We start from the raw sequence: 144,179 nt of genomic DNA on the forward strand, positions 1-144,179 counted from the left end.
CTTCTGTGTTCCTCCCCAACCCTGCCAGGGCACTTATGCCCCCCTGCAGTTTACAAGAAGGATTAAACAGTATCATAGTCTGGGAAAAAAACAAGAGTCTTGCAATATCGGGGGAACTCCTGCCAATATTTCAGTGTAGGTTCTTTCTATTTTCCATAAGTGTTGGCTGGCTGAGAAATAAAGAGAAAGAGTACAAAGAGAGAAATTTTACAGCTGGGCTGCCAGGGGTGACATCACATATCGGTAGGACCATGATGCCCACCTGAGTCTCAGATCAGCAAATTTTTATTAAGGGTTTCAAAAGGGGAGGGGGTGTAAGAACAGGGAGTAGGTACAAAGATCACATACTTCAAAGGGCAAAAAGCGGAACTACTAATAAGGGTCTAACAAAGATCACAAGGCAAAGGGCAAAAGCAGAACTACTGATAAGGGTTGATGTTCAGCAGTGCATGTATTGTCTTGATAAACATCTTAAACAACAGAAAACAGGGTTTGAGAGCAGAGAACTGGTCTGACCACAAATGTACCAGGGCAGAGTTTCCCAACCCTAGTAAGCCTGAGGGTACTGCAGGAGACCAGGGCATATCTCAGTCTTTATCTCAACCACGTAAGACAGACATTCCCAGAGTGGCCATTTATAGACGTCCCCCAAGGAATGCATTCATTTCCCAGGGTATTAATATTAATAGTCCTTGCTAGGAAAAGAATTTAGTGATATATCTCCTACTTGCATGTCTGTTTATAGGCTCTCTGCAAGAAGAAAAATATGGCTCTTTTTGCCCAACCCCTTAGGCAGTCAGACATTATGGTTGTCTTCCCTTGTTTCCTAAAAATTGCTGTTATTCTGTTCTTTTTCAAGGTGCACTGATTTCATATTGTTCAAACACACATGTTTTACAATCAATTTGTACAGTTAACAATTATCACCGTAGTCCTGAGGTGACGTACATTCTCAGCTTACAAAGATAGCAGGATTAAGAGATTAGAGTAAAGACAGGTGTAAGAAATTATAAAAGAATTATTTGGGAATTGATAAATGTCCATGAAATCTTCACAATTCATGTTCATCTGCCACAGGTCCAGCCGGTCCCTCCATTCGGGGTCCCTGATTTCCTGCAACATTGCAAGTCATCTTGTTTTAAATTGCTAGATGATCTGTGCAGAGCATGTACTAGGAACAGTCTAGACAAGGGATCTGGAGGGACTCATTTCCCTGGAAGCCGAGATGGAGATAGGGGCCAATGGGGATATGAGGTAGGTCTAGGGAAATTTAACAGAAAACCACATCCGTGTTGTACTTTACAGGTTCCAAACCACTTGTATACACACTCTTACCAAATATTCACAATTACTCTGTGGTTAGATATTTAACCCCATTATCAAGATAAGAGTCTGTAGGCCAGAAGGGTAAAGTTCTTTGCTCAACATCCTACAGATCCAGGAATTCTGATTTCATATTCAGTACTCGTTCCCATTGGAGATAAGAGCTATTGGCAATATAAAGTAATTCTCAGAGTGTCTCTATTTCCTGGAGCATTAGAAGGTAGGAGATAAATAAAGGGGCAGAAAGAGTAAAAAAGAAGGAAGTAGGAAAGAAATGGAAGAGGGAGAAAGAAAAATGGAGAGGCCATGAGGGTGGTAAGGCAAGCACAACATTTATAATAAACTATGTATCTAGCTCAGTGCTATGCATATGATGTGTCCAATATGTGTATCTGAATGGTTTTTAAAATACATTAATTCATATCTAATAACTATATATTTTAGTCACACAGTAATTTCTCAAATGTACAAATACCTGTAGCTTTCTTCCTTGGACCCAGTATGTAGATTTGGCCATGGGTTTCTCTCAGTTTCCTTACAGATTCCAGCATATGGATTCAGTGCCTGGAACCTGCACATGTTGTGGAGTGGAACATCATTTTATTTTCCGTTCTCATAACCCTCAGTGGGCTTCAAGTGATCATCTGCCTCATCAGAGTAGCCATGCAATTATCCAAGATACTGTGTGGAAGCTATTCAGTGATCATCCAGGTAACAGATTCTCATGGGCACCTGTAGCTCATCCATATTATCCCCACTTCCCAGGATTCAATGAGGCTTTCTGAAAAGACTCTAGAATTCCATCACTTTCCCCCCATTTCTATTGCCCTCATCTTTATTCAAGGTCTACCATCTCATTTTTTTCTGATATCCCAATGTGTCTTGGCTTATGTATAAGGGTTGAATCAACTCAGTAATTGTAAAATCTGCATTTCTTGTTGTATGGTAAGGCTTCATAAGTGTTTTGAATGAGCAATGTTTTAGTATTCTACATAGAGATAACTCAAAGCATGAAGAAATTTTACCATTTATCAAGAATTTCCCTGTTCATAAGATAAGCAAAGGCTCCTAACCTTATCTCATTGAAATAACTTCTCTTCTGAATGCTGCTACATTCAACTAACAAACCTTTATCTTGAGTGCATAGTGAGTGCTTTTGAAGAAGAAGGGAAATATGTATTTATCCTATTGAAATTACTTCTACTTCATCTGCTAAAATACTAATGTTAATTTAGTTATGGTTGAAACTGCTATCAACAAGTCCAGTGAGAAGAAAAATTATGAATGAGATCTCTTGTATTTTGTTTAGCAACATAGAATGTGTAATACCTTTCCTACAAATTTCTAAGAGATGTGTTTCTGTTCTATCATATTTTGAATATGAAATATAAGTTTATGTTGCTACCTGGATTATGGATTACTAATCAAGCCAAGTTTATAACTTTAATCACTTTGTTTTTCCTTTTTTCCTATAGCCTGGAATCATTTGAATAAGGACAAAAATGTTTTCCATTATCAAGACATGGCCATCTATCTAAATATTATATCAACTGTGTAGACTTAAGGACAATATTGAAATGATGGTGCTTTCTCCATTTGGTGTTTATTTGTAAAATTTGCAGTCCTCACTGCACATGCAAGTATGCCACTCTTTCATTTAGAATGGTTTTTAAGCAATATGCATCAGGAACTTCAGAAATATTTCTGCCCTTTGATCAAACAAATCCATTTCCAAGAATCTATACTAGGGAAGTAAATAAGAATATGAGAGAAAACTTTATGCAAATATGTATATTGCAGCATTATTTAATATTCTGGAAAATTAGAAACACCTCAAAATTCTAAATTCAGAGGAAGGATTAAGTAAAGAGTGGTACATACTGTAAATGCTTTCTGATACTAAAAAATAAAGAAAATAAAAAATAAAGAGTACTAAATGATTGTAAAATTATAGTCATTACAAATGATGTTTTGAAATTATAAATACTAAATCAAAAAACAGGTCACAAATTCATGTTTACAGTATAACTATTTAAAGCAAATGGAACGCTAATAATCAAAATTTAGGATGAAAACTAAATCTAAAAGGAAATATAACAAAATGCCAATTATGCTTGGTTTGGGGCATTGATGGCCCTTCTTCCCACTTTTCTATATTTTCCAAGATTTCTTTATTGAATATGTTTTACTATAAATATTTTCTAAACTCATATTTTCACTATTAAATTTTTTTTTATTTTTCCAAACTTTAAGGCATATGCTCTTTCCACATTCCTCAACATTATTTGCAAACATCATGAAATGACACTTCCATTCAACATTCAATGAGGAAAGTAGTGATATAGATAAGCCAAAAAGAGTTTTATATAAACTTATACAATCTAAACTCTTGCTCTTCCTTTCTGATTCCTAATGGTGAGTGTGATGGACTAGAAGAGATAGCCTTAAAATAAGTGAGCAGCTAGGGAACATGCTCAATGGGCAAGAGAAAATGACCACTGACCAGTCAATACCTGTGTCAGGGGGAGGTACCAGTACCTATATTTCTTTTTAAAGTAATTAAAAAGTAGAACACTTACAAATTTTCCACCTATACATGCCATGACTTCCTCAGGGACAGTGCCACATCTTATATTTTCCCACCATCCACAGGACCCACTACACAGTGGAGCCAGTGGGCACTCAGTGTTGAATGCTCATACCAGGTTTTCTGCTTCCTGTAGTTACCCTGCTGAACACCGCTTCCATCACAGGTGCACTGGGCCTCAACACTTCTGCTATTTCCCCATTTGTCTCCTCCATGGACACTGTCAACAATGGTCTGTCAACACCTGCTCTGTGCCAAAGCCAGGGAGTAGGCTGGGGGGATACGGAAGAGAATATCTTTCTCCTTGATGCCTGCTGTGCCAACAGCCCCCTTTAAGCCCTGTTTACAGCTTTTGCTGAAATAAGCATCTTGAAAGCAAGCCATGTTATATACCACGTGACCTTCATGCTCTGGGACCAGCTGACTGAACTGGGGCAAGCCCCACAGTCTTTGGCAGCCTATTGTCTTGCTAATGGCCTCTGACTTAGGCTGGAGTAAAAGACTATCCAAGCAAGACTGGTGGTTATTCAAGCATGAGAATTTGAACTAGGAAGCCAAGAATGAAGCAACTGGAGTATTACCATCAAAAAGTGGTTAAAGGATGAAGAAGGAAGCCAATATTTAGAGAGAGTATCTGGTTCATGTTAATAACGGTATCCTATTAAAAGGAAGATATGTGAACTTCTGCTCCAAAAGTTCCTAAAACTGCCTTTGCCCACAGTGACAGTGTACACTAGGCCTGGTTTCTGTTCTTGGATTCCTAGATAGTCTTTCTTCTTTGTCACTGTGCTGATCATTTCAGTAAACCCCACCACTAAATCAGTGCAGCTCTGCCTATTGCAACCAAAATGACCAAACCAAAGTCTCCCTTTTCCAGATGTTGGGTTGGAGGGATGCTAAGACAAAGATGCTTAGGCTCCAGAGTTTTACGGAGCTTCATTCAATAACACTTTACTTTCCAAAGAACTTAAACATGAGATCCGAAGGAGTTGGGCCAGGAGACAAAACCACGCTACAAACACCATGTTGTACTCAGAGTGACCTCTCCTCTCTGACAGCCCAGGATTTCTCTATCAAGTCCGTAAGCTAGTCATATCCAGGACCATCTTGTTAAAGATTCTCCCAGAGTCTCCTCAGCCCTCTTGTAAACAGACTTCTGGAAGGTCCACCTCATCGGTTTGTCAGATATTTTCAGACTGTCTATCTCTTGTTTAGATTCAGCATGGCACCATACATTGAATGGACTATGAATAGATGTTTGCTGAATGACTCCAACACAGCATTGGACACATCAGGGGTACAGCCAAATGCAGCATGATGTCTCTATCAGGAAAATTAAATTTTAACACTGCCACCAAATATTCTATATTTGAAGAGTATATGCTAATTATGCAATTTTAAGTAAAAAAAGCTGAATACAGAAAAGCTGAACACAAAAAAAGCTGAATATGTGTGTTTCATATCCTTGTGAATTCAAAGTAAAAAGGAAAAAAACTCAAAAACCAAATATATGTATACAGTTTGAAGCCAAATTTTTAATTAAGTAACCATATAATTACATGTAGACATGCGTAAACCTTCAGATATGTAAAGACCAGAAAAATATTTAAAAGTTAATAGTTACATCATCTGTGGTCATAACACCCTGAAAATGCCTAATATTGGAAGCTTAAGCAGGATTGGGCCAGGTTATTACTTAGATGGGATACCAGATGCTATAGGCTGAAAAAAGAAAGCATAAGTATATACAAGTTAATACTTAATAATTATCTCCTGATGATAGGACTATGAGTTAGTTATATCTCTTTTATTTACATTGTTCAGTATTTTCAAATTTCCCTTTGAAAATGTGTTATGTACCTGAATTATTAGAAAAAAAAATGTCATTTAAAAAGCAGTGGTCCTCTAATTCTTTCTGTAAAATTCATTTAAGGAGTTAAAATAGAAAATATATATAGGTATGTGTGTGACTGGCCTTCTCTTACCCTTTCCAGAAATAATCTTTCTACTTCCTAATCCTGAAAGAGAGTATTACCAGCTAATCCTAATTGAGAATGATTTATCTTTTATGCATTTCTGCACTTATTATTTATCTACTATTCTCCTTGCTTCTGTCTCATTGTTATTTTCCTAACTTCTTAAATTGAATACCTAGCTTATTGATTTTCTAACTTTCTTTTTCTTAAAACAAGCATTTAAGACTAGACATTTTTCTTTAATTACCATTTTGGCTGAATCTCACAAGCTTTAAAATGTTGCATTTTCCTTGTTTAGTTATAAATATTTTCTAGTTTTCTTTATGATTTATTTTTTGTTCCGTGAGATTTTTAATGCGCTTTAAAATTTCCAAGTATATGGCTGGGTGCAGTGGCTCATGCCTGTAATCCCAGCACTTTGAGCAGCCGAGGAGGGCAGATCACAAGGTCAGGAGTTCGAGACCAGCCTGGCCAACATAGTGAAACCCTATCTCTACTAAAAATACAAAAAAATTAGCCAGACTTGGTAGTGGGTGCCTGTAATCCCAGCTACCTGGGAAGCTGAGGTGGAGAATCTCTTGAACCTGGGAGGCGGAGGTTGCAGTAAGCCAAGATTGTGCCACTGTACTCCAGCCCGGGCAACAGTGTGAGACTCCATCTCAAAACAAACAAACAAACAAACAAAAAACTTTCCAAGTATATGAGTTTATGTTATGTTTTTGTGATTTTGAACTTAATTGTATTGTGATCATAGAAAGTGGTCTGTATGATTCCGATAATTTGAAAGTTTTTAAGGTTTATTTTATGATTACTTTTTGTAAATGTTCTATGTGCTGTAAAATTATGTGTTTTCTCCAAATATGGAGGTCAGAATTCTATATGTGCACTAATATGAGGTCAAGTTGTTAATTTTGTTCAGGTCTTCAATATTCTGTTTGGTTCTTTGCTTGATTTAGGGTTGCTGTGAGGATTAAATGAATATATAGAGAGAGTAATTTTATACTTTTATTGATATACATATCACAAAACAGTATTTGGCACATAGATATGATTTATAAGTGGCCTATAGCACAGTGGAATAAAGATGTACTTTGGAGTCAAGTTGCTTGGGTTCGAATCTGGGTTCTGCCTTATTAGGTGTGCGACTTTGGTCAAGTTTACTTAACCTCTGTGAGCATCAGTTTCTGAGTCTGTAAAACAGGAATAATAATAGGGTTGTTGTGAAGATTAATTGAGTTCAAACATGTAAAGTTCTTAGTGCCTGGGTGACTTAAATCAGAACCCAGGTGCAGTTGGAGCAGATTTGGGATGGTGGGGACATGGAAATGCCACAAAAACAACAGAAGGGGAAGGGGATGGAGAAAGGTCATAGGGTCATAGAGACAGCAAAGGGTCAGCCATTTTAGCAGAGAAAGAAGGTGAAGGTAGATAGGCATTGTTAGGCTAGACAAAGTGCACAAGAGGCCAGCACTGCCTTACCTTTTGTCACATACTTGGAGACTGTGAGCTTAGCAGACATCATATTCAGATTCCTAAAACCCCTGCCTCTGGCCTATACATTTCCATCCCTTTGGAAAGCTATGAGGAATAGGGGCAATCCAAGGTTATTATTGTGAAAACCATAACTATTTGTATTCAGAAAGAATCCTGCTAGCTCTGCTTCCTGCTTTGTGAGATGAAGCTGAAAATTAAGGACAAGATTCCAGTTCTGGAAGAACCGAGATCTATGGCAGGAAATCAAGTTAAGGAGTCAAGTTTGAGTGTGTGCAGCTGGACAGGCAGGGCAAGATACACACACCTGGCCACTGAAATCTTTTTATGTTAGAAAGAGCACTGGATGTGGTACCTGGCTACCGAGGTCAGAGATCACACCATGCCTAGTCAGTCCAAGGAACTTTAACCAATTCAGATAAAATGCTTTATCTGGGTTAAGATGAAAACACACACACGGGAGGGTGGAGCAAGATGGCCGAATAGGAGCAGCTCCAGTCTCCAACTCCCAGCATGAGCGACACAGAAGACCAGTGATTTCTGCATTTTTAACTGAGGTACTGGGTTCATCTCACTAGGGAGTGCTGGATAATCGGTGCTGGTCAGCTGCTGCAGCCCGAGCAGCAAGAGCTGAAGCAGGGTGAGGCATCGCCTCACCTGAGAAGCGCAAGGGGGAAGGGAATCCCTTTTCCTAGCCAGGGGAACTGAGACACACAACACCTGGAAAATCGGGTAACTCCCACCCCAATACTGCGCTTTAAGCAAACAGGCACACCAGGAGATTATATCCCACACCTGGCTGGGAGGCTCCCACGCCCACGGAGCCTCCCTCATTGCTAGCACAGCAGTCTGCGATCTAACTGCAAGGCAGCAGCGAGGCTGGGGGAGGGGCGCCCGCCATTGCTGAGGCTTAAGTAGGTAAACAAAGCCCCTGGGAAGATCGAACTGGGTGGAGCTCACAGCAGCTCAAGGAAACCTGCCTGTCTCTGTAGATTCCACCTCTGGGGACAGGGCACAGATAACAACAAAAGCAGCAGAAACCTCTGCAGATGCAAACGACTCTGTCTGACAGCTTTGAAGAGAGCAGTGGATCTCCCAACACGGAGGTTGAGATCTGAGAAGGGACAGACTGCCTGCTCAAGTGGGTCCCTGACCCCTGAGTAGCCTAACTGGGAGACATCCCCCACTAGGGGCAGTCTGACACCCCACACCTCACAGGGTGGAGTACACCCTTGAGAGGAAGCCTCCAAAGCAAGAATCAGACAGGTACACTTGCTGTTCAGCAATATTCTATCTTCTGCAGCCTCTGCTGCTGACACCCAGGCAAACAGGGTCTGGAGTGGACCTCAAGCAATCTCCAACAGACCTACAGCTCAGGGTCCTGACAGTTAGAAGGAAAACTATCAAACAGGAAGGACACCTACACCAAAACCCCATCAGTACGTCACCATCATCAAAGACCAGAGGCAGATAAAACCACAAAGATGGGGAAAAAGCAGGGCAGAAAAGCTGGAAATTCAAAAAATAAGAGCGCATCTCCCCCGGCAAAGGAGCGCAGCTCATCGCCAGCAACGGATCAAAGCTTGACAGAGAATGACTTTGACGAGATGAGAGAAGAAGGCTTCAGTCCATCAAACTTCTCAGAGCTAAAGGAGGAATTACGTACCCAGTGCAAAGAAACTAAAAATCTTGAAAAAAAAGTGGAAGAATTGATGGCTAGAGTAATTAATGCAGAGAAGGTCATAAACGAAATGAAAGAGATGAAAACCATGACACGAGAAATACGTGACAAATGCACAAGCTTCAGTAACCGACTCGATCAACTGGAAGAAAGAGTATCAGCGATTGAAGATCAAATGAATGAAATGAAGCGAGAAGAGAAACCAAAAGAAAAAAGAAGAAAAAGAAATGAACAAAGCCTGCAAGAAGTATGGGATTATGTAAAAAGACCAAATCTACGTCTGATTGGGGTGCCTGAGAGTGAGGGGGAAAATGGAACCAAGTTGGAAAACACTCTTCAGGATATCATCCAGGAGAACTTCCCCAACCTAGTAGGGCAGGCCAACATTCAAATCCAGGAAATACAGAGAACGCCACAAAGATACTCCTCGAGAAGAGCAACTCCAAGACACATAATAGCCAGATTCACCAAAGTTGAAATGAAGGAAAAAATCTTAAGGGCAGCCAGAGAGAAAGGTCGGGTTACCCACAAAGGGAAGCCCATCAGACTAACAGCAGATCTCTCGGCAGAAACTCTCCAAGCCAGAAGAGAGTGGGGGCCAATATTCAACATTCTTAAAGAAAATAATTTTCAACCCAGAATTTCATATCCAGCCAAACTAAGTTTCATAAGTGAAGGAGAAATAAAATCCTTTACAGATAAGCAAATGCTTAGAGATTTTGTCACCACTAGGCCTGCCTTACAAGAGACCCTGAAGGAAGCACTCAACATGGAAAGGAACAACCAGTACCAGCCATTGCAAAAACATGCCAAAATGTAAAGACCATCGAGGCTAGGAAGAAACTGCATCAACTAACGAGCAAAATAACCAGTTAATATCATAATGGCAGGATCAAGTTCACACATACCAATATTAACCTTAAATGTAAATGGACTAAATGCTCCAATTAAAAGACATAGACTGGCAAACTGGATAAAGAGTCAAGACCCATCAGTCTGCTGTATTCAGGAGACCCATCTCACATGCAGAGACATACATAGGCTCAAAATAAAGGGATGGAGGAAGATTTACCAAGCAAATGGAGAACAAAAGAAAGCAGGGGTTGCAATACTAGTCTCTGATAAAACAGACTTTAAACCATCAAAGATCAAAAGAGACAAAGAAGGCCATTACATAATGGTAAAGGGATCAATTCAACAGGAAGAGCTAACTATCCTAAATATATATGCACCCAATACAGGAGCACCCAGATTCATAAAGCAAGTCCTTAGAGACTTACAAAGAGACTTAGACTCCCATACAATAATAATGGGAGACTTCAACACTCCACTGTCAACATTAGATAGATCAATGAGACAGAAAGTTAACAAGGATATCCAGGAATTGAACTCATGTCTGCAGCAAGCAGACCTAATAGACATCTATAGAACTCTCCACCCCAAATCAACAGAATATACATTCTTCTCAGCACCACATCGCTCTTATTCCAAAATTGACCACATAATTGGAAGTAAAGCACTCCTCAGCAAATGTACAAGAACAGAAATTATAACAAACTGTCTCTCAGACCACAGTGCAATCAAACTAGAACTCAGGGCTAAGAAACTCAATCAAAACCGCTCAACTACATGGAAACTGAACAACCTGCTCCTGAATGACTACTGGGTACATAACGAAATGAAGGCAGAAATAAAGATGTTCTTTGAAACCAATGAGAACAAAATACAACATACCAGAATCTCTGGGACACATTTAAAGCAGTGTGTAGAGGGAAATTTATAGCACTAAATGCCCACAAGAGAAAGCAGGAAAGATCTAAAATTGACACTCTAACATCACAATTAAAAGAACTAGAGAAGCAAGAGCAAACACATTCGAAAGCTAGCAGAAGGCAAGAAATAACTAAGATCAGAGCAGAACTGAAGGAGATAGAGACACAAAAAACCCTCCAAAAAAATCAATGAATCCAGGAGTTGGTTTTTTGAAAAGATCAACAAAATTGACAGACTGCTAGCAAGACTAATAAAGAAGAAAAGACAGAAGAATCAAATAGACGCAATTAAAAATGATAAAGGGGATATCACCACCGACCCCACAGAAATACAAACTACCATCAGAGAATACTATAAACACCTCTATGCAAATAAACTAGAAATTCTAGAAGAAATGGATAATTTTCTGGACACTTATACTCTTCCAAGACTAAACCAGGAAGAAGTTGAATCCCTGAATAGACCAATAGCAGGCTCTGAAATTGAGGCAATAATTAATAGCCTACCAACGAAAAAAAGTCCAGGACCAGATGGATTCACACCTGAATTCTACCAGAGGTACAAGGAGGAGCTGCTACCATTCCTTCTGAAACTATTCCAATCAATAGAAAAAGAGGGAATCCTCCCTAACTCATTTTATGAGGCCAACATCATCCTGATACCAAAGCCTGGCAGAGACACAACAAAAAAAGAGAATTTTAGACCAATATCCCTGATGAACATCGATGCAAAAATCCTCAATAAAATACTGGCAAACCGGATTCAGCAGCACATCAAAAAGCTTATCCACCATGATCAAGTGGGCTTCATCCCTGGGATGCAAGGCTGGTTCAACATTCGCAAATCAATAAACATAATCCAGCATATAAACAGAACCAAAGACAAGAACCACATGATTATCTCAATAGATGCAGAAAAGGCTTTTGACAAAATTCAACAGCCCTTCATGCTAAAAGCGCTCAATAAATTCGGTATTGATGGAACGTACCTCAAAATAATAAGAGCTATTTATGACAAACCCACAGCCAATATCATACTGAATGGGCAAAAACTGGAAAAATTCCCTTTGAAAACTGGCACAAGACAGGGATGCCCTCTCTCACCACTCCTATTCAACATAGTGTTGGAAGTTCTGGCTAGGGCAATTAGGCAAGAGAAAGAAATCAAGGGTATTCAGTTAGGAAAAGAAGAAGTCAAATTGTCCCTGTTTGCAGATGACATGATTGTATATTTAGAAAACCCCATTGTCTCAGCCCAAAATCTCCTTAAGCTGATAAGCAACTTCAGCAAAGTCTCAGGATACAAAATTAATGTGCAAAAATCACAAGCATTCTTATACACCAGTAACAGACAAACAGAGAGCCAAATCATGAATGAACTTCCATTCACAATAGCTTCAAAGAGAATAAAATACCTAGGAATCCAACTTACAAGGGATGTAAAGACCTCTTCAAGGAGAACTACAAACCACTGCTCAGTGAAATAAAAGAGGACACAAACAAATGGAAGAACATACCATGCTCATGGATAGGAAGAATCAATATCGTGAAAATGGCCATACTGCCCAAGGTTATTTATAGATTCAATGCCATCCCCATCAAGCTACCAATTACTTTCTTCACAGAATTGGAAAAAACTGCTTTAAAGTTCATATGGAACCAAAAAAGAGCCCGCATCTCCAAGACAATCCTAACTCAAAAGAACAAAGCTGGAGGCATCACGCTACCTGACTTCAAACTATACTACAAGGCTACAGTAACCAAAACAGCATGGTACTGGTACCAAAACAGAGATATAGACCAATGGAACAGAACAGAGTCCTCAGAAATAATACCACACATCTACAGCCATCTGATCTTTGACAAACCGGAGAGAAACAAGAAATGGGGAAAGGATTCCCTATTTAATAAATGGTGCTGGGAAAATTGGCTAGCCATAAGTAGAAAGCTGAAACTGGATCCTTTCCTTACTCCTTATATGAAAATTAATTCAATATGGATTAGAGACTTAAATATTAGACCTAATACCATAAAAATCCTAGAGGAAAACCTAGGTAGTACCATTCAGGACATAGGCATGGGCAAAGACTTCATGTCTAAAACACCAAAAGCAACGGCAGCAAAAGCCAAAATTGACACATGGGATCTCATTAAACTAAAAAGCTTCTGCACAGCAAAAGAAACTACCATCAGAGTGAACAGGCAACCTACAGAATGGGAGAAAATTTTTGCAATCTACTCATCTGACAAAGGGCTAATATCCAGAACCTACAAAGAACTCCAACAAATTTACAAGAAAAAAACAAACAACCCCATCAAAAAGTGGGCAAAGGATATGAACAGACAGTTCTCAAAAGAAGACATTCATACAGCCAACAGACACATGAAAAAATGCTCATCATCACTGGCCATCAGAGACATGCAAATCAAAACCACAATGAGATACCATCTCACACCAGTTAGAATGGCGATCATTAAAAAGTCAGGAAACAACAGGTGCTGGAGAGGATGTGGAGAAATAGGAACACTTTTACACTGTTGGTGGGATTGAAACTAGTTCAACCATTATGGAAAACAGTATGGCGATTCCTCAAGGATCTAGAACTAGATGTACCATATGACCCAGCCATCCCATTACTGGGGATATACCCAAAGGATTATAAATCATGCTGCTATAAAGACACATGCACATGTATGTTCATTGCAGCACTATTCACAATAGCAAAGACTTGGAATCAACCCAAATGTCCATCAGTAACAGACTGGATTAAGAAAATGTGGCACATATACACCATGGAATACTATGCAGCCATAAAAAAGGATGAGTTTGTGTCCTTTGTAGGGACATGGATGCAGCTGGAAACCATCATTCTTAGCAAACTATCACAAGAACAGAAAACCAAACACTGCATGTTCTCACTCATAGGTGGGAACTGAACAATGAGATCACTTGGACTCGGGAAGGGGGACATCACACACCGGGGCCTATCATGGGGAGGGGGGAGGGGGGAGGTGAGGGATTGCATTGGGAGTTATACCTGATGTAAATGACGAGTTGTTGGATGCTGACGAGTTGATGGGTGCAGCACAGCAACATGGCACAAGTATACATATGTAACAAACCTGCACGTTATGCACATGTACCCTAGAACTTAAAGTATAATAATAATAATAATAATAATAATAAAAAGAAAACACACACACACACACACACATATACATTTCACTTCTGCCTAAAATCACACTAAATTTACAATAAAAGTTTTTTTTTTTTTAAGACATAAAACCACAAATATGGAGAGATTAGGAGAGGTGTCAAAAGAAATAAAATTTTGGAAGCTACAAAACATATTGATGACAGGTAACTGATCAAACCAACTCAAGAAACATGAGAATCTTGAGCTGTCAGTGGGGGAAGCTGAAGGCTACCTGATTTATACCTCAGAATTTTCCAGAGACTCCCAAATTGATAGTGTCAGAGCCCTCTGGACCTCGAAGTGAAGGAAGACCATTAAAACAGGAATTCTGTGAGTCCCTGCATCCTTTCTCCTCTCCATGCCACTGGGAAGTGACTGGCATCTGAAAATTCTCTGGACAGGGTAAAATAGATGGTCTTCTCTGAGTTGGAGGAAACTAGATTCACTAAAGATGTGAATACAATCCCCCAAATCAGAAGAATTAAGTAAGTGGTATATCCTGAAGGATGAATGCTGAGGCACTCCCCCCACAAAGCGGTCTTAACCCACTCAGATCTCAGAACGCTGGCGGCCAGTCAGAGCTTAATCTTCCCAGCTGGAGACTCTCTAGCGAGTCTGCCCAGTACCAGGGGAAGATTTTAGATACTGGCTGTAGTAGGCTAAATAAACAAAATGCCATATCCTAATCCATGAGACCTGTGAATATGTTACACAGGAAAGAAAGGAAATGCATTTTACGGTTGTGATTAAATTAAGGATCTTAAAATGGGGGGTGGGGGGGTTCCTGGATTTTCCAGGGGAGCCCAATGTAATCATACAGTCCTTATAGAGGGAGGTAACAGTATTAGATTCAGAGAGAAAATATGTAAAGATGGAAGTAGGAATCAGAGAAGAGAGAAGTTGCTACACTGCTGGCATTGACCATGAAGGAAGGGGCACAAACCGAGGAGTGCGAGGCCTCTAGTAACTGGAAAAGACAATGAAACAGATTCTCACCTAGATTCTTCTGCATATGGTTAGCCAGCTATCCCAGCAGCATCTATTGAATAGGGTATCCTTTCTGCATTGTTTATTTTTGTCAACTTTGTCAAAGATCAGTTGGTTGTAGGGGTGTGGCTTTATTTCAGGGGTCACTATTCTGGTGCATTGGTCTATGTATCTATTTTTGTACCAGTACCATGATGTTTTATTCATAGTTACTGCAGCCTTGTATTACAGTTTGAACTGGCTTTGTTCTTTTTGCCCAGGATTGCTTTGACTATTTGGGCTCTTTTTGGGTTGCATATAAATTTTAAAATAGTTTTTCTAATTTTGTGAAAAATGATGCTGGTTATTTGATAGGAATAGTGTTGAATCTGTAGATTGCTTTGGGCAGTATGGAAATTTTAATAATACTGATTCTCTCAACCCGTGAGCATGGAATGATTTTCCATTTATTTGTGTCATCTATTATTTCTTGCAGCAGTATTTTGTAGTTTTCCTCATAGACATAGTTCACCTCTTTGGTTAGATGAATTTCCAGGTTATTTGAGTGTGTGTGTGTGTGTGTGTGTGTGTGTGTGTGTGTGTGTGTGGCTATTGTAAATAGAATTGCATTCTTGATTTGGTTCTCAGCTTGAATGTTATCAGTGTACAGAAATGCTACTAAATTTTGTACATTGATTTTTGTGTTCACAGACTTTCCTGGATTTGTTTACCAGGTCTAGGAGCCTTTTGGTGGAATCTTTTGGATTTTCTAGGTATAGATCATATCCTCAGCAAAGAGGGGGGTCATTTAATTTCTTCATTTTCTATTTGGATGCCTTTAATTTTTTCTCTTGCCTGATTGTTCTGGTTAGGACTTCCATTACTATGCTGAACAGGAGTAGTGAGAGTCGGTACCTTGTTCCAGTTCTTAGGGGGAAAGCTTCCAGCTTTTTCCCATTCAGTGTGATGTTAGCTGTGTGTTTGTCATAGAGGCTCTTACTACTTTAAAGTATGCTCTTTTGATACCTAGTTTGTTGAGGATTTTTATCATGAAGGGATGTTGGACTTTATTGAATGTTTTTTCTGCATCATTGGGATGATCATATGGTTTTCCTTTTTAATTCTGCTTATGTGGTAAATTACATTTATTGATTTGTATATGTTGAACCTTACATCTCAGGAATAAAGCCCACTTGAAATAACTTTTTGATGTGCTGCTGGATTTGGTTTGCTAGTATTTTGTTGAGGATTTTTGCATCTATGTTGATCAGGGATATTGGAATATCACTTTCTTTTTTTATTGTTCCTTGATAGATTTTTGGTATCAGGATGACACAGATTTCATAGAATGAGTTAAGGAGGAGTCCCTCTTCCTCAGTTCAGGGCTTTTTTGACTGGTAGGTTTTTAATTACTGCTTCAATTTCATTACTTGTTTCTGTTCTATTCAATATTTCTGTTCCTTCCTTGTTCAACTTTGTTCAGTCTTCCTTGTTCAATTCCTTGTGTTTCCATAAATTTATTCATTTCCTCTAGTTTATGCAAATAGATATGCTCATAGTAGCTTCTGAGGCTCTTTTGTATTTCTGTGGGATCTATTTTGATGTCACCTTTATTAATTTCTAATTGTGCTTGTTTGGATCTTCTTTCTTTTTTTCTTTGTTAATCTAGCTAGTGGTCTACCCTTTCAAAAAACCAACTTTTTATTTTATTGACCCTTAGTATGTTTTTTTAAAGAACAATTTTTTTAAAAGATCAATTTGGATGAAACAATCTTGGAGAGAAGAAAACTTTTTTAAAAACTGTTATCAATATTCTTAGAGGGGTAATAAATGATCCTCTGTTCAGGAAACAATATGAAAATGCTTTAATAAAAACCCATTCACAGAGTAACACAAAAATAATTCTTGAGATTTAAAAATAAGATAGCATAAATGAGAAACTCAATAAAAAATTTGTGAAATGAAGTCAAGGAATCATCCAGAGACTAAAGCAAAAAGAATAAGAGGTCTTTTTTAATGGAGAAAAAAGCTAAGAAAATTAGAAAGCCAGTCAGGCTATGTAGTCCCAGCCCAACTAATAGGAATTTCTTGAAAGAACATAGGATTGGAAGGCATAATTCACTATTTTAAAACTCTGAGGTGATATGGATAGTTACAAGCCTCCAAGAGAAATAGCAAAGGTCACAAAGAAAGTGTAGGGAATTACATTGGCTTTAGACTTCTGAATAGCTAAACTGGATTAAGACTGTGGATCAATGCCTTTAAAATTCTGAAGAAAATTATTTCCATGATTTTCACATTTTCAAATGAGCAAATTCTCAAAAACTCTCCCTCCCAAGAAGCCAATGGAGAATGCACTCCACCAAAATGAGAGATTTCCTCTTCTTCCAAGAACAGGAAGAAATGGGATTCAGGAAACAGGGCACAAGAAAGAGGCAAGAGGAATGCCCAGGAAAGAGCATCCCAGAATGACAGCCATTCAGCAGGTGTAGAGCAATCAGTCCATGGGAGCCGTGTGACCTGAGAGTTAGCTATGCCAAGAGTGCTCGTCAGCAAGATCCCTGCTACCAATGTACATTTCTTTTAACTTCAGGAAAGCATGCCTGGGTGACAGTCTCATCTTTACTTGGCTTGACTTAACTTTGTGCTGAAGATGTTCCTGCTTTCCCTTCCACATTCTTCTGTTTGGATCAGCTAAGAACACTCATTTTCCTACACAGAAGTGCTTCTCTTGGCCTACTTCTGAGAGCTGGAGTTAGGCCACGGGAGCTTTAAAGGGTAAAAGACAGTAGCTCATCACGCCTGGCATACTCTTGTCAAATATTTAGTACCTGGTCCAAACCACAAGCTTGCTAGCCTCTCTGACTCTGGTGAGCCCTGTGTTTAGCAGAAGTCACCCTTGACTTTCCAAGACTCTTAAAACTTCAGGTAGCTGAAACCAAACTGTGACTTAAAAAAACACCTCAGCTGATCTTCTCCCAGGAACCTTCATCAAACAGTAGCACAGTTGCCCTTTTCTCACAAATAGTTTTGTGAAAGGAAAATAAAAACTTGGGAACCTAATTCACTATGCCAAAAGGAAAAGTTAAGCTGAAAGCTGAGTCATGCAAGAAGCTGCTTTTCCTTTTGTTCCTAAGTAAACAACTACAGAATAAAGGTTAAATATTTTCCTGAGGTGAACACAGGCAACTGTTCTGTGTTCACCTCATCTTATGTAAAGTCCTGATTTACTGAGTATGAGATGGATACACAATTGACTATTCCCCATCTGCTTATTTTCTCTTGCAACATGTGGATTCAGTATTGTGACCATACCCTTCATTTTCCCCTCCAGCTGCTTTTTCCCTTTAAATACTGAATCCCTCAAAATCATCTTTGGAGAAAGATACAGACTAATTTCCCAAGCATACCCCAACCTTGGCAGGATAAACTTCTAAATTGATTGAGACTAGGTTATACTTGCTGGATTAGTACATTCTCACATTGCTATAAGGAAATACCTGAGACTGGGTAATTTATAAAAAAAGTGGTTTAATTGTCTCATGTTTCAGCAGGTTGTGCAGGAAGCATGATGCCGACATCTGCTCAGCTTCTGGGGACGCCTCAGGAAACTTACAATCATGGCAGAAGGCAGGGGAGCAGGCATTTCACATGGTAAGACCAGGAGCAAAAGAGAGAGAAGGGAGGTGCCACACACTTTTAAATGACCAGATATTGCAAGAGCTCACTCACTATCACAAGACCAGTACCAAGGAGATGGTACTAAACCATTCATGAGAAATCTGCCCCCACAATCCAATCACCTCCCACCAGGCCCCACCTCTAACATTGGAGATTACATTTCAATATGAGATTTGGGTGGGGACACAGACCCAAACCATATTACTTGTTATTCCTCTTTCTTCAAAAATAAACAATATATTGTTTAGTGTTAGAAATATAGGTGATACATGATACAGGAGAGAGTATTTTCCAGGAGATGAGCTGTGTTCACCAAGGTAGATTCCAGTGTCACTCTGGCTATTGCTGGGTCTTTAGCAATAAGTTCTGGATTTTTTACAAAAGGTCTTATTGGAGGAAACTTGAAGAATTCAAGTTTACAAAAAGCCTCAAGCACAGCAGCTGAAGAACTGATTAAGTTAATACTGAGGTCTTGGGGCCTTTATCATATTCTCCAAAATTTGTAAGTAACCTCTGTATAACCCAGATCTGGTCCTGCTCCATCTGCCTTCAGATGTTTAAGTACCTTTGAGAACCTTGGTTGTGGTAGAGCTCACAACCTAACACTCTAGGCACAAAGACTAATATAGTTGAGTGATTCTAAACATATTGAGAGGAACTCACTTGGGTCTATAGACAAATTTGGAGCCTGAAATCCTTACAGGGAACTCGATACAGCTTCTGGGCTCCCCCACCCCCCTTTTATCTTCAGTGTAGTTCTGTTTCTCCACTTCCAGAAACACTATACCTAGTAAGGATATAACAGAAGGCACTCATTGGTAGTTGGAGCTTGTTTAGGTTTCCTTGGGCTGGAAGCTGGAATTTCCTCTGAGGATAAAGGACACAAAACCCTGCTAAATGGGAACTGAGGGAGCTTTCTCGGCCTTAGGGCATCCAGATGAAGCTATTCATGAGGGATCTAGGGGAAAAAAAGACCCTAGAAACGAGAAGCCTGGGAAATGAATGGAACATGGGAGCTTCTACCTCAGATGTCAGGCTAGAATATGTTAGCTGAGTCCTGCTGCTCTAGGGAATCCATCAAGTCTACCATGATGGGAACTCTAGTAAGTACAAACACTGCCTCCTATGGGACAGTCCTTCATGTTCACTTGAGCTGAAAAATGAGGTTCCTAAGAGTCTCTTAGTGTTCTTGAATATGAGAGGGTAAGTCTCTTTGTTCTGCCTCTGAGCTCTAGGCCTTTCCTTTTTATCTAGTTTGGCAAAGTGCAGATGGACCCAGCTATAGGCATAAGGACAGAGAGATTGAATGAAAAACATGTGCAAGAATCCTGGAGGCAGTTCCTGGCATCTTGGGTCAGATTCTATAGCACTAGAAAAACTCTAGGGATGAGTTCCTTTGAACAGGAAGACCTGAGCTGATAGCCAGAGGGGAAGACTCCAAGGCATCAGGAGCTCAGGCGAGGTTAAACTTCATTAATTACAAAATTTTGGAGCCCAGAGATCAGAACTAGGATCTGATCCACTGTGTTAAGGAGTTATGAATGGATAATACTAAGATTAAGTGAAAATGTGCTTGGGTATTAAGATATTCATTTGATCTCAAAATCTTACCTTTGAGATTACTTATAAATTACAAAAGGGGAAAGATACCTTTATAATGAAGAGCTCTGGCAGACACCACCTTCTTCAAGTGACCAAGTTGAGTGCCACCATGGGCTAAAGTGCTCTGGGATCCCAAATAAATGAAAGGCAGTCTAGGCTGCAAGGATTGCAACTCCTACGCAAGTACTAGTGCTGTGCTGAGCTGGGAGCCAGTGAACTTGGGCAGCACATAACCTAGTGAGACACCAGTCAGGGTGGCTAAGAGAATGATGGTACCACCCTTCCCATAATGCCAGGCAGCACAGCTTGTAGCAGTGAAAGTGACTCTTTCCTTCTACTTGAGGAGAAGAGAGAGGAGTAAAGAGAACTTCATCTTGCATCTTGGATACCAGCTCAGCCACAGTAGGATAGGGCACTGGACAGAGTCATGAGGCCCCCATTCCAGGCCCCAGCTCCAGGATGATGTCTCTTGACACACCTTGGGCAAAAAGGGAACCCATTGCCTTGAATATAAGGAACTAGTCTTTCCAGGATTCATCACCTGCTGACTAAAGAGCCCTCAGGCCCTGAATAACCATCAGCAAGACACCATGGGCCTTGGGTGAGACTCTGAGATGTGCTGGCTTTAGGTGAGACCCAGCACATTGCCAGCTATGGTGGCTAAGAAGAAAGACTCTTTCTGCTTGAGAAAAGCAGAGAGCAAACTAAAGGGAACTTTGTCTTGCATCTTAGGTACCAGCTCAATGACAGTAATGTAGAGCACCAAGCAGGCTCTTGGGGTCCCCGGTTGTAGGTCTTGACACTTGGGTGGCATTTCTGGACCTGCCCTGGGCCAGAGGGGAGCCCACTGTGTTGAAAGGTGAGACTCAGGCCTGGCAGTGTTCACTGTAAGTTGAGAGAAGAGCCCTTGGGCCTTAAGTGAACATCATTAGCACCCTGGCAGTAGTCCCCAAGGGCTTGTGATGGTGGTAGCCATGGGGAGAGGCTCCTTGGCCTATGAAAAGAGGAAGGAAGAGTGGAAAGGACTTTGTCTCAGTGTTTGAGTGCCAGCTTAGCTCCAACAGAAAAAGCACCAGGTAGATTTCTAAGGTTTTTAACTTGAGTTCCTGCCTCTCAGACAGGATCTCTGGACCCACCCAGGGCCTGGGGGAACTTGCCACTCTGAAGGGAAGGACACAAGCCTGGATGGCTTCACCACCTGGTGACTGTAGAACCCTAAGGGTCTTAAGTGAACATAGGCAGTAGCCCTAAGGGTCTTAAGTGGGCCTGGGGCGGACCCAGTGCTGTGCTAGTTTCAGGTCTGACTCAGCACGGTCCCAGTATTGGTGGCCACAGGGGTCCTTGTGTCACCCCACCCCTAGTTCTATGGAGCTCAGTACAGAGAGACATTCCATTTGCTTGGGAGAAAGTAAGGGAAGAGACCAAGAGTCTCTGCTTTGTAATCAAGAGAATTTTTCCAGATCTTATTCAAGACCACCAAGGGAGTTCCTCTACAAGTTTGCAAGAACTACAGCATTATGAAGCTTGGGGTGCTCCCTAATGCTGATATAGTTTAGATCACAACACCCAATCCCTTCAAATACTTGAAAAGCCTTCCTAAGGACAGGTACAAACAAGCCCAGACTGCAAAAGACTACAGTAAATATCTAACTCCGCAGAGCCCAGACACTGACAAACATCCACAAACATCAAGTCTATTCAGGAAAACACGACCTAACCACATGATCTAAATAAGGCACCAGGGACCATTTCTGGAGAGAGAGATATGTGACCTTTCAGACAGAGAATTCAAAATAGCTGTGTTGGGGAAACAAAAAAATTCAAGATATCACAGAGAATAAATCCAGAATTATATCAGATAAATTTAATAAAGAAATTTAAATAATTTTTTTGAGACAGAGTTTCACTCTGTCACCCAGGCTGAAGTGCAGTGGCATGATCTCAGTTCCTTGAAGCCTCGGGCTCCAGGGTTCAAGCAATTCTTGTGCCTTGGCTTCCCAAGTAGCTGAGACTACAGGAATGTGCCACCATGTCCAGCTAATTTTTGTATTTTTTGGTACAGACCGAGTTTCACCATGTTGACCAAGCTGGTCTCAAACTCCTGACCTCAAGTGATCTGCCTGCTTTGGCCTCCCAAAGTGCTGGGATTACAGGCACGAGCCATTGCACCTGGCCAACAAGGAGATTGAAACAATTTAAAAGAATCAAGCAGTAATTCTGGAGTTCAAAAATGAAATTGACATACTGAAGGATGCATCAGAGTCTCTCACCAGCAGAATTTATCAAGTAGAAGAGAAAATTAGTCAGCTTGATGGCGGGTTATTTGAAAATACATGGTCAAGGGAGGCAAATGAAAAAGAATAAAGCACATATACAACATCTAGGATATAGCCTTGGAAGAACAAATCTGAGAGTTATTGGCCTGAAAGTGGTGGTAAAGAGAAAGAGATAGGGGTAGAAACTTTATTTGAAAGGATAGTGACAGAGACCCTCCCATGCCTAGAGAAAGATATCAACATTTAAGTACAAGAAGGTTATAGAACGCCAAGCAGATTTAATCTATAGGACTATCTCAATGCATTCAATAACCAAACTCCCAAAGGTCAAGGATAAAGAAAGTACCCTAAAAGCAGCAAGAGAAAAGAAACACATAACATACAATGGAGCTCCAATATATCTGGCAGCAGACTTTTTAGTGGAAATCTTATCAGTGTGGCATGACATATTTAAAGTACTGAAGAAAAACCTTTTACTGTAGAATAGCATATCTGGTGAAAATATGCTTCAAACATGAATTAGAAATAAATTTTCCCAGACAAACAAAACTTGAGTGATTTCATCAACACCAGACCTTTTCCTACAAGAAATACCAAAGAGAGTTCTTCAAGCTGAAAGAAAGGAACACTAACAGCAATAAGCAATTATCTGAAGGTACAATTTGTAGGTACAATAATTACCTACAAAACTCATAGGTAATAGTAAGTACACAGAAAGACACAGAATATTGTAACACTGTAATTGTAGTGCGTAAACTACCCTTAAGTAGAATGACTAAAAGATGAACCACTCAAAAATAATAATGACGACAACCTTTCAAGACATAAACAGCACAATAAGACATAAAGATAAACAACAGAAAGTGAAAAAGTGGGGAGATGAAGTTAAAGCATAGGGTTTTTATTATTTTTCTTTTTGTTTACTTGTTTATGCAATCAGTGTTAAGTTGTTGTCAGTTTAAAATAATAGGTTATACAATAGTATTTGCAGGCCTTGTGGTAACCTCAAATCAAAAAAATATACGGCAGATACACACAAAATAAAAAGCAAAAAATCAAATCACACCATCAGAGAAAATTACCTTCACTAAAAGGAAGACAGGAAGCAATGAAGGAAGGAAAGAAATAAAAGAATACCACAAAACAACCAGAAAACAAATAACAAAATGGCAGGAGTAAGTCCTTACTTATCAATAATAAAATTGAGTATAAATGGACTAAATTCTCCAATCAAAAGACATAGAGTGGATGAATGGATACAGAAACAAGACCCCGTGATCTGTTTTCGATAAGAAACACACTTCACCCATAAAGACACACAAAGATTGAAAATAAAGAGATGGAAAGAGATATTCCATGCCAATAAAACCAAAAATGAGGAGGAGTAGCTATACTTATATTGGACAAAATAGATTTCAAGTCAAAAACTATAAGAGACAAAGAAAGTCATTACATAATAATAAAGAGGTCAATTGAGCAAGATGATATAACAATTGTAAATATATAAACACCCAACTTTGGAGTATTTTTATACCCAGATATATTTATATACCCAGATATATAAAGCAACATATGAAGATAAAGAGAGAGATAAGCCCCAATAAAATAATAGCTAAGGATTTCAGCACCCCACTTTCAGCTTTGGACAGGTCTTCCAGGGAAAAAAATCAACCAAGAAACATTGGGCTTAATCTGCACTATAGACCAAATGGATCCAACAGATATTTATAGAACATTTCATCCAACAGCTACAGAATATACATTCTTCTCAGCAAATGGATCATTCTTAAGGATAGACCATATATTAGGCCACAAAACAAGTTGTAAAACATTTTAAAAATTGAAATAATGTAAAGCATCTTCTCTGACCACATTGGAATAAAACTAGAAATCAATAACAAGAAGAATCTTGGAAACTATACAAATACATAGAAATTAAATAATATGCTCCTGAATTGACCAGTGAGTCAATAAAGAAATTAAGAAGAAAATTAAAAAGTTTATTGAAACAAATGATAAAGGAAACAGAACATATCAAAACCTACTGGATACAGCAAAAGCAGTACTAAGAAGGAAGTTCATAGCTAAAAGAATCTACATCAAAAAAGAAGAAAAGCTTCAAATAAATAACATAATGATGCTTCTTAACTAGAAAAACAAGAGCAAACCAAATCCAAAATTAGTAGAATCAAAGAAATAAGATCAGAGCAGAAATAAAAGAAATTGAAATGAAGAAAACAGTACAAAAAATCAACAAAACAAGAAGTTGGTTTTTTGAAAAGATAAACCTTTAGCCAAACTAACCAAGAAAAAAGAGAGAAGCCTCAAATAAATAAAATCATAGATGAAAAAGGAGACATTACAACCAATACCACAGAAATTCAAAAGATCATTGGTGGCTACTATGAGCAACTATAAGCCAATAAATTGGAAAATCTGGAAGAAATGGATACATTTCTAGACACATACAATTGCCCAAGATTGAATCATGAAGAAATCCAAAACCTGAACAGACCAATAACAAATAGTAAGACCAAAGCCATAATAAAAAGTTTCCTAGCAAAGAGAAGCCTGGGACCAGATGACCTCACTGCTGAATTCTATCAAACATTTAAAGAAGAATTAATACCAATCCTACTCAAACTATTCCAAAAAAAATACAGGAGGAGAGAACACTTCCAAACTCATTTTACAAGGCCCCAATACCCAAACTAGACAAACACACATAATAAAAATAAAACTACAAGCCAATATCCCTGATGAATACTGATGCAAAAATCCCCAACAATATGCTAGCAAACCAAATTCAACAGCATATTATTATAACAAGATCATTCATCATGACCAAGTGGATATCCTGGGATGGAAGGATGGTTCAACACATGCAAATCAATCAAGGTGATACACAATATCAACAGAAAGAAGGACAAAAACCAAATGATCATTTTAATTGATGATGAAAAAGCATTTGACAAAATTCAACATCCTTTCATGATATTAGGTTGGTGCAAAAGTAATTGCAGTTTTTGCCATTACTTTTAATTGTGAAAACCTCAATTATTTTTGCACCAACCCAATTAAAAAAAAAACTGGGTATAGCAGGAACATACCTCAACATAATAAAAGCCATATACAACAGACCTACAGCTAGTATTATACTGAATGGGGGAAAGCTTTTCCTCTAAGACCTGAAACACAAGTGTGCCCACTTTCACCACTGTGATTCAGTACAGTACTGAATAGCTAGAGCCATCAGGCAAGAGAAATAAATAAAAGACATATGAATTGGAAAGGAAGAAGTCAAATTATTGTTTTCAGATGATATAATTTTATATTTGTAAAAACCTAAAGACTCCACAAAATAACAATTAGAGCTGATAAGCAAATTCAGTAAATTTACATTTCTATATGACAACAGTGAACAATCTAAAAAAGAAATCAAGCCATTTACAATTGCTACAAATAAAATAAAATACCTAGGAATTAATTTAACCAAAGATATGAAAGAGTTCTACAATGAAAACTAAAAAACACGTATGTAAGAAATTAAAGAGAACACCAAAAAAATGGAAAGATATTCCATATTCATGGACTGGAAAACTAATATTGTTAAAATGTTTATACTACCCAAAGCAATCTACAGATTCAGTGTAATCCCTATCAAAATACCAATGACATTCTTCACAGAAATAGAAAAAAAAAAAACTTCAAATTTATAAATCACAAAAGACTCAGAATAGCCAAAGCTATCCTCAGCAAAAAAGAACAAAACTGGAGGAATCACATTACCTGACTTCAAATTATACTACAGAGCTTTAGTAACTAAAATAGCATGGTACTAGCATAGAAACAGACACATAGACCAATGGAACAGAACAGAGAACCCAGAAACAAACTGATACATCTACAGTGAACTCAGTTTCAACAAAAGTGCCAAGAACAAACATTGGGGAAAGGACAGTCTCTTCAGTAAATGATGCTGGGAAAACTGGATATGCATATGCAGAAGAGTGAAACTAGAGTGATATCTCTCACCATATACAAAAATAAAATCAAAGTGGATTAAAGACTTAAATCTAAGAATTAAAATTATGAAACTACTAAAAAGTATTGAGGGAAACTCTCCCTCTAGAATATTGGATTGGGAAAAGATTTCTTGCGTAATATTTCACAAGCACAGGCAACCAAAGCAAAAATGGGCAAGTGGGATCACATCAAGTTAAAAACCTGCTGCATAACAAAGGAAGCAATCAACAAGGGAAAAGACAACCCACAGCATGGGAGAAAACATTTGAAAATTATCCAATTAACAGAGATTAATAACCAGAATATATAAGGAGTTCAAACAACTTCATAGGAAAAAATCTAATAATCTAATGTTTTAAATGGCCAAAAGGTCTGAATAGACATTTCTCAAAAGAAGAGACACAAATGGCAAACAGGTATATTAAAAGATGCTCAGCATCATTGATCATCAGAGAAACATAAATTAAAACTACAACGAGATATCATCTCATTCCAGTTAAAATGATTTTTATTCAAAAGACAGGCAATAACAGGTGTTGGCAAGGATGTGGAGAAAAGGGAACCCTCATACACGGTTGGTGGGAATGTAAATTAGTACAAGCACTATGGAGAACAGTTTGGAGCGTCCTCAGAAACTAAAAATAGAGTCATCATATGATCCAGCAAACCCACTTCTAGGTATATACCCAAAAGAAAGGAAATCAGTATATCGAAGAGATAGATACCTGCAGCATTGTTCACAACAGCCGGACTTGGAAGCAACCTAAGTGTCCATAAACAAACGAATGGATAAAGAAAATGTTATATACATTTTTAAAAAGAATGAGATCCTGTCATTTTCAACAACGTGGATGGAACTGGAGGCCATTATGTTAAGTGAAATAAGCCGGCACAAAAAAACAAACTGCATATGTTCTCATTTATCTGTGGGAGCTAAAAATAGAAACAATTGAATTCACAGGGATAGAGGGTAGACGGATGGTTACCAGAAGCTGGGAAAGGTATTGGGGCGGGGGGTAGTGGAGAGCAAGTGGGGATGGTTAATAGGTATAAAAAATGGTTAGAAAGAATGAATAAGACTTACTGTTTGATAGCACAACAAGGTGACTACAGTCAATAATAATTTAATTGTACATTTTAAAATAATGAAAAGAGTGCAACTGGATTGTTTGTAACACAAAAGATAAATGCTTGAGGTAATGGATACCTCATTTACCCCGATGTGATTATTATGCATTGTATACCTGTGTCAAAGTATCTCATGTACCCCACAAATATATACACCTACTATCTACCCACAAAAATTAAAAATACATTTTAAAAAATGCCTTCTGTAAAAGTACAAAACAGCTCTTATTACAGTGTGACATGTTTTTAGCATCATGATATTGAAAGTCCACTTCCAAGAAGAAAAACGACGTTTTTCAGATGAATCACCCTGTCAACTGAAGAATCACAAGGTTCATAAATTTGGAAAGGAGAGCTTTATTTCTCACAAAAGGCTGCAACCTGCAGGGTGGCCATTCTGACAGGCTGGGAAGTGTAACCTCTGGCCAGAAGCCAGAAACAGGCACTTCAAGGTAGTGCTAAAAGAAACGGGAATTTATGCTGAGCAGAATGGCTGAAAATACCTATTTATTAAGCTGTAGGAGGAGTCATGAATATTTATTAAAGGAGAAACATGTGCTTCACAATTGAGCTTTATGCCTCTTCATGAGTTCCCTGTACAAAAAAATGGTGGCATTAGCATGATCTGAGAGTGGACTTTTCAGCCCTCTAATGTCAAAAGATGAAGGGGAGGACACAAATGCCCTGACCGTGCACCCTGCATAGATTGGCCAGAATCACTTCACAGTTGTTGGTCTCTTATCAGGAAGGGATTTATTGTTTAACTGGTGAGCTGTCATGTTGAAACTGCAACGTAGGAAAGGGAGTCCTGTGGCAGCCTCAGAGGACTGGATAAAATTGACAAAGTAATGAGTCATCCATTTCTCATTTTCCAGAGCTGGTTTCTGCTTACTTACACCTTAGGAAAGAATTCTGGTTAAAGGTTAGAAGGAATGGGGCATACTGAGGCACGTTCGACCTGCTAGCCCATCATGGCCAGGAACTCGGTTTCTAAGGTTTCTCTGGGGCCCCCTGGGCCAAGAGACGGTGTGTTCAATCAGTTGGAGAAGCTTAGGACTTTATTTTTATTTCTCAAGCCATATTAAAGAATTGATTCTATTAACCTCAAAAGTCAAATACTCGTATATAAAGTCCTTGAAAGGACTCATTCAGAATCACATGCTTATGTGTAAATTTCTCTAATTAAAACTTCTTTGTTTAAAGAGCCAACATTCAAGGAAAAAGTTTTAAAACTATTCCATAATTTTTACAATTTTTTTAGTTGTCAGATTTGTATCTGAATTGTCTTCCATGATTTTTATTATAAATACAATTACATGAGAATGGAGTGTTTCTTAGAAGTGACCACTTACGATATTAGTCTCCCATTGTAAACATTTCTTCCCATGTGATGCAAATATATTTCCATATTTATTGTGTCAATATATTTGTTATTCTCATGAAGCAGACAGAATGCCAACTAAATGCAAATAGCAGGATTTAAAAGTGATCAGATGTGATGAGGAACTACTTAAGTCACACATAAAGGTTTGACAAGTAAGAATCTGGTAAACGTCTGAAGAAAAGCAAAGGGGGTAATGATAGCTTATGCATCTCAAAAGAACAGTTTGAATAGCATAGATTAAGAGATGCCCTTGGAAAAAGTGAAGTGCCCTCTAATATTTAGGCAAAATGACCCTATTTGTGAAGATACTGCAAAAATTAACAGTGAAATAAAGGACTTGATATTGTGCTCCTCTTACAGCTTTGTCAACAAAAATTGTAGCATTCAAATCCAAACACTTGATTTATTCTTGGTTTATTCTAAGATTTGGTAAAGAGTTACAAACATAATCAAAATTGTGTTAAATATTGGTTTGAGCCACAATAACTGCCATTTTAAATAAATTTTAAACAGTAGGGTTTAACATAATATAAGATAAAATAAGCTTATTTTCTTGATTGGTTTCATTTCTCATGATAAAATCCTAATACAATATTTTGGTTTGTTTCTAGTTTCCAATGGATTTGTTTTAAATGGATATTTTTTAGTAGCAATTATCCTTGGTATTTTGTCTACATTTGGGTTTACAATGGCATTGGGAAGGCAAAAATGAAATCCACCAACCACTTGCAACATTGCTTCAATGGAGAAAAGTCATTGTGAGGCCCAAACGATGAATTGCAAATAAATTTCTGCAATCAGCTTATATTTTTATTTTTTAGCTAACAGTATGCTAAAAAGTTGTGACTATGACATACTGTAAATGTTTTCAATAGAAACACATTCAGCACTTTGGGAGGCCAAGGCAGGAGGTTCACTTGAGGTGAGGAGTTCATGGCCAGCCTGGGCAACACAGCAAGCCCTTGTCTCTACAAAAAAAAAAAAAAATTTAAAAAGTTAACTGAGTGTGGTGGTGCATGTTTGTATTCTCAGCTACTTGGGAGGCTGAGGTGGGAGGATTGCTTGAACCCAGGAGTTCAGGGCTGTAATGAGCCATGATCGCTCCACTGCACTCTTGCCTGAGTGACAGAGTAAAACTAACACTGCCTCAAAGAAAGAAAGAAAGAAAGAAAGAAAGAAAGACACCAGAATGTGAAGTTTCACATTCTGTAGGTGTAGGTCTTCTGAAAGTCATCAGTCTCAGAGGTTATTTGGACATTTTAATAATAGGGGCATAGTCCCTAACAGTTGCTGGGTCTCCTCTGGAATTGCTCTGAAAAATTCTGTGGCAATAATTCTTTCTACTGTCTTTTTTTTTTTTTTTTTGGCAGAGTCGTACTCTGTCACCCAGGCTGGAGTACAGGGTGCAATCTCGGCTCATTGCAACCTCCGCCTCTTGAGTTTAAGCAATTCTTGTGCCTCAGCCTTCCGAGGTAGCTGGAATTACAGGCATGTGGCACTATGCCCGGCAACTTTTTGTAATTTTAGTAGAGACTGGTTTTCACCATGTTGGCCAGGCTGGTCACAAACTCCATCTGCCCATCTCCGCCTCCCAAAGTGCTGGGATTACAGGCATGAGCCACCACACCCTGCTTTCTTGGTGTCGTTTGAGTTGGCAAATATTCATCCACTGAAGATGGGGTTGGTTTTAATAAGTAAACAGGTAAATAAGTAAGTAAGCTGGGCAACACATATGAGAGCATAGAAAAGCTCAAATACTGTTTGTATTTTACTTGTGGCTGCACCATGATTGTAGACCCTCTGTACTCATTATACTGGCCCCATTTTTAATATATATTGGCTATATATATAGCCAATAGCAGTTGGACAAAAGGCTAGGGGCACAGAAAGTCTCAAATATTTGCTGAATGTTGAATATATGTGTGATCTGATTCCCTCTTTAGAACTGTCATTCACATATACAGTGAAGTAGGAATGGCTAATAGTTAGGGAACAAAGAAAGTAAAACATAGTTTTTTTCCCAATACAATTTTCTTTATCCATCCTGCCACTTTATTCCATCCCAGTATTTTTTGCTCGTTGAATATCTCTAAGCTGTGCCAGATTCCCCTGGTCTCTTTCCCACAAAAGTCCTGATCCACTCCTAACCGCAGGAGTTGGGGCTTTGCCTAGTTTTGATTAACCTGTCTGTTTAAAATTGTTCTGTTTCCTTTGAAGAATAAAATGACTGTTTGCTTATCCTTAAGAATACTAGGACCATGGATAGTTGGAACTGTTTGTTATTGTATCATCATGACAAAGGGAAAAAAAAGTTTTCTCATACACACTTGTATCATTCCATTTGGAAAAAGGAGAGGAACATTGTGAAGGATCTAGAATGTGAGGTCCACAGAAAAACAGAACAACTAGTTCCTAGTTCCATCAGGTCATTATCTGGTAATTTTGTCTGCAATATATTGGTGAAGTGGATAAAATGGTGAAACAGAGTGATACATCATATGTGGATCTGAAAGGATCTCTAAAAATAGTCTGGCACAACAACTTGTAATAAAGGAGAAAATGCCTTTGGTGCAGAAAGGATAATCCGCTTTCCCACACAGCACGTTGGTTAAGAACATGGCTTTGGAACCAAAGCATGGCTCTGCCTCTAACCAGCTATGTGACCCTGGATAGGAGTCTTACATTTCTTCTGCTTTAGTTGCCTTGCACTTGGGATTGTAAGAATTGAATTGTCAACAAATGAATGATGAGGTTCAAACATTTGGAAAGGAGAGCTTTATTTCTCATAAAGAGTTGCAGCTGGCAGGGTGGCCATTCTGATAGGCCAGAAGCCAGCAACCAATACTTTGAGGGTTGGAAGAATAAGATAGGGATTGATGCTGAATGGGGTGGCCAAGCATACATATTCAATAAACTATAGGAGAAGTCATGAGTATTTATGAAAGGAGAAACATGTACTTGAGCTTCTTGTTCCTCCATGGGACCCATGTTCAAAAAATGGTGGCATTAGCGTGATCTGAGGGTAAAGTTTTCAGCTGTGTGACATCAAAAGATGAAGCAGAGAACACAAAAACCCTCAGTGCATCATCCCTAGATGGGCAAGAACCACTCCATAGTTGGTTGTCTCTTATCAGAAAGGAAGGCTGGTCAGTTGTGTCAAAACCACTAAAGGGAGGGGCAGCGTCAAGCAGTTGGTTGAAAGCAGTGATGGTTTTTGGAAAAGGCTGGTGTCTGTTTGTCCTTTAGGAAAGAAAACTTAATGGCAGTGAGCAAGGGAGGAAGCATTACAGACCTCACATCCTATCATTGCCGAGAACTCAGCTTCCAAGGTTTCTCTGGGGTCCCCTTGGCCAAGGTGGGAGTCGGGTCAGTTGGTTGGGGAACTGAGAATTTTACTTTCATTTCTCAAAATGAATTAAGCTCATTAAGCACTTAACATATAGAAAGTGCCTTCAAAATGGTATCATTTATTATTAGCATCATTATTGTTGCTGCTGTTATTTTCCTAGGTCACATAGCCAGTTTCAGAGTATCTCACAATACTTGTATCCAACAAATATTTATTAGGCACCTACTTGCTGCCAAACACTGTTCTGTGCACTGGGGATATATTAACAAACAAAAATAACAGATTCCTGCCCTAGCAGAGCTTCCATTTTAGTAAGGAGAAACAGACCAATTATAAACCTGATAACTAAGAGAAATTTTCAATAAATCAGAAGATGACTATCACAATAGAGAAAAGAATAACTCTGAGGGTGGAGAGACAGGAAACTAAACCTTGGGGACCCTGAGTGAGGGGTAGGGCAGAGGATACAAAATAAAGCAGACCTTATTAAGAGGGTGACATTTGAGTTAAGACCTGAAGAAGAGGAAGACGGTAGTCATGAAGATATTTGAGGGAAGAGGATTCTAGGCAAGAGAAAGAGTTAGTGCAAGGGCCTTAAGGTGTAAACATGACTGGTATGCACAAGGAGCAGCAGGAAGGAAAGACTAGCTGGAGTAATGTGAGCAAGAGAGAGGAGTAGGAGATAAGAGAAAACACATAATGGGAGGTGAGATCTCTAAGGAGCTTTGAAAGCCATAGAAAGAACTATAGCTTTTACTCTGTATGAAATAGAAATAGGAGAGTTCCCTGATCCCCCTCGCAGGATGTGCAACAGGAGTGTGGCTCACCTGTTCAGTCGCCACTGCTGCGCAAATCCTTGAGGGGAGGCAGAGCACACAGACAGACAGGTGCAGGAGCCCAAGTGGGCATGTGTTACAGTGTGCCCTTTTAGTGTTGCCATCTGCAGATGGTTTCAGTGTTAACCAGCTCAATGGACCCTCTGCCTTTTTGCAAGGGCAGAGGACCAGTGTGACAGCTTTCTGTTTCCCAAGTTCTTGCTCAGCGTCCTGGAACTATCAGGTCACACATGGATTTGAAGGATGAATGTGGGGTTTTATTCAGTGGTGGAGGTGGCTCTCACCAGGATGGATGGGGAGCTGGAAAGGGGATGGAGTGGGAAGACTATCTTCCCCTGAAATGTGGCCACCCAGCAGCTGAACTCCTCTCTGACTGCCCGCAGCCAAACTCCTCCTGGCATTCAAATGTTCCTCTTCTCTCTTTTTCTGCCACATCATTCTGCCATTCATCTGCTTGTCTCGTCTCCTTGTCTACTCATATGCTTCTGGAGCCTGGAGTTCAGGGTTTATATGGGTACAGGATAGGGAGCCATGGCGGGCCAAAAGGCAACTTTTTGGGCACAAAAAGAGAAATGCCTGTTCCCACTTAGGGCCACAGGTCTCCAGGCTTGAGGGTAAGACCTTTGCCAGGGAACCACCCTCTTCCTATCTCCTGTCCATATCATCCCCACTCTGAAGGGGCACATCCAACTGCCGTTAGAATATGGACCATGACCAATCTTAGCTACTTCCCGCTGACAGGGGGTGTTGTTTGGGGAAAAAGGCAATCAGATTTCTCCCAGAGGTCTAAGGGTCCCCAGCAAAAGGGAGCCATTGTCTGAGGCTCCAGTTGCCTGACCATTTGGAGTTTAATGACCTCTAGATGAGAGAGAGAGAAAAAAACAAGTTTTATAATGTTAAGTGTGCATGGATTAAAAATGTGTATTACACAAGGAAAGAATCTAGTGCCAAAGATTACGGAAATAAGAAGTAAGATATACTATTTGTCCTGAAAACACTATTGTGCCCCATGGTATAGAACAGAACAAAGATAAGAACAGCAGGCATAGACAAGATAGTAAGGAGGATATCCACCGAAGGTTAGTTATTACTATTTATCTTTTGTGTTTTTCAGCTTGAGGCCCCCGATCTCTTCACATTGGTACTTTGAGTGCTCTCCTGGGTCAACAGAGGTGACTCCATTGGCTTTCCAGGCCTTTACTCGGGTATAGTGAATCCAAAAGTCTATTTCAGTGACCTTCACTGCCGTAGGGGTAGAAAGAAGTACAATGTAGGGTCCCTCCTAACTTGGGCTATAGAAGGAGAAAGGGATGGAAGTACCTTTACTAGCACTAGGTCCCCTGGGTTGAATAGAGGTGGCCCTGGTACGCAGGATTGGGCTTCCAACAGTTGTTTCAGTTCCTACTGGAAATGGGCCAAATATATTATGTACTTAATTAAATCAGATGTTTCTTCGTCTAACAAGAAATCATTGGTGAGAAAAGACCAACCATATGTCATTTCAAAGAGACTGAAACTTAGCTTTGAAGGAGTATTTCTAATACTTAACAGGGGCTATGGGAAAAAGGATAGTTCAGGGGAGATGAGTCTCCTGAGACAGTTTCCTGAGGTACCTTTTGATAATACCATTTGTCTTTTCTACCTTTCCTGAGGATTGTGGTCTCCAGGCGCAATGAAGATGGTGCTGTCTACCTAGTGCTTTTGAGACACCCTGAGTGACAGCTGCCTTGAATGAAGGGTCATTATTGCTCTGGAGGTACTTAGGAAGTCCAAAACAAGGAATTATCTCATCGATTAGTACTTTTATTACCTCCGAGGCTTTCTTTGTCCGACATGGAAATGTTTCTACTCAGTTAGTGAAAGTATCTATCCATACTAGGAGGTACTGCATGTACCTTTCCTTTGGCATATGGGTGAATCCATTTGCCAGTTTTCCCCTGGGTAGCCTCCTATCCTTTGGGTTCCTGGGAGAATAAGCTGTCAATTAAGGGGACTATTTTCAAGGCAGGTCTTGCAAGTATTAATGACCTGTTTAACCGTTCGTATCAGGTTTTTACCTAAGAACAATCTCTGGGCCAGTTGATAGGCTTTATCCTTACCTAGGTGGAAGGCCTGGTGAAGGCTTTTAAGAACTTTCCATGGGTTGGCAGCTGTAGATGAAGCTTGCCATCCTCTGATTATAGCCATCCTGAGGACTGAAGGATATATCCCTAAGAGGTGGCCCATTCTATTTCCACAAGAGAATATTGAGGTTTTATTTCTATCATGGGGACCTCCTAGATCAGTGGGGCTTCAAATGGGTCAGAGACCTGGGGCCTACTTGCTGCTGATTAAACTGCTTGGCCTGCCAGCCTATTTCCCTCAACTATTTCATCTGTCCCTCTTTGGTAGTCTTTACAATGTATTACTGCCACTTCCTGTGGGAGGAAAACTGAAGATAATAGTCTATTAATTTTCTGATGATATTTAATGGGAGACCCATTAGCTATGAGGAAGTTCCTTTTTCCAGATAGCGGCATGGACATGGAGGACCAGGAAAGCATACTTATAATTAGTATAAATGCTAACGTTTTTCCTTTGCTTAATTCGAGCACCCTCGTGAGGGTGATTAGTTCAGCTAGCTGATCACTTGTGCCAAAGGAGAGAGATGCATTATCAACAATATCATTCAGAGTAACTACTGCATACCCTGCTCTGTGGGTTCCTTTTTCTACAAAAGCTTCCGTCCATAAACAGAATCCAGTCTGGGTTATCTAAGGGGGTTTCCTTGAGGTCCTCTCTGGCTGCATGGGTTTGTACTACTATTTGCTGGCAGTCATGTTCAAGTTCCTGGCTTCCTCTTGGAGGAAGGTGGCTGGATTTAGGGACAAGTTCTTAATTAGAAGGACTGCAGAGCTTTCTAGTAACAGAGCTTGGTATCTGAGGAGGTGGTTTCTGTTAGCCAGAGACTCCCCTTAGAAGACAGTAGTCCTGCCACATTATGTGGGGTATAAACGGTTAAGTTATCCCCTGTGGTTAACTTAGTAGCCTTTGGTACCAGCAAGGCTACTGCTGTGAATGCCCAGAGTCAGGCTAGCCATCCTTTGGCTACCAAATCAAGCTCCTTACTCAGGTAGCCAACAGGCTGCTGGGCTGAACTCCAGGTCTGTGTTAGAACTCCCAGTGCTGCTACTTTTCTCTCTGACACATAAAGCTTAAATATTTTCCCTATGGGGAGACTCAGGGCTGGTGCCTTAAGCAAGGCTTGTTTTAGTTGGTCAAAGGCCTTTTGAGTTTCTGGTTCACAAATTAGACAGTGAGATTTAGCTGCCTGAGTCTCCTTTATTAGGTGATATGAGGGACAAGCTATTTCACTGTACCCAGGTATCCATGGTCTGCAGAATCCTGTAATGTGTGAGAATTCCCTCAGTTTCTTGAGGGTTTTAGGGAGGGGAAAGGAGGAGATGGGCTTAATCCTCTCTTCGCCCAATGCCCTGGTCCTCTCTGACAAGGCCAGACCTAGGTATTTCACTGAAGTATGACAGAGCTGAGCCTTAGATTTTGAAATCTTATATCCTCTGTTAGTCAGAAAGCTAAGAAGGGCCTTACTGCCCTCCTGGGAAATTTCCTCAGTTGGAGCGCAGAGGAGAAGGTCATTCATGTATTGTAAAACTTTAACCTGAGGATAAAGGAACTCAGAGAGGTCTCTCAATAAGGCCTGGCCAAACAAGCGGGGGTTGTCTCAGAACCCCTGAGGTAACAGTGTTCTGGGCGGTTTGGTTAGAGGGATCCTTATATGCAAAGAAACACTAGGAGTCAGTGTGTAACAGTGTGCCGAAGAAGGCATCCTTTAGGTCCAGAACTGTGAACCATTTAGTCCCCTCAGGTATTTGAGTTAGCAGGGTATATGGATTGGTAACCACTGGGTGTATTGGAACCGCAGCCTCATTAACGAGGTGGAGATCCTGAACTAGTCTTCATCCTTGTTGGGTTTTTGTACCCCCAATATTGGGGTATTACAAGAACTGTTGCAGAGTTTGAGGAGGCTCTACATCTTCAAGTTATCAATGATGACTTCTAGTCTTTTCCTAACTTCTGGTTTCAGGGAATATTGTTTCTGGTTAGGAAAGGAGCTGGGATCTTTAAGATGAACCCAGACCAGGATGTCAGGTGTGGCTCAGCCAATCTTCCTTCAAGTTGCCCAAACTTCTTTAGTTAATATCGGTCTCCAATAGGGGGAGACAACGAGTTTGCCCAGGAACCATCAGGATGGTGGTCCCTATACAGGCCAGAATATCTCTGCCCAACAGAGGAGTTTGGCTTTTAGTCATAATTAGTAAAGCATGGTTGAACAAAAGGTCTCCCCAACTACAACTAAGGGATTGGGGATAATACCAGGTTAAAGTCCTCCCTGAGACACCCTTCATGATTGTGCTAAGAGAGGAGAAGGGCCCAGGATTGGAGGGGAGAACTCAGAGACCAGCCCTGGTGTCCAAAAGGAGGTCCACTTTCCTCCCTTCAATTTCCAGAATTACCTGGGACTCCTTGATGGTAATGGTGGTCTGGACCACCTGATCCAGGGAGAGGAGACCCAGGACCCATCAATCCTGCTGCTGCATCATGTAGAGATTGGTTCTGAACCTGGTGATCAGCATCCCCAGGGACAGTCCACCCGCCAGTGGTCCCTATTGCAGATTGGACAGGGTTGAGGTGGCTTCCTCATGCTGCCTGGGTAATCCTTCTTGAAATGCCCTTGCTTGTCACATCTGTAGCAGTTAACAGGTGCACCCTGGGAATTCTGGGGTTTGTGGGCTTGCATGGTGGCTATTGAAGCCTCTGTGTCTTTCCTGTATTTCCTCTGTCTCTCCGGGGCCTCCCTATCTCTATTATAAAAGACCAAGGTGGCTACTAAAGTACTATCTACCGAGGGTCTCCAAAGCCCTATCTGCTTCCAGGGCCATTTCTGCAACTGCCTCCTGATATCAGGAGCTGCCTGGATAATAAATTTATCCTTTAGGATTAGTTGTCCCTCAACTGAATCAGGAGATAGAGAGGTGTGCTTTACCAAGGGCTCTCTTAGCTTTTCCAGGAAATCAGTGGGATTTTCATCAAATCTCTGGTCAATCATGGATTACTTAGTATAATTGAGAGGCTTGCTCCTAGTCTTACGGAAGCCCTCCATTATACACACCTGAAAGTGTCTCTTCTACTAGTCTCCCATTTCGTCACTGGGATCCCATCCAGGGTCATCCATTGGTACTGCTTCTCTTCCAGTTGGATAATGTTCATCCCCTTTGTATCACTATATGTGATACAAAGCTCATCCCCAGATCTCTCTGCTGCTTGCAGAGTGGCCTGCTTCTCAGTGTCCATTAGGGCCTGATTCAAAAGTAAAATAACATCTCTCCAGGAGAATTCAAATATTTGGGTGAAATTCTGGAAAGCCTCTATATATCTGCCAGGATTATCTGGAAACTTGCCAAGATCCCCCCTTAATTTGCTTTAAGTCCAGTAGAGAGAAGGGGACCTGAGCCTTACTGAGGTCAAATTCACCAGGCATCTTTTGGAGGAGCAAGATTGAGACTGGGGCTTGTCTAGGGTGAGGATTTCTAGGAGGGAGCAAGTGAGAGGCTGAAACTGGATAGGGAGGTCAGGTGGACCCAGAGGAGCAGGGCTGGAGGGAGCTGGTTCCTCTGCTGGGAGTGCCTCTGGGATTCGTATCTTTAGTTCCCTGGGCTTGCCCCTTGCAACCTTTCCTGAGATGGCAAACAGCAGGCCTGGACCAATCTTACACTGTCAGCAAAAGCCTGGATAGCCTTGCAAGGTGTACAAAGCCTGCATACATGGGGTCTCAAACCATCAGTTCTCATGTCTATGGAAATGGTCCAACTGCCAGATGGTATCGAAATGAATGGTTCCTTCCTGAGGCCATCACAGTCCTTCATAATTTGGACAAACCTTTGTGCAGAGGGCTATGAGGCATTTTTCCTTCAAATTCTGAGGGTCAAAGCAGTGTCAGTGGTTCAGGATACACTCCAGAGGAGTATAGGCTGGCGGTGGTGAAGAGAACTGGTTGCCCATTATGAAAGACAGGGAATAGAGGTGTCCCTCACTTCCCTTCCTTATTGCAGTGAAAACTTGGGGTGTGATGGAGAGAGGAAGCAAGCGTCCTTTCTTTTTCTTCCATCTTTTTGTACCTGAGTCTCGGCAACCTTGGCAGACACCACCCATGGTTACCGATGCAGCATGCACCCATGAAGCAGGTAAGACCTAGAGAATAGGAATTATTTGCCCTTACCTTTGCCTCCATTTTTCCTACTGCCAGCAACCTTTGAGTTCCCTGGGCTTCATTTATGCCATGGAGCATGGCCTTCTTCCATGAGGTGGGGGCTTAGTCAGCAGGAATTAGTCCTGCCCATTTACATTCTGCCTGTTGCCTGGCTTTGGATTCCTCAGATTTAGTTTTCCTTTCTAGGGCCTCAGCCTGAAGCTTGGAGTCAAGTTTGGGACTAAAAAGTATATTAGGGGGCTGCATGTATCTGTTTAGATTAAGCATCAAATGAGCCCTGATGAATTTGCAGTTATCAGTCAGCCGGAGTCGCTCCTCCATTATTTTCCCTATCAGAAGCAGAGTGCTGGGGATAGGAACCCTCTAATTTAGAAAAGGAGAAAAGAGAAAACAGTTAAAAGGTCAAAAGGGGTGGGTCCTGGGGGAAGAACCCCTTGCTCACTGCAAAAGGGTCCTTCCCCCAGTTTGAACTGAGCTGAACTCTTTGGTCAGGAGAGGAAAAATTCCACTGATGCTGCGGGCGGGAAGCACCAGTCAGCCGGCCGTGCAGGGTCCTGGTGGCAGGTGCAGTTTTCTTCCGCCCCTTGTGGCCATTGAGTGTGGCTTTTGCATACTGTGGACATGCCCAGGTGCCTGAGCTGGGAGGGGAGGGAGTAAGGAAGGGAGGTGCCATGCGCACCTGAGACTGTTGGTGGTGATGACACCTTTAAGAATAAACAGAAACCACATTGTTCTGAATTGCATTTTTTTTCTTTCTCTTTTTCTTTTTCTTTTTCTTTTTTTTTGAGATGGAGTCTTGCTGTGTTGCCAGGCTGGAGTGCAGTGGTACAATCTCGGCTCACTGCAACCTCCACCTCCCGGGTTCAAGCAATTCTCCTGCCTCAGCCTCACCAGTAGCTGGGACTACAGGCACCCGCCACCACACCCAGCTAATTTTTGTACTTTTAGTAGAGACAGGGTTTCACCATGTTGGCCAGGCTGGTCTCAATGTCTTGACCTCATGATCTGCCTGCCTCGGCCTCCCAAAGTGCTGGGACTACAGGTGTGAGCCACCATCCCCGGCCTGAATTGCACTTCTGATGGCTGGGTCAAATGCTCATTCTATTTAATATTGCGCAGCCTGAACCAAAACCCGTAACATTATAAAGGAAAAGATAAGAGCCATTTCAAACTGTGAGAGAAGAGAAGACACCGAGCAAAATCTGGGGGTTTTGGCCAACAGGGTTCAGCCCTGGGGTCTTCCAGCAAAAAAATACCTTCAATTGCCCCAGGGTTTTACAGGGTGTGGCTCGCTTGTTCTGTTGCTACATGCTCAAACCCCTAAGGGGAGGGGAGCATGCAGATGGACAGGTTCAGGAGCCTAAATGGTCATGTGTTACAGTGTGCCCTTTTAGCCCTGCTGTCCACGGATGGCTTGAGTGTTAATCAGCTCAATGGACCCTCTGCATTTTCACAAGGTCAGAGGGCCAGTGTGACCACTTTCTGTATCCTGAGCTCTTGCCCAGCATCCTGGAAGAATCAGGCCACACATGAGCCTGAAGGTTGAATGCAGGGTTTTATTGAGTGGTGGAGGTGGCTCTCTGAAGGATGGATGCAGAGCCAGAACAGGGGATGGAGTGGGAAGATGATCTTCCTGCTGGGCGCCCAAACTCCTCTCTGACCATCCTCCGCTGAACTCCTCTTGGCGTTCAGATGTTCCTCTTCTCTCTTTCTCTGCTGTGTCATTTCACCATTCATCTGCTTGTCTGGAGTGGTGAAGACAGCTGTTTGCTCATTCTAAACAACAGAGAATAGAGGTGTCTCCTCATCTGCTCATCTGCTTCTGGAGCCTGAGGTTTGGGGTTTATATGGGTACAGGATAGGGGAGCATGGCAGGATAAAAGGCAACTTTTGGGGTGTGAAAACAGAAATTGCTGTTCCCATTTAAGGCCATGAGTCTCCAAGTTTGAGGGTGGGGCCTTTGCCAGGGAACTGCCCTCTTCTATCCAGTATTTCCCTGTCTCCTGTCCATATCAAAATATGGGTCCATTATAAAGCAATAAGCAGAGGAATTACCTGATTGGATTTATATTTTTAAAGGGCCTCTCAGGCTGGTTTATTAAGAATAACCTGAAGAGAGGTAGAAGCAAGAAAGTCATTTAGGACACTATTGGAGTACTCTAGGGAGGTATACTGGTGGTTTGGACCTGAGGAGTATTAGTAAGAGACAGTGAGAAATTGCTTGATTTGGGGGATACTTTGAAGAGGCGACAGATTGGATGTGAAGTGTAAGACAGAGAGGAGCTAAGGTTTTGCAGCCTAAACTGCTTGAAGATAGGAGCTGCTATTAACTGAAATGAGAAAGGCAGTGGTTGAAGTGACTTTGGAGGGTGAGAAATATTAGTTAAGTTTTATAATTCTTACCCTTGTTTCCCTTGTGAACTCCCAAAATTTAAGATAGGTCTCAGTTAATTTAGAAAGTTTATTTTGCCAAGGTTGAGGACACACCCATGATACAGCCTCAGGAAGTCCTGACAACATGTGCCCAAGACGATCAGGGCACAGTTTGGTTTTATACATTTTAGGGAGACATGAGACATCAATCAATATATGTAAGAAGTACAATGGTTTGATCTGGAAAGGTGGGACAACTTGAAGCAAAGACAGGAAGACTGGAAGCAGAGAGGCAGCTTACAGGTCACAGGTAGGTGATACACAAACAGTTACATTCTTTTCAGTTTCTGATTAGCCTTTCCAAATGAAGCAATCGGATATGCATCTATCTCAGTGGAGGGGTGACTTTGAATAGAATGGGAGGCAGCTTTGCCCTAAGCAGTTTCCAGCTTGAATTTTCCTAGTGATTTTGGGGACTGAAGATATTTTCCTTTCACATTTCCCTCCCTTTCTTTTTAAAAATCTTTTGGAGAAAGCATTTTACAAGAAAATTGTTGCGGGAAGTCAGGGACCTCAAATGGAGGGACTGACTGAAGCTGCGGCAGAAGAACATAAATTGTGAAGATTTCATGGACATTTATTAGATCCCCAAATTAATACTTTTATAATTTCTTATGCTTGTCTTTACTGCAATCTCTGAACATAAATTGTGAAGATTTCACGGACACTTATCACTTCCCCAGTCAATACCCTTGTGATTTCCTATGCCTGTCTTTACTTTAATCTCTTAATCCCATCATCTTCATAAACTGAGGAGGAGGTTGCCTCAGGAACCTGTGATGATTACATTAACTGCACAAATTGTTTGTAGAGCACGTGTGTTTGAACAATATAAAATCTGGGCACCTTGAAAAAAACCAGGATAACAGCAATATTCAGGGAACAAGAGAGATAAGACTTTGGACTCTGACTGCTGGTGAGCCAGACGGAACAGAGCCATATTTCTCTTCTTTCAAAGGCAAACAGGAGAAATATCGCTGAATTTTTTCTCAGCAAGGAACATCCCTGAGAAAGAGAATGAACCCTGAGAATAGGCCTATAAATGGCCCCTGTAGGGGTGGTCGCCTTTTACGGTCGAAGCCCAAGGGATGAAATAAGCCCTGGTCTCCTGTAGTGCTCCCAGGCTTATTAGGATGAGGAAATTCCCGCTTAATAAATTTTGGTCAGACAGGTTGTCTGCTCTCAAACCCTGTCTCCTGATAAGATGTTATCAATGACAATGGTGCCCGGAACTTCATTAGCAATTTCAATTTTGCCCCATCCTGTGGTCCTGTGATCTTGCCCTGCCTCCATTTGCTTTGTGATATTTTATTACCTTGTGAAGCATGTGATCTCTGTGACCCACACCCTATTGGTGCACTCTCTCCCTTTTTGAAAATCACTTATAAAAACTTGATAGTTTTAAGGCTCAGGGAGCATCACAGAATCTGCCGACATGTGATGTCTCCCCTGGACACCCAGCTTTAAAAGTTATCTCTCTTGTACTCTTTCCCTTTATTTCTCAAACCAGCCAAGACACTTAGGGAATAGAAAAGAACCCACGTTAAATATCGGGGGTGGGGTTTCCCCCGATAGAAAATGAGTCTGTGGTCTCAGGTTTCATCTGATCTCTCATGGCTAGGATGGTTTATTCCTAGATAGATAGGTCCCAAAAGCTCATTTTTAGCAGATTGTGAAGTCTCATGTCCTGTGAAGATAAAATAAGTGGGAGGAAGGAAGAAAAAACAACAACAAACAAAAGAACAATCCTGGAAAAATTGATATAGGCCACATTACTCTGAAGTCTATACATGAGTAAGCAGAAATGAAAGTGGCTTATGTATATAAACAGGTTTCTGCTACTTTATTCTAAAGTTTAAGTTGTCTGGCTTCAGTTTGCAGGGTTTTAAGAAACCACAGCTTAGTTTTCAGGGACTCCAAATTAGTAAAAAATGGGGAAAAAAGAAAGGAGGAAAAAAATGAAAACATTATTCCGAAGACTTGTAGCCAAGAAAAATTAGAATTCAATACAAACTGTAGAAAATAATAAAAAAAATTAGAAAACATTAGTTTAGACTAGAGTGTAACAACAGGTCTACTGTAGTTCTGAAACATAATTTTTCTTTCTCCATTTTCTTATTTTTACTAAACACAAATCATGATAGGACTGGTTTGCTTTATTATATTTGGCATAATTATTTGTAAAGAGTGCAGCAAGAATAATTATTTTTTACATTGGCTTTTAAATTGACTTTGATGGAACTTTGTTCCAAAGGAGGAATCTCAGATTGACTTTTTGAAAGCTGAGCCAAGCTATGGATTTGTGCCATTAGATACCTATGAGTTGGGTGAATTCCCTCTCCTCTTGAGGTTCCAAGATAAACCTGGGGCTTCTGTGCCTGTCAGAAGGTTATAGTCTTTACTACCACAGGTCAGAAACCCTGTACAGGAACTGTGTATACAAAATATGAGATCAGTTTTTCCAAGGGCTTTATTGGCTTCCATAAGTCAAGTTTGATTTCTTAAAGGAAAGCACACCATTCCAGTCAAAGCCTTGGTAAAATAACCAATTTCTCCAATTATGTCCTATTGCGAAAGAAAAGATTCTTATTGTACTTATGCAAATAATTATATTGCCATAATTGAAAAATACTAACAATTAGTTTCCAAATTCTGGAGAAATCACAGAAACAAATATGCTCCAAATTTTGTTCACGAGAGTATAATTTACTCAAGTGTTAAAAGCCATAAATAGCTTAAAAGAAAAGTTTTCCCTAACTCTGAAAAACAAAACAAAGTATCAGCGACCTTTTAAGCAAAAAGTCAAAAATATTACTTCAGTTTTCTATTGATTCAGTTAATTCAGTTAACTCCTGTTCTGTTTGGTAGTCATGAATATTTCAGCTCTCCATGAGAGTTCTGAAATTCTTTTCCTTTATTCCAATGTCACAATTTCCAAAGTTAACAGAAAACCTGCATTTATGTACACCTGTTAGAATCCTATAGCTGATTATAAACCCACCTTTTAAAGAGGGTTTAAAACAAGACAAAACAAGACAATTGTCTGTGGATGAAAAACATAGTTTTAAGGCAGCCATAAACAACACAATTGACAAGGAAATTTGTGACCTCTGTGGCACACAATAATTTTAATGTAACAATTATAATCATTGCTGATAATGTACACTAAGTTATATCAGAATTTCAGGAGTTTCTCATAATTTTGAAACACATACCAATAACATATTTATATAAATACAGCAAATGCAGCTCCCCAAAAACCAAACACCATTTCATATTTGACAATGCTTCCTCTATAATTTGTATATGATATTATGTCATTTTTGGACTTTAGGGAGCCTAAACCTAATGTCTTAAAGGATTAATTAGGTTAGAAAAAGACATAATTTAACATTTGATTTTGGAAAGCCTGTCAAATATAAAAGGTTTTAAACACTTGATATTGCAAAATAGGATTACAGGTCATTGTAAAGTCATTTATTTAACCAAAGTGATAATTCAAGGATTTCAGAAAACCATGAAAACCTTCATTCTTTGAGAGAGGAAACTTAATTTTCTAAACAAGAAGCCCTAATAAAAACAGCAGGAAGCCAATTACATTTCTTTTTCAAAATTCTGTGAACAATCTATAACGTTTAATCTTGATTATAAAATATAACTTTCATAAGCCTTTTGTAACCTTTATAATCTTTATTGAGGAGTTGGTTAATGCTTTAAGAAAATCTTACTAATCTGGCAGGAGTCCATACACTGGTTTTGCATCAGTGTGCCTTTGACATTAATAATTAATTTATAGAGAAACTGAACTTTTTTAATCTTTCAAAATCAGCCCTTACAATCTTACATGCCCACCTCTTCCACAATAGCCCTTGGGCCTTCAGGAGTTGAATAGCTTTAATTTCTTGCCCTGTGTCTCAGGAATGCAGTTTATTTTGACTGGCATCTTCCACGGGGCTTGAAGGTGAGGCTTTAATTGCTGTCAGTGTTTAAGATTTAGCAGGACTGTGTACTTTATAGACCCAGGTGTAAAAAACCCTGTAACTCAATGTTATGAAGATTCTAAAAGCATACACAAGAAAGATACATAAATATAATAACCTTAATTAAAAAAAATTATCTCAATTTTTTTCTAAGCAAACCAAAACTTAATAATAATATAACAACTTGATTATATAAAAGGTTTATGTATGTATTTCTAAGCAAACCAAAACTTAATAATAATATGACAACTTGATTATATAAAAGATATATATATATATCATCTTATTGTGACTTATACTGACTGTTCATGACATGGTCAGGCTTTTTAATTTGTTCTGAACATTCTTTTTAAACAACAAGTTATTTTATTTTAGGACTATATTTATCATGCAAAATTTTTTCTTACATAAAATTATTTCTCTTTAAGCTTTTTTACCAAAAAAAAACTCTTTATTTTTATAACTTTTTATGCATCTTTTTTTATTTCCTGATTCATTTTACCTTGTTTTATATATGACCTTTAAATAAGCTTTGAATTAGACAAAACTTGTTCAGCATTTTTTTAAAGACAAATTTTTTTTAGCAAGAATGTTTTCCTACATCATATATTTATTGGAAAATACTCAAATAGTAAAATATCTATTATTTAATTGAGTATAACTTTATATTCTAAATTATGACCAGTTTGTCTACAAGTATTTATCCCATTACATTTACCTAATTATTTTGTTTTAATTGTTTACCTAGACTATTTATGAAAAGTGTTTACCTAGATTATTTACAAGTATCCCATTACATTTACCTAATTATTTCATTTTAATTGTTTACCTAGATTATTTATGAAAACTATGATAGTCATGATTTAAAGTTGTGAAATCACAATTGCAAAATTATAATTGAGACACTGAAAAAAGATTTGACCTAACTGGCTCCATCTTGCTCTAAGCTGTCCTTGCTCATTCCTTGGCATAGGCCAAGCTAACTTTGGGAAGGAATTCAGTTCAAGGTTTGACTCTGAAACAAAATTGGTAGCAGCCCTTTCCCGAAAAGACCCCCCTTCTTGCCTGGGGTCTAGTCTGCCTTTGTAGGACTAACAAATTAAGTACAAGATTGGAAATAACAGTTTAGGGATAATGCAGACTCTGTCTCCAAGAGTCTAAATATCCCCAAATTGCTCCTGGGGGTAACAGCACTATTGTAAAACCTAAGATCAGTGCTTGAGATTTGTTGCAAACCCTGCACTCAATGAATCAGTGGACACCATTCCAATCTGGCCCAACCCATTCTGCCATCGCACCCAGGAACAGAAGACATTAAGAAAACCTAACTTGACCCCCTATGATTCCATCTCTTACTTGACCACTCAACAATCCCTACTTTCCAAGCCCCTACCTGCCAAATTATATTTGAAAACTCTGATCCCCAAATGCTCAGGGAGATTGATTTGAGTAATAATAAAACTCTGGTCTCCCGAACTGCAGCTCTGCGTGAATTACTCTTTCTCCATTGCAATTCTCCTATCTTGATAAATCAGTCTGTCTTGGCAAGGTGAATCCATTGGGTGTTTACAGTACATTTTCTAGATTTACAAAGACTCCTTCCTTTTTTTTTTCCTATCTTAAACTTCCAGATTCTTGATAACCTGTTTCACAACCCTAGGCAGTTGTCAGCTAGATAGTCTAAAATGTGCACATTAAAGGAAACAACTCAGGTGAAAATCAAATAGCAAAATTTACATTATAAATGAGAAAGAGAAAATGTCTGGTGGTGCTAGAAGGAGACACTTTTATTTTTCTTTGAGCCAAATTAAACATAAAATTAATCTACACTCTTCCTTAAAATCCCAAGGGTAGCCTCTGTTGCAGTAACAACTTTAGTCAAAAAAACAAACAAATGAAAAAACCAGGTGAAAACAGAATTCAGTCAACTGACAAAAAAAGAAAAAAATAAACTTTTGCTCAAAAAGACAAGGTCTTAGGAGAGAAGAACAAACCAACAAACAAAACCAAAAATATGAAGGCCTTTCAAATACAAACAAGCACACATGCACACACACACACATATCTTGGATGTTAGCCTTTTAATTAAGCTGACTTTTATCCAGTCCAAACTCAGCCTCCAGCAATTGTTAAAATTACCAGTTTATTTTGCCAGTGGCTTCTGCTCCAGATAAGTGTATTTCTTCTGTGACTCTAGATTGCCTGTCTCTGCAGATTTGGGGATTTGCCCTACAAACTCCATTATCTGATGGGTTTAAGAAAAGCTGTTAATTTTCAGTTTGTCCAGTTTCTCTCATTGTAAGGATGATGACTTCCATGCTCTTTACATGCTGGAGCTGAAACTGGAAGTCTAAGGGGTTTGTATTTGGGCATCTTGAGTCTGAAGAGTTCATTAGACTTTTGCTTCTCAAAGTGTGGTTCATGGACTTGCAACACTGGCATCATCTGAGAGCCAGTGAGGAAATGCACAATTTCAGACCCACCCAGACATATAGAATACAGATTTGCTTTTAAAAAAAATCTCCAGATGATTTTTTTGTGCATGAGCATTTAAGAAGTTGCTATATTAACCAGCTAAGTGGAAATGTGGCATAGATTATTGTATATACTGTTAGGCAGAGAGGTTCAAGCCAGAGACACACATTTCTGAGTTTTTTGTCATGTTGGCACTATTTTAAGCCATGAAACAGATTCCCTGACCTACATCATGGACTTTGGTATCAGTGTACTCCAACTAAACCACAGGAACACATCTGTAGATGAACAAGTTGTGTTTGTTGCTTAACGCATTAAGAGAGAACATACACGATATAGAACCTTGAGGTATCTCAGAAAAAAAAAAAAGGCGGTGTTAAAAAGAACTTATTATATGATTGGGGTTTGTGTTAGGTGATTTGTGGGGGATGTTTGAGGAAGCAGGGCTTTGCTCTGGATCAGAGGCAGTGAGAAAGTGGGGGAAATTTATAATTGGGTATCTTAAGAAATGTAATCTATAAGACAAGAAGAATGAAATAAAGCTAAAGCTATAATTGGTAAAGAGTAAAACAAAGCTAGAGCCATAAAATAGAGTCAGGAAATGTGTGGTTATTTTTGAGATTTGGACAATGTTAATGTTTCTCATGTATACTGTAGACCAAAAATAAAATTCTAAAGCCCCCCAACCATCTGAAAGGACTTCTTCTTCAGCCAGGGCTCTTTTGAAATTTTACCTGGAGACTGTTTCAGGCCTTGACGGGCAGCAGAGGTTGGACATGCCTCATTACACCTCTCAGCATTAACACCAACACAGACTTTTAAGTCTGATAAAAAACATTTTTACAACCTATTGTGTCTGAAGCCTACTACCTAAAGGCTTCCTCTGCAAATAACAACTTGGGTCTTCACAATTCTTTATCTTAACCCAGACATGCCTTTCTGTTGATCCAAGGTCTTTAGATAAACTCAACCAATTTTCAACCAGAAAATGTTTAAATTTACTTAGAGCCTGGAAGCCCCTACTCCGAGTTGTCCCATCTTTCTGACCAAACCAATGTATTTCTTAAATGTATTTGATTGATGTCTCATGCCTCTGTAAAATGGTATAAAACCAAGTTGCACCCACCCACCTTGGGCACATGTTCTCAGGACCTCCTAAGGGCTGTGTCACCGGCCAAGGTCACTCATATTTGGTTCAGAATAAATGTCTTCAAATATTTTACACAGTTTGACTCTTTTCATCGATGATATTCGGACATTTTCTGGAGTGGTATTGTTTTTTTTCTTTCTAGCTCCATTAGGGTCACAGCTGTCTGATGTTGGTGTTCTGGGAGATTGTTTATGCCCAAGAGGAGGACACCAGGGCCTAGTTGTGAGTGCCAGGCCAGCTCCTAGTTGGGCAAAGCTTACCCACTAGTACCAGGACAACTCCTGGATGTTGGGGGCTGCTTTTCTCTTTCTTACTGTTCTTCAGTATCTTCCCACTATTCCCTTCTATGCCTTGCTTTGTAGGCCTCCAGTCTCTTATGTAGTCTACCTCATACTGCGAAAGCTTGTGATTTGCATAGCCTTAAACTGTGAAGGACTCAGAGCTCCAGCACAAGTGGAACTCTCTGCCCTAGCTGCTAGCTGCTCTACTAATTTAAATTTTTCTAATCTGGTTGATAGTTTTCCATAGAATAACCTCGATTATAAGGCAAGGAGTTTAATGATAGGGCATCCACCAGGCTTTAAGGCCTGGATTTAAATTCTGGTGATAACATTTAGTTGTTTTGGCTAGTTGTTTAAAACTTCCAAGTTCCAGTTTCCTTATCTATAAAAGGGAACTTAATAAGCTTCCCTTTCAGGGTTGCTGGCAAAATTAGAGCTAATATTTACAAAAGGGTTAAGGAAGAGCTGACTTTCAACACATGGTGGTTCTTGGTAGACATAATACAAAGAATAGAAATGGATCTAACAGTGACTAACATCCTCCATGGTGTCTTTAAACTCCCCATCGTGCCCCAGCATCTTTTATATCTAATTTATCAGCCTTATTGGAAGATATAATTAGAGCCATATACTCTGAGAAAAACAGCATTAGTAGATAATATAGAAGTCTACACACTTAAACTATTAAAGCCACTGCTATTACAGGTAACACGAAAAGAACAGAAAATTTTATTTGGAATGCAATAATCTATATCTGACTACTGGCACTACAATTTGGAAATGTGCATTCTACAGCAAGTTACTTGACCTTTTGAATTTTTGATCTCTTATCTACAAAACAGGTGTAAAGAAGGGGCAGGAGTAAAGGAGAGACTGTTGGGAAAATTACATAGGGTAATAATTTTCATTTATAAAATATTTTCTGTATAGTAGAGTTTTTTACAAACATAAGATGCTATTATCACTAGCCCCTTATGTACATTTTTATTATCTCTATTTATTTCTTAAACTTATTTACAGTTCTGGAATGGAACAACCAGGAAGGAATCTAAATTTCCTCCAAGGTATTTAGCCTCACACCTTCAGGTTAAATTCAATGAAGTTTATCTAAGTAAACTTAATAAAGTGAATTATGTTCTTGAGCTGTAACCAAGAACATAATCAAATGATAGTGACCAACTTTAAACACTGCTGTACCAAAAGACTGATCTACTGAGGGCTATTGAAGAGGGGACAGAAAGGACTGGAACAGTTATTGTCATCTTGACAAACAATAATATGTAACATGACCTAAGAAAAAGTGTTTGACCCTTCACTCTTCAACTGAGAAAAAAAAAATAGAAGCCAGTTTTCCTAGTCACCTGTTGAGAAGAACCAAAACAACAAATATTTACCAATACCATGCTCTACCATTTTCATTGTCAGGGGGCCGAGAGCTAATTTTCCCCATGTGCCTGCTCTGTATCAAAGTAGAGGCCAGGTCCTCGCAGGAGCCATAAACTTTAATTATTATTACCCTTTTGTTACAAATAACAGGTCTCTGGGTCAGAATGATCATGCAACTCGTCCCACATTACACAGGTAGTAAATGGTGGAGTTGAACTGGAGGTAGATCTGCTTGAATTGAATGTAGGAGATTTTTTTGCACTTTCTGGGGTACCTTCTGTACAAAAAAAACAATGCCAGCTGAATCAATCCTTTGCTATCCATATTCCAGGGTAAAATTAATGTTCCTATGAGAATGAGGAAGAAGTCATAGAATGTTGGGAGGAAGGGGCCTTTGAAAGCTCATTTAAAGAATCCCATTCCCACCTGGTGGGTAGGTCCTTTTACAGCTGCTGGTCCAAGCCACAGTAACAGGGTAGGTTTTAAGGTTCTTCCATATACAGAGCTAAACTTGTGGGCCTATAGCTTCCAACTATTCAAATCCAGTTGAGTTTCTTCCTTGAGGCAGAGAACCCATGTATAATCCTTTTCTCTTGTGACACGTTGTGCTTGACTGGGCTTTTCTTGCCAGCCCTTTCAACTGTTTCCCAAAAGGTGTGGAATGTGAAATCTCTTCTCTTGGTTCTCCTGTGGGTGGTTTCTCCCAATGCTAAGGTCCCTCAAGGAGACCCAGCTTTTCTGAATTCCTTCCAAGATCTGCTGGTGACTTTAAATCTGCCAAAGCACTTGGTGGCTCAGGCAATTAAATGTATAAACAATCCTAAATCATGGAACATGATCTACTCCTTGAGAGCTAAAGTAACCTTGAAGTGAGGCTAGAAACATATAGATGGTTCAGCCTAAACAATTTGGTATGTCTTTTAAAACAAAATGCCACATGTATTACTTGCTACATTTTATATTTGATCTCTTCATCCAAAACTCCAACACTTTTTGGAGTATCGATATTTGGAGTATGTGGCATTTTCTTAAATATGTATAGATATCTATATGTACACATGGGAAAAATATACTTTGATTTTGTGTGTTTTGAAAAATAGGCCAGGTGTCATGGCTCATGCCAGTAATCCTGCCACTTTGGAAGGCCTAGGCAGGCAGATCACTTGAAGCAAGGAGTTTGAGACCAGCCTGGCCAACATGGTGAAACTCCGTCTCTACTAAAAACACAAAAATTAGCCTGGTGTGGTTGCACACACCTGTAATCCCAGCTACTCGGAGTCTGAGGCACAAGAATCGCTGGAACCCAGGAGGCAGAGGTTGCAGTGAGCTGCGATTGGACCACTGCACTCCAGCCTGGGTGACAGAGTGAAACTCTGTCTCGGAAAAAAAAAAAGAAAAGAAAAAAAATCAAGTATAGTATATTTGTATATTAATAGTATATCCAAAACAGGAAAAGCTATGCTGCAGTTAAAATGAAAGAACTAGACTTCTAGGTATTGACATAAAAGACATCTAAGACATATAGTTGAGGAATAAAAGCAAGCTACAGAATTATATACACCATATTCTTTACATTTTTAAAAAATTTTAGTGGATATATAGTACGTGTATATATTTATGGGGTACATGAGATGTTTTGATACAGGCATGCAATGTGAAATAAGTGTATCATGAACAATGGGGTATCCATCCCCTCAAGTATTTATCCATTGAGTTTCAAACAATCCAATTACATTCTTTATGTTATTTTATGTATAGTTGCTATTATTGACTATAGTCACCCTGTTGTGTTATCAAATAGTAGGTCTTACTCATATAGCATATGATTGTGTTGTCTTAATATTTCTAACCATGGGTTTCTAAACCTAAATCAGAGTCTAACTTTTGAAACACACTGTGGCTTTCCAATTCTAAAATCTCAAACAATACCTAATAGTAATAGATATTACAATACATGATAATACCCGGATCATATCAATGGCTTATAAACACTCCTTCTCCTTTCCTTACTTACTGTATTCTCAGTCAAGGCACTCTGTTTGTTCAATACATTTGACATTTAAATTTAACATTTCTTGGTAGCACCAGGAAATAAAAAGAATAAATGTTTCCTAATCTATAACCTCCTGGAGTAAAGTAAATACCACATGGAAATGTAAGCAACAGTCTGAAGCAGGATGTGGTTGGTTGACAGTCTGTGTTGCAGCTGGTGAATTCAGAGAGGGGCATGTTTGTAAGCTGAAATGGTCAGGGAAGTCTTCACTGAGAAGGTGAAGTTTCAGTTGAGCCTTGAAGAATGATAAAAATTTGGGGTCGGGCACGGTGGCTCAAGCCTGTAATCCCAGCACTTTGGGAGGCCGAGACGGGCAGATCACGAGGTCAGGAGATCGAGACCATCCTGGCTAACACGGTGAAACCCCGTCTTACTAACAAAAAATACAAAAAACTAGACGGGCGAGGTGGCGGGCGCCTGTAGTCCCAGCTACTCGGGAGGCTGAGGCAGGAGAATGGCGTAAACCCGGGAGGCGGAGCTTGCAGTGAGCTGAGATCCGGCCACTGCACTCTAGCCTGGGCGACAGAGCGAGACTCCGTCTCAAAAAAAAAAAAGTTTGAATTAGCTGAGAAAAAGGGAGGCGGTGGGAGGCAAAATCAGGTTGGGAAATGGGTACAAATAAGATGGGAAAAATTCAGACAACACATTATAACAAGAAGGAAAAGGAAGTACTGTAAATAACACTTGTTAAATGTTGCCTATGCATCAGCTTCCTTGTGTGCCCGCAAGCTCCTCTATAAGATGGCTGTTATTGAATTTACACAACTTCCTAACTGGGTAGGTAATACTATCAATTTGTAAACGAGGAAATGAAGTTACATAATTACGCATTGCTGATAACTGACAGAGTTAAGAGTCAAACCCAGGCTGTCTGATTCCAGGTTTTCTGCATTCTGTCCCACCTCACACTGTGTTCCTAGTAAGAAAACTCCCCAAAGGGAAGGGATCATATAAGTGAATTCTGGGGACAAATCTGGAATATCAGAGATACCAGATTGGGGCCTAGATTATATGGATAGTCTTAAATGCTAAGAAATTTGAGAATAACTTAATGAAAGTCTTAAATGACAAGAAATTTTCAATTATCATCTAATAGTAAAACTTGATAAAGGTAGCATTTCAAGAATTTTCTGGGAATGATATGTAGAATGGACTAAATAGTAAGAAAGTGGAGACTGGAGACTAGACAGGAGAATATTCCTATAATTTAGGAACAGATAATCATTATCAAGGGACAGTGGATGATGGGCAACCTACCGATCCAGTGTGTTGTGCAACATTTCACCTCACCTGACAATGAATTCCAAAACCACTTGGAATGCAAATGACATATATGCTAATGAATACATAATGTATGTAAGTAGACACAAGTGAAAGAAGAAAGCCTGGATTATAAAAGGTGGGCAAGCCCTACTCAGTTAGCTTCTCTTCACTCAGAATTTGAAAATGAAGGCGCTTTTACCATTGATCTTTCTGTTTTTTATTAGTTCTCCAGGTTGGGCAATAGATAGGCACTACTACATAGGCATTGAAGAAAGCATTTGGAACTATGCTCCTTCTGGTAAAAACATGCTCAATGGAAAGCCTTTTTCTGAAGACTTGTAAGTAATCCTTTGCATTTAAAAAGTTACTATCTGAAGCAAAAGTTGGTAATTGTTGATCATTGATGAAATGCTGATAAAGACTTTCTCGTGACTGATACTTGCAGGGCACATATGCCATTAGAACCACGTTGTTTGTTTAGCTTAAACATGGTATGGAAAAGAGGTAGTAAATCCAAAATTGCTCTTTCCTGGGATGATCGCCGCTCTTGTCCTCCTGACACGTTATTTCGCAGATCATAGCTATTTCTGTTTATCATTAATTTTGTTTGATAAGGTATAAAACAACACTTTCCTTTTGATATGTGTGTAGCTGTTTTCTCGATTTTTCTCTTCAGATAATTGAGAGAGGGAAATATAGAGGACATGAGTGGGGTTCTGATTTACCACGGTTTAAGAGGAAAACACCTTAATGCTACCAACAAATCCACAAATCCATTTAAATGTGTAAACAGTCCTAAATCATGGAAATTGATCGACTATTTAAATGCTAAAGTAACCTTAAAGTGGGGTTAGAAACTTAGACGCAGTTCGGTTTAAAGAATTTGGTATGTCTTTTAAACCAAAATGCCACATGTTTTACTTACTACATTTGTATTTGATTTCTTCATTCAGTATTTCAACACTCTTCTCACCAATTACACCTGTTTTTGACTCCCTTCACATTTTCTCCAGCCTCTGGGTTTTATCTGCCAAAATTAGGCTGTAGAGCTTCTGACTTCTCATTTTAGCTTATTTAACCTTCGTTTCTTATTTGCTTATTTAACAAAAATCAACATTTGTTAAAGTTCTCTCTTGTTTGTAGAGAATTTCTACAAAGAAGTCACGCAAGGAAGAGCTTTGTTTATAAAAAGGCGTTGTATTTTCAATATACTGATAATACATTTCAAAGGATCATTGAAAAACCATCCTGGTTGGGATTTTTAGGTCCAATGATTAAGGCAGAGACTGGAGACTTCATTTATGTACATGTAAAAAATAATGCTTCAAGAGCTTATAGTTATCATCCTCATGGACTCACCTACTCCAAAGAAAATGAAGGTAAGCGGATCCTCTTTCCTGACATTCCTGAGTTTTGCTTATGGAGAGTATGAGCACATTGCATTAGAAAAAGCCAGGTGATCAGCATTATGAGCTACATGGAGTTTAGAGTGGATGCAGACTCTACTTCTCATATATTTAATGTTTATCCCCAAGACAGTCCTTTTTCAGTTTCTCATCTTGAGTGACAGCCCTTATGCAATTCCTAGGAAATAAAACACTTTTCTCTTCATCACCAGAAAAGAAAAAAAAAGGCGTTTTGTTTTGTTTTGTAGGAAACACAGCTAAATGTTAGCTTGGCAGAAATCCTGTTCTGCCCCCACCTCATTTCCATTTCCTAGTAGATGAGGATCACCCTCTGGGAAGATATCAGTGTCAAGAGAAATCACTACTCTCCAGACAGAATCTTCTCTCCTACACAACTATAGTCACAGATACATCATGATTTTGAAAAAAAGGAAGGGAAGAGAAAGTCAACAAATAGGATTTTGTGAGTTTTTGGAAGACAACAAGGAAAGCTAGGAAAAGAGAGTTTGGACTTGTCTTTAATAGAACACAGATATTTTTTTCCCAGTGCTTGAAATATGGTTTTTTTTTTTGTTTGTTTGTTTGTTTGTTTTTTTTTTGAGACGGAGTCTTGCTCTGTCGCCCAGGCTGGAGTGTAGTGGCCGGATCTCAGTTCACGGCAAGCTCCGCCTCCCGGGTTCACGCCATTCTCCTGCTTCAGCCTCCCGAGTAGCTGGGACTACAGGCGCCCGCCACCTCGCCCGGCTAGTTTTTTGTATTTTTTAGTAGAGACGGGGTTTCACCGTGTTAGCCAGGATGGTCTTGATCTTGTGACCTCGTGATCCGCCCGTCTCGGCCTCCCAAAGTGCTGGGATTACAGGCTTGAGCCACCGCGCCCGGCCTGAAATATGGTTTTTAAAAGGCCTGTCATAACTCTTTAGAAAACTGGAACTTTGGGCCAAGTTGATAAGAGTACCACCTATAGAATATGTGCTCTTTCCAACAGAGGCTCTATGATAATACAGGGCAGTGGAAATCCCATATGCCATTCCATTCATCTGTCATTATTATTTTGCCATGTTACATGACCATCTTGCAATGATTATTGCCCTTTAAATATATTCTATGAAAAAATAAAAGAAAAATAGTCTATATTATAGACATATAATGTGAAAAATGTTAACAAGAGTTTGCTTTGTTTATTTTTTAATCAACTTTCGAAACTTAGACTGAGGTTTGATGACTCCCTCAGGGAAGCATGAAGAAGAACTAGAAACAGGCCTTGAATTAATCCTCTGGACTGAAACAGACTCAGGAAACCAGACCATGACTGGAGCCAGTTCCAGATGGGCCGCTGGGTAGGAAAAAAGTACAAAAGTCAGTCAGTCATAATTTCTTCATGATCAGTGTGGAACAGGAGGGTCCCAAAAGAAGAACAGAGAATCAGAGGCTGCTCATGTTTCAAAGTTTTTTATTGACTAAAGGAATTTTATTCATAGTTAGCAGGATCCCAGTCACGAGGGGTAAGGATCTGAGGCAACCTTTTAGCCAGAGAAGAAGAAAGAAAGGTGAGAAGGGTCCAAAGTCAGAACTGAGGTAATAGTTCAGAGTAGTGGCATGGGCCACCTTCAGATTGCAGTGGGCTACTTGGAAGTAACAGGGACACCCTTGGATGCCCTGGGTCCCAAGTCTGACTGGCAATGAAGAAAATATGGAGGGCAACTCGGGAGTCCAGAGGTTACCTCTGCATCTGAGATCTAGGCACATGGTAGGTGCAAAATAAATACTTGTTGTATCTATCAGTAAAGGTGATGATAGTCTATTAATATACTGCCTGCCTCATTCTAATTTAGTCCAAAAACTGCAGCCAAGCTGAGCATTCAGGTAGAAGCCAACTAAAAGGGATTTAGGGAGGTAGGAATATGGGAAATGGTGGGGAGAAATGCATACTTTTTGAGAAATGCAAAATAGCTTAATGGAGGAAGCCCGAGTCACATTCAAAATAGTGTTATCCAATATTTACTGTAACCACAGTGCAGAATATGTTTTCCAGGTGCCATCTATCCTGATAATACAACAGGCCAGGAAAAGGAAGATGGCTATCTGGAGCCAGGGAAACAATATACCTACAAGTGGTATGTAGAAGAACATCAGGGGCCGGGCCCCAGTGACAGTAATTGTGTGACAAGGATTTACCACTCCCATATAGATACTGCAAGAGACGTAGCTTCGGGACTTATTGGACCAATTCTGACTTGTAAAAGAGGTAACTTTGTTGAAAAATCTCATTGCCGTAAAAGAGTAAACCAGAATGTGTAGGCTGTCCTCTGCTCTCCTAGAGGAATTTTACCATCCAAGGCACTCCATTTTCCTGCCCTAACCTTGGTTTTCCAGTTAAGAGTGGAAACTCGCCATCTTGGACTCTGAGCACTAGATGGCGATCTCAACTCCAACCCTCAGTTCAACCAATAATGCAGGTTGATCACTAGATGGTAGTCAAACCCAAAGAACTTCACTTCAGCCTTCATTCAAAATTACTGCCACCTTTTTGTGTTTATGTTTTAAGGTGAATCAGTTAGAATCATCAGTTTATTAATTCTTGCAAGGAGGAAGTTTTACCGATATGTTTCTAACTTGCAAGGGAATATAGAATTTTGAAAATTCTGATTTGGTTCCTTAAAACAAGATCAACAAAGTGAAGCACTAGATTAATTATGAAGTTAATGAGCAAATTTAACTTCCTATGACAATCAAAGTTTAAATTTTAGGTGAACAAACAGCTCTCCACAATAAATATTTTAACAATTGCAGTTTCCTATGGCAAACACACATAGTCTCATGACTACAAATTACATTCCTTGGGAGATAACTTTTTTTTTTTTGAGATAGAGTCTCGCTCTATCACCCAGGCTGGTGTGCAGTGGCTTGATCTCGGTTCACTGCAAGCTCCGCCTCTCGGGTTCAAGCAATTTTCCTGCCTCAGCCTATACAGACGCATGTCACCACGCACAGCCAATTTTTTTTGTACTTTTAGTAGAGGCGGGGTTTCACCATATTGGCCAGGCTGGTCTTGAATTCCTGACCTTGCGATCCTCCCGTTTTGGCCTCCCAAAGGGCTGAGATTAAAGGTGTGAGCCACCGCGCCCGGCTGGGAAATAACTTTTTAAACCAACTTTGGAAGAGCTTCTTGCCCTTCTCAAACTTGCAAGGAACTCAATTGCATAATGGCAAGACTGCTGAATGTTCTGACGATAAAGTCCAAATTCCTTTTGTCTTAATTGCTGCCTGTAATCTTCTCTACAGGTACACCCCAGCAAACTTCTCATCCTTCAAATATCAACTGAGGTGTTACTGCCTTCAGAAAAGATTTCCATACCCAAGATTAAATTAACCAGCTCCCAAACACTGAGCTCTTCCCTACTATAGAACTTTACACACTATAGTGTCTTATTAATTATGGCGTCCATCCTTGATTATATGCCCTGCAAGGGTAGATAACTGTCTTGTTCACTTTTATGAATTTAACTTGCCATAGTACCTAACACATTACACATATTCAATAAATATTTGTTGAATATAAGCATAGAAGAATAAATAAATTGGTATGAACTAAAGTTATCCTTCATTTGAGGAAGTACAAATTTTGAGACTTTGAACAATCTCATGCGATAATGGTCATCAGATGCAGACACTGCAGAAAGTTACTGATTTGATGTAGAGATGAGTATGGATTATTTAAATATGGCTTCATATAAATAATATGCTTTTAAAAGTTTGTTGTAAACTTTACAAAAACTGGCATCCCACATCCCAAACATTTACCTTTTTCATGTGCCCTAACAATTAACAAAACTGTAGATCGTAAAAGTAGTTTAGTTATACCTGTAACAATGGTTCTAATTAATGTTTATATGAAAAGTAAGAAATGTGTTTTTTGTTTCAGGGACACTGAATGGAGACACTGAAAAAGATATTGACAGGTCTTATTTTCTGCTGTTTTCTACAACTGATGAAAGCAGAAGCTGGTATAGTGATGAAAATATTCATGCATTTACTGAATCTGGCAAAATTAATACTAGTGATCCCGGTTTTGAGGAGAGCATGAGCATGCAATGTACGATGAAAAAGAACTTTCTCATACATAATATCTTATAACTCTAACTTCTATGATCGTATTCAGTCATTTCCCTTTGTTCAAGTTTATTTAGTTGAGTTTATATTTTGCAGCGTTTCACTCAGAGTATACTGGACTGACATGCAAATGCAAATCACTAGTTAAAGCCTGCTCATTTCCTAAGTCCTATAGCAAGTAAAGTTTGGTCAACATTTGTTTTCTGAAGTCTTATATTGATATAAATAGATGGTAAATACCTAAGAAAGATGTAACTTTAAGTAATAAAATATGGAATAACAAAGACATAATTGACCAAATATTTTATGAATATCTGTTTTTATCCGACATAGAATTTTTCAGAAATGATGTCGTCATAATCCGTCACCCTTATCCTTGCTTTCTTCTCTCATGAACTTAGTTTCTTTTTTTCCCCTTTTCACTGCTTCCTGCCTTTCAGCTGACTTTTTCTCCTCTTGCCTTTAAACCTTTGTGCTCCGCTCACTTCTCATCATACACAATGCATATGGACTCCTTTCCCATGAAACACAAATCAGATGTTGTAGATTATGTATGAGAACAATGTTGACATTGTGAGGTTTGTATTAATATAACGAGGAAATACATAGAATTTTTACAAGGTTGCACTGATCTATCATGCCTGATTGATTAATATACATTTATTTTCAGCAATAAATGGATACATCTATGGCAATCTGCCCAATCTCACGATGTGTGCTGAAGATAGGGTCAAGTGGTATTTTGCTGGCGTGGGTGGCGAGGCTGACATACACCCCGTCTACCTCCATGGACAAACTCTGATCTCTCGGAATCACAGAAAGGACACCATTGTGGTCTTCCCCTCCTCACTAGAAGATGCCTTCATGGTGGCCAAGGGCACTGGAGTGTGGATGCTGGGATGCCAGATACATGGTAGAGATTTATTAGTTTTGTGTAACACAGAGTCAGAGAACTTCCAAGGTCATAGCCCATTACAAATGTCTTACCTTACAAATGAAGAAACCGATATCCAAGAAAGTGATATGATTCCTTTTGGAAACAGTCAGTGATGAAGCCCAGGTCCCTGACAACTTTTCACTCGATTACTATAAATCCTTTTAAGTATTTAGAATTGGGTTGCTGTTTTTACGAAAACTTTTGTATTCATTGTGAGAATATAAACCCTGAGTGTCAGACAGAGCAGATATTATTACAGCGTTTTCTTTAATTGAGGAAACAAGTATCAAAATCCTATGAGAAGCAGAGCAAGAAATTATGCAGAACCCAATAATTCTAATTGATTACTCAAGTAAACCTCCTTATTTTTGTTTATTTCCCTCTCCAATCACATTTTCCATTTAATAACAGAACGGTCAGTTATGATGTTATTTATCTTTTTTATTCTTGAATATGACAAAACTCTATATATGATCATGTAAATGTTCTGTGTTATTTTTTAATCAGAAAACATAATTTTCATTAGAAATTAAGGAATTTAACTTTATTTTTTTGGTAGAAAAATGGAGTTTACTTCTCTGATGAAAACCTTTCTTTTTGTAAGTCCCGAACTTTGGTTAGTATCATGTTTCAATTAATTATTCAAACCAGATGGTAAGTATTTATCAGGATTTTCTATGTGCTGCATCCCTCCCAGGGGTGTAAGAAAAAGAAGAACCACTCACGGCTATTATAACTCAAGGACTGAATTTAGTGATAAAAAGCTGTCACTTAGAAAAGATGATCATTTTCAGATTAAAATGTAAACTCGGCTCCACAAATACGTCCTATCTACCTTATTCTCAGATCATGCCCTCAAGCCAGTCTTTCCACCTCAGCCCTGCAGAAAGACTACTGTCAGCCCTAGACCAGGTGAAAAAACGCCTCAGAGCCTAGTTGGCTGATGGGATCCCATCACTTTCTCCTGTGTGTCTTCTCTTTCTACGTCCTTCTGAAGCTTTTCTGCTCTTTAATTTACTCCATTTCTTTTTTTTTTTTTTTTTTTTTTTTTTTTTTAGTAATGACAAGAATATATAAATAGACCTTTGCTGGAAAGAAAGGTAGGAAGGAAAGAAAGGAGGAAAAAAAGAGAGAGAAATGGAAGGAGGAAAGGAGGAAAATAGGCAGAAAAATAGGTGGAGGAAAGCAGGCAGAAAAAGTGAAAGAAGTCTAATGCAGCATACATTAGCCTGTTCACACCAGCTCAAAAGAGCTGAGAGTTAAATAATCCAGCTGTTAAATTATTGGTAACTTCAAATTGGTCACAATGGGAGTGCTTATACCGCAAAAAATTAGCACATAAATCAGAGTTTGTGTTTAGTTCAGGAGAGCTGCTTTAAGGACACACCATTAGTCCAACTCCACCCCACCACCATCTTAGCCACTGTGATCAATTTGTGTAAGTATTTGAAAACCTGTACACTATGCACTTTCACACAACATAAACATGAATATGTAGGGAAAAAAAACACATAGCTATGTTTTGTGTTTTATGTAAGCAGATCACACTGCATATAATATTCTGTTGTTTTCATCACTCATATCAAAGTCTTGAAGTCTCTTTCCATGCATTCCCTATACATTTAGCTCATTCTTTTTAACTGTTGCATAGTTTTACATATTTTGGTTGTACTATAATTTATTTAACCATTTGCGTACAGACAGATGTTTATGTTGCTACTGCTATTTTGATTTATTAACAATGTTATAGTTAATACTTTTTTTATATATATTTTTATTTTTTGAGACGGAGTTTCCCTCTTGTCCAGACTGGAGTGCAATGGCACGCTCTCAGCTCACCACAACCTCTGCCTCCCAGGTTCAAGTGATTCTCCTGTCTCAGCCTCCCAAGTAGCTGGATTACAGGCATGCGCCACCACGCCCAGCTAATTTTGTATTTTTAGTAGAGATGGGGTTTCTCCATATTGGTCAGGCTGGTCTTGAACTCTCGACCTCAGGTGATCCGCCTGCCTTGGCCTCCCAAAATGCTGGGAATACAGTCATGAACCACCATGCCTGGCCTTAGTTAATACATTTTTATATGTCTCTTCATGTGTGTGAAAATATTTCTCATGACTCTCAAGAAGTAAAACTATATAATGGCAGAGAGCTTTTTTTTTTTTTTTTTTTTTTTGAGTCATGCTCTGTTGCTCAGGCTGGAGTTCAGTGGTGCAGTCATGGATCACTGCAACCTCAATGTTCTGGGCTCAAGCAATCTTCCCACTTTAGCCTCTAGAGTAGTTGGCATTACAGGAACACACCATCACACCCAGCTAATTTTTTCTGTTTTTTGTAGAGATGGGGTTTTGTCATGTTGCCCCGGGCTGGTCTCAAACTCCTGGGCTCAAATGAGGCCGCTTGCCTTGGCCTCCAAAAGTGCTGAGATTACACATGTGACCCACTGCCTGCCAGGGCTTTTAATTTTAACAAATTTTGCCTAATTGTCTTCCATAAAGTCTATATTAATTTACATTCCTACCAACAGTGCTCCGAAACTAAAACGCAGGACTGATCTTCTCATGCCTTTAGTTTCTTTCTTCCAGCCAACTAGTTAATTGAATAAACCAACTAACTCATCAGTGACTAGTAGTAGTAATTTCATATTTGTGAAGGAAGATGTTCTTGCACTCTCAAATTCTTCTCAGTATGTAGGTACCATCTTCACATAAGAGTTGGTCCAAAGCTGGTTATTATTCTCTAATAATACATATCCCTTTAATAATATATCCCTTTAATATTCATTTTTGCATCCTGACTTTTGTACTTGTTTCATACATCTTAAATTTTTCCATAAATTTCATACATCATATTTCTCAAAGAAATAGGAAGTCTCAATATTGTTGGCTAAAATTGAAAATATGTATTGACCAAGAAAATTGTCTTAATGTTTTAATAACATTCTCTATCTGGGTTTACTGTTTTTCAGAGAGTATGCAGGCATTTTTCAAAGTAAGTAATTGCCAGAAACCTTCAACAGAAGCCTTCGTTACTGGGACACATGTCATACATTACTATATTGCTGCTAAGGAAAGTCTTTGGAACTATGCTCCATCTGGTATAGATTTCCTCACTAAAAAAAATTTAACAGCAGCTGGAAGGTAATGATTCACTGGCTAAAATATTTATAGTTAAATAATTAAGATAACTGAAACATTTCATAATCTAGTTCCTTCTAAAAAGGATTTAGGCATCTAATTAAAATATACTGACAAAATAAATATAAGAAAATAATTGGAAAATTTTGAAGCTAAGGAGCATTGCTAGACAAAATTCTTCTCTAAATGGCCTGGCCGACAATGTAAAGGAAAATATACTATTCATCTTTTTCTTAGCACAAAACTTTAAAATGGGTTTATTTTATACTTATGAAACATTTAACAACATAGCAGACAATGTCATCAATAACATTTTATTAAAATTTTAAAACATTCTTTATGTGTAACTTATACACTCCTGCTAAGATCTGAAGGCATAATTAAATCATTGAACGTGATATCCCTCAACTATATTCTATAAATATTATTTACTCAATAACACCTAAGACTATGCTAGCAATTGTTGTCTTAATAACCAAAAACTAACACTAAACTACATTACTCTGGCATTAGCATTTAAAAGTGGGTAAAAAGTTTTTCTGATAGTCCAACTGCCAAGTATATTTACCTTATTGAGGACAACAGCAGATTTAATTCTTCTGGCTACTGAATGAAGATGCATGTTAGAACAGACAAAATTCTAAAACCACCAGAAAATAACTTTCTTTATGATGCTTATTTTTCTCTAATTCACTCATAGGAATTTGAGAAAGCAAAGAATATTATGTCAAGTAGACATTTTCCCTTCTTTTTTTATTGTTTTTTAATGATACATGATATTTGTACAGATTTAGGGGGTACATGTGATGTTTTGATATGTGCATACAACATGTGATAACTAATTTTAGGATATCCATTGTCTCAAACATTCATCATTTCTTTGTGGTGGAAACTTTTCAATTTTTTTTCTTGTGGCTCTTTTGAAATATACGATATATTGTTGTTAACCATAGTCACCCCACTGAGCTATTGGACACTAGGGCATATTTCTTCTATCTAATTGTATGTTTGTACCCATTAACCAACCTCTCTTCATTATCCCTTACTCCTCACCACCACTCCCAAACATTCTTCCAAGCCTCTGGTAACCATCACTCTATTTTCTACCTCCATAAGATCAACTTTTCTAGCTCCCATGTATGAGGACATATGATGTTTGTCTTTCTGTGCCTGGTTTATTTTGCTTAATATAATGTGCCCTAGTTACATCCATGTTGCTGCAAATGACATGGTCTCAGTCTTTTTATGGCTGAATAGCATTCCATTGTGTATATATGCTACATTTTCTTTACTATTCACCTGTTAATGCACACTTGGCTTTTGGGAATAATGCTGCAATAAACATGGAGGTGTAGGTACCCTTTGATATACCGATTTATTTTGCTTTGGATAAATAGCCAGTAGTGGATTGCTAGATTATATGATAGTTCTAATTTTAGTTTTTTGATGAAACTCCGTACTGTGTTCCATAATGGCTGCACTAATTTACATTCTCACCAACAGTGTATAAGAGTTCCTTCTCTACAACCTCAGCAGCATTTGCTACTTTTTGTATTTTTGATAATAGCCATCTTAACTGGGGTGAGATGATATCTCATTGTGATTTTGATTTGCCTTTCCCTGATGAAGAGTAATGCTGAATATTTTTTCATATATCTGTTGGCTGCTCGTGTATCTTCTGTTGAGAAATGTCTCTTCATTTGACCCTTTGCCCACTTTTTAGTGGGAAGATTATTATTGTTATTATTATTATTATTACTGTTAAGCTCTTTGAATTCCTTGTATATTCCGGATATTCATCCTTCATCAGATGAATAGTTTGCAAATATTTTCTGTCATTCAACGGGTTTTCTTTTCACTCTGTTGATTGTTTCCTTTGCTGTGCAGAAGCATTTTAGTTTAACATAATTGAAATTGTCTATTTTTGTTTTTGTTTTCTGTGCTTTTGAGGTATTAGCCATAAAATATTTGCCTAAATCAATGTCCTGGAGTGTTTCTCCCATGGTTTTTCTGGTCAGTTTTTATATTTGGGTCTTACATGTAAGTATTTAATCCCTTTTGAGTTGATTTTTTGCATGTGATGAGATATGGCCTCTAATTTCATTCCTCTGCATATGGATATCCTGTTTTCCCAGCACCACTTATTGAAGAAGGTGTCCTTTCCCAAGTGTATACTCTATGTTCTTGGCACTTTTTTAAAGAAGGTTAGTTGGCTGTAAATATGTGGACTTAGTTCTTTCTGGGTCTCTATTCTTTTTCATAGACCTATATGTCATTGGGTTCTCTATTCTTCTTCATTGGCCTATATGTCATTGGGTTTTCTATTCTTTTTCATTGGCCTATAGGATTTTTTTTCTATTTTTGTGAATAATGTTATTGGTATTTTATAGGGTTGCCTTAAATCTGTAGATTGCTTTTGGTGTAATGGTTGTTTTAACAATATTAATTTTTATCCATGAGCATGGGTGTCTTTCCACGTTTTGTGCCCTCTTTAATTTCTTTCCTCGGTGTTTTGTGATTTTCCTTGTAAACATCTTTCATCTCTTTGGTTAAATTTATTCTTAGGTTTTTTGTGTGGTTTGGTTTTTGTTTTGTAACTATTGTGAATGGGATTGTTGTCTTGATTTCTTCTTCAGCTACTGTGTTATTGGTATATAGAAACACTACTGATCTTTGTATGTTGATTTAGTATGCTACAACTTTACTGAATTCATTTATCAATTCTAAGAGTTATTTGGTAGTGTCTTTAGATTTTTCTATATATAAGATCATGTCATCTGCAAAAAGAACAATTTGACTTCCCCTTTTCTAATTTGAATACCTTTTATTTCTTTCTCTTGCTTGACTGCTCTGGGTAGGACTTCCAATACTATGTCAAATAGGAATGGTAAAAGTGGGCATCCTTGTCTTGTTCCAGTTCTTGGAGGAAAGGCTTTCTGGTTTTCTCCATTCAATATGTTAGCAGTGGGATTGTCATATATAGCCTTTATTATGTTGAGAGTGTACCTCCTATGCCTGATTTGTTGAGAGTTTTTGTCACGAAAGGATGTTGAATTTTATCAAACACCTTTTCTGTACCTACTAATATGATTGTATGGTTTTTGTCCTTTATTCTGTTAATGTAATATATCACATTGATTGATTTGCATATGTTGAAACATCCTTGCATCCCTGGGGGAAAAAAAAAAAAACCGCTTGATCATGGTGTATTATCTTTTTGATATTTGTTGGATTTGGTTTCCAAGTATCTTGTTGAGGATTTTTTCATCTATATTCATCAGAGATAAGTAGTTTTCTTTTTTTGTTGTGTACTTGTCTAATTTTGGTATTAAGGTAATGGTGACCTTGCTGAATGAGTCAGGAAGAATTCCCTCCTCTTCAATTTTCTGAAATAGTTTGAGAAGAATTGGTATTAATTCTTCTTCGTAAGTTTGGTAGAATTTGTCAGTAAAGCCATCCAGTCCTGGGCTTTTCTTTCTTGGGGGATATTTTATTACTGATTCAATCTCCTCACTAAATATTGGAGTGTTCAGGTTTTCTGTTTCTTCCTGGTTCAATCTTTGTAGGTTGTCTGTGTCCAGGAACTTATCCATTTCCTCTAGGTTTTTCTGTTTGTTATTGTACAGTTGTTCATAATAATCTCTAATGATCCTCTGTATTTCTATGTTATCAGTTGTAATGTCTACTTTTGTATTTCTAATTCTGTTTATTTGTGTCTTCTCTCTTTTCTCTTGGTTAGTCTAGCTAGTGGTTTATCTATTTTGCTTACCTTTTTTTTTAAACTGACTTTTCATTTAGTTGATCCTTCGTATTTTTTTTTTAGTCTCTTTTTAACTGAGTTCTGATCTGACCTTTATCATTTCTTTCCTTCTGCTAATTTGGGGTTTGGTTTATCTTGCTTTTCTAGTTCATTGAGGTGCATCATTAAGATGTTTACTTGAAATCTTTCCACCTTTTTTTTTTTGAAACAGAGTCTCGTACTGTCATTCAGGCTAGAGATCAGTGGCATGATCTCAGCTCACTATAACCTTCACCTCCCTGGTTCAAGTGATTCTCCTGCCTCAGCCTCCCAAGTATCTGGGATTACAGGCACCCACCACCACACCCAGTTAATTATTGTATTTTTAGTAGGGACGGGGTTTCACCATGTTGGTCATGCTGGTCTTGAACTCCTGACCTCAAGTGATCCTCCCACCCTGGTCTCACAAAGTGCTGGGATTACAGGCGTGAGCCACCACACCCAGCCTTTTTCAACTTTTTTAATGTAGGCATTTATTGCTATAAAATACTCTCTTAGCACTGCTTTTGCTGAATCTTAGAGGATTTGTTATGTTGCATTTCCATTTTGATTTGTTTCAATAAATTTTTAAATTTCTTTCTTAATTTCTTCATTGACCCAGTGATCACTCAGGATCATGTTGTTTAATTTCAATGTATTTGTACAGTTGCTAAAGTTCCTCTTGATTTCTAGCTTTATTCTATTATACACTGATATGATTTCAATGTTTAGAAATTTGTTGAAATAGTTTGTGGCCCATCATATGGTCTACCCTGCAGACTTTTCCATGTGCTGATGAAAAGAATGTGTGTTCTGCAGCTAGCGGTTAAAATGTTTTGTAAGTATCTGTTAGGTCCATTTGGTCCAAAGCATAGTTTAAATCTAATGTTTCTTTGTTGATTTTCTGTCTAGATGATTGGCCCAATGCTGAGAATGGGGAGTTGAAGTCCCCAACTATTATTGTGTTAGAGTTTATCTCTCCCTTTAGCTCTAATAATATTTACATTATGTATCTGGGTGCTCTGGTGTTGGGCATATATATTTAGACCTGTTACATTCCCTCACTGAATTGATCCTGTTATCATTATAAAATGACTTTGTCTCTTTTTACATTTTTGACTTAAAATCCGTTTTATCTGATATAAGGATAGCTACTCCTACTCACTTTTGGTTTTTGTTTCTGTGGAATATCTTTTTTCATCCCTTTGTGTTTAGTCTTTATGTGTCTTTACAAGTGAAGTGAGTTTCTTGTAGGTAGCATATATTTGGGTTATTTAAAAATTCATTCAGCCAGTCTACATCTTTTAATTGGGGAATCTAATTCATTTATATTCAAAGTTATTATTGATAGGCAAGAACTTATTCCTGTCATTTTGGTAATTGTTTTCTGGTTATTTCATGTATCCTTTTCCCTTCTGTTTCTCTCTTAATGTTTATAATTTCAGTTTGGTGGTTTTCTGTAGTCCTTGAGTCCTTTGTCTTTCTCATTTGTGTGTTTGCTGTGCCAATGAGTTTTATGTTTTCAGGATGGTAGATATTATCCTATTGCTTCCAGATATAGTACTCCCTTAAGCATTTCTTATAGGGCCTGTCTAATGGTGATGGATTTCCTCAGTTTTTGCTTGTCTGGAAAAGATTTTATTTCTCCTTCGTTTTTGAAAAACAGCTTCGCTGAGTATAGTACTCTTTGTTGACTCTTTTTTCTTCTTCTTCTTCTTTCAGTGTTTTGAGTATATCATCTCATGCTGTTTTGGCCTGTAAGAGTTCTGCTGAGAAATCTGCTGTTAGTCTGATGGGGATTTCTTTATACGAGACTTGATGCTTTTCTCTTGCTGTTTTTAGAATTCTCTTTTTTCTTTCTTTGTTTTTGACTCTTGACTCTAATGTGTCTTAGAGAAGGCCTTTTCAAGTTGATCTATTTGGGGATCCTTGAGTGTCCTGTACCTGAATGTCTATATCTGTTGTAAGACTTTGGAACTTTTCAGCTTGTTATTATTATTTTGCATTAACAGTGTGTATGTGTTGTGTGCGTGTGTGTGTGTGTGTGTGTTTCAACAAGGAATGAAAACAACCTTTTTTTCTTTATTGTTTTAGACGGAGTCCTGCTCTGTCACCCAAGTTGGAGGGCAGTTGCATCATCACAGCTCACTGCTGCCTCAAACTCTTTGGCTCAAGTGATCCTTCCACCTCAATCTCTCAGTCTCCCAAGTAGCTAGGTCTCTAGGCACATGCCACCACACCCAGTTAATTTTTCAAATGCTCTGTAGAGATAGAGTCTTACTACCTTGCCTTGTCTAGTCTCAAACTCCTGGCCTCAAGCGATTTTCCCACCCTCCCAAAGTGTGGGATTATAGACATGAGCTACTATGCCCAGTCCTCAGCTATTATTTTGTTGAATAGGTTTTCTATGTCTTTGTCAATTTCTTCTCCTTCTGGATTACCCAACATTTCAATATTTGGTAGCTGTATGTCACTCATATGTCACATATGCTTTTTTCATTCTTTTTAATTCTTCATTTCTTTCTCTCTCTCTCTTTTTTTTTTTTTGGTCTGACTGGGTTGTTTCAAAATACCAGCCCTTAAGTTCAAAAATTATTTTTTCAAGTCTATTGTTGAAGCTCTAGATCATATTTTTAATTTTTAAAAAATTCTTCAGTTCTAGGATTTCTTTTTGGATTTTAAAAGTTGTATCTCTGTTGAATTTCTTATTCAGATCATGAATTTTTTTCTGATTTCTTTGTATTGCTTATCTGTGTTCTGTTGTATCTCACTGAGCTTCAATATTGTTATTTTGATTTTTTTTGGCATTCCATAGATTTCTTTTTCATTGGAATCTGTTCCTGGAGAATCATTGTGTTCTTTTGGAAGTGTCATGTTTCCTCGCTTTTTCTTGCTTCTTGTGTTTTACATTGATATCTGCACTTCTTCCCATTTTGGGGGGATGGGGGTTGGCTTTTGTAGGAGAAGACTTTTTCTTTAGATGTCTTTATAGTGTGGATTGGGTAGGATATTTGAACTTTGATTCTTGCTGCGTGCAGTCATGTGGTTTCTGTACGATTTCTTCAGCTGTAATCAGCATCAGTGGTGCTTGTGAGTTCCTTGGTGGCTTATGCTGTGGTTGTTAGTGGAGGCTGTGGTTTTGCTGGGGATGGGGATACCAGATGGGACAGTTCTTGGGCCCCAGTGGTGGTGGCAGCAGGCTGAGTCTTCCCATCCCTGGGGCCCAGCAGTATACATGGGCACTGGTGTTAGAGGATCCAGACAGGCTAATTATTGGGCCTCCAAGTGGCTTTCTTAGGTGTCAGCAGTGGCAATGGTGATTTGGGCATATCTTTGGGTCCCTGGGTGGCATGTATGGTGTTGGTGATGGCAGGAGTGGTAGCAGGCCAACCCTCAGGACCCCAGGGGACATGCATAAGTGCCAGTGGTGGAAGCAACAGTCTGAGCAGATCATTCCCTAGAGCCCCAGGTGGTACATGCAGGTGGGTGCTAGCAGTGGTGATGGCAGCAGGTTGGGCAGACCTGTCCTCATACCCTGGAAGTAGTGTACACATTCAGCGGTGGTTGGTGGAGAAGGTTGATCCTCAGGCCTCGATAACACTTGTGGGCTCTGGCAGGCCAGGCAGGTCTCCAGGAGAAGTGCATAGATGCTGGTGATGGCAGGCAGGGTGGATTGATCCCCAGGTCCCTGGACAGCACATGTGGGCAATGGCAGAGGTGGCATCAGGCATAGTGGGCCTGTTCTCAGGCCCTCAATGATGTGCATGAGTGTATACTGTGGTGGATAGGATGGGTCAATCCCTAAGTTCCCAGTTAATGTGTGTGGGCACCAGCAGAGTGGGCAGACTCACCCTCAGGTCCCTAGATGGCATGCCTGGGTGCCAACAGCAGGTGGGGCAAGACAGTCTTCAGGTCCCCTGATAGTGCACATGAGGAACAGCTGTGGCAAGCAGGGGAAGTGGATCCCACTTGGGCACACTTGGGTGGAAGCAGCAGTGGGCAGGTGTGCCTGTCCTCAGACTCCAGGACAGCATCTAGATGGGCTGGTTTCATGTCCACCAAAGGTGCATTCAGGTGTGTGGTAGCTCTGCTGCTGAAAGGGCAATGTTTGCTATCAGTGGCAGTCACTCCAGGCAGGTGGCTCTCAGGCTCTGGAGAGGGTATGCACAGCTCACCTTGTTCTGGGGTAGCCTCCCTGGTGCACTGCACAGCCCATCCCCCACAGTGTAGAACATATGGGCTAGAGTGCTGGGGACCCGGCCACTCTACTGGATCCAGCTAGTGTCACTGTGCTTTAGCCATCTGAGTGGACACAGGGGAATTTCAGTGGGGTTCTAGGGATGTGGAGATACAGGGGCTGTTGGACCCTGGGGCAGGATACAGTCTGGTGGGGGCTGGGAGCTCAAAATGGTGCCATGCTATAGCTACTTGGGTCTCGGGGGTTGCATGGGACCCAGCATGAACTCCCTCTCTGGAATGATGCCATTGTATCAACTCCAAGCCACTCTCTCTACTAGTCTCACAGCCTGCAAGGGCTGAGGGGCTCTCCTGTGGCTAGGATTGCAAGAATCCATGGTCGAAGTATGGACTGCTGAAGATCTCTCACTTATCTTTTTCCCACCCCGGGGGGCCTCTCCTGGCTCCCAGCCAATCTGAGCAGTGACAGCTGCCTTGCTTCCCTTTCCTTCTGTGTCTCAGATGTTCTTTGACACTTTCCTGCCGAATTCCAGTGTTCTCTCTTCGATGCTCTATCCAACTTGTGATTATCTACTCAGTGTTTTGGTCCTTCTTTGTGAATGTGAGTGCTGGGTGCCTTTAGTCCTTTTCTTACATTTTAAGCTTATCAATAAATTACTCAATCTGTGTAATGGAAATTTTGTTATTAAATGTCAGAAAGATAACTGGGCTTAGAGCAAAAATCTAGACTTAGATTTAGGGCTTACTCTCATTTTATATCGACTAAAATAAGTATGAATTAATAGATTCATTTTGCTTGATCCTCCTGGCTGTAAAATTCTATGATGTTTTGGCACAGCAAGTTACCACTTCATTGTTAGGAAATACTTCTTCTCAGAGGCTCCTTTTTATTATAATAATTTAAAAAATAATAACATCTATCTTTTTAATATTATAGCATCTCTGCAAATAGTTGTTTTAATAGCAATATTTGTTATTACCTGCCTGAAAAAAAGTCAGATATCATACCTTTTTAATTTTTATTCCAAAAGAAAGTTTTCAGACAAATGAGTAGGTAAATACATACAGATAATTATATATATGTGCATAGACAAAAGACTGAAAGGATATTTACATAAAATATTGACTGTGGTAACATATAGATGGTGGGATAACGGAGATTTCTGTTTTCTTTGTTGTATTTTTCTTTCTTTTTCAAATTTTGGATAATGAGCATGCATTACTTTTATAATCAGAAATAAATTACAAATATTTTAAACAGATGTGTTTGGATTCTTTCTATCTTTTCACATGATAACTGTAAATATAAAAGTTCTCTGTGTATCTACCTTCTCTGCACAGTAAATCCCAGTTATTTTTTGAACGAAGTCCAACCAGAATTGGAGGAACTTACAAAAAACTGGTTTACCGTGAATATACAGATGCTTCTTTCCAAACACAGAAGGCAAGAGAAGAACACCTTGGAATCCTTGGTAAAATTCTGTTCATAGCTTGTGGGGTTATAAACATTATTTATAAATATTCTGCAATCAAAATAGTATTCATCAACTCAGAGATTTTAGTGATAATATTATAGACTTATGAAAATAATACATCAATTCATCCAATGACTTTATTTTATTTTATTTTATTTTATTTTATTTTATTTTATTTGAGACGGTCTTGCTCTGTTGCCCAGGGTGGAGTGCAGTGGTGTGACCTCTGTTTACTGCAACCTTTGCCTCTCAGGCTCAAATGATCCTCTCATCTCAGCCTCTGGAATAGCTGGGACTACAGGAACGCACCATCATACTCAGCTAATTTTTGTGATGTTTTTGTTTTGTTTTTTTGAGATAGGGTCTCACTCTTTTGCCCAGGCTGGAGTGCAATGGCACAATCCCAGCTCACTGCAATCTCTCCTCTCAGATTCAAGCAATTCTTGTGCTTCAGCCTTCCAAGTAGCTGGGACCGCAGACACACATCACCACACCCAACTAATTTTTGTATTTTTTGTAGAGACCGGGTTTCAACATGTTGCCCAGGCTGGTCTCAAACTCCTGGGCTCAAGCCGTCTGCCCATCTCGGCCTTCCAAATTGCTGGGATTACAAGCGTGAGCCACTGAGCCCAGCCCACCGTGATTTTAACTACATTCTTTGTTCCTATAAATCCAAAGAGACTAATCTTCATCTAATATTTAATATCTTTGATCCAAAGTGACTTTATAAGACCTTGAATCATCTAGTCTTCTTGCAGTTGCACCCATTTCTGGGTTCATGGCATCATCCCTTTAATTTCTTCCTAAAAGAACTTTACTCAAGTAACACAGCTTGACAATGAATTACTAACTCTGTTGGTTTCTAGGCCCTGTTATTAAGGCAGAGGTGGGACAGACCATCAAAATCACTTTCTATAACAACGCTTCCCTACCACTCAGCATTCAGCCTCATGGACTCCTTTACAACAAGAGCAAAGAGGGCTCATTCTACAAAACACCTGGAGAAAGTAAGTAGAGCTCAAGGGAGGTCCAAGTGAGCCATACCGCCATATAATGCCAGCAAGAAATATAACTCCTATTGTGCAGCCTACCTGTCACAGTGTAACAGCTCTGCATACTTATTGTGGCAGAGTTATTACTTTAGTTCCTATTCAACTGTCACCCAAAGAGAAAGATCTGTTCTTGCTCTCAGAGATCTCACAGCCTAGACTAGTGTACTTATGGTTTTAGGTTATATTCTATAAATGTTTATTTCTTGTTAGGTACCCCTCCACCCTCTTCACATGTAAATCCTGGCACAACATTTGTCTATACATGGGAAGTTCCAAAAGATGTGGGTCCCACCTCCACAGATCCCACCTGCTTGACCTGGTTCTATTACTCTTCAGTAAATGAGAAAAGAAACATCAACAGTGGCCTTCTGGGGCCTCTCCTTGTATGTAGAAATGGAAGTCTTGGAGAGGATGGCAAACAGGTGAGTCCTGAGGCATATGGCCAGGTAACCCTTGGTGAGAGGTGCCTGAGACAGAACTGCAGAGGAATGACAATGTCTCAGGGCCAGAGGAATCAGCAGCTTCAACTTCTGTGTACTGATGTCTCCCAATTCTATTCTTTCCTCAACTAAACACCTGGTTCTGCCCAATAAACATGCACCCTGGCATGTCCCACAGACATCTCATCCTTTTGGGCAGACTTTTACCGCCCCTCCCTTTCCTAAATCAGCCTCTTTTCTTCCTCTGCTCTATGCCTTAGTTAATAATATCACCAAACCTTGGACTTTCGTCAACAACTCCTTCTGTCTCACATACACATTTATCACTAAGTCTCCAATACCTCTGCATTATTTTAGGCACTATCGTCTCTTTCTGAATTCCTTTCACTCTTAACTTCCGTCTCCACTCTTATCTTGCTTTAGTACAGCTAGTCCACATCCCTCCCTAAGGAATCTGGTTATAGCACTCCTGAAACAAAATCTCCCCACAATTTGTTGATGCAGAAACCAACACATCAGATCCTGACAATTCCCTCAGATTTATGTCCCGTCCCACCCCTACACTGCAGAATTCGCTTCTTCTAAATGGCAAAGTAGAATTCTGCATTATGGTGGAATTAGCTCCTTAGGCCCTGAGTAAGGAAGGTTATTTGACCTCTCTGATTTTCCCCTCTTCTCTCCATCTGGAATGGCCTTTCCTCACTGTTTTATCTGCCAAAAGTGGGAGACATTTTTGAAACTCAGACTGAGAGTACCTTCCTTTGGACAATGTTTCCTGACTAATGTCAGTTGAAGCTCCTGCAGGTTACCATAGTCCCTTAGGTATGTTTCTATTAGCATATTTATCCATGCAATTGTTTTCATTGGCCTGTTTCTTCCACTAGGCTGTTTCTAGTGGAAGTATACACAAGGTTTTCTAGAAAGTTTCTAGAAAGTACAAACAAGATTTTATTAATTTTTTAATAATAACCACAGCTCCTCTTGGGCATATAATAGGTGCTCAATAAATGTTAGTTAAATGAATTTCCTTATTTTCTCACTCAGAAGTGAACTAATATCTAGTTCTTTTCTACATTTATATAAAAATATAGGTAACAAAGCTTTATAAATCCATACATATATAACAATGTATATCTTATTCAAAATTATAAATATATATTTATATTTATCTATATAATGAGTCATATTTATAGTGTCATCATTCTTATAACCCATATAATTTTTACATTTAATCTAGTAATATGTTTATATTAAATTTGTTCAAAAGCCCTAAAAATTCAGACTTTCTAGAATTGAAAACTATTTATTTAACTTACTTTCCATAGAGTACATTATGTTAAAAGCCACTATAAACATCTTATGGTTTAGTTTATGAAGTTTAGATATAGGAATCTCTGGAGTAAACACTTTATATTAAAAAAGTCACAGAGATTTCTCCCAACTTCTTAGTTCTGTGATAATTCATTCACTGGGAGTTGTGCCTTTCTATGGACTATCCAAAATCAGGAAGTCCATTGATCAAATTTTTCATAAGTACACAATCTCCTTGTGTGGGAAACACTGTATGCAGATCAACCATTTGGCTAGATTTGAATATGGACCATCTATACTTCATGTCTATTCCTTTTTCTATTCTCTTCCACAGAAAGGAGTAGACAAAGAGTTTTACCTACTTGCCACAATATTTGATGAAAATGAAAGTGATCTCTTGGAGGAAAATATCAGAACGTTTATCACAGAGCCTGAAAATGTAGATAAAGAGGATCCAGACTTCCAAGCCTCAAATAAGATGTACTGTAAGAAACAATTTAACTTACAAGATAAATGCATTAAACACTGAATTTTATTTTGCCTAAAGAACTATGGATTAAAATGGACTTAGGTTTTCCCCACAACGGTTGGCTAATACACTTATGTTTCCTTTAAATATCATTTCCCAGCCAGGTGCGGTGGCTCACACCTGTAATCCCAGCACTTTGAGAGGCCGAGGTTGGTGGATCACCTGAGGTCAGGAGTTTGAGACAAGCCTGGCCAACATGGTGAAACCCCGTCTCTACTAAAAATACAAAAATTAGCCGGGAGTGGTGGAGCATGCCTGTAATCCCAGCTACTTGGGAGGCTGAGGCAGGAGAATCACTTGAACCCAGGAAGCAGAGGTTGCAGTGAGCTGAGATCGTTCCATTGCCCTCCAGCCTGGGTAACAAGAGCAAAACTCCATCTCAAAAAAAAAAAAAATATATACATAATAAATAAATATCATTTCCTAAGAAGAATATTATCTACTAGGGTGATTATTTTGAATTTAACTTACCAAATATTTACCAACACCTTCTTGGTGCAATATATTTTATCTATAGCTAAATGTGAAAAGTCACGTACTTCTCTATTGCCAAATTCGAAGAGTGGGTGGAGTAGGGTGTTTGTTGAGCTGGTTGGGTGGGTTGGTAGGTGGCTGGTTGGTTGGTTGTTGGTTTTTGAAGACTGTACAGTGCAGTGGGAAAAGGGTTGATCCAGAATCTGGAGACTTGGACTTTGGTCTTAACATTTTAGCTTATTAGCCATATGACATTGGACAAGTAACCACTTCTCTGGCCTTGGTTTCCTCAACTCTAAAAGGAAGGGCTTGACTGGAATAACCCAGTGAGAGTATCATGGAATTCTGTCATTCTCTAATTCTATAATGTCATTTTTAGCCCCCATGAAGTGATTAAATAACAATAGAGGAGAGGAAAGTTGAAAAAATTGCTTTGCTTTTTTTACATGAATGAGCTGCTTCATGATTAATACTTTGTTGGGTTTCAAAAGATATCAAGTACCAGTACATTAAATACTCTTTCCTTTGTTACAAATGCCTTACAGCCATAAATGGATACATGTATGGAAATCTGCCTGGATTGGATATGTGCTTAGGAGACAACGTTTTGTGGCATGTTTTTAGTGTAGGATCAGTGGAAGATTTACACGGGATATATTTTTCAGGAAATACCTTCACTTCTTTAGGAGCAAGAAAGGACACAATACCTGTGTTTCCTCATACTTCTCAGACACTTTTGATGACACCTGATTCTATAGGTGAGCAGTGGGTCTTTTCATTCAGCCTGAAACATTAAAGTATGCAGAAGCACTATCTTTATATGCACTGAATGTTCTGTACAGAAAAAAAAAATTGAACTGATACAAACAATGCTTGAGAAACCTTTGCCCTGCTCCATTCATTTATAAGAGCCTTAGTGTCTCATTTTCCTGTACACATAAATCCCCTCAGTTTTTTCAGGTCCTCTTCCTAGTTCTTTAGGCTTTAAACCATCCCAATGCTCTTCAAACATGATGCAGATGTTTTAAATCCTTTAAGCTCATCTTCATTCTGTTGTCTTCTGCATTTCTTACTCTTCGGTCCATTTGTTTCCCAGACCTTCCTCCTGCTTTGACCTTACCCTGCTGCCTTGTGCCTTCCTCTTTCTATCCTCCTTACTTGCTTTGCTCTCTAGATCAATGTTTTAGCTTCAGTGAGGTTGATCCTTGCTGGCAACATTTTTTTTTTAAGAAGGCGCCCCGTATCAAAGAACTGTGTGGGGGTCAAAGGAAACCAGCCTTCTTTCTGAACCTCATTTCCTCATTTGTAAAATAGGAATTGTAAAAACTTGTAATTTGCAAAAAGGAACAGACAATGATCAATGAGATAGGTAAAGTATAGTAAAGTGCCTGCCATATGTTAGACTTTCAATAAATGCGAGTTCCTTCTTTAATCCAGTAGATCAACCCTTGTCCTTTACACCTGTCCCCCCAAAATCCATCTATCTTGGTCAAAAATGACTGATACCAACCAAAACCAGGCTATATGATAAACTACTGTGTAAATACCATGAATTGGTATCTTGACTCTTTGTGATGCCAGATATTCATTTGACTACATTTTCTTCATTTCAACATTTAAAATTTTACTTTTCAAACAAACAAAATTTGTGATTCAGAGTAATTCGAGGGGAAAAGAAAGAGATCTTTGGCCGGGTGCGGTGGCTCACGCCTGTAATCCCAGCACTTTGGGAGGCCGAGACGGGTGGATCATGAGGTCAGAAGATCGAGACCATCCTGCCTAACACAGTGAAACCTCATCTCTACTAAAAATACAAAAACTTAGCTGGGCGTAGTGGTGGGCGCCTGTAGTCCCAGTTAGTCGGGAGGCTGAGGCAGGAGAATGGTGTGATCCCAGGAGGTGGAGCTTACAGTGAGAGATCACACCACTGCGCTCCAGCCTGGTCGACAGAGCAAGACTCAGTCTCAAAAAAAAAAAGAAAAGAGAGAGCTCTTTCTCTGGTACTTTTTTCCCCTCCTCTTTGTTAAAGATGTACCTGCATGCTCATTCAGGGACAAGTTATTTCTTTTTCCTGCCCCAGTCCTTCCTCACCTCTCCCATGCAGGTGTTTTTCTGGATTTAAAAACTACCTTGTCTCATTCTCTTTTCCAAGGCATATCAACTGTAGCAAACAAGTGGAGACATGTACACTATATGTCAAACATGGTGCTAGAGCTTGTACAGGGATTATTTCGTTTTAAACAAATTCTTTTTCTCAAACCCTCTGAGTCTGAAGGTTTTGCTTTCTCGTACATCTTCTTAAACCTTACCCTCAACAAAAGTCACAGCAACAACAGAAATATGTAGAGTTGAAAAGAGCATTCGTCAAGAAGCAGTGTCAGCACGTGGTGGGCCTAAAATTACCAAGGTAAAAGAAAGAAAACTGGAATTCAGGTGGAATGTTCTGGTCGGAATCAGGCTAGAGTTTTTTTTGTTATGGTGGTTTGTTTTAGTTTTTGTCATTGTTTTGGATTTTTAATGTATTTTTAATGTATTCAACTTTTTTTCACTCCCTCCTCTGCTACCTACCACTCTGATCAAAGCCATCATCTCTCATCGATTATTTTTGATAGCCTCTCAACAGATCCCGTTTCTTCCACCATTGTACACGCCAGTCTATTCTCAGCACAGCTGCTAGAGTGTCCTTATACCCTTCATTGACTTAAAATCCCACAGTGGCTCTCCATTTCACTCAGTGAAAGCTATCATGTATTCAGTGGCCCACAAGAGCTCCACGACCTGGCCCTCCGCTCACTAGTACTCTCACCCTTGCTCCCTCCCTCCAGACACACTGGCCTCTTGGGTGGTCTTCATACACACCAAACAGACTCCTGGCCTGGGGCCTTTGCTACCTGTTTCTTCTGCCTAGAGAGAACACACTTTTACACTTTTCCTCCAGACCCACCTCATCTCTTATAAATTTTTGCCCAGATATCACCCTCTCATCGAGGCCTACCCTACTTACCCATGATATTGCTCACTGCTCTCTTGAGCCCTTCCCAACACACAACCAGAATTCTCAGTCCTCCTTATGCTGTTTTCCTTTTTTTCTTTAATCATAGCTCTTATCACCTTCCAGCATACATACAAGTTGCTTAACGTGTTTCTTGTCTGTCTCCACAACACCTTGCAATATGAACTCTGAGAGCAAGAATTTTTAACTATTTTGTTCTCTGATGTTTCCTGAACGCCTAGAAATACGTCTGACACAAAGAAGGTGATCAATAAATATTTGTTGAATTAATGAAAGAATGAATGAATGATTTTACTATACTTCTTTTGAGGGTTGCAGCTTATGAATAATTTTACAGAGGAAAGAAATCTGAAGGCAAAGCTTTAACCATTCCTTTCTTACTCGTCTGCAGGAACTTTTGATTTGGTTTGCATAACAATAAAACACAATCTAGGAGGCATGAAACATAAATATCACGTGAGGCAATGTGGGAAGCCAAACCCTGATCAAACACAATACCAGGAGGAGAAAATTATTTACATTGCAGCCGAGGAAATGGAATGGGATTATTCTCCTAGCAGAAAGTGGGAGAATGAACTCCACCGCTTACAAAGAGAGAAGTATGGTGATAGCTCCAGTCTCTAAATGGGAAGGGTTCTAAGGGTTCTTTCTGAGTCTTCCTGTCTTTCCTTTCAATCTGTCTGTGTGTGTCTGTGTCTGTGTTGAATTTATTTGTGTTTGGTATGGTGGGTGTGTGTGGTATACTTGTGTTTGTTACGGTGTATGTGTGCATAATGGGTATATAGGTGTGATATTTGTGTGTTTAGGATATTCTCAATTATAAATCACTTCAAAATTTGTGTGTGTGTGTGACATATTCAATTGCAAACGGCTTCAAATCTTTCTGAATATCTATATAACTTACTTATGGGCTTTATTTCTTCCTGCCTGTCTTTTCACTTCGTGCATCCTTCCTGGACATACGTTACTGTCTGATCTCACCACAGGAATAGTAACATAACTTCAGCTACTTTCAGTATTTACAGTCTGTCAGGTTTTTCTTTTGTCTTCGTTTTCTTCTACCTCTGTTCTTCTGAGAACTTCAAATTAAAGACACCCGTTCTTCTCTTTTTGTACAATTTGATTTCTTTTTCTGGTTTTTCTCTCTTACTATTTATTTATAAAAACTAAATTTTATCCAGAAAGTATGCTTTAAAATGTAGAGTGAATAACTATCTTGCTAGAATTAATCTATTTTTTAAAAAGATGACTTACATTTCTAGGTAAAACCGCTTCCAGATATAAGAAGTTCTTCCATATGAGTTCTTTGTCTAAATTAATGGTTAAATTAACTAACTTTGTGGGGTTTTTTTGTTTTTGTTCTTATTTTCTTAAAGCCAAACGAACATGTTTGTGGATAAAAGTGGAACACTTCTTGGGTCCAAATACAAGAAAGTCTTATATCGTCAATATGATGATGACACGTTCACAAATCAAACAAAAAGGAATGAAGATGAAAAACATCTTGATATACTAGGTATTGATATGCCATAAGATTGGTTTTCGAGTTTTTCTTGTCCTCAGCCATTAGAAATTGTTGTACGCATGGAGGCCGTTGTCAATCTCTACTTTGAAAGAGGAAAGTTCCTGTAATTCTAATTTGTTTGCTGATAGGCATTTTCACTGGGGAAAAAAATGATTCAAGTGTTGTTTCCTAAAAAATAAGGAGAATGTGGAAAAGTAATGTGCTCAGTGTCAGATTACCTGGATTCTTGCTCTCGGAATTAAAAAAATTCTAGAAAGGAGTTTAGAAGTAGCATTTAGGGATCATTTCAATAAAATTAAAACAAAGTCCAGGGGACCCTAGTAGAGTGAGGAAAGGAACTTCTTTATGTAAATTGAAGTGTCTTCTGTCTGAGTGAGGAAATTACAACTCTTTCTTCCACCCTTGATAGATCAACTAGGAAACCTCTGAGTCACCCCAGGTGCCCACATGCGACATTTCCACACGACCAACTCCTGTTTCAGTCTTAATATCTATGTGTATGTTAGAGGTTATTTTATGATGTGGGACTCTGAGGAGATGGATTTACATGCTGATGAAGAGGAACTTTTGCTCCTCTTGGCTCTCCGTGAGCCTCTAGAGCTTGTCTCTTTGTGAGCCCTGGAGGGAAGCCTCTTTGGAGGGAAGCCTATGCTATCCTGTTGCTGCTGCTTTTGAGTGGGCTCCTATCTTTAGTAGCCACAGGATGTTTGTTTTCTCTAGGATTCTGGCTGAATGCATGAAGAGAAATAATGCAATCTGACCCTCAAGGTTCTATTATTATGTATGCAAAAAGGAAAACACTTATTAAAAAGAAAAAACATACATATTGTTTGGGGAGGTGAAATGGTCACAGGCAGCAAAGAGGCCCTGTCTTTAGCTAGCATTTAGCCTAGAGCAGGCGTCTTCAGGGCTCTAATTTTAGTAATTGTAGCACAGGTTTACAGAGTTCTTGCTGCTTATCTCATCTCAAAACCACCTGTGTTTCAGAAGTTTTCAGAGCCACTGATTCAATCTGCTTCCAAAGAGAAAGAAGATTTAAAATTAATTTTATACCTGTAGTTCTTGGCTTAGGATGAAAGGGAGAGAGTAAAATGAAGGTTTTTAGTCTGTAAGAGAGAAAATCACTTTGGCTCAATAAACAGGCCTTGCAGCTCCTTGCAATCCTCCAGTAGAATAAGGAGCAAGAGAATAAAAGCCTTGAAATTTGAGATTGGTCAACAAAGAATAGAAAGGGTTTCATCTTTAAATTGTATGTTTTCCTAAGCATAAACCGATGTTCATTAAAATAAGTTTTCTGGCAAAAACAAGACAAAACAAAAACTCATAAAATTCTCAATGATTTAAAAATTTCAGGCAAAAATCATGTCTCATAAATCAGCAGTGATCTACTTGTTAAATGTTTTTATTTCATTTGGCTGCATGTTAAGTAAAAGGATAAGAATAAGTCACTGTGTAAATACTTAAGAAGACAGATGACTCATAATTTAAAATAAATAACAATTATCCAGACATATTCCTTTTTATATTCCCTAGGTCCATTAATATTGCTCAACCCTGGTCAAAGAATTCAAATTATCTTTAAAAATAAAGCCTCAAGACCGTATTCTATCCATGCTCATGGAGTGAAAACAAATAATTCCACTGTTGTTCCAACTCAGCCAGGTAATTACTCTGGAAGAAAAAAAAAAATCCCCAAAGCTTTTATGCAGGACTACGAGGCTAATGTTCTTTTAAATATATGGGTGCAGTTCCAGATGAGAGAGACCAGTGGACTAGTAAGATGGGCCTGAAGAAAGCATTTGGCGGGGAAGTTCCTTCTGCAAGTCAAGTTTACTTCCAGATTGGGGCACCATGAGCAAAACTGTGAAGTGAAGGTTTGGTCTTCAGGGACCACCTCCCCAGTGTATCAATTTCTCCTCTAGATCCACCCTCCCTTCCACCTCTTTACCTGTCCAGCTGCCAGGTATTCTTATACTATATTCAATCTCTCCAACTAAGGTGCTAAAGTAGGAGTTGAGTACAAGATGCAATATGTGAGAAAGTAGGGGAGGATTGAGCCAATAAGAGGAAATGATGGACCCCATGTATTAACATTTCCATGAAATGGAATCACTGCTACACAGCATGCCATTCAACATAATTAACTCAGAAGAACATTCATATTTTTTAATAAAAAATGTCCATTAAGCAGACTCTGATATGAGGATTTGTGTGTAGATAGTGCTCTTGGAATCAGCTAATATGGAAAGAATGAGAAATGAGTAGGATTGGACAGGGAGTGAGGTTGAGCATAGATGCAGCCTCAACAGAAGTCACAGTCAACCCCACTCTGATGATAGGGTGACCCTCAGCTGTCCTAAGCTGGAGTGAGACAGCTGGGCTGTTACGTCCCTGCAGCAGTTATTAGATGCAATCTTGAGCAAGGTGGCTTTCTTCAGCCAAGTCTCTCTCTAAAGCAGGCTGACACCTGTAGGAGTGAAATGTTCTTCATTCTTGATTGGGGATCTAGGGGTGTCCTAGAATGTCCACAATAGTTGCTCACCAAAACAAGTAGTTTTGGAAATTCAGAGTATCAATGAAAGCCAAATTCAGAAAGAAATGATTTGTAAAGCAGAGGGACTGATGATAGACTTTGATGGTGGGCAAAATATTTCTTTTTGTTTTTAAAAACAGTCTTATGGTCTGTTGAGTCTCGTATTAAGGGAGTTTGCAAGTCAGCCCTCTGTTCTGATTAGTTAGGAAAGGATCTACTACATGCATTCCACAAACACTTCTGAGTACTCTACCTGCTATATGCCAGGCATTGTGTGGTGTACTGGAAGGCAAGGGTTAGTGCTAAGTAAATTGTTACAGATTTGGGAGCTGGGGTTAGGGTTGGTTAATGTCACAGGACTATAACTCCCATGGAGCTTTGGAAGTGGGAGACACAGGATTATGGTGGGGAGGGAGCAAAAGAACTTTACTGCAAGAATATAGAATTAAGATCCAATAGGACTAATATGCACAGCCTTGAGGTCAGGGAGGAGGTACATGTGATCCACACATTGGAAGGTTCAGAGCTGGGATTCAAGGCTTTGTCACATTGAGTAATTGCCACATTGACTAAGATCAGAAAGCAAGAAGTGAAACCAGAAGTGAAAGCTAGGACTATGCTGCCTACTATTTTTATAGCTTTAGTGTTTGCTCATCGTCTGGTTCTCCATAAAGAAGTCTGATTTTAAAAGCTCTATTTAAATACACTTCATTTGTCTATTTCAGGAGAGATTCAAATATATAATTGGCAGATACCTGATAGAACTGGTCCTACCTCACTGGACTTTGAATGCATACCTTGGTTTTACTATTCAACTGTATCTGTGGCTAAGGTAAAGTTTAAATCAAATAAGAGTTCTTATCCTATCTCCTCTTAGAAATTATAATGGAAGAAAGAAGGTGTTTATCATTGTTCTTAAAAATCTTAGTTCTGTGTAAACTTTCTATTAAGTAACTTAACTACTGTTCAGCTTTTATTCCTACATGGGTCTGCATTTTTCAAAAGCAAAATAAATTATTACATTATGGTTACTTAAGTTTATAATTCATTGCATAATCTCACTGTGAATTGAAAAATATAACTAATTATACAACAATAGACTATACTTTGTTCCACTGAATAGTATTTGAATTACAGAAAACAACATACTGTAAAGAATTTTAAAATTCAGTTGGATGTGGTGGCTGATGTCTATACAAAAAATTTTAAAATTAGCCAGGCACAGTGGCACGTGCTGTAGTCCTAGCTATGGGAGGCTGAGATAGGAGGATCGCTTGAGTCCAGGAGTTCAAGATTATGCTGAGCTATGGTCACACTATTGCCTAGGTGACACAGCAAGATTCGGTCTCTAAATAATAATAATAATAGTAACAATAGTAATAATAAATGAAGAATGGTATAATTCTATGATTAATAAGAAATGAATATATACATATTGTGTGTGTGTGTGTAGGGGGTGTATGTGTGTGTTTATATTTAAAACCCTCAATTATAGGGTTCAGGTTTATTTGCACTAAAAAAAAAAAACAGTGCAAGTGTTCTGTTTGAACTCTTATCTTGGCCCACTCTGTCTGGAACAAGAATCTACACAGAGATTTAATTCAAAAACAAAATGTAGACTCTCAACTAACATTTGCTGCAGGGGCAAAAGCACAAAGGTGAAGGGACTAACTCCTTTAGACTTCCTGCCAACCAACTTCAATGCCAGGAATTCTAATTAAAACCAAAATTCTTTTTTTATTAAAATGTCAAAAATAGAGCTAAATCCACTGAAAAATGTATCTAAAATCCCTTTCAGAGGTCTGGTGTTCTCTTTAGACTTCAACTCTAATGAATGAGGTTACAATTTTTCTTCAATCAAGCATTGAGCACGTCAAACATTTTGTTCCTCACTCTCAGAATCCTGATAATTAAAAACTCAGGATCTGACCTCATTAAAAACTAAAACTTGAATCTACCTCTTTTATTTTGTGAGGGAAAATGTTAGTTGTGGCCACAGTGAATGATCTTGCTTTGCCTCCTCAGGACCTTTACAGTGGACTGGTAGGCCCTCTGATTGTATGCCGCAAAGACATCAGCCCCAACATAGTTCACCGTGTTCTCCACTTCATGGTTTTCGATGAGAATGAATCCTGGTACTTTGAAGACAATATCAACACCTATGCTTCAGAGCCAAACAAAGTGGACAAGGAAGATGATAATTTTCAACTCAGCAACCACATGCATGGTAACATTCACTCACTGACTCACCAATGGTAACCCACAGGTTGCTCTGCACAAATGAAACAGACGAAAGGGCCTCACTCAGCACAGTTTATAGAATTCAACTACATAGGACTGGTATAGATCATGTAGACCAGGGGTCGGCAAATTTTTTCTGCAAGGGCCAGATAGTAAAGAAGTTAGGCTTGCAGGCCACATGGTCTCTGTCATAAGCCATACTCTACTCTGCCACTGTAGAACGAAAGTGGTCATAGACAATAGGAAAGCAAATGAAAGTGACTGAGAGCCAAAAATTTCATTTATGGATGCTGAAATTTTTATCTCATATACCATGTCAAGAAATAATATTATTTACCTTTTTTTTTCAACGATTTAGAAATTTTAAAACCATTCTTAGCTCATGGGCTGCAGTAACAGAGGCAGTGTGTTGGGCCTTGCCCATATGCCACAGACTACTGACTTTGCCAGCACAGCAAATGCTCATGCTTTCTAGAGCTATGCAGACAATGTAAAACCAGGAACATCAGCTGTCATTTCAGGAAGGCCTTACTACCATAATTTTCTAAGTATTTTGCCTGGATGAACACAGGGAGAGGTGGGGCTTGGGGCAAACCAAAGTGAACATGTTCCCACCCACCCTTCCATCACATTACCTTCACAGGCAGAAGTTTTGAAAACTTCATGCTCATCAACCAAAATTATTTTATAGGTTGACTGTGACTAGATGCATGTAGGTACATCTAGATGACCTCCCCCCATCTAGAATCACAGTAACAAGACAATTATTCCAATAGAAAGCACATAAACAATCTCACTTACTTTCTTAGCCAGGGAAACTTCTGGTCTTAGGCCGCTCAGCTGAGGGGGCTCAGAGATATGACTGGGTAAAAGATCCTTAACTAAGGCAAATTCAAATATAGTAATTTCCCACTTCTAAGGTTTTTTTTTTTTTTTCTTTTTTAGAAATATATGTAAATTTAAAGTTAATTCAAGGGTAACATCCATTTTACCAACAGTCTTTTTAATAAGTGTCATAGAGGGCACAAAGCACCTTGCAAGGCCCTAAAGAGATACAAAGGCCCATAATATGGGTCATCTGCCCTCATGTTGTTTACAGTCTAAGGGACGCCAGACTTGCGACAATCCAAGGAGTATGACGCGGGGTGGGATGCTGTCATGGGAATTTAAACACAGTGCAGTGCTTTAAATCCTTATTTGGAAGATTTGGAAAGGCTTCATGATAGGGAAGAGATATTCAAGTTGATTTTTTAAGGTTGCATAGGAGTCTGTCCACTTAGAAAAGGCGGGAAATGACATTCTGGGTAGATGGAAGAATGTGATCTAAGTCACATAGCACTTGGGAAGAAAGAGCCAACAGAATTGTGGAAGACCTCAAACACCTTGTTAAGAATTTAGACTTAATCTAAACCAGAGTTTCTTAACTTCCTGACCTTTTAGGTTAAATAACTCTTTGTTGTATGGAGTTATCCAGTGCATTGTAGATGTTTATCAGCATCTATATCCTCCACCTACTAGATGCCAGTAGCAGCTCCCCACAGGTTATGACAACTAAAAATATTTCTAGGCATTACCAAATGTCTCCTGCGGAACAAAATCACCTCCTGTAGAGAACCACTGTACTAAAGCACCAAGTATACTGAGCTAGGGATTGGTGGGGATAGATTTTAGGAATAACTCTGGCACTCATCTGGGCAATTGTACTCCAAGTATGGCCCAAGGACCAGCAGCATGAGCATCATTTGGGAGCTTGCTAGAAATACAGAATTTCAGGCTTCACAGACCTAAGTCAGAATCTGAATTTTAACAAAATCCCCAGGCCATATTCACATTAAAGTGTGAGAAGCACTAGTCTAGAGCAGTGTCTTCTAGTTTCTTCTATTACATCCCTCCATCAGCTGAAAGCATTAGAGTTTAGCCTCCATAGATATATTAGTTATAAATTATATACTTGCACCACTGTACCAATGCATTTTATACATTTTAAAAATGCACACGAAATAGCAAAGTAAAAAGAGGATATGTGTGTGTGTGTGTGTGTGTGTGTGTATGTGTGTATATATAATCTTCATATTTTATTTACATTACCCTTTGGAGACCACACCTATAGAGGATAAGAGGGGGCCCGGACCTCACAAATGGCCATTCCAGACATACAAGTGGCAGATCACAGAAGTTTGACTTAGGGCAGTTAAATAAGAATGCACGCTCTTAATATTTTTCTTTGTCTTTTATGGAGACAGGGTCTCACTATGTTGCCCAGGCTGTTCTTGAACTCCTGAACTCAAGTGGTCGTCTTGCCTTAGCCTCCCAAAGTGCTAAGATTAAAAGCATGAGCCACCGTGCCTGGCCATTCCTGATATTCTAAGCCTCTTGTGATAATTTTAAATACACAATTCACCAATATAAGTATGCTTAGCTGTGAAATAGTCAAATTCAACCCGATCATGTTAACACAAAGTCAGTGCCTGATTTCCTTGGGCAAAACAAACTCAGAATTAGACACATCCATGAATGGATGTCTTGGTCACATTTAACAGCTTCCTCAGGCTGGTTTTAAAATCCCCATTGCTTCTGAAAACATTCATGATATTTTCTATAAGGATGATTATGCTTTTATAAAGTGGTTATTTTTAAAAATCCCACATTATTTTAAATCCTTGTTGAATATAATAAACTGTGCCTTTCCCTGCCACCCACAGCAATTAATGGAAGACTGTTTGGAAATAACCAAGGTCTAACATTTCACGTTGGGGATGTAGTGAATTGGTATCTGATTGGCATGGGAGATGAAGCTGACGTGCACACAGTTCACTTTCATGGCCATAGCTATGAATACAAGGTAAGAGCCTTCGATGGGTCCATATACTGTGAGGCCTTGTAAACCAGTTATGGAGTAGTATGGCAGGATAACAGGGCTGGAAAGAAAATGACCAAGTCAGAAATTTGATCCATATCATCTATATCAGGTACAAGAAAATAATTATAATTTAGCTCTTTATATCCCATGGACACTTGATAAATGCTGACCAAAGAATGAAATGCCAACCAAAGAAAGAGATTCTCACTCTAATCTATTGTTAGTTAATAGATAAATAAGACTTTTATAGTCATTTCAAGTTTTTCACTTTTCTATCCCAACTTAAAAAAATTTTTTATGCCCTCAGTAACATAAAGAAAAATACTCTGAATGCTCATATGCATTTTGCCACATTAGCTTTCTCTTCTATGTTTTTTTCTGAATGCAATTCAAAGTATGTTGCAAACCTTGTCACTCTTTACCCCTAAATACTGAATCATCCCTAAGAATAAGGATAGTCTCCACCCCAACTACAATAAAATGATCACACCCCCAAATTAACATTAATTCAATAATATAGTCTAATGTATAATCCGTTCAAATATCCCAAGTCGTCCTAAAAATGCTCCGTATAGCTGCTTTTTGTTTTTTTTTTTAAACCTAGGACCTGATCAAGATGCATACATAGCATTTGGTTGCCATTGCCATACCGTTCCTAAAATCTGAAGAGATCCCCTTGCCTTTTAAAAAAATTCCTCCCTCATAACATTTCATTTTTGAAGGGTCCAGGCCAGTTGTTTTGTAGAATGTTCCATATTCTACATTGGCCTCATAGTTTCCTCATGATTGGATCCATGTTTAACAAATTTGCCTAGAACACCACAAAGGTGATGTTGTATGCTCCCCATGCATCGCATCAAGAGGTACATGATGGCAATAGGTCCTCATATTGCTGAGGCTAAGTTTAAGAACTTGATTAAGGTGATTCTGAGAATATAGGAATAAAAACCATATCAAAGTGATTTTCCTGTTCTCTCACTCAAAATCAGTTACACAGAAGACTTCTTTGATCTCTGGTCACAAATAAGTGTGTGGAGATTTCCCTCCCTCTGCAACCAATCAATCAGTTCCGCATTGGACACCAGCTAGGTGTCCTCCAATTCAATTTTGACACTATCTACCTGAATACATCGTCAGATCCCACAGGTTGAGAGCTCAGTTCTACAAGGCTGCCCCCACTTCCAATGCCAATCATAAGCTCCAGGTTGTTCTCATATGCTTCTGTGCAGCAGGCTATAAATTGGGATTCCTATGACCCCCTCCTTGAATTCAATTAATTCCCTAGAATGACTTACAGAATGAAGGGAAATACTTGCTTACATTTACTGGTTTATCAAAAGGATATTAGAAAGTGTATTAATGAATACCAGGTGAAGAGATGCTAGGGTAAGGTATGGGAGGAGCACATGTAGCTTCTATCCCCTCTCCAGGTGAGCTACCCTCCAGGAAGCACATGTTTGGCTATCTGGAGCCTCTCTGAATCCTGTCCATTTGGGTTTTTATGGAGGCTTCATTACACAGGCATGATTGATTAGATGATTGGCCATTGGTGATTAACTTAACCTTCAGCCTCTCTTCCCTCTCCAGAGGTTAGGGAATGTGGCTGAAAGTCCCAATCCTCTAATCCTGCCCTGGTCTTTCTGGTAACCAATCCTCACTGTAAACCAAAAATAAAATTCTAAGCCTCCCAAACAATTGAAAAATTGAATAAAATTCTAAGTATCCTCTAGACCAAGTGCATTCCTAAGTTAACCTGAAGAACTAATTCAGGCCACGATGGGAAGTGAGGGTTGGATATGACTCATTTTACTCTCCACCCTTTGGAATTCATTCTTAGCTGACCAGCATTAACATTAAAATGAAGACCTTAAGACTGAAAGAACAGACTCTTTGTAGTAATAAGATACCAACATGACAGTTAGCAGGCCCTAAATTAGGAAATCAAAGTATTTTACCCTAAAATATATTTCTTTGACATTTTTTGAAACAGCCCTGCAAATCTAACTGTTATGGGGAAAATCTGCATTCTGCAGAGAATCCTCTTCCCTTTCCAGGTCTTTTTCCTGATCCAGGAGAGAATGAACTTACAAGAGTCTGGTACTTTTTTTTTTTTTTTTTTTTGAGATGGAGTCTCGCTCTGTCGCCCAGGCTGGAGTGCAGTGGCATGATCTCGGCTCACTGCAAGCTCCGCCTCTCAGGTTCATGCCATTCTTCTGCCTCAGCCTCCTGAATAGCTGGGACTACAGGTGCCTGCCACTACACCTGTCTAATTTTTTTGTATTTTTAGTAGAGACGGGGTTTCACTGTGTTAGCCAGGATGGTCTGGATCTGCTGACCTCATGATCTGCCCACCTTGGCCTCCCAAAGTGCTGGGATTACAGGCATGAGCCACCATGCCCGACTGGTTTGGGATGAATTTCTTAAAATGGATTTCTAATTTGATCATGCTGTGGTCTGGGTGACTGTTGTAGTTTTAATTATTTTTGCATTTGCTAAGGAGTGTTTTACTTCTGATTATGTGATCAATTTTAGAGTTAAGTACCATGTGGTGATGAGAAGAATGTATATTCTTTTGTTTTTGTGTGGAGAGTTCTGTAGATATCTGTCAGGTCTGCTTGATCCAGAGCTGAGTTCAGGTCTTGAATATCTTTGTTAAGTTTCTGTCTTCATGGTCTGTCTAATATTGTTAGGAGGGGGTGTTAAAGTCTCCCACTATTATTGTGTGGAAGTCTAAGTCTTTTTGTAGGTCTCTGAGGACTTGCATGATGAATCTGGGTGCTCTGTATTGGACACATATATATTTAGGAGAGTTAGTGCTTCTTGTTGAATTGAACATTTTACCATATGTAATCCCCTTCTTTGTCTTGTTTTATTTTTGTTGGTTTAAAGTCTGTTTTGTCAGAAACTAGGATTGCTTTTTTCTGTTTTCCATTTGCTTGCTAAATTTTCCTCCATCCTTTTATCTCAAGCCTATGGGTGAAGATTAGTGTGTGAATTTGATCCTGTCATCATAATGCTAGCTAGTTATTTTGCAGACTTGTTTATGTGGCTGCTTCATAAACCACTATATGGTTGCTTCATAGTGTCACTGGTCTCTGTACTTCACTGTGGTTTTATAGTGGCTGGTAATGGTTTTGTCTTTCCATATTTAATGTTTCCTTCTGGAGCTCTTGCAAAGCAGGGTGGTGGTGACAAGTTCCTTCTGCATTTGCTTGTCTGAAAAGAATCTTATTTTTCCTTCACTTATGCAGAAGCTTAGTTTGGCCAGATATGAAATTCTGGGTTGGAAATTCTTTTCTTTAAGAATGTTGAATATTGGTCACTGATCTCTTCTGGCTTATAGGGTTTCCACTGAGAGGTCCACTGTTAGTCTGATGGGCTTCCCTTTGTAGGTGACCTGGCCTTTCTCTCTGGCTGCCCTTAACATTTTTTCTTTCATTTCAATCTTGGAGAGTTTGATGATTTTGTGTCTTCGGTTGATCTTCTCATGGAGTATCTTACTGGGGTTCTCTGTATTTCCAGAATTTGAATGTTGGCCTGTCTTACTAGGTTGGGGAAGTTCTGGATGATATCCTAAAGAATGTTTTCCAATTTGGTTCCATTCTCCCCATCTCTTTCAGGTACCCCAATCAGTCATAGGTTCAGTCTTTTTATATAATCCCGTATTTCTCAAAAGTTTTATTCATTCCTTTTTATTCTTTTTTCTCTCTTCTTGTCTGCCTGTCTTATTTCAGAAAGATACTCTTCAAGCTCTGAGATTCTTTCTTCCATTTGGTCTATTGTACTATTGTTACTTGTGATTGCATTGTGAAGTTCTCGTGTTGTTTTTCAGCTCCATCAGGTCAGTTATGTTCCTCTCTAAACTGGCTATTCTGGTTATCAGCTCCAGTATTGTTTTATCATGATTCTTAGTTTCTTTGCATTGGGTTACAACATGGACCTTTAGCTCAGTGAAGTTTGTTATTACCCACCTTCTGAAGCCTACTTTTGTCAATTCAGCCAACTCAGCCTCAGCCCAGTTCTGTGCCCTTTTTGGAGAGGTGTTGTGGTCATTTGGAGTAGAAGAGGCACTCTGGGTTTTTGAGTGTTCAGCATTTTCATGTTGATTTTTTCTCATCTTTGTGGATTTACCTTTGATCTTTGAGGTTGCTGACCCTTGAATGAGGCTTTTAAGGGGTCTCGTGTCGTTGTTGTTTTCTCTTTGTTCTCTTTGTTTATTTTTAACAGTCAGGCCACTTTTTCATAGGGCTGCTGTGGTTTGCTGGGGGTCTGCTCCAGACCCTAGTTGCCTTGGTTTTTCCTGTACCTGGAGGTATCAACAGTGAAGACTGCAAAACAGCAAAGATGGCAGCCTGATACTTCCTCTGGAAGCTCCATCCCAGAGGGGTACTAACCTGTTGCTGGCCCGAATGCTCTTGTAGGAGGTGTCTGGAGACCCCTGTTGGGAGGTCTTGCCCAGTCAGGAGGAACAGGTTCAGGGACTTACTTAAAGCAACAGTCTGGCTGCTTTTTGGTAGGGCAGGAGTGCTGCATTGCTGGGGACCCTTCCTGGACTCTTCAGAGCCAGCAAGGTGGAATGGCTGAGTCAACTGAACTGCAGAGGTGGGTGGCAGCTGCCCATTTCCCTGGGAGTTCTGTCTCAGGGAGAGGTCAGAGTTCCGTCTGTATAACCCTGGCTAGAGTTGCTGAAACCCCTGCAGGGAGGCCTCGCCCAGTAGGAGGAATGGATCAGGGTTCCACTTAAAGAAGTAGTTTGGCCATGTATGATCTGGCAGAGTGACGGTGCTGTGTTGTAGGGGATCCCTCCTCATCCGGACTGCCTGGGCTTTCCAGAGTTGGCAGGCTGAAACAGCTGAGTTGATTGAACCACAGAGATGGTGGTTGTCCTTCCCCCTAGGAATTCTGTGCTGTCCCAGGCAGTTTCCAACCTGTTTCCATTGGCTGCCTGGAATTCAAAGCCAGTGGGTCTTAACTTGTGAGGTGCCATGGAATTGGGGCTTGCAGAACAATGCTGCTTGGCTCCTTGGATTCAGCCCCCTTTCTAGGGGAATGTATGGATGGATCTCCTGACTTGCCAGGATTCCTGGGACTGGAGTATATAAAACTTCTGCGTCTCTGTGTGTGACTCCATGGCTGCTCTGCTGAGTCCATACAGTTTTGTGTATGGGGCCAAGGCCCTAATGGCATGGGCTCATGAGGGGATCTCTTAATCCTCAGGTTGCAAAGATCCATGGGAGAGGCATGGTTTCCTGGGTGGTGTCACAAAACCACTCACCACTTTCTTTAGCTGGGGTTGGGAGTTCCTTTGGCTCCATGCCACTCCCACATGGCTGTCGCCACACCCTGCTTTTGTTCATTCTCCATGGATCCGAGTGGTTTGCCTAGTCAGTCCCAATGCAAGAACCTGGATATTTCAGTAGAAGTTGCTGAATTCACTTGCTTCTTTCATTCCTCTCCGCGAGTGCTGCAGACTACAGCTGCTTCTAATAGGTCATCTTAGCCCCTCCCCCACACTTCTTTACAATTGTTATCATGACCACTTTTGACTCATCATTTCTTTATGATAAGTATTTTAAATTTTATCCTTCCTCTTTCAGTTTCCAAGTTTGTATCATTCATTAATGTCTACTTAAAGAGCTTTTCATTTCTTCATCCTAATTCCTTATGTAAACATTAATGTATAATTTAGGATCAATTATATTCTCTGTGTTTCACACCTTAGACATTTAATCCAACCACTAGGCATTAGTACAGTTCACCTTTTCCACACAGATAAAAGTTTCAGATAAAGCTTTCCTGAATTCCAGATGTATTATGTTAATAGCTTCTTTAATGCAGTGTCTATCGTACAAATAACTTAGATAAGCAAGCACCTTTTGGTTTGCACAAAGCCTTATTGGTGTGCTGCTTTATTTCCCACCATTTAATGAACACATTTATTCCTCTTAAATTTATTTTTGGCATAAAAACTCTTTATTACGGAGAATTTTATATAGTAAACAGAATAATGTAACGAAACTCTATTACCCAAATCTAATCACCGTAAACTCACTACACTTTCATCTACACTCCCCATTTTTTTTAAAGCAAAAGCCTATATATTAGGATTACTCATTTCATAAGTGTTTATATTAAAGACTTTTAAAATTGGGCCAAAAGAGGGCTGGGTGTGGTGGCTCACGCCTGTAATCCCAGCACTTTGGGAGACCAAGGTGGGCAGATCACAAGGTCAGGATATCGAGACCATCCTGGCTAACACGGTGAAACCCCATCTCTACTAAAAATACAAAAAATTAGTCAGGCGTGGTGGCAGGTGCCTGTAGTCCCAGCTACTTGGGAGGCTGAGGCAGAAGAATCACTTGAACCCAGGAGGTGGAGGTTGCAGTGAGCCAAGATCACGCTGCTGCACTCTAACCTGGGCAATAGAGTGAGACTCTGTCCAAAAAAAAAAAAAAAAAAAAAAAATTGGGCCAAAAGAGATATTTAAAATCTGGTCATCATGTTTTACAGATTATCTGATTTTGTCAAATATAATAGTTCAGTCCAGCAAATGCCTCTAACATGCCTAGAACCATGCTAAGTGTTGCATGGAGCTGAAAGGAAATCAGAATTGTTTTTCAGGGACAATTGCAGGGAAATTATATGAAGCATTAACAAAATAGGGAACTTTCCTACAAGCAGGAAGTGATAGAAGTTAGATTTAAACCCCGGCTCTCACTCTAGAGTCTGAACTCTTTGGTGCTTCACAAAACTGCCTCCCTTAAGTATAATCCTATTTATACCACAGAGCCTAGTATCACCGGCTCTCAACTTTAACCACTCACTCTAAACCCATTGCAGGATATATCTAGTCTCCCACCTTGAGGCAGAATACTATCACACCAGCATCTATGCAGACACTGGGCTCTATTCCCTGAAACTCCCAGGGCAGTGAAGCAGCCCTCTGTGGTTACTAACTGAGTTCTGGGACAAGCCAGCCAGTCACAGCTTGGTCCCTAAAGCTACAGTCTGCTTGGGTGCCAGGGCTCTAGGTATATTTTTCATATTTACTGATGCTTTGGACATTGTCAATTTGTAGTTAAATTTTTTTTTTTCGTACTGTTCTCTATATTTTTCTGATATCCAAAAAGTGTATCCTAGGTCATCTGTATTATTTTCACTTTAGTTGCAAAATTAATGTTCCTAAATAACCATGGCTAGAGCTCCAACTCTGCATCCAGTAAGAAACAGCTCAGTCTTTCTCCTGTCTGCCTTCTGATATCTGCAGGGAGTCTTGAGAGCTTAAATGTCTTCTATTCACCCCAACTCTAACTTCCTGCTTCTGCTCATCTCCCTTGCCTCTCAACTCCTGTGGCTGGTATTTTTTCATATCTGTGTGCAATTCCAAACATGGAGCACATCCCATTTCCTTTGGTACTCTTAAGCAACTACGAAATCAAGGTCATTGTGAGTCACAGACTTTTAGTGAAAGAGTGGGGATAAATGAAGTTTTTTTTCCAGTGCTACATAATGAAAGCACTTACCATTTGATGTTAGATGCCCCACCCCCAATTACCCTTTCACCAGCATCACTGAGAGCCTCTAGCTCATTTGCCTTTTACGCTCACCCTCAGGACTTGTTTCTCCACATTTTTCCTCTCTAGACTCTCTGGCATCCCTTCTCTCCTCAAATTATTCAGAACTCTTGAGCTGCAGTTCCCCAACCCACCCCTACCACCATCCTCCAAATACTTCTCATTTTATTTTGTAGAGCAATTCACCTTCCTTTTAGTTTCTTTCAATCCATCTGGACTAGGGCCTAGGACTTCATCTCTAAAACTCTAAGCAGCCTATAGAGATAGTTTCCTAAACATTAGGTTCTTTGCTTAGGAGAGAAATTAGCTAAAAAGTGCCCTTAGCCCTCAGCCCTCAGCCCTCAGTCCTCAGCTCCAATCTCCAGAAGGCAGACTTGGTTGCAGATGCCAAGGGAGCTCCTCCTCCCTTCTCCTCCCTTTCCCCTTCTCTTTCCTGTAACAATGAGTTTTTCTGATTAGCTGCATCTCAAGAAATGACAATCCTTCACATCAACATGTTATGTCACATCAACATAACATCTTGAGTTAGAAATATGTCAGTTAGAACCTTTGGGATTTGAGACTAGAAGTTCTCTGAAATCTAGAGTGCTCAGTGGTGTGAGACATTGGCAAGTTTCTGACACTAGTACTAACTACAGGTACCCTTGTAGAGTGAAACATTTTCTTTGTGTTCTACCTAACACTGGAATGTTCTGGGACTTACTTCTCCAAAGCCTCAAGTGTACTCAGAGAAGAGAACAGAATAGCTTTAATAGCTTAATCCTTCCCTTTCCTTCCCTTCCGTTCCTTTCCCTTCCCTTCCCTTCTCTTCCCTTCCTTTCCTTTGCTTTCCCTTTTCTCTTCCCTTTTTTTCTCCTTCCCCTCTCCTCCCCTCCCCTCCCTTCTCTTGGCTTCAACTCCCTTCTCTTGCCCTCCACTCCCTTCCCTTCCCCTTCCCTTTCTTTTTCCTTTTCAGATGGCATCTTGCTCTGTCACCCAGGCTGGAATACTGGAGTGCAGTGGCATGATCATAGTTTACTGCAGCCTTGAACTGAGCTCAAGCAATCCTTCCACCTCAGCTTCCCAGGTAGCTGGGACTATGGGCACGCACCACCGCCTGGCTAATTTTTAAAATATATATTTTTTTAGAGATGAGGAGCTTGCTATGTTGCTCAGCCTGGTCTTGAACTCCTGAGCTCAAATCATCCTCCCCTGCCGCCCCAGCTTCCTAAGTGATGGATTACAGACATAAGCCACCGTGCCCAGCCCAGCACCTAATGCTTTCTAATTGTCACCTAATTAGGTATATCAGAATTTGGGAATTACAGCAAGTGGTAGAGTGACATCTTTTAGAAGCCATGTAATGGTGTTTAATCTCCTTGTTAAGGATTGGGGAGTGTATCGATCTGATGTTTATGACCTTCCTCCTGGGGTCTATCGAACTGTAAAAATGTATCCAAGAGATGCTGGAACCTGGTTATTTCATTGCCATGTTTTTGAGCACATTGGTGCTGGAATGGAAAGCACTTACACTGTACTTGAAAGAAAAGGTAAGATCCATTGGCTAAATTAATTAGAAGTGATATTTAAACAAATGTAGTATTTCTATAATATTATAAATGCATTGTACAGTCACATAATGTGATGTGCCACTCATTCATTCAAAGATTACTATTTGGAGATGACCAAGATACTCTAGTTTTATTTTCTTTGTAAAACTCAGATAACTTTTCATGATCTGATAAAAGATACTCCAGAGTTAAATGTAATTTCCAGATTCACATAAGATATACATTATAAGGTATAAACAGACAATTCATAGAAGATCAAAAACAAATATCTTTTGAACCTATAAAAATATCCAAACTTGCCAATAATCAAATCACTTCAAAATCACATTGAAGCAACAATACAATACCTTTTTGAGTATATTTTGGCAAATATTTATCTATTTTTAATGATAGCATCAATAACAGTGCAGTGAGATAGGGTGCATTGCATATACTTTGGTGGATGAGTAAATTGGTTCTGCAGATCTTGCAGGAACCTAAATCATGATCCCCATATTTTGACTCAGTATTTCCACCTGGCATTTGATCTCAGAAAATTATCAACAATGAAGAAAAATATGTATCACCACATTATTTTATGCTAATGGAAAACCGAAAACAAGCAAATGATATATGTAATGTGTGTAAAAATTGCAACATATCATCTAAAATATCCAACTTTAAAAATTATGTCTTAAAAATTTTAATCAGTAAATGCTTATAATACCATATTGGGTGGCAAAAAAAGCAGTCTACAAAATAGTATCTGAAATATATATATGAAGACTGAATAGAAATTTAGTGAGATGTTACTGATGACTCTCTCTAGGTAGTGAAATTATTAGTGAGATTTATTAAGAAAATAATAAGAAGATATGTATTAAGAAAGAATAAATCTCACTAATAATCTGTTTCTTCCAAGGTTTCTGTAAAGTTTAAATTACTTTCAAAATTAGGAAACCTATTGAACATATATATCATACACTATTTAAAATATACCATGCAGCTCTCAAGTTATGTGAATATTTTCTCTGTGGGGCTCTTTGCAGGGCTGATGGAGCGGAGCCTCTGAAACAGAGAAAGGAGTGTCTGCATGAACAGTTTCTCAGAATCTTCTCTCAATATCAGGACTACGTTTGTCAACAAAACCAAAAACTGATTAGCCACCAATATAATTTTTACCTACAACATCCTACTAATGTCAATAATATCATTATTGATACAATTCTAATAATCATTACCCTTATTCCTATCAGTGTTCATGCACATTCTTAGTAAAAGAGACTTTGGTGTGCTGTCCATGAAATAAATCCCCCACTGCTAACACTCTTTCTTTGGGAAAGTAGATTTTGCATTTCAAAGAATATAAAGTCAAATTTGATTGGATTTATAGGTCATCTGTTCCCACAGAAGGGTGATATTGATGTTGCTATTAACTTAGTAAGTAAACTTTTTGTGGCAAAAGTGATGGTAATCATTTTAAGGATGTTCCTAAGACTAATATATATTTTGTGTTTATTCCTTAAATGTATGCAATCATTTTGGTTTAGTATTTTAACTTAGAACTACATGCTATTATGTAATATTATCTATTTTTGAAACTTCCTTTTCTACAGCATAAATATTTGATATGATATGAATATTGACAAGCTGACAAACCAAGGTAAAGCTGCCAAAGAAGAAAAACTCCAGGGACAAAGGAGTCTGGGAGGAACCAGCTAAAGACTTTCATGACAATGTGCCAGGAAAAGTAGTTTGAAATAAAAGTTTTCTTAGTAAGTTTTGTGTGAGAGCTGCTTCTTGTTTTCATAAATTGACCCTGAAGTGGGGTCTGTATTGTGAGTGATGTAATAAGGTTTTAACAAATGCAATGGGGGTAGGTAGGAGAGACAAAGAGAGCAAGAGCAAAGTCTTGCTCAGTTATAAAATGTACCAAATGTATGCAACCCAAGACTTTACCCTAGACTGCAACATTTGTAAACCTTTAAAAAATTTAAATTCTCATAGCATGTGTAAGCATTTAAATCAATCTTTGAAATGCAAATCTATATATTATATTGTGCCTTAGGATTGGAAGATGATAGATTACAGAATATATAATTTTCAGTTTTCCAGAACAAAAAAAAAGGTGGGGCTGGGGGGGGGGAGCCGGGGGACTCAAGTTCTGAGCTCATATCTGGCAGTACTAAGCAGTTAGGATGTGTTCTATAAGCAACAGAAAACCCAGCTAAGAGAGAATTATCAGTGCTGTTTGTCTTCTATAATAAAAAAGTTTGGAGATAAGTGGCTGCTAGGATTGGTTTAGCAATTTTTTAAGACAGAATCTCACTCTGTTGCCCAAGCTGGAGTGCAGTGGCATGATATTGCCTCACTGTAACCTCCACCTCCCTGGTTCAAGCAATTCTCCTGCCTCAGTCTCCCCAGTAGCTGGGACTACAGGTGTGCACCACCACACCTGGCTAATTTTTGTATTTTTAGTAGAGACAGGGTTTCACCTTGTTGGCCAGGCTGGTCTTGAACTCCTGGCCTCAAGTGATCCACTCGCCTCGGCCTCCCAAAGTGCTGGGATTACAGGCATGAGCCACTGCACTCAGCCTGGTTTAGAAATTTGATGATATGAGGGCCAGTGTCTTTAATTCCCTTGGCCTTTTCCTCATAATTGTTGCCTCACGGTTGCAAAATGGTTGCTGCAGCTCCAGATATTACATCCACATTGAAGGCAGAGAAGATGGAAAAAGGGGGAGCATCAGTCACATCTGAGGAGACACCAGCCAATTTCTGCCTTTGTCTTATTGGTCAAAACCATTATTAGCTGGCTACTCCTAACTGCAGAGGAGACTGGAAAAGAATTTTGTAGCCTCTATCATGAAAGGAACAAGGGAGACTGGGTTATAAATGTCTTGTGAGTTGGCTAACAGCCTTTTCTTTAGACAATAAGTAAGAATACTTGAAATCAGAGCTTGGTTAAACAAGAGTTCAGGTTTTTACTTTCTAGCTTCTTAGCTGTGTAGGCAGTACATGAAAACCTGGAGTGTAATCAAGCAAATTCTTGATATTATATCATTTCACTCCAAAATACTCCACTATGTATCTCCAGCATAAAATAACTTTTAAAAAGTAATATAGTGGCTGGGTGTGGTGACTCATGTCTGTAACCCCAGCACTTTGGGAGGCCGAGGCAGACGGATCATGAGGTCCAGAGATGGAGATCATCCTGGCCAACATGGTGAAACCCTCTCTCTACTAAAAATACAAAAATTAGCCAGGCGTGGTGGCACATGGCTGTAGTCCCAGCTACTCGGGAGGCTAAGGCAGGAGAATCACTTGAACCCAGGAGGCAGAGGTTGCAGTGACCTGACATCACACCACTGGACTCCAGCCTGGCAACAGAGCGAGACTCTGTCTCAAAAAAAAAAAAAAAAAAAAGTAATATGGTAAAAATGCTATTATAAAATCAGACAAAATTAGCAGTAATACCTCATTATTTGATATTAAAACTATTAAGAACTTATGAAATATGGATGCAAGTAACTCCCTCCATAGAAACATTCAAGTCTGAGATTTTCAAAGGTGCTGATAAAACTAGAGCATTCTTTAAGGAACTGCAAAAGATATTGCCCAAATTACACCAAGAATGTTTAATTAACTCATTCATTCTTTCATTTAAGAACACAGTTCCAAACTTTGACTTATCAGGTGGACGAAGTATGATTTAGTAAATGGAGTTGAATGGAAGGGTAGTAATCTGTATGAATTCTTAACAGAAGAGATTCAAAGACTAAGAATGTGTCAATGGAATGTGTCACCTGCACAGCTGTTGGAAGGTGCTCTTATTCTAATAATGAGTACCCAGTATTTACACAGAAATCATGTTAATTTTTAAAATGTCAAAGAAAAAAGAAAAGAAACATGCTTTAAGAGTATCTTCCCTTTTGTGAACAAGATCATGTCCTCTGCAGGGACATGGATGGAGCTGGAAGCCATTATCCTCAGCAAACTAACGCAGGAGTAGAAAAACAAACACTGCATGCTCTCACTTATAAGTGGGAGCTGAACAATGAGAACACATGGGCACAGGGAGGGGAACATCACACACGGGGGCCTGTCGGGGGGTGGGGTAAGGGGGAGGGTGAACATTGGGAAAAATAGCTAATGCATGCGGGCTTAATACCTAGATGATGGATTGAAAGGTGCAGCAAACCACCATGACACACATTTACCTATGTAACAAACCTGCACATCCTGCATATGTACTCCAGAACTTAAAATACAAATTAAAATTAATTTACAAAATTAATTTCTAAAAAATACCTACCCTTTTGCTCAAACTCTATACTTGGGAAGGAAACTGTGTTCCATAATACAATTTTCTGAGTGAATCTATAAACAAGGACGGAATGCCTCCAAATTGAAAAAAAAACAATAATATAAATGATATAAATTATGGCTATTATGCTTTATTATACTTTAATTTTACATGAATTATTTAACTTTATTAATGAATAATGATTTACTCTCCAAGCTATTCACAATCAATCAGCGCCTTTAAACCCAGTCACCTTTAAGTAAACTGACAAAACGAAGGTTTGGAATCTACCATGTGACAACCCCAACCCAGGCAAACTCCTTCTAGAGTGCAGACAGACTGGGAAGCCCGGCCTGGAGCTACTCCGGTGCTTTCCCACATGGCCCTCTATAGTGTGCTGTGTCTTCTGCTTCCAGGGGAGCCATGACTAGCAGTAAGCTTTTCTCTCAATGGCATTGGCCTCTCAGAATTGTCACTCAGTCACGTTTTGTACATTAAGACCCGGACACAAATCAGTGTTAAGAGCTATGCAGTGTATAGAACCCTCACATGGGGTCAAAGCAAGAGAAAATGGGCCAGGGGTGTTATGAGAGGAGAGCGTTTCAAGAAAGTCATGCATTAAATTTCTGTGTAGTCAAAGTAGTGAATGAAGTTATTCCTTTAAAAAGGGTTGTTCTTCAATCTTTTTAAAAATTATATTATTGTGGTTCTATTTCATTTTTGATAAATCACATGCTTTGATTTCTATAACAGTCAAGGTAGTGCGAGAACAAGAATGAAGGATTCAGCTACATTCTTATGCTGTTTTTTTAAAGTCTCTTTCCCATAGTACTACTGTATGTTAAGGCTTTCTGTATGTTAGAGTCTGGGCTTTCTCTCTTCCCTTGCCTGGGACCATTTTACATCCCAGGAGCTGACGACTAGGGCCATGACCCCATTAATGTGCAGCCAAAGGGGGATGGTGACATGACTGAAGACCTATCTGACAGATCATTTCCAAAATAGTCATGACCTGACCGATAGGGGAGAATAGTATCAGCAATGCTCACACTGTGCTAGGGCAAGTCAGTGTACTCATTAGCAAAGTCTGTACGTGACCACACTCACCTCTAAAATTCCAGAGTTACACAATTTCCTGTGAAAAAGAAAGCAGCATGGTTATCTGTCCAATTGGTTATAGTCAGAATGACCTGCTATTTTGTACTTAAGAGTCTCCAGCTGTCACAAAGTGAAGGACAGTTCTCGATGGTTTCCTAATAATTCTGTTGGCATGGAGTAGAGGTTAAGAGCCAGTTCTCAAGGGTCAGCAAAAAATGGAACTAGAAGGTATATACAGGAATAGTGGCAGTAAAGAGAGATTGCATCCTGCCAGACAGAAATAAACAGAGGGGATATTCTCTAAAGAAGGCAGCTTCCTTGACGTTAGCCATCCACAGTCTCAGAATCGTGATTGCCAAATGCAGGTAAGATTCACCCAGTCCAGAAATCCTTAAGATGACCAAAAAAAAAAAAAAAAAAAAAAAAAGAAAATGTGGAAAATGATTAAAACTTCTGTTACATAACTGTACTCAGGTTACTAAGCTGTTAACTTAGACATATACTTGTTGTTTATAACAAAGATATACCCTGGGATTCTGAGGTAAAAACCTTTTGACAAGCACAGCGAAGAGGACAGGCTGTTTCGCAGTCTAGATTCCTCTCTTTCTTGCAACGCTGTAAGTTTCCTAGGCTGCTTCTGGTGCCCCTCTGCTCCTTCTTGTCTCACCCCAGTCTGTGCTGTTGTGGTGCATTTCTTGAGTGCAGAAAACTCTCAACTGCAACATTATGCAAAGTTCATTTTAAAGTACTATCTCTGGAATCACTGTAATGAAGTTTGCAGTGCAAAATGACTCTGCTAATGGCTGAGCTTAATAGCTCCCAGAGGCTTCTCCCTCCTATTTTTATGTATGTATTTATTTATTTATTTATTATTTGTTTATTCTTTTGAGACAAAGTCTTGTCTGGCGCCCAGACTAGAGTGCAGTGGCGTGATCTAGGCTCACCACAAGTTCCGCCTTCCGGGTTCACACCATTCTCCTGCCTCAGCCTTCGGAGTAGCTGGCACTACAGGCGCCCCCCACCATGCCCAGCTATGTTTTTTTTCTTGGTATTTTTAGTAGAGACGGGGTTTCACCGTGTTAGCCAGGATGGTCTCCATCTCCTGATCTCGTGATCTGCCTGCCTCGGCCTCCCAAAGTGCTTGGATTAGAGGCGTGAGCCACCGCGCCCGGCCCCTCTCCCTCCTGTTTAAATAGTCCTAAGGCTCAGAGAATTCTCCCCACTTCCTGTCACATGCCCTTTGATGACAAGAGTAATTACCACAAAACAGAACAGAAATATGGACTGCATGACCTTTTTTGCGTTACACCATTAAATGTTCACAAGGGCACTGGTCACAGTGTTACTGTTTAACCGTTTCATTTCACCACCAATATGAGGGGTGTGCTATGCATACATTCTGGAACCTTCAACAACTATTTGAACAGGTTTGTTTGTTGGATGGTTGGTTGGTACAATTTGCTGAAACAAGTGACTTTGGGCATGGTTACTGTGCTCTGATCAACATCTTTCCATCCACAGGATTGGGGTGGAGTTTGCGCACTGAGTGAAAAATGAAACGCAAATGGCTGGGACAGTTGCTGGTTCACATCATGGCTTCATGCCAATTAGAAAAAACACTGCCCCCTTCCCCATGCTCTGGGGAGGATAAACGGCTGGAAGATGCCCCCTATCTGTGTGAACCATTAGGGAAAGCAGCTTCTTGCAAGGCACAGGGTTTGGCCAAGGGCAAACCTTGGCCGGGGTTGACATCTGGGCAAGATTTTAATCCCTCGTCAGTCCTCCCAGTGGACATGACAGCACAATTATTCAAGGCAGTCCTAGAAGGAGGTCTTGGGGCATCCTGGGCAACATGATTCAGTTTTCTGTATCATGCCATTTAGTTAAGGTTATTACCAGCTGGTGAGAGAAGCTCCTTCACCGTCTGCTTTAACATGGGTCATTTCAATTAACCTGAGATTTTCAGATGAGGAAACTGAGGCTGAGCTGAAGTATCTTACTGGAGGTCATGTGGTAGCATCAGATTTTGATCTTTACCCTGCTGTTTTCCCTAGCACTCCTTATTCTCCTTCTCTGATTTATTTTTCTCCATAGCACTTACCACTAATATTGTGTATTTCATTTTCCATTTTCATATTGTCAGTTTCCCCCAAGTAGAATGTAAGTTCCATGATGGTAGGTGTTTTATACACTGGCTGTATTCCCAATGACTAGAACAGAACTTGGCACACGATGAGGCTATTCAGTAATATTTTCTAAATGAATGAATTTTTCAAATATCAGGATGCTTTCTTCTATACCAATCTATTTCAACAAGTGACCTTTAGCAAATACACAATATTTTGAGGTATTTGAGAGAAAAAAAATTATACTAACACAGTGTCAACTGTTATCAGGATTTTCTTCAGCTAAAAAAGCCACTTCATACTTTTAGACATATACTTCCTGACTAAAAACAGGGTTTTAAAAAAAAGCCTTCCACCTTAAAATTCATGTCCACTTCAAAGAGAGAGATCTCACTCTTATATAATAAACTGGGGTACTTTCTATTTACTAAGACTAATCTTTGCTTCTGAAGACAGGTTTAGTTATGCTTGGTTTATTTGATGATTAAAATAAAGTTATTAGCCCCTGTTAGGCTCTGCTAGTTATTTGCATATAGCAATACAGAATGATCTGGTAAAGTTTTTATGCAGATGTGATCCAAGCTCATAAAATAGATACATTCTTCTAAATTAAATTGTTATTTTTGTTTACTTAAATTTGGCATGCTAGATATCATGTTCCATATCATAAAGCTGCAATTAATCACTTGTTAGACTTTTAGAAATAGTCATGAACCACATAATAATGTTTCAGTGTATGACAAACTGCCTATGTGATGGTGGTCCCATAAGATTATAATAATGTATTTTTACTGTACCTTTTCTATGTTTATATATGTACAGATACACAAATATAATTGTGTTACAATTGTCTACAGCATTCAGCATAGTTATATACTGTACAGGTTTGTAGCCTAGGAGCAATAGGTTATACCATATAGCCTAGATGTATAGTAGGCTGTATCATCTAAGTTTGTGTAAGTACATCTATGATAGTCACACGGTGAAAAACGAGCCTAACAATGCATTTCTCAGAACATATCCCTGTCATTAAGAACGACTGTAGTAAAAAGCTACATGTTTTTGATTCATTTTACATAATCCTTATCCTGATTTACTAAAAGTGCACTGTTTGCAGGACTCTGTGCTGTGACATATTGTCAGAGGAACAAAGGGAGCATTTAGACATGTTGTCTGCCCTCCTGGAATTTACACAATGAATGGAAAAAGGCGCAGAGTTATGCACACTCTAATGTCTCCAACAATAACTGTTGACTTTTTATTTTCAGTCAGAGAAGCCTGGCAACCAAGAAGTGGTTTTTTGGTGGTTTACGAGAACTTAACTGAATTGGAAAATATTTGCTTTAATGAAACAATTTACTGTTGTGCAACACCAAATTGTGTCAATCAAGCAAATAAGGAAGAAAGTCTTATTTATAAAATTGCCTGCTCCTGATTTTACTTCATTGCTTCTCAGGCTCCAAGAAGGGGAAAAAATGAAGATTTTGATACTTGGTATTTTTCTGTTTTTATATAGTACCCCGGCCTGGGCGAAAGAAAAGCATTATTACATTGGAATTATTGAAACAACTTGGGATTATGCCTCTGACCATGGGGAAAAGAAACTTATTTCTGTTGACACGTAAGTCACTATTTTTATTGTTTATAGACCAAAATTTTAAATTATTTTTAAAGAATAGAGCAAATAAGATGAAATATTTTTAAAATATCTTACATACAGAAACTGCAAAATGTGGGCTTGAAACCCAGGACACTTGAATCAATCTCCCTTATAGTCCTGTATATTTTTTATTTGGGGGACTACTCTGCTTCTTTCCTGTTGTTCCTGGGATCTGTGTTCACCTCTTATTACCTCCCATGGTCATTACTCCATCACAGATTAGGATTCTGTCTTTTTGTCTGTTTATGCAGAAGTTCTTTAATTTAAACAATTACTGTATAAAATGTTATGTTTATTACACCATTTAATGGTTATTCATGATAGAGATAAATTTTTTTATATCTTTCAAAACATCACTTATAGAAATAAAATATGATTTTAGCAAATATGATTCTGCCTGATATTTATTGAGAGACTCCAGACAGTTAAGTAGGTTAATCTTTGACAGCGTCAGACTCCTAATTTGTAAAATGAGGATAATAAGCATAGCTCATAAGGTTACTTAAAGAGTGAGTACATGTAAAACTCTTAGTACAATGCTTCGCACATATATGCATAAAAAATGTCAGGCACTTATTAGGATGGTCCTCAAAAAGCTCCATGTAACTTAAATGTCTTCATATTTCAGTTGGAAAATCCTCTTATTGAAAGCAATATTCACTACACAGAAAAACAAAAAATGTTTAGTTCTCCTTGAAGTTTTTTGTACAGAAGTTAATCTATACCGAGGTCTTCACTTTTAGTAATACTAATTAAACATTAACCACCAAATGGGAACTTGGAATTCAAAATCAATATTCACTACATTAAAATGTATTTCAGTGGTAATAAAACACAAACAAGCCTAATGACCATCAGCTGCTAAGATTATATCTTTAAAAAATAACTAAATAAGGTTGACAAAGTTTGTAATTATTGAATGTTATTGATGAGTATATACTATTCTCTTTAAACGTTATGTAAAGTTGAAATTTTTCACCATAAAAATAAATACATAACTGATAATAATATCCAATTATTATATTATGAAGTTAATAATATACAGTAAGGAAAGTTTCTGACCTGAAGATAAGTGGTTGTAAATAAAACTAATACATCTTGTAATTATTTCTTTTTTTAACCTGTTTTAAGATGGTATTATCTTCTAAAGAATATGACATGTTTTTACAGCTTCACCAAAAACATTATTTTGCATGGATTCAGTATTTTCTTGATTAAATATAATATAAATTATACAAGATTTTTATTTCCAAGGAAAAAGTCAGACACATTAAAAAAATAAAAATACTATCCTTTTCCATGCCCCCACTCACCACTACTCTGTCATTGTTCATGATCAAAAATCAAATCAGCTTTATCAGGCATAAACTAAATGCAAGACATTGCCCTGACTATGCTTCAATTAAAAAAAAAAATCTTTCATTCTAAAAATCAGGGAGTAGAAGAGTGAAGGAGTTTATTTAGAATTTGGTGAATGGGGGCAGAAGAAATTCCTTTGTTTTTAATTACTCCCATGGCCTGTCTGTGCCAGGGAAGCTATCCAATGAGTACAAGCTTGTTTACCCCATTGTAACTATATTAGTCTCTTCTTATGCTGCTAATAGAGACATCCTCAAGACTGGGTAATTTATAAAAAAAAAGAGGTTTAATATACTCACAGTTCCACATGACTGAGGAGGCCTCACAATCATGGTGGAAGACAAAGGAGGAACAAAGGCACATCTTACATTGCAAACTTTCCCACACCTTCCTGTCTTCTGAGCCCTCCAAGCCCCTAGGAAGTTCCAAACTTTCCCACATTTTGCTATCTTCTTCTGAGCCCTCCAAACTATTGCAGCCTCTGCCTGCTACCCAATTCCAAAGTCATTTTCACATTTTTAGGTACCTTTACAGTAGTCCCCCACTCCAGGTACCAATTTACTGTATTTGTCTGTTCTTACACTGCTAATAAAGACACACTCAAGACTGGGTAATTTATAAAGAAAAAGACGCTTAATGGACTCACAGTTCCGCATGGCTGGGAAGGCCTCACAATCATGGCAGAAGGCAAAGGAGGAGCAAAGGCACATCTTACATGGCAGCAGGCAAGAGAGAGCTTATGCAGGGGAACTCTCATTTATAAAACCATCAGATCTCATGAGACTTATTCACTATCATGAGAACAGTATGGGGGAAACCACATCCATGATTCAATTATCTCCACCTGGCCCCACCCTTGACATGTGCGGATTATTACAATTCAAGTTGAGATTTGGGCGGGGACACAGCCAAACCATATCAGTTACTTAAAAAGTATACTTAATAGCGATACTTTAGGATCCTTAAAAGGAAAAATGGAGCATCTTCTAGTTGCAAAGTCCACCTCTCTTTTTGTCATTGTCCTGTGACTTTAACATCTCCCTTGGCTTCAACAATATGCTACAGTTGTGCAAACTCTAGGTGGGACTGCTTGCTCTGTGATTTTTTCCCCCCATATATCTGACCAGTGAATTTTGAATACAACTTCAGCAATTTTGCCAATACTATGCTAAACTTTTTGCATAGATGTGTGCAGATAGCAACCTTTTGGTCCCTTCTTTGTCCCAGATTTGCAGCATGTTTAGCCCAGTCAGTGAAGGATGATGGAGTATCACAAGACATGGTTGGCACTCCTTATTGTGTGATGACTACAAAGGAGTGGAAATAAATGGGCTGAAGAATAAGATGTGAAAGAGTGCAATATAAGTTTTAGGTAAAGAATCGAGTTTAAGCTGAATGTTGATCTTCAAGGTCTTGGATGATGAACAGGAAAATATGCATTGAGATGACAGGAACTAGTGTTTGGTCACTAGTACCTAGAATATAGAAGACACTAAATAAACATTTCTGAATAAGTTTAAATCAGTAAGTAAAAGATACATAGGAAGATAGGAGAAATCATAAACCATATTGTAAAAACTTTTCCTTGCTCCTCATGTAGAGCGATTCATGCTATAGAACAAATCAGGCAACATAATAAAATAGAAAAGTCACCTTAGGGGATTATATGCAGGGTTAGTGCAACTGAAAACACTGACAGATATTAAAAGACAAAAATGTATAGGTTTGGGGGGGACTAAAAAAATAGAGTTTACTTCTCTGGTATTAATGCCAATGATATTTATTTCTAAAAGAGTGAAGTGGAAAATAATTTCCTTATACTCAATACTGCCATTTACTTGGGTTGGTGCCTTATCTGTCACTTCAACACATCAATAAATATTTAAAGACTTTATAAGATATAATTCCGGATCCTAAGTTATATATATTCAATTAAAAACAAATGACATACATATAAAAACAATTAGTAAACACAGTAGTGTGTTCTGGGCCCATAGTAGGCATTAGTTAATTATTTACTGAATTAATTGACTATATAATAGCCAAGATTATAATAATTCTGATATCTTCAGATTACTTTTTTTTCTGATGACCTCTAGGAAGCTGGAAATAAGTCAAAAAATTTTTAAGCATAAGAACAGCCATCACAAAACTCTTTTGCACTTGACTTCATAGGCTCTCACTCAGGCTTGGAGACTTTCTTAACATAGAGTTCTTACAAACATTATTACCGGGTTTTTCATTCCATTGTAGGTTTCCAAAACAAATGGTACAGTGAAGATGTCACTATAAGCAGGCCTAATGACCAAGAAGAAATAACAGCTCAAATCCTGACCAAAAAACTAGACAACAAAGAACATTCCACCCTATAGTAATCATAATTCCTATAATTATGATCTTGAGTGATCAGGATGTAATATGTATTCAATAAGTGTTCATTTCACTATTATTATCCAAAAAGTTGCTTTTTTCCCATTATATCCCCTGTTTTGGAAAACAAAGCAGCAAATAAAATATTTTTAAAGAAAAAACTTGCACTAAAGGCATCGATTTTACCCCTATTAAAAGACAAACTTGGGCATATTAAAAGTTTAACAAGTTTATTCAAGCATTCAGCCACATCAGTTGGGTGCCCTAGGACCACAAGCAGTTCAATCAGTGCTCCTCTAGGCAGGGAGGAAACTTTTTTTTTTTTTTTTTTTTGAGACGGAGTCTCGTTCTGTCGTCGCCCAGGCTGGAGCGCAGTGGCGCGATCTTGGCTCACTGCAAGCTCCGCCTCCCAGGTTCACGCCATTCTCCTGCCTCAGCCTCCCCAGTAGCTGGGACTACAGGCGCCTGCCACCACGCCCCGCTAATTTTTTGTACTTTTAGTAGAGACAGGGTTTCACCGTGTTAGCCAGGATGGTCTCGATTTCCTGACCTCATGATCTGCCCGTCTCGGCCTCCCAAAGTGCTGGGATTACAGGCGTGAGCCACCGCACCCAGCCAGGAAAGTTTTATAACATATTCTCAGCCTAAGAAATAGGTATTAGACTGGTTAAAGTGGAGACTCTCTAGTTAGATGTTAGTTGGTGACTTCTGGTTGGTAAAGTCTCTAGTTACAGATTAGAAGTTTCATTTTACTGTTTACTACACTGAATTGGGTTTTGGTTTGCTTAGGTAGGAACCCAAAGCACTGACACTGTCTCAGCCTAATGGTCTCCCAATTTATTACCATTCCTTCAAAAATGATTTTAAATATTTAAATGATTCTTAAATAGGTACAATTACTAGCTAAAATTATCTGGAAAATTTAGTTTAAATGACTCATTCTCAAAGGTTGCCAAATAAAAAATAGCAAGCAATAGGGCTGGGCATGGTGGTTCACACCTGTAATCCCAGAACTTTGGAAGGCCAAGGCGGGTGGATCACAAGGTCAGGAGTTCGAGACCAGCCTGGCCAACATGGTGAAACCCCGTCTCTACTGAAAATACAAAAATTAGCTGTGTGTGGTGGCTTATGCCTGTAGTCCCAGCTACTTGGGAGGCCGAGGCAGGAAAGTTGCTTGAACCCAGGAGGTGGAGGTTGCAGTGAGCCAAGATCACGCCATTACACTCTAGCCTGGGTGACAGAGCAAGAGCCCATCTCAAAAAAAAAAAAAAAAAAAAAAAATAGCAAGCAATCACTAGTGCAGTACAAACACTTCACACAAGACAGCTTGTGTGGAAGAGCTAATTAAGTGACTTACATTTCACACTTACCAAACTCCATTTATCATCAAGTTTCTATTTCTCCTGAGAACACAGACAAAAGAAAATTCATCACTAGGTACTGCATTCGTGCTGTGCCAGTGGAGGAAGGCTAGTTAGAACTGGCAAATCACTTGAATTTGTGTTATATACACCTAGGTTGAGTCTCTGCCATATTCTTGCAGTAGTTAATTTTTGACTGTTTTCCTTATGATTCTTGTTTATGGCAGGCAGCATTTGCAAAGTGGTTCCAGGAAGAAATCCTATCCTAAATCTCCAGAACCTGTGAACAGGATGAGACATCACCATCATGATTTATGTTTTAGTCAGTGAGATTATCTGGAGAGTCCACACACTGGAGCTGACTCGAAGATGAAAGGGGCCATCTAGGAGGGCATACAGGTCACCTTAAGAAACTGGGAGAGGCTCCTGGTCTATAGCCAGCAAGCAAACAGGAATTTTAATTCTATGACCCCATTGAACTGAATTCTGGCAATCACCCAAATGAGCTAGGCAGATTTCTCCAAAGAGCCTCAGATAAATACTCAGCCCAGCAGCCTCTTGATTTCAGCTTGGTGATGCCCGAGGCAGTGAACCCAGCCACGCCATGCCAGACTTCTGACCCACAGAATAGTGAGATTATAAATGGGTGTTGTTTCAACCTACTTTGTGATAATTTGTTATGCAGCAATAAAAAACTAATATATTATGTCTCAATTAATGAAGTCAAAAATCCAGGAAGTTTTCACCTATAATACCCGAGTTTCGGGAACCATGTCTAAGCATAAACCAAGAGTGAATTCTAAATTTATGGGAGGGAATAGCATTATTAATATCTTACTAAAGCAATACTAAAAATAATTATCCTACTATTAAAAACACATTTCTGGGTCTAAGACTACCAGAAATTATAGGAGCGGGCTTTTCTTTTTTAAAGTAAGGGGCTAAAAAGAGGGAATGTGATTGATTACTTGAAGGGAGATATGTCTATAGTAATGAGTAGAAAGGAACATATTACAATTGTCAACAGGAAGAACTACAATTAAATGTGAATTATTTGGTTCAAAGAACAGCTATAATAGATTCTTGTGGCTGAATATCTGACTGGCAAACTTCCCGCAAGCTTCCAGTAACTGACCCTTTGTCCCCAAGCTGTGCTGTCGAAATTAAATAGAGAGCCTCTAATGACCTTTTAATGTTTATTTGGAGACAAAGCATAAACAAATAGACTTCTCCCAAAGTGTCACACAGTGTAAAATATTTTCCAATTTGGTTAAGACAGTTTTTTTTACAATAAAAGGCAAGATGCAAAAAGTAGTTTGCATATTGCAATATGTATAAAAGGAATTTCAAATGTTAAAATGCCTAGACATGTTGTACCTTCAGATCAATAATTTTAAAAGCAATTTTAACCCCCCAAAAAAATTTGCTTAGAAAAATTAGTTACAAAGCTTAGGCAATGTAGGTCTTGGTCTTGGTCTTAGGTATTGGTTTATGGCAATGTTCTTCCTATTTTAGGAAATGATTAATACAGGAGCATTTCAATGCAATAAAAGCATTTTGACAAAGCCTGCTATAGTTTATCAAAATAGGATGTGATATATGCCAAAGTGTATTTACATTCAGAAAACATAAATACACATTTTATTTAAATGAAGCCTTAAGAATTTGAGGGTTAACTTTTAACTTTGACCTACATAAGATATGTACCAATAGGACATGGTAAAGCACGGAGTAAAGTCTCCAAATATTATCAAATTCATCTCTCAGAAATAAAAGTGTGTTCAGACTCTTAAGAAAGTTTACCCTGGGGCTCAGACAAGTCTCTGTGAGATTGATTGGTCCAGGGTTCTGGTGGGACCAGAGTGGAATTGTACCTTTGTACTGTAGACTTTGCAGCTGCAGTTGTGTACCTAACTGAAATTGCACTCTTGTTGTCCTCTTATCAGTCATATGGAGTGAATGACTCTCTGCTTTTAATCTCAGTGGTCTTTGATGCAACAATTTTGCTGTTGTTAAGGCATATATTTATTAAGACTCTTTCTGCGCGTTCCTTGCTATGGGTTTAGGGACAGAGTTCACACCAGTGTCTTGCCCTTTTCCCATGCCTACCTGTGTCCATGAAGTCTCTCCCAATCTTTTCCTGTTTTGCTTTAACAAATTGGGAAATGGCAACAAACAACTAGAAGGTGAAAACAAATAGGAAAAATGAGGGTATACCCACAGTTTTGCTGCTCCACACAGGCTGCAAATAAGGACACTTTATTTTTCTAACTTCTAGCTTAGCCCTCCCACCAGGGTGGGGGATGGGCAGGGAAACATCATCTCAGTCATTTTTTTAGTGAATAATTTTATCTTCTTTGGGAATTCGGGTTTATACAATTCAGGGAAATTGGCATTCCCAATGTATTGGTATATGGTAGTGACTAGGAGGAAACGCTCACCATAGAAACTCCTTGATCAATCCAGAGAATGGTGGCTCTTATTTCCAACACCTGCTCACTCTGCCCAAACTCAGCCACCAGGACCATTGCCAAGTGGCTATGCTACCTGGCCCCAGCACTCAGGCTTAATCTACATAGCCACCACCGCAGAGGTCCTGCCACCACCAGGTATGACCTGGAAACAGAGCTTTCTACCTTTCTGCCTCATGGTATCAGAAATCCCACTGCCTCTGGGACTGGGCAGCTCTCTTAACCTTCAACCTTAGAGCCTCTTTGACACAGGTTACCCAGGGGCCCAGAGCAGCCTATCTCATCAAAAGACACCACTGTGTTGGTTAATAATGCAGATGCCTGGGCCCTGCCCCAGACCCACAGAATCAGAATCAGTGGAGTTGTGCCCCAGGAGTTTCCACTTCACTAAGTTCATCAGTAGATTCCTGTGCATTTCAAACTTAAGAAACACCAGGCCTTAGACTTTTGAAAAACCACATCTTTAAATTCTGTAGCAGTGAAAGTCCAGAGCTTTCGCACAAGCTCTGCTCTTGTCTTGAAGAAGGGAAAGAAAAATATATCTCACTTTTACCAATGAGCTTACAACTAAGAAAACAAGACAAAATTTGTTCCTCGGTCACGTTACTCAGCCCCACAAATGTTGAATAGAAATTGGTAAAGTATCAAAGATCACTAAGATGAAAGAAGGCAACACACACACACACACACCCCTACACACCCACAATGATGAGCAGTTTTTATTCAAATGGAAGAGCCTTGGTTGTGGAGGGGCTTGCCAAAGGCCAGAATCTAAGTGGGTCCTGCCAAATGGCTACATGATATTGCCCATGTATAGATCCCACTGGGCTATATACAGCCTTCAGTTGGATAACACAAGAAATCAGTTCAAACCAAATTTACTTTCTTTCCATCTTTTCTTTTCCAGATTGCTATTTTCTTCACTGATATTTTTAAGAAAGTTTTAAGCAACTATTAATGGGCACTCACTAGAATACAAACATTCAATGTTAAGTATCTGCACTAGTGAGGGATTAAAAAACACAGGGATTATTTAAATTCAAAAGTAATTTAAAAACCACACACATTGCATGCATCAACAACTCTAGCTTTGATTTAGTGCTGTTAAAAGAAATTAAAAAGAATTAATTTAGCTTTATTAATCTTACTTTAAGGAAAAAATATATAAACACACACACACATACTTTGAAGTCTCAAATACCCAGATTGATTAGTTATAAACTCAAATTTTTCCAGTAGCTAAGAAAGGTATAAGTGAAAAAATGTCTTAATTAACTGGTTTATTTTAATATTTCAGCTTAAGTTTGTATTCTATTCCATTACATAGTATGTCTGTGTTTTAGTATAAAAATCATGGAGAGAATACTTCAGTAAGATGCACTATATTTCTATGACGCCTTCACAGACAGTTCTCTGACATATATCTGATAAGGAAGCCTCACATAATTAAAATAACAGGGCTAACGGCCAGCCCTCCACTTCAATTTTGGAGGCATCCCTACAACAGGCAAACATTCAACGTGATGTGGTCATTAATTTCTCTAATTATAATGTTATTAAATTATAATGATAATGTCATCCCTAGAAATGATGGCTTCTGATAGAGTTGTCTTCTTTCTCTTTGCAGGGAACATTCCAATATCTATCTTCAAAATGGCCCAGATAGAATTGGGAGACTATATAAGAAGGCCCTTTATCTTCAGTACACAGATGAAACCTTTAGGACGACTATAGAAAAACCAGTCTGGCTTGGGTTTTTAGGCCCTATTATCAAAGCTGAAACTGGAGATAAAGTTTATGTACACTTAAAAAACTTTGCCTCTAGGCCCTACACCTTTCATTCACATGGAATAACTTACTATAAGGAACATGAGGGTAAGTTTAGCTCATGTAGCTGGAATTTCCTCTTACTTTTCAGTAGAAGTGCCTTTTAGCTTCTAAAATTGTGGACTTCTCTCCTGGATAAGACCTATAACTGCCATTCAGTTCTTAACTATTTTATTTTATTTCATTTCATTTTATTATTTTATTTTATTTTATTTTATTTATTTGAGATGGAGTCTCGCTCTGTCCCCCAGGCTGGAGTGCAGTGGGGTGATCTCGGCTCACGGCAAGCTCTGAGTCCGGAGTTCACGCCATTCTCCTGCCTCAGCCTCCCAAGTAGCTGGGACTACAGGCACCCGCCACCATGCCCGGCTAATTTTTTTTTTTTTTTTTTTTTTTGCATTTTTAGTAGAGATGGGGTTTCACCATGTTAGCCAGGATGGTCTTGATCTCCTGACCTCCTGATCTGCCTGCCTCAGCCTCCCAAAGTGCTGGGATTACAGGCATGAGCCACTGCACCCAGTCAACTATTTTATTAATAGGTACTTTGTTTCCATAAAATAATAATGGCATATTTCTCTTGGTTGCACTCATTCGTGGAAAGTGTGAATGTGAGAGAATTTCTAGGTGGACTCAGTGAGAGTCAGAGAGAGCTGGAGCTTCTTCCCCTGTGCCCAATCCTTTCTGGCCAAAGAGTCAGTATAAGAGAAATGGACAATGTGCTTTAGAGCCTAGAAGAGGCAAAAATCCAGAGGGAAGAGAAAGAAGGACTCAAGATGTGAATTGCCTTATCTCTGAACTTCCTACATGTAAACATACTGTGGCTGTTGTTACCTCCTATCCTAACTTTAGATAAACTCTGCCCCAGCTAAGGTGACATAAGTAGTCCCATATGTCAGTCAAATTGTACATGTGCCTGGATGACTCTAGTCACATATGAGACACAATTAACTGAAAAAGTCATCTGAATGTAGGACTTGGAAAACTTGAAAATATTACCTGAAAAACAAAGATAAGGTTTGGTGCCAGTGATCTTATTCTTAGTCCTTAACAATGATGGTAAAAAAGGTGGTATTTTGTAGTGATGAAAAGCAAGGTGAAATTAATAGACCAAGGTCTGAGCCCCAGCCTTACCTTTTACTGGTTGAGTGACCTTGGACAAATTGCTAAAATTCTTTCAGCTTCAGTTTCCTCACCTATAAAATAAAGACAATGAGAATACATAGTAATACTCAATAAATATCAGCTGTTGTCATAAGCAAAAATGCTGAAGTCATGCTACCGTTCATTGAAATTATAATGATCAAGTAGGGAAATTAATTTAAAATTAGATTTGATTCATTATTTGTTGTCTTTTTTAAAGAGATTGTTTTAGAAGGTGAATGTGTTGACTTTTCTTGTTTTTGTTGTTGTTTAGGGATAATTACATTCATAGCATAAAAGGCTGACTGTCATCCTATTTCTTTTTAATACTTTCATGGTTTATTAGGGAATTACCATTCATTTTAAAGTTATGGTAATGGTACTGTGGTTTTATTAAAAGAAAAAAAGAGTTCCTATCTTTTAGAGATACGTATTCCAGTATTTATGAATGGAATACGATGTCTGAGATTTGCTTTAAAATAATTTGATGATACTGGGGATAAGAATATGTGGGGGTACAGATGAAACAAGGTTGGCCTTGAGTCGATCACTGTTAAAGCTGGTTTGATGGGTACACGGAGGTTCAGCATTTTCCTCTCTCAACCTTTGTGTAAGTTTGGAAATTTCCAAAATTAAGAGTAGAAATTTTTTTAATTTTATGGTTAATTCATGGGCAAAATTCTGAGATCACATAAGAAGTTTTGAATTTAGAAGAGGGTAGCCATTTTTCTCAGACTTCCATACCATGACCCGAGTTCTTTACATGCAAACAAAAAGTCATTTTGCTTTCTGAAAACCCAGATACTAAAAAAAATTAAAAATGTCTGTAAAGCTTCTAAACACCCTAGCCATTAGCCTTTCATTTTCCTGTGTCCAAATAGGATATCACATCCCCAAGGATCACACAGTAGATGCTTAACAAATGTTTGCTGAATGAATTAATGGACTATCTGTTCTCTCATTTAAGTTCAAACACATTCACTTTGTACCTTCATTGCATGTTGCTTCCTAGGGGCCATCTACCCTGATAACACCACAGATTTTCAAAAAGCAGATGACAAAGTATATCCAGGACAGCAGTATACATACTTGTTGCTTGCCACCGAAGAACAAAGTCCTGGTGAAGGAGATAGCAATTGTGTGACTAGGATTTACCATTCCCACATTGATGCTCCAAAAGATATTGCCTCAGGACTCATTGGACCTTTAATAATCTGTAAAAAAGGTACATCTTTTTTACATTATTTTTTACATTATTAAAGACAGGGGCAGGGCAGTTTGTCTTTTAAAAATAAGTCAAGTCTTCTGTGTTGAGATTGAGTAGGTAAGGTAGAGAGGTGGTGACTTGAAAAAAAGGCAGGGAAGAGCCAGGCAGGACTAACAGGAGAAGGGATAAATGGAACAAGCATTCATATGGGGAAAATGCCAATGAAGCTAAGCTGAAAGAAATATATTCTCCCAGGGATCAGTTTGCTGTATCTAACTTCCAACAGTGGTGCTGAAGAGACATATGACTTTACCAAATGTGACTACCAAAAAGGCACTTCACGGTGATAGATCTGTAGTTACTCATACTATATTGGTAAACATAATATCATAGTATTTATTTCTAACATCATGAAAAAGACAACGTAGCTCGAGAGCCTGAAATACAATCCTAACTTGAACAATAGTTACCTATAAAGACTTGTCTCAGTTTGTGGCTATATGCACCACAAAACAGACACACAAGTTTGAATTCCAATCTTCCCATTTGCCAAAAAGCATTTAATAGTTATGTGGTCAGCGGATATCCAGATATAGGAATGTCTTCCAAGCACCAGATACTGATCATAAAAATTCCCTGAGTGTTCCTATGTCTGTAAAACAGAAGTGACTGGTCCGGACTTGTGATTTATTAGAAAAAAATAAATATTAAAATTTTTTAAAACTATAAATCACCTGAAAACGTAAGTCAAAATACATGCTAAAAGTTTAATCTTACTAAAATAGTAATTTTAACTCCAGATTCTCTAGATAAAGAAAAAGAAAAAAATATTGACCGAGAATTTGTGGTGATGTTTTCTGTGGTGGATGAAAATTTCAGCTGGTACCTAGAAGACAACATTCAAGCCTACTGCTTAGAACCAGAGAAAGTTGACAAAGACAATGAAGACTTCCAGGAGAGTAACAGAATGTATTGTAAGATTATAGAAGACATGTTAACTTTACTTTTTTTCCCCTTAATCCATTAATTCTGCTAAGCTTATTCCCTCATATAAGTAAGTACTGCGTGTCTAGTCTGTGGTCCTTATAACAAAGCATATTGGATGTGCAATTTGATATTCAGCCAAGTAAATCAAAATAAAAATTCTAAGCCAGGTAAAGCCAGATGCACCAAACTTGTTTCCCAAACTGGTAAGGATAAAACATCAATTATGGTTTAATGCATATGTATGTGACATTAATATATTTATTTATCCACTAGACTCATTCTAAAAACTATTTGAGGCAGTTCCAAATTATTGAACTAAATACTTAAAACTATATTATATTTTAAAGCATTTAACTATATTTAAGAAAATAGTTCAAACCACGAGTTCTGAAAGGTATTCATTCTACATACTATGTTGCCCTCACTGGGCCCCCTAGTCTGCATCATTCTTTTCTACATTTCAGTTCACTTTACTTTTCTAGAAATGCTTTTTTTTACAGTTTAGACTTTTTCTTAATTCTCAGACACAAAATAATGAGCTTAGTAAGATTATCTATTTCTCATAATTTGCATGAGCAACAGAATCCCTTAACAACAACTAGACCAATAAGTAGAGATTTTTGTTTGTTTGTGTTTAACTTCTTCAAAATAACCTGTACTCAGAAACCGAGAGCACAAAAATAACTATACTACCAAAGTAGAAAAAGAAACTAATTAACAAAGTACAGATTTTGTTTCTAACTTTTACTTTTATCAGGGTGGAAGGTCCTCTTTCCATACTTTAATCCTATCTCTGTTGTGTACCAACAAAAATAGTTGCTATAAAAAGATACTAAAAATTCTAGCCTGAGCAGGTTTGATTTGGTACCAGTGTCACATGTGGTAAACTCAGGATTCTTCACAGAACTAATTTCCACTTTGGAAATGTTTCGGGCCACCCAGTTTGAACAATGACCATAAGTTTCTTCTGAGTGTTTCAGGCCACCTTGCATATGAACTTTTAGGTCTTTGTGGCTCTGTCCCTGCTGTCCTTCTTTATTTTTTCCCTCCTTCATATCTCTTCCAATCTTAAAAATTTTGTCTGGCAATCTTTTAAAAAAGCTATTCTTATGTTCTTTTTACAAAAGAAATTTATGGTAGAAAATTGGAAAATTTCTGATAAGCAAAAACATCCATACTACTACTACCAACATGATTAATAACTCATTGAATACTAATCTTCAATCTTTTTTCTATCAATTCTATGTGTGTGTTTTGTTTATATGTATGTATATATGCACACATCTGTATTTACACACACACACACACAATGTGTATAGTTTATAACAAAGACAGCAAGTAGGTTTTATCTTCAGTATTGTGTTCATCTGTTACTATGGTATTGATAAGAATCCTCAGGCTGAATTCAGTTCCAAAATGAAAGAGTGCTGTGATTGATTAGCAATGTCTGACATGAGTATAGGAGGGAGGAATACCAGCATGTGTGCCAGATATTTTCCATTCCAAATTGATTCTATTTATATAGAGGTAACTCTCACTATTTCAAGCATTAATGATTATTAGTCACAAACTCTGCTCTTGACTTACAGCTGTGAATGGATACACTTTTGGAAGTCTCCCAGGACTCTCCATGTGTGCTGAAGACAGAGTAAAATGGTACCTTTTTGGTATGGGTAATGAAGTTGATGTGCACGCAGCTTTCTTTCACGGGCAAGTATTGACCAACAAGAACTACCGTATTGATACAATCAACCTCTTTCCTGCTACCCTGTTTGATGCTTATATGGTGGCCCAGAACCCTGGAGAATGGATGCTCAGCTGTCAGAATCTAAACCATCTGAAAGGTAGGATATCTTTATCTGAAATTAGCAGTCAGCTAAAAAAGGTGGTTACTGGGAATCAGAATATAAAAGCTAAATATCTTTGAAATAATCTGAGCGTTGAACTGGCATCTTAGTGTTATTCCTATGATGGTATATATAAAATAATGTAATAAAAAAGACTGTAAGACAAGAATATTATAAAGTAATGAAATCTGAAAATATATTAGTTTTTGGAAAGAACAACTGGCCCTGAAAGTATAGTACTATATATACTTACTCAACTTTGTAAAATATACAGTGTTGTAAAATCCAGAAAAATTGTATGTGGCAGTGGAAAGTACCCTGTTTTTTGACTTATTTCCATCAAGTATAATTAACTTTGTTCTTTATTTGAGCCTGGCCATCCCCTAGTTTAACTCGATAAATCCTTCCTTTATCTCTTTAACTTAGGCAATAAAAACATTTCTTGTTCTTGAAAAATATTAGTTTTTAATATTGGTCTACTGAATAAATTAAGTTTAACATAGGAGTTCGGATACTTTACTTTGACCTGCAAATATAATTGCTTTTATCAAATATGCTCTGGGCCACAGAAGGCCCAGCACAGCAGATGCACAACCATCTTGTACAAGAGAGCAATAATACATGCTCATTTGGTACCTCCTCCTCCACCCAATGCAACCCCTTAAAATACGTCAAAGCCTCTCTTCTCTGCTTATCTACAGATTTGTTCTTTTTCTCTCATCAAAAGAACTACCAAGTGAAACCCCACAGAAACTGGTACCATATTTTAAAAACACATATGCTTAATATCTCTATGCTGTATGTACATAAAAAACAAAGTATGTCTGTTTTAAACTTGAGTTTTCCATCACGAATTTATTTACAGCTGTTTGCCCTCCTTTATAGTACTGTTTCTATCTGTCTATTCCTTCAATTTCTACTTGTCATCACCTGAGCAGTGTTTACAGGGCAATAGGAGAAACATTGGCTCCATTAATCAATGCCTCTTTCTGTTTCATTTCAGCTGGTTTGCAAGCCTTTTTCCAGGTCCAGGAGTGTAACAAGTCTTCATCAAAGGGTAATACCCATGGGAAGCATGTTAGACACTACTACATTGCCGCTGAGGAAATCATCTGGAACTATGCTCCCTCTGGTATAGACATCTTCACCAAAGAAAACTTAACAGCACCTGGAAGGTAATTCACAAAAAGAGTACTATTTCAAAATATGCTCTCCCCTACACAAAGGAACTACAAAAGGCTAATTCAGCAATTACAATTTTAATTGGTATCTGATATTGAGTAACTAGACTGCTAAATATTTATTAAGGTATTGGGTGTAAGAGTCTGAGTTTGAGAACTATGAGTTTTGAGTCCGTGAAAAAAATTGCGTTCAAAAGATATCAAATGCTTGACAAAGTCCTAAGAAAACACTGAATACAATTAGATAAATCAATTAATTTGCTTTCCATTTCAGAAAACATGACACTGTACAATTCAGCAGCATGAAGTACATTTACAGTGCTATATAGCCATCACAACTATCCATTTCTAGAACTTTTTTTTATCATCCCAAATAGAAACTCTGAACCCTTTAACAGTAACAACCTTCTTCCTCTCTTTCTCCACTCCCTGACAAGGAGACACCTTCTTCCTCTCTTTCTCCACTCCCTGACAAGCTCGATTCTACTTTCTGTCTCTATGAGTTTTCCTATTCTCGGCAACTCATACAAGTGGAATCATACAATATTGGTTCCTTTGTGTCTTTTATATCACTTAGCATAATGTTTTAAGATTTATTCATGTTGTAGCATGCATTAGAATTTCATTCCTCTTTAAGGCTGAATAATGCTTCATTGTATGTATATACCACATTCTGTTTATTCATTCATCTGTTGATAAACATTTGGGTTGTTTCCACATTTTGGCTATTGTGACTAATGTTGCTATGAACAATTGTTATACAAATATCACGTTCAAGCCTCTGCTTTTAATTCTTTTGCATATCCAGCTAGAAGTGGAATCGCTGGATCATATGGTAATTCTGTTTTTAATTTTTTGAGGAACCACATTACTGTTTTCCATAGCAACTGCACCATTTTACAGGCTCATCAGCAATGTACAGGGGTTACAATTTCTTCACATTCTTATCAACACTTTTTATTCTCTGTTTTTTTTTTAATAGCCATCCTAATGAGCATGAGTGATATTTCATAGTGGTTTTGATTTGCATTTCCTTAATGACTAGTAATGTTGAGGATCTTTTCATGTACTTTTTAGTCATTTGTGTCTCTTCTTCAGAGAAATATCTATTTAAGTCCTTCAGCCATTTTTGAAGTGGGGTTTTTTGTGGTTGTTGACCTGTAGGAGTTCTTTATATATTCAGGATATTTACTCCTTATCAGTTATTTGCACATGTTTTATGGCATTTTATAGGTTGTCTTTCACTTTCTTGATAGTGTCCTTTAATGTACACAAGCTACTCTTTGTACATGTCTGAATGACTTCCACGGCCTCCCAGCCATTCTTTCTGTTTGTCTTCCTTTCCTACTATCGATTTTTTACAAAGCAGTACTGTGATCTTTCAAAAACGTCAATGAGATGATGCCACTCCCCTGCTCCAAGTCTTTACTCATATATCACTTCCTCAGAGAATCCCTGTTTGCCATCCATATTAAAAATACCCTCCTTGGAAAGGTTAAGTAATTCATCCAACATCACACTATAATAAATGGATAGCTAGGCCTCGCTCAGCCCAGACCTGTGACTCCTGAAGCAGAGATGTCAGTCCCAGGCTACACTGACACCTACATGTGATTACTCCTAAAGCTGCATCTCCAACTCAGAAGGCTTTTGTGAATTTCAGATTTGCATTTCAAACTTTAGCTTAGTGACATCCCCACTTGGATGAGGCTGTTCAAACTTCTCTCCTCATCGAGTACTGCCTCATTTTATAGAAACTATCTCTGAAAGCTATCTACTTTCTTTGCCAATACCTATGAACTCATCTCTGCCTCTTACTGAGATTAGAAAAGCAGGCTCCTGACTGGTCTCCCTACTGCAATCTTCTATTTTCCAATGCATTCTCCAAACAGCTACCAGAGGGATCCTCCTAAAATGCTAATCCTGGATGCTTAAATCTTTCAAATGCTTCTCACTGCCCTGGGATGGGCTGAAACCTTAACTAGGTCCTCCTGCCTATCTCCCATCTATCTAAGCCTCATTCTTCACTCCTCTGCCCTGCCCCGCATGCTATGCTTCTGCCATATTTTCTAGAACACTTGCTGTTTTCTCTAAGCCTTCTCATAGGCAGTTTCTTCTTTGTATACACCAGCCCTAGTCTCCACACTACACATACACTTCATCTTGCTAACTCTACTCCCCCTTTAGATAGTTTTAAGTAATCACTTCCTCTGGAACATCTTTGTGGCCTCTTCGCTGCACTTTTCCCCAACCTCAAAGAAATGCTCCATAACACCCTGTGTTTATTACACTGTATTATATTGATGGGTTCTGGCCTGTCTTCTCTGCTAGATGTAAGGTTCATGTGGATAGAGATGAGTCCACCTTGCTTATGGTTAAGTCATCAACACGTAGCAAGATTCCCAGCAAAGAGCAGGTGTTTGATGCAGTTGTCAAATGAAAGAAATGATGAATGAGGTGGCTTTGTGCAAGTCAAATAATTACCTTTCTGAAATTTAATTTCTTTATTTGCAAAATAGGGAGAATAATACCGACTTTGTGGTGATGTCACGTGAGTTTCAGCTAATAAACAAAAGCTCCTGGCCGGGTGCGGTGGCTCACACCTGTCATTCTAGCACTTTGGAAGGCCAAAGCGGGTGGATCACTTGAGGCCAGGAGTGCAAGACCAGCCTGGCCAACATCCCAAAGCCCCATCTCTATTAAAAACCAAAAAATTAGCTGGGCATGGTGGCATACGCCTGTAATCTCAGTTATTTAGGAGGTTGAAGTATGAGAATCACTTGAACCAGAGAGGCAGAGGTTGCAGTGACCCAAGATTGCACCGCTGCACTCCAGCTTGGGCAAGAAAGGGAGACTCTGCTTAAAAAACAATAAATAAATAAATAAATAAATAAATAAATAAATAAATAAATAAATGTTCCTGAGCAGCTGGCCAGTGCTAATACACAACAAAGAGTAGCCACTGTGGGCCAGGCGCAGTGGCTCATGCCTATAATCCCAGCACTTTGCAACGCCGAGGCGGGCAGATCACGAGGTCAGGTGATCGACACCATCCTGGCTAACATGGTGAAACCCCGTCTCTACTAAAAATACAAAAAAGTAGCTGGGCACGGTGTCACATGCCTGTAGTCCCAGCTACTCAGGAGGCTGAGGCAGGAGAATCGCTTGAACCTGGGAGGCAGAGGTTGCAGTGAGCTGAGATAGTGCCACTGAACTCCAGGCTGGGCGACACAGCGAGACTCCCTCTCAAAAAAAAAAAAAAAAAAAAAAAAAGAGTAGCCACTGTGTTTTTAAACATTTCACAATTTGATAAAAAGATTCTATGGTAGAATCCTTTGTCAAGGGATTGACAGGGGCCCTTTTGAAAATTTTCTCTTCACTTGAAAAAATAAACATCCTCCATGATTCTCTACTTCTTAACTGACCATCCTTCTATGAGTGGCCTGGAACTGTCTGCTTTGTTTGAGTAACTGGTACGGATTGCTGTAAATCATGGATAATATTCATCTCTAAGCACTGGTCAGAATTTTTCTCTTAAATTAGCACCTTAAGTGAATACCTGCTTTCTGTTCTACTTCAACCCCAGCATTAAACATTTTTTTCCCCCGGCAGTGACTCAGCGGTGTTTTTTGAACAAGGTACCACAAGAATTGGAGGCTCTTATAAAAAGCTGGTTTATCGTGAGTACACAGATGCCTCCTTCACAAATCGAAAGGAGAGAGGCCCTGAAGAAGAGCATCTTGGCATCCTGGGTGAGTCCGTGCAGAATATTTATGGCTGGTATATGCTTCCCATGGGCTAAATCAACCTCAGAAAGAATAGTAACTTCAGGACCTACTGCATGATTTCTATGTGTAAAGTAGGTATGTGGAAGATAAAACAATAAAATGCAGCAGCTAATTACTTTTCCAAATGTAAATTACCAATAGTAAATTCTCATCATTAAAAGCCCTACTGACGGCTGGGAGTGGTAGCTCACGCCTGTAATCTCAGCATTTTGGGAGGCCGAGGGGGGCAGATCACTTGGGTCAGGAGTTTGAGACCAGCTTGGACAACATGGCGAAACCCCATCTTTACTAAAAATACAAAAATTAGCAGGGCCTGGTGGCAGGTACCTGTAATCCCAGTATCTCGTGCCTCCATGCTGAGGCATGAGAATTGCTTGAATCCGGGAGGCAGAGGTTGCAGTGAGTCAAGATCCTGCCACTGCACTCCAGCCTGGGAGACAGAACAAGACTACATCTAAAAAAAAAAAAGAAAGAAACAAACACACACGCGCGCGCGCACACACACACACACACACACACACAAACACAAACACCCATGCTGACCTGACTTCAAATGGTTATTTTTTTTCTTCAAAGAGGAAGGGGAATTGTGTGTTATGTGTTTATGTGACTTGGTTTAAATAGATAACTAAGTTGTGAGCCTCCGCACTTAAAGATGTGTTCCCTTAGAAATAAAATCCAGGCTAGGGCCGGATGCGGTGGCTCACGCCTGTAATCTCAGCACTTTGGGAGGCCGAGGTGGGCAGATCACAAAGTCAGGAGATCAAGACCACCCTGGCTAACACGGTGAAACCCCATCTCTACTAAAAATGCAAAAAATGAGCCGGGTGTGGTGGCAGGCGCCTGTAGTCCCAGCTACTGGGGAGGCTGAGTGAGGCAGGAGAATGGCGTGAACCCGGGAGGTGGAGCTTGCAGTGAGCCGAGATCCTGCCACCGCACTCCAGCCTAGGTGACAGAGCGAGACCCCGTTTCAATAAATAAATAAATAAATAAATAAATAAATAAAACCCAGGCTATAATGAGACAAGCAGGATCTGTCCTAGAGCCCTCTGCAGGCTGCCCCTAGGCAGAGTCCAGACACCTGTTCTTGCCAAGGCACTCAGGCAGAAAAGCCTAGTGAGTGAGCAAACAGAGTATGGATTCAGATTGTCCTGGCTCTTCACTTTTATTTTTCTAGCAGTGACTCAGAGGTATAATACTTTTTGAACAAGGTATTACAAGAATTGGAGGCTCTTATAAAAAGCTGTTTTTTTGTGAGTACCCAATGCATACATTAGCTGCGTGACCTTTGAAAGTTGCTGAACTTGGCCGGGCGCGGTGGCTCACGCCTATATTTCCAGCATTTTGGGAGGCCGAGGAGGGCGGATCACTTAGGTCAGGAGTTCGAGACCAGCCTGGCCAACACGGCAAAACCCCATCTCTACTAAAAAAAAAAAAAAAAAAAAAGTACAAAAATTAGAAGGGCATGGTGGCGAGCGCCTGTAATCCCAGCTACTCGGGAGGCTGAGACAGAAGAATCGCTTGAACTTGCGAGGCAGAGGTTGCAGTTAGCGGAGATCATGGCACTGCACTCCAGCCTAGGCAACAGAATGATACTCCCTCTCAAAATAAAGAAAAAAGAAAAAAAGAAAATTACTCACTGTCTGTCCCTGCTCCCTTCTATAAAATGGGAACAATAGTTACTCAAGTTGGTATAGGGATTAAATGAGTTAATAGACATAAACACTCAGAAAAACAGATAGGAAGCTCTCAATAAATGTCATTTTGTATATTACATAAAATATTTATGTAAAATATATATTTTTATTCTATAATTGGTAATCATTAATTTTGGTCATGGAAAATCCAAAACAGTGTTATCCTTCACATCCAAAACAATTCAACTTACCTGCTTTGGGTGGTCAAAGTTTATAGCACCTAATTCTTGGTACAAATGACACACCTCCAGCCAACAGAAGATTAGGCTGAGGAGTGTCAACATTCTGAATAGTTTTTGTAGATGTGTAAACTTATTAACTGACTTGTACAAAAATGATAATCAATTTCATTAATCTGAAGTTGAATTAAAAAGCCCTTCTCTCCTTCCAACCTTGACATATCAGATTGATTATGGATTTTTCAAAAACCAAGCTTTCCATTCACCACAAATAAGCATGATGCTCCTAGTAGTTCTTGCCAGAGAACACAGTCAAAGAAGGTAACTGTCTTATACATTCTGCATGTTATATACCAAGGAAGGATAATAATTCTGTCTTTGTTCCCAGGTCCTGTCATTTGGGCAGAGGTGGGAGACACCATCAGAGTAACATTCCATAACAAAGGAGCATACCCTCTCAGTATTGAGCCGACTGGGGTGAGATTCAATAAGGACAACGAGGGCACATACTATTCCTCACATTACAACCCCCAGAGCGGAAGTGAGTACAGCACTGTAACAAATCAACAATGTTTAATAACCCACTGTACTGGTCACTTACAGTGTCCTGCAAAAACTGAAGGCAGGAACTCCCAGGGAAACTGCTAATATATCATTTCTAGGCATCATGCCAGGAAACAAATAAACCCCTTCTCCTACCTCCAATTGGTTCATGGAATTTTGTCCTGCCTTAATTGGATGATTATTGACAATCCTGAGAGTAATTTAGTTGGGTTGTATCAATTATACATTTCTGGAGTACTCTGGGTGATTTTTAATTTTTAAAAAAGTTCTTATAAGACTGTACCATGTTAACTTTAGAATATTTGAAGAATTTAGAAAGGTGTAGCCCAAAATATTAATTATCTATAGTTCTATAAACAATCACTCATATTTTTATATAATTCTTCCACTTTCATCTGTATACATATATATTTTAAATATGGTTGAGATCATAGCAAATAAATGTTATTTTAATTTCATAATCAGAGTTTGTTCTTTTAGCATTACAAGGGTTTTAGAAACATAATTTGAACGATATAAAATATTTCATCATGTGGACTTTTTCACAATTTTTACATATCAAGAAGGACCAGTGAAGACTGGAGACTCTGCTACCACTTGCAGTATGACTGTGAGCAGGTTATTCAATCTTTCTGGCTTCAGTTCTCTCGAGTGTAAATCTGAGAGATTTAAATAGGATCACCTGCAAAGTTCCTTTCAGTTCTACAATTATTTTCAGTTCCATTTTATTCAATAGACAATGCATTGATTACACTGTATTGCCAGGCATTGTTCTAGCTGATAGAAATATAGAGTCAGCACTTGCCTTCAAGAAAGTTAAGCTCTGTTCGAGAGAAATACACACAAAATAACATGAAAGGTGCTAGGGACATTCCCGGAAGATGTGTGAGCACAAAGAGGGACACCAATCCCAGGAGAAGGTTTAGAAGAGTCTGTCTGGATGCAATCACATCAGATCTGACACCAGAGCATAAGTGGGATTCCATTCCAATTTATAACAAAGAACTCAAAAGTGGGTTATTCTAGACTAAACTTAGTCTACTTTGTGGCTCAAATGACCATATTAGAAAGCACACTTCACCTCTCAACTGTGACCTTTCTCACAGGTGTGCCTCCTTCAGCCTCCCATGTGGCACCCACAGAAACATTCACCTATGAATGGACTGTCCCCGAAGAAGTAGGACCCACTTATGCAGATCCTGTGTGTCTAGCTAAGATGTATTATTCTGCTGTGGATCCCACTAAAGATATATTCACTGGGCTTATTGGGCCAATGAAAATATGCAGGAAAGGAAGTTTACATGCAAATGGGAGACAGGTAAGTGCAATTGGGGGAAAAAAATTGTTCAATCTCTTTGAAAATGATCCTTTGACAGAGATAGAAATATCTAACTTCATCATTATCTCCAAAAATACTTTAGTATATACCTTTAAAAGATAAGGACTTCTTTAAAAATGCCCACAATGATCACACCTTAAAATAATAACCACACACATCATAACTCTTTAAAGTTATCAAATAGCCAATCAATGTTCACATTTCTCCAATTGATTTATTAGGTCTGTTGTTTGGATCAGTATCCAAACAATTACACATATTGCAATCAATTTATATGTTTCCTAAGATTGTTTACTTGCAGTTTTTCTGTTGCAAGAGTCATCGGTCTGGTAGAAGTTTCCCATGTCTTGATTTTATTTATTTTATCGTATGGTATCATTTAACACAGGGGTCCCCAACACGCCCCGCACACACACCCATGGGCCACACAGCAGGAGGTGAGCCTGTTAGGTGTCTGTTAGGAGCACAGCAGGAAGTAAGCAGCAGGTAAGCAAGCATTATTGCCTGAGCTCTGCCTCCTGTCACATCAGTGGCGGCACTAGATTCTCATACGAGCACAAACCCTATTGTGAACTATGCATGTGAGGGATCTAGGTTGCACGTTCCTTATCAGAATCTATGCCTGATGATCTGAGGTAGAATACTTTCACCCAGAAACCACTCCCCTTTCCCAATGTTTTGTAGAAAAATTGTCTTCCGTGAAACTGGTCCCTGGTGCCAAAAATGTTGGCGGTCGCTAAATCATGTTTCTTTCTCTCTGCTTCTATTTCCTATAACTAGTAGTTAGATCTAAAAGTTTGATCTAATTCAGATTTTTTTTTTTTTTTTTTCTTTCAAGACTGCATCAAATGTGGTACTGGGCACTTCCATCAGGGAGTACATAATTTGTAGTTGGCCCTTAACTGGAGATGTTATCAGCACTGATGATGGTTTCCTAGATTCATAAACTAATCAGGGTTGCATAATGGTAATATCCTAATTCCATCTTCCTTTCTTTATTAGCTGGCATACTTCTCTATAAACAGAAACTTCTTAATGAATTATTTGGTCACCCTGAGGTACACAGTATACAGAAAGGGTATGACAAATACTTGATTCATTCCTTGTATTTACAAGTTTTCAAATTAACCACTCTCCTCTAGCATTCTTCAAAAGCCTCTAAATAATTTTTTTACTTTTAAGTAGCATTGTGCACTCATGGATTTAAGCATATTTGGTGTGTTACGATTCACTGCCATTATTCCTACTGACGTTCAAAGTATCCTTATTGACACGGAAGGACTTGTTCAGGTTGATTCCTTTATTTTTACATCATAGTAGTCTGAAGATTCTTTGCTTTCTAGTATAATGAGACACCAGGTTAATTTTGCACATTTTCTGAGCCAGACCTGGAACCATTTGTTCCCAAAAGCCCTGTTTTTTGTTTGTTTGTTTGTTTGGTGAGGAATCATTTTTGGAACCACAATGTGGGCACTAGAGTTGCTTGTTGCTATTGGGCAAACAATTGTTTCGGGGCCTTTTCAGTGGAAGAACATGGGAAAAGACTTTTCAGATGAATTCATCATGATTTCATACTAATACTTTCTATTCAAATTTGAGTCTACAGATTTTTTGGTTTGTTATTGACTGCATCAATCTTATATTTGTATCTGCCTTAAACTGCACTGAAAAATCTTATTTTTTTAATGACACCAACATATTCACTTGATTCATCTTATAATACACATACAACAGTCTCAGAATCACAATTACAACACTACAATCAACAATATGATTGCTAAAAACAGTTTAAGATTTGTTTGCCAATCTTTTTGTCCTTAGGGTAGATCCTACTAGAGATTTTTAGCCAAATTACATATTTAAAGTCACCTGGAATAGTTCTTCTCTACATAGTTTTGCCATCACTGGATATACGGGTTAATTCATTATACTCCTCTGTTTCAGCAATTGCTTTTAAAACTGTAATATTATTTTATGTAAAATATTCATAACTCACTATAGTAAACTTATTTTTTTTTTTTTTTTTGCTTTATAGTTTATTTATTTTTTTGAGACGGAGTCTCGCTCTGTCACCCAGGCTGGAGTGCATTGGCAGGATCTCAGCTCACTGCAAGCTCCGCCTCCCGGGTTCACACTATTCTCCTGCCTCAGCCTCCAGACTAGCTGGGACTACAGGCGCCCGCCACCACACCCGGCTAATTTTTTTTTTGTATTTTCCGCCCGCCTCAGCCTATCCTTCCATTTTTAAATAAACAAATGTATGTGTATTCATATCTTTGCTTTTTTCACTTCACAATAGAATCTGAACATCTCTTCATAGTATTGTATGGAAATATTGCTCATTCCTCATTTCTTTGCATAGTATATATTACTCTGATGTGTGGACATGCTACAGTTTATACAATCAGTCCCTTATTTGACAAGTGTTTGGGTTGCTTCTAGTCTTTGCCTTCACAAATACAAAATAATGTACAGCTTTGTTAGCCTTGTTCCCGTCTCTTTGTATTTTTGCCAGCATACCTTTGTGATAAATTCCTAAAAATTGTATTGTTGGAACAAAAGGTAAATGCTTATACAGTTTTGTGAAATATTGCCAAATCCCCCTCTGTAGTTGTGCCAGTTTGTATTTCCAGAAGTTACAAGTGAGATTATCTGTGTTTCCACAGCATTATTACAAACTATATTGTCAAATTTGGGGATTTGCACAAATCTGATAGGAAATAAATGGTACAGTCAAGGAGTGGATCCTATTTATCTTTTTCTATATGGCTATCCAGTTAGCCACAAAAAAGCTAAACTTTCCTGCATTGATTGAAATGCTGCCTTTATCATCTACTAAAATATTTATACATAAGTGAGTCTATTTCTAGATTTTCTATGCTGTTCTGCTGGTATTTATCTATTCATGCACCAATACTATACTGCTTTAATTGGAGGACCCTTTAGTATGTTTAATGGCTATAGCTATGGCTCATTTCTCTTCTTTTCCTTCATTTTAATGACTAATTTTGCTTATTCTTTCTACTGAACCTTAGAAAAACTTACCTAGATCCAGAAAAAGGCTTGATAGTGTTTTATTGGGATTGTTTCAAACGATATAAGTAGGGAGAACAGACATAATTATGAAGTTGAGTCATCCTACATAAGAATGTATGTCTTTCCATTTGTTCAAGTCTACATTTGTGTTTTTCAAGAGTATTTTATAGTTCCTCTTATATGGATCTTGGATTTTTTTTAAGATTACACCGAGATGTTTTATTTTTATTTGGCCTTTGTAAATGGTAATACGATCACTTAAAATTTTAAATATGTGGCTGGGTGCAGTTGTTCACACCTGTAACCCCAGCACTTTAGGAGGCTGAGGCCAGTGGATCACTTGAGGTCAAGAGTTTGAGACCAGACTGGTCAACATGGTGAAACCCTGTCTCTACTACAATTACAAAAATTAGCCAGGCGTGCTGGCACATGTCTGTAATCCCAGCTACTCAGGAGGCTGAGGCACGAGAACTGCTTGAACCCGGGAGGCGGAGGTTGCTGTGAGCAGAGATCGCGTCACTGCACTCTAGCCTGGGGGACAAAGCCAGACTCTGTTTTGAAAAAAAAAAAAATTTTTTTAAATATGTAACTGAAAAAGAAAAAAAGGTTTTCTACTTTTAGATTCCTATTCTTGATCTTGTGCTTACTTTGGAAGGAATAAAACAAGACTAATATTTATTAAACTCTCTCCAGGTACCGTCCCATATATTACCTTATTTAACCTTTGCAACAGCACAAGAGGCTATGTATTTTTATGCTCATTTTGTAGACAAAGAACTGATGCTCAATGAGTTGAGATTTAAAATGAGATTTACCTTCTGCATATTTCATTATCTTCATTTTGCAAATGAAGAAATCACAACACAGGAAGGCCTACAGAGGCATCAGAAGTCCTCATCCTGGTTTTCTCAGTTACTAGTCATGTGGCTACAGATTAGTTATTTAGTATTTCTCATGTCCATCTGAATCATCAGTAAAATGGAGATGAAACCTGCCCTGCTGACGCATCTTGATGGGTTGCATTCTTTCTTTTTGAAAGAAACAAATGGAATGAATATAGGTTAAAGCCCTGGGCAAGCTAAAATATATTAAGCTGACAAGGAACGGTTATCTTGTCTAAATGCATACAACACAATGTGAAGTCAATCAATTTCTAAAGCAAGTTCCTGACCTTTATAACTATTATTTTTTTAAAAAAAATCAGTTTAATATGAAAGTATTTCATAAACACTGTTAAAATTATGAAAATATATGGAAGTAAAAGAAAATAGTCTCAACACAAAAAAGGGATCACAATTGCATATATTGTTTGCAATTTGCTTTATACACTTAAAATATTATGACTATCTTTCTATATCATTAAAAAAACTTCATCATTATTCTGAATGACTGCAAAGTATTTCATGATATGAATGTACCATAATTTATTCAGTCAGTTCCCTATTGTCAGACATTTAAATGGTTTGCAATTTTTTACAGTTATGAACCCTGTGTATTTGGCATACTATTTTTTGTTTTAACTAAAGAGTAGGATATGTCCATTTTTACTTCATGGGAACAAATCTTGGGACTTAAATTTCTAGGTCACAGGCTAGGCACAACTTATGTGCTTGTCAAACTGCTCTTCATAAAGTAGTATTTTTCAAACTGCAGATCATGACCCATTTAGTCGGTTGTAACTAGCAAGTAGAATTTTTTGAAGTATCAAGTGGGAAAGAAGAGACAATGTCAAAGTATACCACATACAGTAAGTACCAAGTAAGTGTTGTCAAAATATACCACATACAGTAAGTACAAGTAAGTGTTAAGGAAATTTCTTTTCTGGGGTATGTGTGTGTGTGTGTGTATATAGGATCACAACATGAAATGTACTTCTTATGTGGTTGCAATAGAAAAGTTTGAGAATCATTGCATAAAGTGTAGGAGAGAGGCTGTTCTCTGCTGTTTTACTAATACTTAGTTTTACATTTTTACAAACAGCATAGGTGAATTACTGCACCTCATTCTCATTTAAATTTATAGTTTAATAATGTTTTTTGACCATTTGTACTGCTTTTGTCAATTTCTTGGTGATGGCAGATATTCATTTTCAATTATTAATCCATAAAATATCTACATATTAAGTCATATTATATATATATGTGTGTATATACTACATACATATTACCTTTGTTACGTATAATGCAGGTCTTTTTTGTGTTTTTTCATATTCCATTATTGCTTACAGTTGAGTGTTTTTATTTTTTGTTTGCCTATGACGATATAGCTGTTTTCAGTGTTGCACAGCCAAATTATCAATTCTTTTATTTTTTTTGCCTTTTGTATCATACTTAGAAAATTATTTTCTATTCTATAGGTAAGCAAATATTCATCTACATTTTAGTCAGTATCTTAAAATTCTACTTGTAACACATTTTGAGTTTGGCGAGTAGAGCTCTAAGGCTCTAAGTTTACCTTTTCTAAACAACTATTAGATTATCTGAGCATTATATATTAACCAATCTATTCTTTACTCACTGATTTGAAGTGTCACCTTTATCACATTGTAAATCTTGAATATATCTGGATGATTTTTCTAGGTTTCCTAGTTTACCGTGTGACCTATCTGTACCCTACCTGTACCACATTGTTTTTATTATTATAGCTTGTAAAGTTTTAAATACATGATAGAACATGTTCATCCATTACTGAAAAGAATTATTTTCCCTTTTATTCTTAGATGCCCTCACGTACACATTCTTCTAGATCAATTTTAATAAAATTTTGTTAAACTAAAAAACTGCCATTGGTAGTTTTTATTTTTATTACATTAAATGAATAGCTTTAGTTGGAGAGAATTCATCTCTTGGCTATAATTCATCTCTTAGCTATAGTTAGTCTTTCACTCAGGAGCCCTTTAATTCAAGTGTCTTTTTAATTATTCAGTAAATTCTTACAGTCTTTTTCATATTTGTCCTGCATGTTTCTTATTGAATTCCTATTTTTTTAAATATTATGCATTACATGGTATTTTCTAATTGCATATTGTCATTATAGAAATAGCTGTTAGTTGCTTAACATTTATTTTGGAGCTGGACATCTAAATATTCATTTCTTAGTTCAAGTAATTTCCAACTGATTCATATAGGTTCTATATTATCTACAAATAATGCTAATTCTCTTTGCCAGTATTTCAAATTTGTTCTATGTTCTTGCCTTATTATGATGGGTAGAATATTACAAATAATATTAAACAATAGTGGTAATAACCAGTAGCCTTGTTTTGTGTCTGATCTTAATGAGAACATCTCTATTTACTTTACCACTAAGTATGAATTGGCTAGTGGTTGTGCTTTATTCTACTTCTAGTTTACACACAGTGTTTTTTTTTTTTTTTTTTTTTTTTTTTTTTTTTGAGACGGAGTCTCGCTCTGTCGCCCAGGCTGGAGTGCAGTGGCCGGATCTCAGCTCACTGCAAGCTCCGCCTCCTGGGTTCACGCCATTCTCCGGCCTCAGCCTCCCGAGTAGCTGGGACTACAGGCGCCCGCCACCTCGCCCGGCTAGTTTTTTGTATTTCTTAATAGAGACGGGGTTTCACCCTGTTAGCCAGGATGGTCTCTATCTCCTGACCTCGTGATCCGCCCGTCTCGGCCTCCCAAAGTGCTGGGATTACAGGCTTGAGCCACCGCGCCCGGCCTACACACAGTGTTTTTAAAACAAATCACTTGTTTAAAAAACAAATCACTTGAGCTGCTCAAAAAACATCCTGTGCTAGGCACAGAATTCACTGGTAAATAAGACAAGTAAGTTCCTGCTCTGACAGGTTTTTTATTCTAGTGTATATGGGAGGAAGGAGGGGGATGGGAGGAAAGGAGATGAAGATAAGCAAACAAAAGAAAATGAAATAGATAACCTGAGAAAGTGACAAGTTCTGTAAAAAAAAGAAAAATAGGGTAATGAGATAGTGAACAGAAATTCTAGTTTAGATAATGTGGAGATAATATTTAATGTGATACCTAAATTTCAAAGAGGCAGCCTTGCAAAGATCTGAGAGAAAAGCAAAGGGAAGAGCTAATGCCAGAATGTCATATTTTATAAAAATTTCTTTTTAGATTTTCTTGAAATTATAATTTTTCTCCTTTAATGTGATCAACTACAAATAAATATGACCAGCTACATTAAGGACTTTCTAATGTTAAACTATCTTTGTTAAACTATCCTTGCACTCTGGGGGAGAACAATACTTGAGTATGGTGAATTTTTCTTTAATATATTGGTGGGCTGAGTTTGATCATGTTTGATTTAGAATTTCTCATTTAAGCTTATAAATGAAATTAATATCCATGGTTATACTATGTTTATTAAATAAACTAGGAATAGTTTAAATAGTTGGGAACCATCTGCTCCTTCGAGAGTTGAAAGAAACTGCCTGTAAAATTATTTTGACTTTTAAAAAGGAGTAGTTTTGTTGTTTATGTATGGGACTCCCCCCATCCTTTTTAGACAGAGTCTTGCTCTGTTGCCCAGGCTAGAGTGCAGTGGTGTGATCTCAGCTCACTGCAACTTCCACCTGCTGGGTTCAAGCTATTCTTGTGCTTCAGCCTCCTGAGTAGCTGGGACTACAGGCACCTGCCACCACGCTCAGTTAATTTTTGTATTATTAGTAGAGATGGGGTTTCACCATGTTGGTCAGACTGGTCGCAAACTCCTGACCTCAAGTGATCTGCCTGCCTCGGCTTCCCAAAGTGCTGGGATTACAAGTGTGAGCCACTGCACACAGCCTGTTTATGTTTTTAATCACTATTTCATTTCAGCCATGAGTACTGGTCTAGTCAGGCACCTCTTTCTAAGTCAGTTGATCACACTTATTGCATATAATGGTTTACATTTTTCTTCCCTATATATGTGATTATATTCCTTTCTCATTTCTAATGTGGTATTTTTTGGTTCTCTCCACCTTTTTTATTAGACTTGCCAGAGATTTATATATTTCTCTGGTCTTTTCACAAAATATATTTTTGGGTTTAATCATTTTACCTGTGTTAAATTTGTTAATTTACGCTTTTGTCTTTATTAATTTTTCGCTGTAACTAATTTAAAAACATTTTCAGATATTTACATTTATTTTTATTTGGTTTTAAGATAAAAAGCTTTTCAGATTCTTAGTTTATATGTTTACATGCCATACATTTTTCTTTACAGTGTTCTCACAGACATTACTTTATCTCAATTACTTGAGATTTGTTATCTCATTACTTCATTTTTATTTTCTCTTTGATCTAAGAGTTATTTGGATCAAAAATGACATTTTTTTACTTTTTGTCCTTGACTAGTAATTTTTAATTTTATTGCATTATGATCAGAAAACATGCCTGAAAACATTTCACTAAAGTTTTCTCTGTCGATCAGTATATAGGTGATTGTACCAGTCCCTGCTGGAATCCTTATACATCTGAAAATGACTTTTGTTGTTCTTTACCTGGTGTTACATTTTTGTATCATAATGTATTCTTCTCAAAAAGATAAATGCTACTTCACCTTCTTCTGGCATTTATTGTACTTGGTAATTTCAATGTCAACCTGATTTTTTCCTTTCATGATAACATTTTTAAAAATGGAAAATTGACCAGGACATTTTTAGGTATAGATCTCTATTACTAATTTTGTCTTGTTTTCAGGAGGCTTTTGAATCTGAATCCTCTAGTCTTTTCCCTTTGTGGTGGCAAACACTTCTACTAGTATTTCTTACGTTTGTGCCTCCTCCTTTTATAACTTCTTTCTAAAATTATTACAATGTGTATATTTTTCATCTTCAAATGCTCTCCTCCATTTTATGGGAGCTTTCTCTTTTTTTTTGAGATGGGAGTCTCGCTCTGTTGCCCAGGCTGGAGTGCAGTGGCGCGATCTCGGCTCACTGCAAGCTCCGCCTCCCGGGTTCACGCCATTCTCCTGCCTCAGCCTCCTGAGCAGCCAGGACTACAGGGGCCCGCCACCACGCCTGGGTTTTTTTTTTTTTTTTTTGTATTTTTAGTAGAGATGGGGCTTCACCGTGTTAGCCAGGATGGTCTTGATCTCCTCACTGCGTGATCCGCCTGCCTCGGCCTCCCAGAGTGCTGGGATTACAGGCGTGAGCCACCGCGCCCAGCTAACGGGAGCTTTCTTTAGATCACCTTCATCATTGATTCAGTTCTATGTAGGATCTAACCTTCAGGTCTTTGCTTTAGTTCGATTTTTTCAATTTGATAATCATCTTATCATGTATCTGAAGGACTGATCTCAAGGGAAAGACAGGCAATAATCTTTATTCTCTCCTTTGAGAGTCACTTATTGTCAGGGGCTCATTTGCTTTGATTCCTTTGACTGCCTTCTTCTGAACTACTGAATAATTTCAAAGAACACATAGCATTTCTGCTTCCTTTTTTTTTTTTCCACTGGGAGAAGTGGGAGGAGGTGATGATGTTTGAAGAGCTGGCTGGAGATTGTTTGAATCTCTGTTGGAATTCATTGGGAGGTTATTTCTTCATCCAGGATGATTTCTTCCTCAAATCTGCTTCCATCCTGCTCTGCCTTACAGAAATTCTTCTGGTTTTCATGAATGTGGATGGCATCTTCCCTGATTTCCAGCACAGACCCATATTCTCTCCTATTTTAACAATTTTTTTTTCCCTCTGGTGGCTTCAATTGGTATGTGCAATGTGAGCAGGAAGGCAGAGTTAGAACCTTTAGATGCAGAGAGAGGCTCAGATTACTATATTGAACCACGAATCCACTAAACAGATACCAAAGAAAGCTCTGGTGGTGAACTGAAATATTTCATGAACCCTAGTTTACAAAGAGTAACAGAAACTTCTGTTCTCATTCCTTCCCTTAGGTGTGTTTGTGCACAAATAGTATTGTGCACATGGAAGTCTTCTGTTTTACTCATTCCGTCTTCATCTCATTTTGTTTTGATTTACAGAAAGATGTAGACAAGGAGTTCTATTTGTTTCCTACAGTATTTGATGAGAATGAGAGTTTACTCTTGGAAGATAATATTAGAATGTTTACAACTGCACCTGATCAGGTGGATAAGGAAGATGAAGACTTTCAGGAATCTAATAAAATGCACTGTAAGTACTGCATCATCCACCAATCTACCAAGTTATTTTAGTACTGCATATGTAATGCTTTTAACTAAACCAAAATGTGAAGAGCTTTGCTCATTGATTATTTTTCAATAAATGATTACAATAGTGTCCTGAAGGTAATATCATTGGTTATTTGATGTGTCAGTCAATTAGTCATTATTTCACTTAATTCAAGATATGTCAATTACATGAATGGTCCTTAAAGTGTGGTCCCTATATCAGCAGCCTCAGCATCACTGAGGGACTTATTAGAAATGCAAATTCTTGGACCACTACCCTGAACTACAAAGTCCGAAACTTTGGAGATGGATCCCGGCAATCTATTTTCAACAAACTCTGCAGGTGATTCTGATGAACGCTACAGTTTGAAAACTACTGGAGCAGATGCTTTTCTCATGTGTGGCTCAATAATGACAGGCTCATTTGATTATTCAATATGCAGAAAGAGATGATCTCAGCCCTCAATGATTCTAACCCTTGACTGCACATTAGAATCACCTGGGAGCTTTCAAAAAATGACCAGTGCCCTGGAATACCCCCAGAGATTTTTATTTAAGTCTAATATTAGATTTTTTTAATACCTAGTGTAATTCTAAAAAGTGGTTAGAGCTCAGAGACAGTGAGTTCATTATTCAAAAGGCCCACACCATTAATGGACATCAGTAAAAATTATTGTAGCTAGTAGAAGAAAAACATGTAAAGTTGTGTTACAAACTGGTATTTTCAAGCTAGGTACTAGTCACGCTACCCACAACCTTTAAAATATCTCTTTTGATTCTGCATTTTTGTATATTTGGAAGCACTGAGAATATTATTCATCAAAAATAATTAAATATGCAAGATAAAGAAAAAAACCTCCTACATATGACCTTCCCTGTTATTCAAGATGAATTAGACTTTTTCACCTAGAACAGCAACACACTCCCAGTATATGGTACACAGAAAAAGCTGTTATAATTCGCAGATTTGGGTGCTCACAAATATAATCACTTAAAGAACTGGAAATGACAGAATCATTGTTTTAGCCAGGAAGAGCAGTGGGATTCCCAGGTTGCTAGGGACACTAGCATAGAACTTCAAGAACTATGCATTCAGCTCTGGTCCTTTCAGCCAGCGTCTGCTCTGGAAGTGCCAGGGACGGCAAGGAGTTGCAAGGACACTCCTGACACATAAAGCGTGGGCAGGCCTGAATAGGCCTTTTAAAAATTAAAAATTAAAAAAACAAAGTTGGTCCTGGAAAGTCTGTGAGGTTGCCACGTAGTAGAATCTAAACCACTTCCAAACTGTTACTTCCCAACTTTCACAGCCATGAATGGATTCATGTATGGGAATCAGCCTGGTCTCAATATGTGCAAAGGAGATTCGGTCGTGTGGTACTTATTCAGCGTTGGAAATGAGGCCGATGTACATGGAATATACTTTTCAGGAAACACATATCTGTGGAGAGGAGAACGGAGAGACACAGTAAACCTCTTCCCTCAAACAAGTCTTACACTCCTCATGTGGCCTGACACGGAAGGTATATTTATTTAAAGCCAAATCTCTAGTAGATGAATTTGTGTAGTTTTGGTTTAAAAATCTGTAGCAGAATGTGTTGGATGATAAACGTATTTCTTCCCCAAGCCTTCCAAGTGCCCTTCCTATCTCTGAAAGAGCAAGTCCAGGCTACTAGCAGCTGAAGTATGTACCAGATGGGTCTGTTTCGTAGTTACTGAGGAGAATGCGGAGTAAGAAAAGAACAGGGTGTGGTTTTCTCCGTTTCCATAGGCTCCTCAAGATGATCCCTTTTTAGATTATGGTCCTTTTAAAGACAGCTGGAAAATCAGACTAGAAGGGGAATGACTCCCCTAAATATTCTGCACCTAAACTTTTCATGTCTCTGTAGCCTAGATGTAGCCTGTAAGTAGAGGCTTGTTGGTTGCAAGTGAATATTCTATTCTAGCATTGTAGCCATGCAGATTCAGAGACATCTATAGACCTGGCTCTGAATGAGTAAAACAAACTAAAACAGAAGAGAAAGAATTTTAATCAAAATGTGAAAATATGCTAGCTTGTTTCAGGCTTTATTTGGTTTACGATATGCCACTGAAACTTAAGACCAATCCAGTGTCACCCTTTCCTTCCTTCAACAAATGTAAATACAACAATGAACAAAAGAGATGTCTTAAGCTGCTGCAATTCTAATGCAGGGAGACAGACAAGCCAGTATATTAATACATGTATGTCAAGTCATTATAAGTACATAAAGAAAAATAAGGCAGGGGAAGGGGGTGGTGACTGAGAGGGGAAAGGGTCAAGATTCTCTCAGGAAGGCCGGGCGCGGTGGCTCAAGCCTGTAATCCCAGCACTTTGGGAGGCCGAGGTGGGTGGATCACAAGGTCAGGAGATCGAGACCATCCTGGCTAACACGGTGAAACCCCGTCTCTACTAAAAACACACACAAAAAAAGTAGCCGGGCGAGGTGGCGGGCGCCTGTAGTCCCAGCTACTCGGGAGGCTGAGGCAGGAGAATGGCGTAAACCCAGGAGGCGGAGCTTGCAGTGAGCTGAGATCGCGCCACTGCACTCCAGCCTGGGGGACAGAGCAAGACTCCGTCTCAAAAAAAAAAAAAAAAAAAAAGATTCTCTCAGGAGGTGCCACTTAAGGAGAGACCGGAATAAAATGAGGACATGAACCATGAGGATATTTTGGGGAGACAGCACAAGAAACAGCAAGTGCAAAGGTCCCAAGGCAGGCACACACTTGACCTGTTCTAAGAACAGCAAAAGGCCTTGGTGCATGGAGCAGGGTGAGCAGGAGGGGATGTAATCAGAGGTGTGGAAAGCTAGATCACCTAACTGAGGCCACAA

General features: G+C 38.7%; 3 protein-coding genes across 5 annotated transcripts in view; all 3 read left to right on the forward strand.

Moving 5' to 3' along the window:
* TM4SF18 (transmembrane 4 L six family member 18) overlaps positions 1 to 5,807 on the forward strand; it is a 13,808-nt gene extending 8,001 nt beyond the window's left edge. For both annotated transcript variants that reach the window (XM_025376057.1, XM_025376056.1), the window contains 2 exons: positions 1,854 to 2,034; positions 2,799 to 5,807. In XM_025376057.1, coding sequence (XP_025231842.1) covers positions 1,854 to 2,034; positions 2,799 to 2,813 — 196 coding nt within the window. In that variant the 3' untranslated portion in view covers positions 2,814 to 5,807. The remainder of the gene's footprint in view (positions 1 to 1,853; positions 2,035 to 2,798) is intronic.
* A 48,940-nt stretch (positions 5,808 to 54,747) lies between these two features.
* LOC112619490 (ceruloplasmin-like) lies at positions 54,748 to 100,063 on the forward strand. The gene is made up of 19 exons (XM_025377504.1): positions 54,748 to 54,902; positions 55,708 to 55,943; positions 58,003 to 58,215; positions 59,893 to 60,063; positions 60,751 to 60,993; positions 63,983 to 64,154; positions 73,468 to 73,598; positions 74,468 to 74,608; positions 74,864 to 75,075; positions 76,739 to 76,889; positions 77,953 to 78,165; positions 80,812 to 81,019; positions 81,797 to 81,936; positions 83,479 to 83,607; positions 85,204 to 85,310; positions 86,504 to 86,705; positions 89,422 to 89,561; positions 98,520 to 98,682; positions 99,732 to 100,063. Exons 1-19 carry the CDS (start codon positions 54,748 to 54,750, stop codon positions 99,752 to 99,754), a joined length of 3,150 nt encoding a protein of 1,049 aa, XP_025233289.1. The 3' UTR covers positions 99,755 to 100,063.
* A 7,362-nt stretch (positions 100,064 to 107,425) lies between these two features.
* Positions 107,426 to 144,179, forward strand: part of LOC112618061 (ceruloplasmin) — a 59,694-nt gene continuing 22,940 nt past the window's right edge. The window contains exons 1-11 of one of the 2 annotated variants that reach the window (XM_025374670.1): positions 107,426 to 107,833; positions 117,061 to 117,308; positions 119,413 to 119,625; positions 120,408 to 120,581; positions 122,184 to 122,438; positions 123,445 to 123,616; positions 127,235 to 127,374; positions 129,675 to 129,827; positions 130,957 to 131,168; positions 141,163 to 141,313; positions 142,638 to 142,850. In XM_025374670.1, coding sequence (XP_025230455.1) covers positions 107,559 to 107,833; positions 117,061 to 117,308; positions 119,413 to 119,625; positions 120,408 to 120,581; positions 122,184 to 122,438; positions 123,445 to 123,616; positions 127,235 to 127,374; positions 129,675 to 129,827; positions 130,957 to 131,168; positions 141,163 to 141,313; positions 142,638 to 142,850 — 2,206 coding nt within the window. In that variant the 5' untranslated portion in view covers positions 107,426 to 107,558. The remainder of the gene's footprint in view (positions 107,834 to 117,060; positions 117,309 to 119,412; positions 119,626 to 120,407; positions 120,582 to 122,183; positions 122,439 to 123,444; positions 123,617 to 127,234; positions 127,375 to 129,674; positions 129,828 to 130,956; positions 131,169 to 141,162; positions 141,314 to 142,637; positions 142,851 to 144,179) is intronic. The other variant, XR_003118017.1, reaches the window with a different exon arrangement.

The sequence above is a fragment of the Theropithecus gelada genome, chromosome 2 (genome assembly GCF_003255815.1).
Source record: "Theropithecus gelada isolate Dixy chromosome 2, Tgel_1.0, whole genome shotgun sequence".
In the NCBI taxonomy this organism is placed as follows: domain Eukaryota; kingdom Metazoa; phylum Chordata; class Mammalia; order Primates; family Cercopithecidae; genus Theropithecus; species Theropithecus gelada.

Bases quoted from the DNA above. Each gene is read 5' to 3' on its own strand.
- LOC112619490 (XM_025377504.1), top strand. From the start codon at position 54,748: ATGAAGGCGCTTTTACCATTGATCTTTCTGTTTTTTATTAGTTCTCCA. The intron at 74,609-74,863 runs GTAAGTAGAGCT...ATTTCTTGTTAG, and splicing joins CTACAAAACACCTGGAGAAA to GTACCCCTCCACCCTCTTCA. The intron at 75,076-76,738 runs GTGAGTCCTGAG...TCTCTTCCACAG, and splicing joins TTGGAGAGGATGGCAAACAG to AAAGGAGTAGACAAAGAGTT.